The sequence below is a fragment of the Ochlerotatus camptorhynchus genome, unplaced genomic scaffold, assembly GCF_037179485.1.
Source record: "Ochlerotatus camptorhynchus isolate MF236.1 unplaced genomic scaffold, CSIRO-AGI_Acam_v1.1 ptg000079l, whole genome shotgun sequence".
Taxonomy (NCBI): Eukaryota; Metazoa; Arthropoda; class Insecta; order Diptera; family Culicidae; genus Ochlerotatus; species Ochlerotatus camptorhynchus.
In genome coordinates, this window is record NW_027040569.1 from 1274311 (window position 1) to 1418489 (window position 144179).

The following is a 144179-nucleotide window of genomic DNA, read 5'->3' on the forward strand; positions in this document are numbered from 1 at the left end:
TGAAAAGAAAACGGAAAAGTAATTTTTGTGGATTTTTCCCAAAAGAAAATTTGACAGCTATAGTCTGCTAAATTTTGAGATTATAGGGAGATGTGGTCAAATTGTAAAATCAACACTTATTAGTGTTTATGTTGTTTAAATGCATCCAAAACATCAGTTTTGCAATAAACGCCAACATTACCTAACGGAATAATTGATCAGACCATTATTCCGCAAGGAAAGTGAAATTGCATGCAGAATGCGCCACCTTCATGTCGATCACGATACTAATGTAATCGATCTTTCCTTTACCGATTTCTTTTGAACTGCGTACTGGGTCAAGAAATGCTAAGGAAAAGAAATTTCTTTAGCATTCCGTGTCCTATCCCGTAGCACGTAAAAACGTCATTACTTTTCAGCTGCGTACCAGGCTTAACTTGGCAATAGAGGACTTCTGCATCAACTTCAAATGACTTCTAGCGAGGAAAAAAATTAACGGCTGTAGTAAATCATTATATCAGTGATTTTGTCGAATTATCTTAAGGAAAAATCTAGATAGAGCTGGAATTAGGGCGTAACAGCCTTTGTAAACAATTACTTCTCTTGTTGATTTCTCGGAATTCAAGGCACGCCTACACAAACCATCATATCCATCGGTTGGAGAAGACTTCCTCTACTCGATGGTGACGTCGATTTGCCAGGGAGAGCCCGAGGGAGAGCCATGGCTTCCGAGAAATCATCAAGAGAAGTCACTGTTTACAAAAGCTGTTACGCCCTAATTCCAGCTCTTTCGAGAAATAGTAGAAATTGTCATTACTGATCATTACAAAACGTATCGCATGAAAAATGTAATGCTCACTGCGTGTATATGATCATTTCTTCGGTTTATTTAATATTTAATTGCAATACCTTTCGTGGACCTTTCATAGCATCGTAATGCTTGTTTACTTTGCACGATAGGTAGCCGGTTTGACAGTTCAATAGGTAGACTTGGCTTCACTCTTGGCGTGACTCATTATACACCGACTCTAGGAAAATCCAATAACCCTTCATTTTATCTGTCAAACTTTCATAGCGAATCAAAGTAAACATTGTGTAGTACTAGATGTTAACGGTATCGAGTGGACAGTAAATTTTGGGGGTTCGGTTTCTACGAACAATCAATAGTCAATCTAATAAAAAGTGTCTCGATTCTCATGACTATGGAGCACAACTAACTTTATTCGGTCAAACAAAAGAACAGAAAAGGACTGTGTGTTGTAATTGAATTGTTATCGCACAGGGTGTGCCAAAGTCTTGTGGTTGGGGAGCGCAGTAGGGATGCGCAAATCATCGAACATGCTCCCCGGCGTTGAAATGCCGATTTCAAGTCTCATGGACAAATGGCAGCAAACAGACCTCCGTCACAGCACGCTTGAACTCTCCTCCATTTGCTGTTTTCACCGTAACGACACGTGTCACGCTATCCTGTCCGGGGTGCACGGCTGAAATCCTTCCTAGTGGCCACTGCAGCGGCGGTGCGTTCTGGTCCACAAGCAATACTAGCGAACCCTCTTTGATTTCGTTCGTTTTCAGCCACTTGGATCGAGTCTGGAGTTCCGGCAGGTATTCCGCTGTCCATCGTTTCCAGAAGTGCTGCAGCATGGTCTGCACGAGCTGCCACCTTGATAAAGTGTTCTCCTTCAAATGCAAGTACGACGGTTCAGCAATGGCTTGCATCTCGCGGCCTACCAAGAAGTGAGCAGGTGTTATAGCTGTGTAGTCGTTTGGGTCATCCGAGCTAGGCGCCAGGGGTCGAGAGTTTAATACAGCTTCGATTTGAGTCAGCGTAGTATACAGCTCCTCGAAAGTCAATTTCCGGTCTCCGACAATACGCTTGAGATGATGTTTCACTTGTTTAACGCCAGCTTCCCAAATGCCACCGAAGTGTGGACTTCGCGGTGGGATAAAGGACCATTCGATTCCCTTGTTGGTACAGTACCTCACGATCTTTCCTGTAGAACATTGGTTCTGGAACAGTAGCCACAGCTCATGCAACTCGGTCTTGGCTCCGACAAAGTTTGTTGCATTGTCAGAGCGCATTGTTTTCGGATACCCACGTCGGCTGTGGAATCGTCTCAAAGCAGCAAGAAACGCGGCCGTCGTCAAGTCGGAGACTAATTCCAGATGTATGGCGCGGGTTTGCATACACACAAAGAGACTCACGTAGGCCTTGGTAATATAGGGCTTACGAGCAGTAGACGATGACTTAAGCCAAAAAGGCCCAGCGTAGTCCACACCAGTGTCCGAAAAGGCTGGAGCAGGTCGGATACGATATGATGGCAAGTCACCCATCATCTGAGTTGTCTTCAACGGATTTGCTCGAAAGCACACCATACAATTTCGAATCACCTTGCGAATTGTATTTTTCACGTTCAATGGCCAGAATCGTTGTCGTACGATGGCAAGTAGACCTTTCTGCCCGATGTGAAGGTTCTCTAGATGTAGGTGTCGGACGAGTGCTTCCGTGATCGGGTGCTTTGCTGGCAGCAACATCTGGTGTCGACTATCGTATGGTATGAACGCTCGCTTGATTCGACCTCCAACTCGTAACACGCCGTCTTCCGGGTCCAAAAACGCTTTCAATCCGTTGAGTCGATGCTTTGCGTCCGTGCCGCTCATCAGGGCGAGAATCTCTGGTTGAAACGTTTCGTGTTGAACCAACCGTACAATCACTATTGTTGCCCGCTTTATTTCTTCAGCAGTGAGCGGGCCCTTTAACAACTCCTTCTTCCTGGATATGATGAACATCGCAAAGCGTACCAGATAGGCTGTGCTACGCACAACCTTCGTGAAATCGCTAATCTTGTCAAACATTGGCATTCTTTTGGTGAGAGCAGTCACAGCCAGTACTACGCCAGCACGCATTTCCGGTAACTCTTCATCCGGAATAGCTACTACATCTGTCATCTCTACAACAGAACCGTTGAATGTGGGTGGGCCAGTCCACCACATCTTGGACCCGAGTAATTTTTTCGGCCGCTCTCCTCGGGATATAAGGTCGGCCGGATTCTCGTCCGTAGGAATATATTTCCAGCTGCAATTCGGGGTAAGTTTTTGTATTTCACTTACACGATTCGAAACGTAGGTATGTAAGACGTTCGGTGGTTTGCTGATCCACGCTAACACTATTTTTGAATCACTCCACAGATTCGTCGACGTGAAGTCTAATTCCGTAGCGTCCTGCAACTTCACAGTCAGCTTGGCGAGTAACAAGGCCGCCAACAGTTCAGCACGAGGAGTCGTGACAGCCTTAGTTTTCGCCCTCTTCATCGGTAGAATGCGGGATTTACTGCAAACCAGTTTCATCTGAGCGGGTCCGTCTGGAAAAACTGCTCGTGTATAGAGGCACGCTCCGTACGCCACGTCGGAGGCGTCCGCAAATCCATGCAGCTCAAGCTTGAACGCACCATTCCAGGAAATCCACCTTGGCATTCGCACCTTGTTAAGGACGGCTATTTCTGTGCGAAAATTTAGCCACTTGGATCTCACTTCAGAAGGGACTGGCTCGTCCCAATCAATCTGCATTTCGCCAACCTCTCGCAGAATCAGCTTTGCAGTTGTAATCACGGGGCCGAAGAAGCCCAGCGGATCGAAAATCTTGGCCAGCTGGCTTAGAAGCTTGCGACGAGTCACTTCAACCAAAACGTCGTATTCCGGAACCGATACAGAAAACCAATCGTCGACCGGATTCCAGGTCATGCCAAGAGTCTTCACGATCGACTTCGAATTTTCGTCAGATACTACGAACGAGTTTCCTCGTAGCTCTTCAGAAACACCTTTCACAATATCGGGGTGGTTGGCACACCACTTATGAGCGCCAAAGCATCCCTTCGCCAGCAGATCCGTCACTTCTCGTTGGAGCTTGCATGCTTCAGCTAGCGTATCGGCACCTGTTAGGATGTCGTCCATGTACGTCCCTTTTTCGACGATATTTGCGGCTTCCGGAAATTCCTCCTTGTGATCAACTGCAGTTTGCTTGAGCGCCATAGTTGCTTGGAACGGTGATGATGCCAGGCCATACGTAACCGTCTGCAGCTCTCGGACGGTCAGGATGTCATCTTTGTTGTACCTCCAAAAAATGCGTAGGTACCTTGTATCTAACCAATGTACGCCAACTTGACGAAACATTTTTGGAATGTCCAGCGTAAAGACGAACTGGAATCTTCGGAAACGAAGCAAAATCGCGATGAGATCACTCTGAACACTTGGTCCAGTCATCAGTATATCGTTGATCGATACACCCGAAGACGTTCTAGCCGACCCATCAAATACAACTCTTAATTTGGTCGTCGTACTGGTGGGTCTCAGCACACAGTGGTGTGGCAAATAGTACACCGATCCTGGTTCCTCCGTTGTCTCCTGAATCTCTCGCATGTGCCCGAGTTGTTCGTACTCTCGGATGAACAGCGAGTACTGCTCCTTTAATTCTGGTTGCTTGTCTAGCTTCCGCTCTAGGTGCAGAAAGCGTTTCAGCGCCATTTCACGTGAATCTCCTAGTTCGTGCTTGCGTTCGTTAAAGGGGTGACGCACAATGTACCGCCCTTCCTCATTTCGTAGGTGTGTGCGACGGAAATGTTCGACACACTTCTCTTCATCCGCTGTAGCGGATGGGCGAATTTCATCACAAGCCTCCACCCTGTAGAAGCTCTTCAGCAGATCGATGATCGGGTCGTCGTCAGTTGTTTGACAGAAAGTGCGCGCAACGACAGGTGCATCGCTCGCGATTATTCCTCCAGCAATCCATCCCAGCTTCGTGTTTCGTAGTATTGGAAGATTCGAACCAAGTTCGATTTGGCCATCCTCCATCAGGTTCCAGAAGTATTCAGCGCCGATTAACATATCGACACGTCCTCGATTGTTGAACGTCGGATCGGCCAGCACCTGCTCGCTCGAGATGGGCCACTCCGAAACATCGAATGATTTCACCGGCAGATCACCAGTGATTCGTGGGGTAACCAGTAGATCTAGGTCAGTAGCGAAGTCAGCGTGACAAGACCTAATCGTGGTGCGCAGCATACGGCAAATCCTAGTTTTCTTGCCGTTCAGACCGCTAACCGTGAAGTTAGCAGGTACCATTTTCAGTGAGAGTAGGTTTGCAAATCGTTCTGTCACAAAATTCATTTGCGAAGCGGAATCCAGAAGCACACGACATGGATATGGAGTGCTACACAAGCCGTTGACCAAAACAACGGCAGTAGAAAGCAGGGTCTGCTTCTCGGAATTCTCAGCACACAGGGTTGTTGACGTTCCTGCTGTAGTGCTGGTCATCAGGTTTCCAGCTGGTTTTACGACTGGCGTGGAAGAATCAGTCGTATTTGAGGAAGTGGAGCTGTTCACGTTTTTGCATGCGTCTTCAACGTGGAGCGTAGTGTGATGTTTCTTGCCACATTCCCGACAAGAACGTGACGATGCACATGCACTGGTTCGGTGGCCTCTCCCTAAGCAGTTGAAGCAGGCGCCGCACCTTTTTAGCACTTCGTATTTCTCACTGACACTTTTGTTTTTGTAGGCCTCGCACTTCCAAAGTTCATGGCTTGCCTTACACACTGGACATTTGTATTCAAACTTGTCATTCTTCATATCACTTGTCACTAGCGTATGGCTCCTAGCCATCGCTTTCGGTTTAGCACTCTCCGTCAACAGCTTCATACTCGCGTCGAGCTTTTCGTAAATTCGACACTGCTCTTGCAGAAAGTCTATCGTTGCAGCGTACGTCGATAGCACATTCTTCTTCTGACGGGCTTCCCAGGCCACCCGGAGCCTTTTATCCATCTTCGCTGCGATAAGATTCACCAGCATCTGTTCTCCGAGTCCATCCACCGGTAAGTTCTGATGCCGCAAGCCCTCCACGTTCTTGGTGCTGCTGTCGATCAATTTCCTCATGTTTGCTGCGTTCTCCTGGCTAACCTTCGGCAGGTTGAATAGATTTTCAACGTGTTTGTCAACAACGACACGTTTATCTTCGTACCGCTGTGTAAGCAACATCCATGCGGCATCATAATCATTATTATTTATCAAATCTTCGTCGATGATGCCAGCTGCTTGCCCGACAAGACTGTTTCGCAGATGGAACAGTTTCAATGCTGGTTCCTCCTGCTGGTAGCGGTTCATCACGGTGGTAAACAAAGACTTGAACGAATACCACTTTTCGTAAGAGCCGTCGAATGTCGGCAAGGGCACTTGTAGCGGTGGGAGATACGGATGGATTAGAAACGGTGGAACTGGATTCGGATGTCCGACCGGGAGAATCAGATCAGTTTCTGTTTTCGTCACCGCCTCGATCAACATACACAATTGAACGGAAACGTCGTTGTATAGCGACTCGAATTCGATGTAGCTCTCGGTTTCTTCTTATTGGCGGTCTTCAGAGAGTGGTAGTACATAAATCTGATTCTGAATACTATTGCACTCGTTATAACAGTTCTCTACAGCCTTTTTGTGGAACTGAAGAAAATGAATGTTTCTAATGTTCGGATTCGGTTCATCCGCACTGTACTGCAAAGCAGTGTTAAAGCCTGGTACGCAGCTGAAAAGAAAACGGAAAAGTAATTTTTGAGGATTTTTCCCAAAAGAAAATTTGACAGCTATAGGCTGCTAAATTTTGAGATTATAGGGAGATGTCGTCAAATTGTAAAATCAACACTTATTAGTGTTTATGTTGTTTAAATGCATCCAAAACATTATTTTTACAACAAACGTTAAAATTACCTAACGGAATAATTTGTCAGACCATTATTCCGCAAGGAAAGTGAAATTGCATTCAGAATGCGCCACCTTCATGTCGATCACGATACTAATGTAATCGATCTTTCCTTTACCGATTTCTTTTGAACTGCGTACTGGGTCAAGAAATGCTGAGGAAAAGTAATTTCTTTTGCATTCCGTGTCCTATCCCGTAGCACGTAAAAACGTCATTACTTTTCAGCTGCGTACCAGGCTTAACACGGGCCAGTTTGCCATGAACTGCCACTCTCTGATTGACTAGCCCCTTGAGCTGCTCTTCCATCCTTTTATTTTCTTCTTTCTTTTTCTTCTCCACTTTTTGTTCAGCAACAGGTGTAGCTGGCTGTACAGGCGTTCTCGGTGTCTTTGGTGGCATCTTCTTTTTCACTCGCGCACACAACTAAACCGCCATTTGCAAAAAAATCCCGCTTTAGCTGTACGAATTTTTAGAAAAGGGCACTAATGCACTTGAAAACGCCTTAGCGTCGGAAACGTTTCGGAACGGATCAGATAGGAATTCTTCTTTCACTTTTCACATGTAGCGACCGCTTTGAGCCAAGCTGCTAGCGCGTCACTAACACCGGTTCGACCGCAGTACAAAACCGATGCTCGGATCGAAATTCACGTACTTTATTCACGTAAACCGCGTCGAAATCCACCGGTTTCTGAGGATCCGGCTCGAAGGACCACTTTGTTAACGGTATCGAGTGGACTGTAAATTTTGGGGGTTCGGTTTCTACGAACAATCAATAGTCAATCTAATAAAAAGCGTCTCGATTCTCATGACTATGGAGCACAACTAACTTTATTCGGTCAAACAAAAGAACAGAAAAGGACTGTGTGTTGTAATTGAATTGTTATCGCACAGGGTGTGCCAAAGTCTTGCGGTTGGGGAGCGCAGTAGGGATGCGCAAATCATCGAACACTAGAATTTCGACTAGAATGGTTTACGTTAAACGATTTGCTTGGGACAAATAGGCTAGTCAAGTAGTGAGCCAATTTAAAATCGTTAGTTTCCACCGGTTGGTACTACCAACTATGATACTTTTAAATTGACCGTTAAATGCTTGTTCGATGAACATCTTGCGAGTGTTATGTTTGTTTGTCTGTGCTTATAGCATAAGCATTGTTGATTAAAGGCTTCTTAGCATTAACAATGCTGTCTATGAGGTAATAAGCACTATTAATGCTGAAGTAAAGCAGATTTAAGGCTTTGTACTAATGCTTAAGGTTATTGGGGTCGTCACCTTCACGCAGGCATACTCGATGTAGCTGTTGTAGTTTAGTCGGTCGTTGATCATCACTCCCAGGTATTTCAGTACACGTTTCGAGCCTATGGCATGCTCCCCGATAGTGATTTCTATCCACTAATCATCAGAATCGTCATCATTCTGCTTTTTGTCTACTCAGAGTGCGCGTAGCTAACACCAGCAAAATATATTTTTCCTGCATCGTAGATAGAGTCGTCCCTCGTAAATAACTACCAAGCCCGTTAATAGTCTGATAAGGGCAATTTTTACAATATAAGGCTGATATACGGCTGATATTTGCGTGATTGGGTACTCTAAATATATTTTTTTTAATATCATGATTATCAGAAATAATTTTCTCAAAAATACGCTAGTGATTGTAAAATCTTATCAGCTATTCAAAATGTGCATCCAATAGACAAAGTCAAATTAAAACAGAAAGCAGAGGAGATATATAAGCAGCATGAAAGCGAGATTTCAGATGGGGAAGAAGATGAATAAATAATTAGTTTGAGAATAAAATATGAAGATGTTACAGCATCAGTGTGTTAGGTGAACAACAGCGGAATAGGATAACAATAATAATTATAATAATGAACATTAACATTCAGTTATAAATAATTAAAAACAAATTATGGTAATAATAATATAAATTTGGTTAATAATGATAAAACTATGATAAAAAGTGCCTTGTTTAGAGAATTAATTAATAATAAGTATGAATTAAAACATATTTAATAACAACGATATCGATATTTTCGAGGGTATAGTTATCTTCTAACAGTCTACAGTGAGTCTGATGCACTCTATTTCGAACAAACTGCCAGACGGAAATCTTAATGTGTATTGCATTCTATGTATGTCCTGTAATTAGAGCGTTCCGTTGGAAGGAGATTCTCTATCCCTACAGTGGATATCGTGTAAGTGCATCAGCTTACAGGTCCACACCTCCGTTTTGGCCCTTCACACAACGGAACAGTAAAGATTGCAGGGTTGCATAGTCTGATCTTGCCATTAAAAGGAACCGTACGTTATGGCAAGTCCTGCACTGGTGGTGGCTTCTAATCACATCACATCACACCAAGCCCGTTAATAGTCTGATAAGGGCCATTTTTACAATATAAGGCTGATATGCGGCTTTACATTTTTATATTAGCCTTCAGCATTATATTCCACGTTTTGTATATGCGTGATTGGGTGCTATATATATATATATATTTTTTTTTAATATCATGATTATCAGAAATAATTTTCTCAAAATACGATAGTGATTGCAAAATCTTATCAGCTGTTCAAAATGTGCATCCAATAGATTACAATCCCTCAAAAACTCTCAGAGGTACATATATTGAGGTATATTTGAGATATTCGAATTTTAAACAATCGGTATAAATGTATAAATGGCAAAGTGGCCAGAATGCCCAGAATATGACGTAAACTAAAGACAAAATTCGCATTGGGATTATTAGCACCGATTATTTTGCCAAAATTTGCCATGGCCCATGAGTCGAAAAGTATCGCATAAAAAAATCAAACACAGATATTCAGAACTTTTCTTACAAAACTTCCCTAAAATAACATAGTTTTATCCTAATTCAAATAAGTATGAAGGGTCAAATCGCACATTAAGCGGATAAATTCAGGTTTTATTATGTGTTTTTCAATCCAGAGATGATAGGCCGTTTTAATATCAAAGCACGCAGCTTTTATTTCAATGAAAATGGACATGGAAATACACTTGGAGACTATTAAGGTGACAAGTCATACCGTAATGTATAGTAGGTAGTAGGTACTGACGAATCTTTACTCTTTGGGCTCGTCTTTAGGCGACGATTTTATTCGCTTCGGTTTTGTTGGAGCCGTAATATATTCTTCTTCCATGACATCTTCCTCATCTTCCTCTGTACCACCTTCTGCAGAATCCCTACTGCATTCGTTTGCCATTTCCGATTGATGTACAATCCTTTTATGCGCGGTAAGCTCCCAGTTTTGATAGAAACGCACATTTTCACACAAATCACACGCAAATGGACGTTCCCCGGTATGAATGCGACGAATGTGGACCTGCAGTTTGGTGTTGCGTTGATAAATCTTATCGCAGTAGTTACACTTGTACGGATGGATTCCTTCATGGGCTAATTGATGAAACTTTCTCGCAGAATACGTTCCGAAAGCTTTGTCGCATTGGTTGCATTTGTACGGTTTTTCCTTAGTATGGACCTTCCCATGGTGAACCAAATGTGCCTTCGACTTGAAGCGACTCGAACACAATTCGCACTCATATGGACGCTCATCAGAATGCGACACCAGATGAATGTGTAAATCGGACTTGCGGAGGAAGCTTTTCTCGCAGTTCGGTGCCGTGCATTTGAATTGTTTCGATTCCGTGTGCAAGAGACGATGAGACTTCAGAGTGCTGCTGGTATGAAATGATTTGTTGCAATCCTCACAAACGTACGTTCGATCGGCATGAGTTTTCAGATGGTTTAGTAAAGAACCTCTACAGGTGAATTTGGCGTTACATTTGTCGCATATATGATTTTTCTCGCGGTAAACATATGTCTGATGTAGAATTAATCGTGGTTCACTGAGAAAGCGCTTAAAACAAACGGTACATTCGAAGGGTTTGGCGCTATTCTTGAGTCTCATTTTCTCGTGTTCTTCTGCAGAATGCTGAATAAGTTCTTCATTTGTATTGAAATGCATTTCACAACCACAGCAAATAAATTTTCCACTATATTCATCTTGTGAATATTCTGAATCTGCCTTTTCTACTAGTAAAACTTCTTCTATATTACCAACTGCACTGATCGTGTATTGTACTTCCTCTGTGTCTCCGGCTACTTCCAGATATTCTTCTGTGTAGTCAAGTTCTTCTTCTGGAGCATTCTGAACAGAACTGCAACCTTCCTCCAGCGGTTTCGCTTGTTGAATAGTTGTTACGTTAGGAGATTCTTTCAAAAACAAATCTTCCTCCTTATCACTATCCTTCACATCAGTTGCCTTATCAGCAGTAGAATCGTTTCCACATTCTTGTTTGATGTAAGATTTGTCTGATGATTGTTGATTATTATCGATTGCGATTGAAACCGTAGCTATTGCTTCTTGAGTTTCTTGGACCTCTATCAATTGATTTCCGGATTGAAGCATTTCCATCAACTTTTCGTCGCATACAACATTTTTCAAATCTTCAGGAGAAATATCAGCAGAAGTCTTCTCTGCGGTTTGTTCAACTTTTTGAATTTCTTTCTGGAGGTAGAACTCCACCATTTTTATCCTGAAATATTAGGATATGTTAAGCAGGGCCTCATTTTCTCACGTTAAGTAACTTACCTTTGATAAGTCTTCTCTAAAGCGCAGCGAAGCTGTCGGTCAGATTCCAAACATTTCAATCTGATTTTGTAACTTCTCAGTATATCTTCGGAACATTCTTTACAGACGAATCTCGGCAGACCATCGCCCTTTGATATCTATAGAATGATGCAATATTTAGAAAACTGGATGCACGTTATTGAACGGGTCTCACCTTTAACCCGGTTAGATCATTTACCATCTCGGCAATCGGAATCTGTTCCGGTTTTGAAAATAACGATAGGAAAACATCAGCTTCCTCCGTCATACAAACCCGACAGCCATTCATCTTTGTTGAACTTTAGTCAATATATTGGATGCTTGGAGAATATTACGAACATTAACCACAGTCTAAATTAACACACAATTTGAGATATAATAAATATAAATGATAAAAAAAAATATTTTATTTATATCACGGAAGTTTGTAAACAAAATTCGAATAAAAACACCGAGAGTTGAGCCGAATGTATAATGTAAACTATAGTCGCTATATTCATAGTCTGGCGGATAGAATTTCGATCTATCATGAGCTCTTTTCTGTTGTTGGCTGGGGGGGACGTGCTGTCAAATCAGCCTACTGATCATTCTTGTATGAAACTGGCTCCAAACGTAAACAATCGCTGTAGGTTTCTTATGGCTTGTTTACCTTTGGAACCAGTTATGCGAGGCATGCGAGGTAGGCGACGATTGTTCGTATTTGACAGCCACCTCCCCCCCTTGGTTGTTGGTCGTGATTTGCTCGATTGGTTCCGCTATTTGACAGCTCAATTGGTTCCCGAGATTCTATTCGCCAGACTATGAATATAGCGACTATAATGTAAACAGGTTAGGCGAAATTCATTATTGCTCCCGCTCGTTAAATTGGCGTTGACGGCACCGTCGAAAAATTTGCTCTTCCAGCAAATTTAGACAGTTTCTTATGGGAATTTTCGGTGGAGTGAAAGGATAGTACAAAGTCCGCCATGTTTCACGCACAGTCTGACGTTTGCTTATGGATTTTCTCATAGGAGTAAAGAGCTACAGAGTCGCCGTCAACGCCAATTGTAGCTCTTTACTCCTTAACCAAACACGCTAACCTTCAAGTACCCATTAATGAGTAAAAAAGTACCCATTTCGAAGAAAAGTGGCTTAACTCATGAAATGAGTAAAACGAACTTTACTCATTAATGCGAGTATTTGACGAGTACTTCATAAAATGGGTATTTTTTACTCGTCATGTTTTTCGGTAGTGGATAAAAAGTACCCATTTTTTGAGACAAAAATCTCTATCCAGCTTTCTATGCTCGGTAATGGCGGCCTGTTTGGATGAATAAATGTATCCTTCACTGTGCTTTTTGACACTAACTGGAGGGCGTATGTTGTTCCATTTTCTTCTGTTCCTGGAAGAGGGAAAGAGAAGGGTCAAAATCCGAACCTCCAGATAGCACAGTGAAGGATACATTTATTCATACAAACAGGCCGCCATTACCGAGCATAGAAAGCTGGATAGAGATTTTTGTCTCAAAAAATGGGTACTTTTTATCCACTACCGAAAAACATGACGAGTAAAAAATGCCAAAGTTCAACTTAAAATAATCAAACAAAGCTTATCTTAAAATCATCAAACAAATCAATTTATTTATTATAAATGAAAAGGCGGGGGAGGGGGGTTTATAGAGCGTTGCGTAATAAATAGAGGGGGGTCATTTTCAGTGTACCGTTTTGTTCCAAAGGGGGGGGGGGGGTCAAACATATTGATTTTTAGCGAAACGAAATTAATGGACACCGCTCGGGACACCGCTCACAGCTCAAGTGCAGAAAACGGTTCCGCACCGAAAAGGTCGAAACTGCACAGTAGGATGAACGGGTGATGGCGATGGATTACAAGGTTCCAGTTAATATTCCCAGCTGTATTTGGACGGGAATTTGATCCGCAATATTCTCGCACAGAAATACATCACCCGGTGGGTGTCTTACTTCACCATTAGCTCTTTCTTATCCGAACCCTTGACCAGCAGCAGAGACGAGTAAAACTTGGGCCGAGTGGAAAAAAAAACGACCTGAATTCCTTTTCCACCTACTTGTCGTACACAGAAAAAAAAGTTGTTGAATATTACATCCAAACTGCTGCAACCAGGTCAATCCATCGGTTGTGTAATATAACGTTGTACGATGTACATCGATTTTGCGAACAAAATTACATCCATTGATGTAATATTGTATCTGCTTTTTGCTATTACATCATTATTTCATACATCAGCTTGAATTACATTGATCGATATTACATTTTTTTTTTGCTGTGTAGGGGGTTTCATTGGTAAGGCTTTTCCCGGGGCTAGAATCAGCCGTTCGAACGAAATCAACAGTTGCTTCGCGCCTGTTCGGTAACTTCCATGCTACAACACACAGAGACCCGGGCTCTTATCCGTCGAATTCGATCGGTTTGAGTCCGGGAAATGGATGTGCGTTGCCTAGTGCGTTGCCGTCTCCTCCGTGATGCACTTGATGTTTTTTGCCCCCGAGACCGATTGGAGACGAATGGTCCGTCATCTTTTTTTAGTTTTCGCACCGATTTTTTACCGGCATGGTCAGCTGACATACGTGGTGTTTGTTGTGGAGAGTGTTGTTAACTGACAGTGAGTATGGCAGAGTGCTTCGCGGTCGACCTGAAAACTTCGAGAAACTGCACGGCTTGCTTGACAATTTGTGTGCATGCAGAAGGGATAAGTTGGGAATACACTCAAAAAATTCCACACGTTTGATCGAAGTGTTTAAACACTTGATTTTTTAAATGCGCAATCACATTTACTTTAAGTGTATTTCACCTTGGTTCAATGTGTTATACACGTTAATTTCTGGTGTTTCAAATTTTGAAATGTTGAAAATATTTCACTATCTTTTCAAGTGTATTGCACATTGAATCACACTACTGTTCAAAACAGATGGATTTAAAGTGTTTTGCATTTCAATACGATGTGAATTGCTTGCTCATAAAGGTAAACATCGAAAACAAGAGTTGTGACTTTATCCTATCAACCCGCCTCATAAATGAGAACAGCCATGGCACAGTGGGATCGAACGAAGAACCCGGCAGCAGCAAACCCCAACAGTCCATGATCGAATCCTAAATCAGATCCATTAAAAAGATATGTGAATGCTCTGGCCTCTGGAAGTTTTGTTTATATATTGGTCGATTAATTTTTAGAGTCGGTAAAGTAGATGTCGATAAAGTAGAATATTGAACTATGATGTGCAAAGCTATTGATATCACCATACGAGGCACATAGAATCCAAGTGTGTCATAATTCAAATCCATAGTGTTCAGACATGGTTCATAAAGGGTGTCCACGATGAAATTGCCACACTATGAAATTGCTCTAACTTTTTAACCGTTGGGTAGAATTTAATGAAAATTTGGGTGGATTTAGTTCATAGTGCATTATTTACATCCTGCAAGTTTTAAAGTCCTGTGATCAAACCTCGCGGAAATGGAGTCGAAAGAACAGCTCGTGCGTGATAAAATCTTGCGCATTCATCACGAGAACAAGGATCTCTCGCATCGTTCCATCGCTAAAACGTTGGGAATCGCGAATTCCACGGTGTCGCGAGTGATTAAGCGGTTCTAGGAACGGTTGACCACCGATCGGAAGCCCAGAAGTGAAGAAAAAAGTATTCCGTACAACACCAAAAATCACAACCGCGTAGTTGGGGCCTTCAACCGAAATCCGAACGCCTCCGTTAGGGATGTGGCTAAGAAGCTGCACCTAAGCCGAAGTTTTGTCCAGAAGGCCAAAACTAAGGCTGGGCTTCGAACGTTCAAGGTACAAAAGGCCCCTAATCGCGACGAGAAGCAGAACAAGTCCGCCAAAACCCGTGCCAGGAAGTTGTTCCTCAACATGCTGACGAAAGTTGAATGCTGCATCATGGACGACGAAACATATGTGAAGGCCGACTTCAAACAGATCCCCGGCAACCTGTTTTTCACGGCCAAGGATAAGTTGAGCGTTCCGGAGCATGTCCGCACTCAGAAGATGTCCAAATTTGCGAAGAAATTCTTGGTTTGGCAAGCCATCTGCACGTGCGGGAAGCGGACTGCACCTTTCGTGACCCAGGACACGATGAACGGACAGGTGTACATAAAAGAGTGCCTCCAGAAGCGGCTGCTTCCTCTCCTGAAGGCCCACAACGTCCCAACAATCTTCTGGCCGGATTTGGCCTCATGCCACTACTCCAAGGACGTGCTGAAGTGGTATGCGGACAATAAGGTCAATTTCGTGCCGAAAATGTTCAACCCTCCCAACACTCCGGAGCTCCGCCCCATCGAGAAGTACTGGGCGATTATGAAGCAGCACCTTCTTAAACGACCTAAGGTAGTGAAGACAGCCGAGGAACTGAAGAAAGCATGGGTTTACATGCAAAAAACGGTTGATTCACAGGTTGTGCAGTATCTTATGGCCGGGGTTAAGGCCAAGGTGCGGGCATTTGCGTATGGACTGTAAAAAAAATATGAGTAAAATGGTAAAATGAAGTTTAATAGTTATTTCTCAATCTCTGAAAATTTGATGGCAATCGGATGAAAACTCGAATTTTGCGAATCAATTTTGTGTGTGGCAATTTCATCGTGGACACCCTTTAGCATAAGATTCACACATGAAATGAATGTGTTTCACAATAAGCGCAAAATCAAATGTGAGACACATGATGATGACGTGTGGAATTTTTTGAGTGTAGAAAGAATAGATAGGATGGATTGAAATTTTGTGCACGTTGAAAATTATATGAGAGGTTTGGGTAAAAATGGGATAATCTTGAAGTGTCGTTCCCCCTGACGAAATCTTTAATTTTTTGTAGTTGTGGTGAAACTGACACATTGAATACTGAAAAGCATTTAAAAAAACGTCAAGCACTTGTGCTGAGCTGTCTCCGCACTGTATGAGTTCTCCCAGAATGTAAATGAAATACTCATCGCCTTGAGAGATGATGTGTGGTGCTACAGATGCACCTTGCTCAACATTACAAGCAACGTATCTTGCAAGTTGCTCTGCCAGGGAAGATTCTGTATCCTAGAAGTGCAAAAATAGTTTAAAAAATAGATTGATTTTTTTTTTAAAGAAATGCCTTGAAATTACCGGTACAAAACGGACCAAATCTGAAGCAATCTTGTGTTCGATCGTTAGATCCTTATCATGCTTTCTTTCTTGTTGTTTCAAACCTCGTCGGCTCAGAGCTTGCATAATCCGTAGGCATCCTCGAAGATTATCTAATGCGGAGGTGCAAATAAAAAGATATTTAAAACATTGCAATCATATTTTGCATGAGACCTACACTACCGATACTCGCATAATTGTCCCATCTTTGCTTGATTTCCTATTCATATGGGACAGTTATGCTTTTATGGGTAGTGTAGGTGAGACATCTACAAGGCATGTGTGCTAATTTCTGTAAAATTGTAGATTTTGTCAAGAACATCGTAGTCTGTCGGTGGATCCATAATTGTCAAAAAACAATATGTGCTTACCGTCCTGAATTCCTGAAAATATGCCTTGTTCAACCATTAACCCTGTCGAAAAAAATCTTAACCAGGATGCTGTTTTTGTCGTAGTTGGGTGTGATGCGCTCGTAAGTTTTTTGAATCTTGTAAATACTAAAATAGAATAAAATTGTCAAATAACAATCATAAAATAAAACTTGCCAATACTCCGTGAAATGACCTGAAGTGTGGAAATGTTTGTAGGATGCTTGAAAACGACCTTCTATTTTGCAACATCATAACGTATAGGGAGTGTGTTTCTTCCATGCCTCTCATGATAGCTTTAAAATTGGCGGATACCCCATCCTTGTTTGCGCATTCTTCAGCAAGCTCTATTATTCCGGTTGAAACGCATGGTCTTGCTTTGTAGCTGCGCCTTTACCGACTGAGCTAAGGGAGGCCCCAAATTTCCTGTCTGTCGATCTCAAATGTTTTGAAGCAGCATTGCGTAGATGTGAATGGATCAAACCTGAATGCTCGTGATTCGGTCCTTTGCCAGCATTCCTCCAGAAAAAGTACGACTGAAAGGTGAAAAGGATTCAAAAAATTTCAACAACCTATCCATACTTATTTTTTATGGAGTACCTATAAAGAGAGATACGACACACCAAATTTGGAGAATAGATTATCTGTCATTATAATAATAACATAATAATCGAGTACAAAACCTGGAATAGGTGAGGTGTCGTCACTTTCGTTACAGGCACTCATATATGTTTGAGGAAAACCTATCGGAAGTACTTACATATTCTGGTGAACTTTCTGTCAACTTCGTGGATGTCAGTATGGGAAACGTTTCAATAATTTTTTTGGCCAACGATTTTTTCTCTTTGATTGCTGGATAACTAAAATATGCAGGGTTCCGTGTGAGATTCCAGCAAAAAGTTTGTTACTCAACTTTGCTGTACATTCAGTAAAGATTCCTGATTTTTCAGTAATGTGTTGTCATTTTGACTTCAATCCATATTACTGGTCATCCAGCAAAAATATTTTGCTGTAAAGATTGCTGAACTTCCAGCTCGGCAAAATCCATGGAGCAAAATTTTGCTGGTTTCCAGCAGTAAAAAATGAGTGTGTAAGCTCCGTCAGCCAATGGTTAATTCATTACTCTAATTTGGGGTCTCATTCTAAACGTGAAGACAAAGCTGATCGAATCCTACCTATTGTTAGCACCTTGGTGATAGACACGTCTGACGGGAGCAGTGCTTCTCGCTTGCACCAGTTGAGATCAGTGCTACTACCCGACGGTGCCAGAACAGTTCGAAACGTATATAAGGAAAAGTGTCGTGTCGTAAAATTTTGGTTTCGCTTTTTCACTGCGCTCTGGCGAAACCTATTCCCCACCTGGGGTTGAATATCTTCCGAATCCTGCGTAGAAGTTCCGTCTTCTCGCGTCAAGAATCCGTGGGCAGTGTCGAAATAGTGTGGCACATTCCGCTGCCTTAAGTCGCTGGAAGCACCCGTTTAGAATCTTAACTATATCCCATCCGCTGACTCCGGAGAAGTTACGAAGTGAAAAATCTCTTGTGTGAATATTTTCCATCTTTCGTCTCGCTACGTTTCTTCCCACTGTATACCTCTGTTCATAGTTCCGTTCAGTTGGCAAGTCAAAAAACCATTCTATCAGTATTTCACGGAATCATCTTAAAATCGGGAAACGAACGGCCGTAAAACCATATTGACAGACGGTAGCATTTAGCCGTTCCCGAAAGTAGCAGGTCAACTTCCGTGAAGGCCACTAAAAGGAACAATCTAGTCGCCGCACTTCATTCTGCGGAACTTCTCTGCCGTTCTGGGCGGCAGACGACACTATTTGGAGCACCAGAAGTAAGCGTCTCTCCAAATAATGGCTCTCAGTCAGACGTCGGTGGTGAGTCACTATTTTTTGATACTTATATTACTGTTCTATCCGACTTCCGTAGAGTAATTCGTAAACTGCAACAAGGTCGAACAGTAGCATAGAATAGTTTAGCTGTTCGTCCATGCTTCTGAGTTGAAACATATGTTTCATACTTGAAAGATGGAAACCTATTCTGCCGATAATAGCATAGCTGTCCCATATGAATAGGAAATTAAGCAAAGATCGGACCTATATACGATTATGAGCAGAATTCTAAATCAGTAGGTAGATCATTTAGGTAATTCACTGGTCGCTTTGTGTCTTAAAATAAATCCGGGACGTCTCTCAGAGCTCAAAATTGTAGCATGTATTCGTTAGGCACTTATATGTACAGTATCTGCTAAGTGTTGTGCTAATCTCAGTATCACCTGAGTGTTAACGGGGAGTGCATTTTCTTCTAAGTTTTATCAAAACAGACGTTACCTGTTACCAGCGTAGAAAAAGTAACAGGCATGAAGAGAGAAAACCGCAGTCCTCACACATTATTTTTCTGTGACCGCAGTTATTCGATCTGCTGTTTGATTAGATTTTTTTCACATGGATTAGGAGAACCTATTAACATAGTACACTTAAATAGACTCTGGTAATGTTACGGTAGTGTAAATGTTTACGATGTGCTTTGTGAACACCCCTACTGCCCATAAAAGCATAACAGTCTCATATGGATATGGAAATAAGTTATCCATTAGAATCGATTGTAAACTACCTGCATTTTACACTGTGACGTTACATGTTTTGTTCAGAAAATTTCGCGGAAAACGCCAAAACTAGGTTGTCCCATCCATAAGAGCCTACGGAGAAATAAAATTTTCAATAGCGTTATTTCTGATAGGTATGCTTTTATGGACAGTCTAGTATTTATTCTATTTGATAGGGGTTATTCAACTTCGGAAGGGAAGTAAAGCCACAGACAAACAGACGTAACTCTTTGAAAAACTTGTTCTTGAAAACATAGTATCTCAAAACATATAACCTCAGTAACGACATCTATCTGGCTTCTCGCGGAAAACAAGCTTGCTCGCTAACTCGTAAACAATATTGCATAAAATTTCTATAGAATATATAGAAACGTCAAAGTGATCCGATGCCAGCGCTGCGGCGAGTAGTTCGCGGAACTGATAATATTCAAATCAACCGTTAAATGCATGAACGAAGATACACAATGAAGAGTTACGTCTGTTTGTCTGTGGTAAAGCCGTTGGTCCCCGGTTCATGAGTTGATGGGTCGATAGGTAGAGTCCAAGTGTGGGAGCTGCCTCTCTGGCTTCAGTAGCATTCGTACTCAGTACAGAAAACAAGATCGATGGAAAATCAATGAAGGTAACATAAAAAAGAGGGTTATTTCTACTGATTTTTCGTGAAGTTGAGTGGAAGTTTGTTTTTTTTTACATTTACGGCAAAAAACTTAACTGAAATATGAGCTGACATCTCCTAAAATAGTTTAAAAAGTTGATCTGTTTCTATGTTGAGTAGGGTGATTCAAGTTTATATGACGGATCACAACCCCCTGATCTTTCGATCTGTTTTAAGGTTATCAACAACTGAAAATGAGTAACACTATTCAGTTGCTTGTCAAAAAATCCAAAATTGCTCAATTTTTTCCAAACCTTAGATCGGAAAAACTATGCAGAAGAATAAAGTAATGAAATTGGGTTGTTAGCGGAATGCTTAAATAAAACAGCACACCTTTTTTTTGCTCTTTTATATGCAGAACAACCCTAATAGAATGTGCATGGTTCAGGGTGTCATCCGAACAATTTGTGGAATCATTCTATCATATGGGTTATCATTCGAGTATGGTATTTTTTTATTTTATGGAAGGTCGTAAATTGATTCGACTTCTATGCAAAAAGTTATTTTTATCTGGCAGAGACAATGATGGGAGCCAATTCAACTTGTCACTTGCGGGAGCCAATCGAGCATTACTGTTTCTTTTTAGATCGAATGTGGTTGAAATATTGTGCTCGTGACAAAGATTAAATCGAACAAAAATTAAATCAATTCAGGTGGTAATTATCAATGCGTTTCTGAACGCTTTTTTTTTACGTTTTTCATGGAGAACAATCAACTCATAATTGATCATTTTGTCAAGCTTCTGCATTCATGTTCCATCAGATGTCACAGCTGTTGTTTGCGGTGACATCTATCGGAAAGTAGACACAATCTGTTTTCCTATAATTGTTCACAGAGGACACTGCAGTGCAAAACATGTCTGGTACCTCTATATATGCATTTAGATTAATATTCGAAGTCCCTCCTTTTTATCACATTTATCACATTCTGCACACAAAATAGCTCACCCCTCACAGAATTTCCCGCCGATATTTATGTATGGGGCGGGGCATAAAGTATGTTTTGCGCAGCATATGTAAAAAAGGAGGGACTTAAATGTTAAAGCAAATGCATATATAGAGGCACCAGACATGTTTTGTAGTATCAGGTACTCTATTTTGTAATCTGTGAAAGGGAAATCACAAATCGAGTGTCAACAAAATACATGGCATGTTGAGAAATTTAGGTCGTGAGAGCAAATTTTCTCTCTTAAATTTGAATTTTTTGGCTCTCTGGGAACTGGTAGTAAAGCAGGTAAAACTGTATGGGGAAAAATCATTTTTAATTAATTGTAGCTTCCTGATGAATGTGGGCGTCTTAGTGGAATACCTGTATAATGAGAGAGAGAAGGATTAGTATTTTCCATTTAATTCCACTACTTTATTTGCTTATCCTTGACAGATACGCGTATTTCGTCTACAATGTGCAGACTTCTTCAGTACTAGTACAAGACACTGAAGAAGTCTGCACATTGTAGACGAAATACGCGTATCTGTCAAGGATAAGCAAATAAAGTAGTGGAATTAAATGGAAAATACTAATCCTTCTCTCTCTCATTATAATTGTAGCTTGTTTAACAATAATTTCCGGGAAAAAACTGACCGACAAAGTCCCTGATTAATTTCTTTAGGTTGTCGTTCACTTTTTTTGACCTGAATATGCACCGAAAGCGAATTATTCCCACTTATCTCAATTTTTATATGGGGATTTTTATCACTTCCTATCAGCGGAACAGCGCCATCTTTGTGGAAAATGGTCGAACAAAATGATTAATTGCATAAAGTGGAGTCACTCAGTTTGTGAGTAAACCAATTTTATTCATTTAACAGTAAGTAAAGAAAAATTGTGGGCGTGTAAGTTTTACTCACTGGTTCGAGCTATACAACGGGAAAAGAGCTTGAATCATGAGTTTGTTATACTCACATTTAATTTATTCACGCGGTGAGTCAGAGTTACTCATTGTCCAAATAACAAATTTCAGAATCAGAGCTAGTAAGAGTCTTGAAAATTTTCTAAATCGTAGTTTTAAAGATTTCTGTTCGTGCAGACTACACACTTAGATAATTTTACAGATTTTTTACTGGGTTTTTTAATTGCTGAAAAAGTAAAAATGCAAATGACCGTTATCCGTAAGGAATCAATTAAATCGACTTATTTTATTTTCTAACATTAAATGGGGTTAACAGAGCTAAGTCTGTACGGAATAAATTTCCTTATTTTTAAATTTTCCACAGAGTTTTAAAGTTTTTCTCTGTGGTTTTACCGAACAGTTCCGCAATAAAAAAAAACAAGTTAAACCTTTCTCGGAAATTAACCACAACATCGTTCACCTTCCTTACTGTGACAACAATCGACACAGAACTGTGAGATCCTTAAACTCTGTAACAAACACTATATAATTTATTTATTTTCTCTCCGGGACCCCCTCAGGAGCCCCTTCCCTACAAAGAGACGAACCAGCTAAAGGCTGAAAGTCGCAAGGTGGGCGCTATTTTTTTTTTTTAATAATTCGTTTATTTTTCCAGGCTCATTTGCTGTAGCTTTGCGGAGCCGATATTCATTGTTTAGATAACAAAATTACTTAAAACTAACGTTAGTAAAGCGGGGGCCGATTACTCGCGGCTATCTCGAGGTTAGGGGTAACAAATTGTAACATCATTCCTAGTTGAGCATTCAGTCGGTTAACAACGTCCCGGTTTCAGTTGCGCGGCATCTAGTTTTTTTCGGTGTTTTTTCCGCACGAGCGGTTTTTTTCACCCCCCATTGGGTGCCTCAAGTGACCAGTGTCCAACAGAGGAAGTGGAATTCCATCGGCCGAGCCCCTTGGAGTTACCATCCAGCTTTAATTCATCCCGGTAATCCATCACCGGAGTTAACGGCGTCGTCAAGTCCATCATTTTTTCACGCCGTCGCGAGGGTGTGCAAGTGATAGTGAAGCGTGTCGTATCACCTTATCAGCTTGCCGACCCACCAACACCAACCATCACCACCGGATAGCAGCGTGGACCAACACCAACGCACCACGTGATAACAGCGTTTCCACACACACGCTTTGTGCCGGTGTAGTTAAGTAGCGAATAAGTTTTATTTATTGCCCCTTTGTTTTAGTTTCCCCTTTCTCCCACCCCACGCAAATATTTTCTTCTTCTTCTTCTTCTTTTTCTCTTGTCCCTGTGTGTTCCCTGTGTGTAGTTGTTTTGTATCTATTGCGGTGGCAGTTGCCCCGCAATGGATGGTAATAGTGATGGCGGGGGGAATACCCTTCCTGCCCTTCCCACTGAAGACGAACTGTCCGACGTGGAAACGTCAGCCACGGTGAAGAAGTACACCGGAACCATCCCGAAGCGACCCAGGCGAAAACGAGCACCGGAGCCCGTACCGCCTACCCCATCTCCTCCTACCCCGCCTAATCCATCGCCACCAACACCACCAGCACCGTCACCCCCCGCACCACCAAACCCGTTTCCCCCTACCCCACCTAATCCCTCTCCCCCCACACCGCCAAAACCGTCTCCCCCTACTCCGCCTAACCCCGCCAAGAAAACAAAAACTGCCCCCCGCCATAAGTCATACCCAGACGCCTCGACAGGCCCATGGGTTGTTTTTTTCCGACCCAAACAAAAACCGCTTAACGTTAACCAGATCGAAAAAGATCTATTCAAACGTTTCTCGTCAGTGACCGACATTTTGAAGGTGAGGCCAGACAAACTGCGCGTCACTGTTGATAACCGCAAGCAGGCGAATGAGATTGTTGCCTGCGAGCTTTTTACGTTAGAGTACCGCGTTTACATTCCCAGTCGTGACGTGGAAATCGAAGGAGTGGTCACCGAAGCGAGTTTGACCTGCGATGACTTCTTGAAGAGGGGGGTTGGTGTCTTCAAGAACCCCGTTCTTCCAGAAGTCAAGATTCTTGACTGCACCCAAATGCAGTCAGCATCCCTCGACGGGACAAAAAAAATCTATTCGCTGACTGACTCGTTTCGAGTGACTTTCTCCGGATCGACTCTGCCAGATTACGTCCGAATTGGGAGGGTTCGACTTCCTGTGCGGTTGTTTATACCAAGGGTGATGAACTGCACCAAGTGCAAACAATTAGGCCACACCGCCGCCTTCTGCGGCAACAAGCCACGATGCGATCAGTGCGGCGAGAAGCATGCGGAGGGTGCTTGTGGTGCTCCTCCTAAATGTGTTTATTGTTTGGCACCTCCGCATCCTCTCGCAGATTGCCCGAAGTATAAACAGCAAGGAAAAAAACTTGAACGGTCTCTGAAGGCGCGCTCTCAGCGTTCCTTTGCGGAGATCTTGAAGACTTTCAATCCTCCTCCCAAAATCACTCCGGAAAAAGAAAACAATAATCCGTTCAATCTTCTCCCAGTTGACGAGGACGACACTGACTCAGAGGGCAATGACGGAAGTCTTTTTGTTTTCAAAGGTCCTTCAAGGAAGCGATCCAAGAATGACTCGCAGAAAACTAAAAAAACTGACTCTCAAGCCCACTTGGATAAATCAAGAGGTCACGGAAATAAACCGAAACCCAATCCACCGGGTTTTAAGCCTGTCGATTATGACAAAGAATTTCCGGGGCTTCCGGGAACATCTAAAACCCCAGATGTCCCAGTTTTGCAACCAGAACAGCACAACGCCATGTTCACGCTTTCTGGAATTGTGGACAGCATTCTCGATCTGTTCAACATCACTGACCCTCTTCGGAGCATCATTAACATGATGCTTCCAATCGTGAAACCTTTTCTGAAGCAATTTGCTTCCAAGTGGCCCCTCCTTGCTTCATTCGTATCCTTCGATGGATAATTTTCCAAAAAATGATACGGTATCTCTCCTTCAATGGAATTGTAGAAGCATTTTACCAAAACTAGACATATTCAAATTTTTACTGCATAACATACACTGTGATGCGTTTGCTCTCTGCGAAACATGGCTCTCTCCAGATGTTAACCTTTCTCTTCACGACTACAACATTATCCGTCTCGATCGTGCAGATTCGTACGGTGGGGTGCTCCTAGGGGTCAACAAACAACACTCATTCTACAGAATCGACCTTCCTCCAGTGTCAGGTATTGAAATTGTCGCATGTCAGGTGAATATTAGAGGTAAAACCTTCAGTATTACCTCGTTATACATCCCTCCGAGAACGGCTGTTTCTCGGCGAGCGCTATCTGACATCTGCTCAGTGCTACCTGAGCCGCGGTTGATCTTAGGGGATTTTAATTCCCACGGTACAGGCTGGGGAGAGCTGTACGATGACAACCGCTCAACCATCATCTATGACCTATGCGACGATTTCAATATGACCATTCTAAACACCGGTGAAGTAACTCGAATAGCCAAACCTCCAGCAAGAGAGAGCAGACTAGACTTGTCACTCTGTTCGAACTCACTATCATTGGATTGCATGTGGGAGGTAATCCAAGACCCCTATGGTAGTGATCATTTGCCCATCAAAATTTCGATTTCCAACGGTTCATCTTCACAGTGTCCAATCAACATCGCGTACGATCTCACGAGAAACATCAATTGGGAAGAATACGCGAACGCGGTCCGTGACGGTTCAGAATCGGTCGACGTGCTCTCTCCGTTGGATGAGTACTCCTTCCTATCGCGGCTCATAGTGGATTGCGCGCTTCAAGCACAAACGAAGCCTGTTCCTGGCACTACCATTCGCAAACGTCCTCCCACTGTGTGGTGGGACCAGGAATGCACCGACGTGAATAAAGAGAAGTCTACCGCCTTTAAACAGTTTCGTAAATACGGTTCCCGCGAATACTTTGAGCGGTATACGGAGCTAGAGGAAAAGTTTAAGAGCTTGGTCAGGGCCAAAAAACGCGGTTACTGGCGTCGGTTCGTCGAAGGGCTATCGCGAGAGATTTCCATGCAAACGCTCTGGAATGTCGGCAGGAGAATGCGTAACGCGGCATCGTCGGTCAACGAGGGCAAGGAGCCCGCATAAACGCGAACCATAAATTGACCTTACCTAAAATGGTTAAAAATTGTTTATAATCCCTGCTAAACTTTAACTGAAATGGTTATGGAACTTTACATGAACGTTTAATGATAAAGTTTCAACCTTATGTATTATGGTTTTTTGGAACTGGACCTTACAAATAATGGGTTGTTAAGAACCATTACCATTCCAAATTCTTGTTTTCTCCATACATTTTCAGAAAGAGAACTATATAAGAACGTTTTTACTTATGATTTGAGAACATTAATGGTAATGGTTATGGTAGTCAGTAAGGTCCATTAATGGTTTTGTATTATCGCTCAACTTTACGTGGAATATATCGTGAATTGGTAATCAGCAAATTACAGGCAACCAATTCGCGATATATTCCACATAAAGTTGATCGATGTTACAAAACCATTCGTGGACCTTACTGACTACCATAACCATTACCATTAAAGTTCTCAAACCATAAGTTAAAAGGTTCTAATATAGTTCTCTTTCCGAAAATGTATGGAGAAAACAAGAATTTGGAATGGTAATGGTTCTTAACAACCCATTATTTGTAAGGTCCAGTTCCAAAAAACCATAATACATAAGGTTGAAACTTTATCATTAAACGTTCATGTAAAGTTCCATAACCATTTCAGTTAAAGTTTAGCAGGGATTATAAACAATTTTTAACCATTTTAGGTAAGGTCAATTTATGGTTCGCGTTTATGCGGGAGTACTCTAACAAGTGGATTTTCGACTTCGCGCGTAAGGTTTGTCCCGATTCGGTTCCGGTCCGATGCAACACTCGCGATCCGCCGCTGGAAAACGATGACATGGACTCCCCGTTTTCGATGGTAGAATTCTCAATTGCTCTTCTTTCATGCAATAACTCAGCTCCGGGAATTGATCGAATCAAGTTCAACCTGCTCAAGAACCTCCCAGAAGTCACAAAGAGGCGATTGTTGAACTTGTTCAATCGATTCCTTGAGCTCAACGTTGTTCCGGATGATTGGAGACAAGTGAGAGTTATCGCCATCCAGAAGCCCGGTAAACCCGCTTCGGATCATAATTCGTACCGTCCCATCGCGATGCTGTCGTGTATTCGGAAGCTGTTAGAAAAAATGATTCTTCTTCGTCTGGACAAGTGGGTCGAGGTGAATGGCTTACTCTCAGATACGCAATTTGGATTCCGTAGGGGCAAAGGGACGAACGACTGCCTTGCGTTGCTTTCAACTGAAATCCAATTAGCCTATGCTGAAAAACAGCAGATGGGTTCAGTTTTCTTGGACATTAAAGGGGCGTTTGATTCTATTTGCATCGACATCCTTTCGGAAAAACTCCATGCGAGTGGGCTTTCTCCGATTATCAACAATTTCCTGTTTAATTTGTTGTCCGAGAAACGAATGAGCTTCTCTCATGGCAACACGGAAATTGCACGAATCAGCTACATGGGTCTTCCACAAGGCTCATGTTTAAGTCCCCTCCTGTACAACTTCTATGTCAAAGACATTGATGAATGTCTGGCCGAAAATTGCACGCTAAGGCAGCTTGCAGATGACGGCGTGGTTTCCATGGTTGGACCAACAGCACCGGACCTGCAAGGACCATTGCAAGATACCTTGGATAATTTGTCTACTTGGGCAATGAATCTGGGTATCGAATTCTCTCCGGAGAAAACAGAGATGGTTGTTTTTTCTAGGAAGCTTTATCCAGCACAGTTTCAGCTTCAACTTATGGGTAGAACAATCACTCACAGCATGTCGTTTAAGTATTTAGGTGTCTGGTTCGATTCCAAGTGCACTTGGGGAAAACACATAGCGTATCTGAGGCAGAGATGCCAACAGCGAATCAATTTCCTTCGTTCCATTACCGGCACTTCATGGGGAGCCCATCCGGAAGATCTGATAAGACTCTACAAGACCACCATTCTCTCGATTTTGGAGTACGGTAGCTTTTGCTTTCAATCGGCGGCGGGGACGCACATATTGAAGCTCCAAAGGATTCAATATCGTTGCATTCGAATCGCGCTAGGTTGTATGCAATCGACGCATACCATGAGTCTTGAAGTTCTTGCGGGCGTCCTCCCCTTAACAAATCGTTTTGCGGATTTATCGTTCCGGTTCCTCATCCGCTGTGAAGTCATGAACCCGCTGGTGATCGAAAACTTTGAGAAGCTGCTAGAGCGGAATCCTCAAACACGATTCATGAGCTTGTACTACGAGTACATGACTCTGGACATCGGCCCCTCCTCGTTCAACCCCAATCGCGCTGTCTCCCATCATTTCAGTGGTTCTTCCGTGAGATTCGATCTCACAATGAGGCAGGAGATTCAAGGAATTCCAGAGCCTCACCGTGCCCTGATTGTCCCAACTATTTTTGCGAACAAATACCGCCACGTCCCCACCGAGAAGAGATTTTTCACAGATGGGTCGGTGATAAATGCGTCCACTGGTTTTGGAGTATTCCACGATCTTCATAGCGCCTCATACAAGCTTCAAAAGCCGTGTTCGGTATACGTTGCTGAACTAGCAGCTATATCGTACACGTTAGAGCGTATTGCCTCACTTCCACCTGACCATTATTTCATTTTTACGGATAGCCTAAGCTCCCTGGAGGCTATGCGTTCAATGAGGCCGATGAAGCACTCGGCGTATTTCCTCCAGGAAATACGATCGTCATTGAGTGCTTTATCAAACAGCTCACATGTCATCACCTTGGTATGGGTCCCTTCTCATTGCTCTATCCCGGGCAATGAGAAAGCGGACTCGCTGGCCAAGGTGGGCGCTATGGAAGGCGATATTTACGAGCGACAAATCGCCTACCACGAATTTTTCACGATCTCTCGTCAGCAAGTCCTCGCCAACTGGCAACAAAAGTGGAATGATGGTGATCTGGGAAGATGGCTACATTCTATTGTCCCACAGGTGTCGATCAAACCCTGGTTCAAAGGGTTGGATATGAGTCGTGATTTTATTCGTGTAATGTCCAGGCTCATGTCCAATCACTGTTCGTTATACGCCCACCTCTTCCGTATTACGCTCGCCGACAGCAACTTATGTACCTGTGGAAACGGTTATCACGACATCGAGCATGTTGTTTGGTCCTGCTCCTTGCATTGTGAGGCGAGATCCGTTCTGTGTGATTCCCTTAGGGTCCGAGGAAAACAACCCTTTAAGCCAATTAGAGACGTCTTGGCTTGCCGTGATATCGACATTATGAAGCTTATTTACGACTTTCTTAAAGCTGTTGATGTATGTGTTTAGTGTTTTGTGTTTTAGTCATCCTTTACGTTTAAGTTTTAAATTAGTTCAAAATGCTTTCCCTTGTCCTCCCTCCAAATGATCAATAAATGTAATCCCTAATCTCGAGTAAACCGCGAGTAATCGGCCCCCGTTCTACTAACATTAGTTGTAAGAAAATTATATTCACACACAATAATGTAAAAAATATTCGGCTCCGCAAAGCTAACGCATTTGAGCCTTGACAAATAAATGGATTATTAAAAAAAAAAAAAATTGTAACAAATGGATGGCAGGGTAGGGATTGTGAACACAAGGTTTGGAGAGCAATGTGCTCTTGATCTCGAACTAGGCGACACTCTGATGAAAAAGACAAACATGGGGGTACACCGATGGGTAGCTAACAACTTGGGAGAACACAAGATGACACTAACTTCTAAATCCTCAAATCTATCCGTTTTAAAAACACATAAATTAAATTCAAATAGTCAAGGTCTCGGCTCGCCAAGACATCTCTAACGGGTATCGCGGGTTGTTTTCCTCGGGCCCTGAGGGATGTGGATAACTCAGATCTGGCAACACGGTGTAAGGTACACGACCAAACAACATGCTCGATATCGTGATAACCACTGCCACACGCACATAAATTGCTGCCTGAGAGCCCAATTCGATAGAAGTGCGAGTCTAACGAGCAGTGATTGGACATAAGCCTTGAAATAACGCGTATAAAGTCGCGGCTCATGTCCAACCCTTTGAACCATGGTTTGTTCGACACCTGTGGGAGAATAGAATGTAACCATCTTCCCAATTCACCATCATTCCATTTTTGTTGCCAACTGATGAGGACTTGCTGGCGAGCAATTGAGAAAAATTCGTTGAAGGCGATTTGTCGCTCAAAAATATCGCCTTCCATAGCGCCCACCTTAGCCAATGAGTCCGCTTTCTCATTACCCGGAATTGAGCAATGAGATGGGACCCAAGCTAAGGTGATAGTATAGGAGCAGTTAGATAAAGCACTCAGTTTAGATCGTATTTCAGGCAGGAAATACGAGGAGTGCTTCATCGGCCTCATTGAACGAATAGCCTCCAATGAGCTAAGACTATCCGTAAAAATGAAATAATGGTCAGAAGGTAGTGAGGCAATTCGCTCTACTGCGTAAAATATAGCTGCGAGTTCCGCAACGTATACGGAGCATGGTTTCTGCAGTTTATAGGAGGCGCTATGAAATTGATTAAATACACCAAATCCAGTGGAAGCATTTATGGTTGACCCATCTGTGAAAAATCTTTTATCGTTACTTACATGGTGGTACTTGATTGCAAAAATTGAGGGAACAACCATCGACCGATGGTGATCTGGTATTCCATGGATTTCTTGCATCATGGTCAGATCAAAATTTACAGAGGAACTATAGAAGGCTTGGAAGCAATCACGATTGGAGATTAATGAAGAAGGACCAACCTCCAGCGTCATGTACTCATAGTACAAACTCATGAATCTTGTTTGAGGATTTTGGTCGAGCAGCTTCTCAAAGTGTTCTATTACCAAAGGATTCAATACTTCACAACGGATGAGGAACCGGAAAGACAGCTCAGCGAAACGATCTGTCAGTGGGAGAACACCCGCGAGTACTTCGAGGCTCATCGTATGGGTGGGCGCTATGAAAGGCAATATTTTTGAGCGAAAAATTGGCTTCAACGAATTTTTCTCCATTGCTCGTCAGCAAGTCCTCATCAGTTGGCAAAAAAAATAGAATGATGGTGATTTGGGAAGATGGTTACATTCTATTCTCCCACATGTATCGAACAAACCATGGTTCAAAGGGTTGGACATGAGCCGCGACATTATACGCGTTATGTCAAGGCTAATGTCCAATCACTGTTCGTTAGACTCGCACTTTTATTGAATTGGGCTATCAGGCAGCAATTTATGTGCGTGTGGCAGTGGTTATCACGATATCGAGCATGTTGTTTGGTCATGTACCCTACACCGTGTTGCCAGATCTGAGTTATCCACATCCCTCAGGGCCCGAGTAAAACAACCCGCGATACCCGTTAGAGATGCCTTGACTAGCCGAGATCCCGACTATTTGAATTTAATTTACGTGTTTTTAAAACGGATAGATCTGATGATTCAGTAGTTAGTGTCATCTTGTGTTCTCCCAAGTTGTTAGCTGCCCATCGGTGTACCCCCATGTTTGACTTTTTCATCAGTATGTCGCTTAGTTCGAGATCAAGAGCACATGCTCTCCAAACCTTGTGTTCTCAATTCCTATTCTGCCATCCATTTGTTACAATTTGTTACCCCTAACCTCGGACAGCCGCGAGTAATCGGCCCCCGCTTTACTAACGTTAGTTTTAAGTAATATTGTGATCTAAACAATGAATATCGGCTCCGCAAAGCTACAGCAAATGAGCCTGGAAAAATAAACGCATTATAAAAAAAATAATCTCCAACAATGTTCCCAACAATATCTCTTCATTCAATATCTAGTTATTTACAATTTGTTCATATGACCCATTTTGCTCAATAGCGTTCGATCTAGTGACCATAAAAATATTGGTCAACCAAAAGTTAACTTGATACTTCAAGCTGCACATTGTATTAGGTCCTAAGTAACATTGACAGATTCTCTTCGTAGACTTTCTCTTTGTATCCCCACGGCCAAGTTAAGACATTCCCTGGAATTTTCAGCACACAGAACGATAAAATAGCATCTTATACAACACAACAAGAAACGATGTGGTGCTCAAGTTATTAACGAAAGATAAAGTCGACGAAGAGAATCGATCAATGTTACTTAGGACCTAATGCAATGTTCAGCTTGACTTTATTCCATACAATCATTCCACATTTGACGGTCACTTCCAGTTGACTTACACGCTGGACTGGCAAATTCCTATTATTATTATTAGCTGACCCATAATTGTGGGAAATCTGTTTTTAAAACATACATAAAGGATCCAAACATCGTAAAGAAGAATGGATTATTTTTTAATATATCAAGCGAGCCATTTCGTTGAATTATACTTTCAACCTTGAAATATGATTCCTGTAGTTTTTCCGGTGAATATAATTTGCACTTGGACACGTTTAAAAAAACATTTCGTTTTTTTTTTAATATTATAAACCGAGATATTTTAAGATTTAAACCGGGAAAAAATGAATGGCTGTCATAAATAAAAGTAACTCAGTTGTGCCATGTTTCTCCATAATTGACAAGTAAGTAGAATGACTCACACACTGAGTTAAGCTGGCTGGCCGTGTACCAGCTGGTAGAGAAACATCGCGAGAAATCGAGAAGCCCTTCTTTACAAAAGCAGTTTCGCCCTTTTAAAATGTTGGTGAAGATTGGTCTATTTTTGATAAATTGGAACCTATTCTAAATCAGGACTGAAGGACGCGAGCTTAGATTGTGATCAATAAACAAATTAACTCAGATTTATTGAGTAACGATTTCGTTCAGACTAGAGAGGTTCTAGCATAACACGCTAACTTGAAAGTACCCATTAATGGTTGAAAAAGACCCATTTTGAAGAAAAGTGGCTTAACTCATTAAATGGGTAAATTTTTTACCCATTAATGAGTATCTGTTACCCATTAATGAGTAATTGTTAATCATTAATGGGTAACAGATACTCATTAATGGGTAAAATTGTTTAATCATTAATGAGTTAAGCCACTTTTCTTCAAAATGGGTCTTTTTTTACTCATTAATGAGTACTTTCAAGTTAGCGTGAAGAGAGGAGCAGATTCAAAACAAACTGCGATGACAACCTATGCCTAGGAGATTTCTAGCAACACTGCCAATGCAATCAAGATAGGTCCTGCTCGATTGGCTTTGACAGTTCGTTTGGCTCATACCAGCCAGTCCGCTCCTCTCTTAAGCTGGGTTTAGACAGGGCAAGTCAGTTGAAATCAACTGACTTGAACGCGAATTGAACGTGTAAACCATGCCATTCAACTGACTTGATCAACTCACTTGAATTGAAAAAAGTTGAACCAGGCTCAACTTTTCAAGCCAATTGAATTCAACTGAGTTGATCATTTGACTTGCCTAATCTAAACCCAGCTTTATACTAGACCCTCTCTAGCTCAGACCATAAATTTCAAATTGTCTTGCAGGCTTGATGGTTATTTAGGATACTACAGTAGATCAAGTTAATGGTCGTAGGAGATTTATGTCCCGAACATAGGAATGAATGAATATGCATGGGATTGAGAGGGAACATGGGTGCCCTCAATTAATTATATGATTTGAGTAGTAACTACACTGAAGATCCGAGAGATGTCGCCCCTTCAGTGGTAGGAAAATCATTTTTGCTGTATGGAGAATATTAGAAAATCCACGATTTGTGACGAAACATGCTTTCACAGAAGGAAACAAATAAACGAGTGTTTACCTTATCACCATAGTAATGTACTCGTGCAATTTTTGTGCATCTAAAACTGCCCATAAAGACGATAATGAATAAAAACTGAAAATTTTCATGCATTTTCAAATGGTTTCCTACCATTCCCATACATTCGAAAATGACTGGCCCTCTGCATGTGGATGATGTCAAAAACAACATCACATGATTAAATTAATCAATTAAATTAATGATTAAATTAATCATGTGATGTTGTTTTTGACATCATCCACATGCAGAGGGCCAGTCATTTTCGAATGTATGGGAATGGTAGGAAACCATTTGAAAATGCATGAAAATTTTCAGTTTTTATTCATTATCGTCTTTATGGGCAGTTTTAGATGCACAAAAATTACACGAGTACATTACTATGGTGATAAGGTAAACACTCGTTTATTTGTTTCCTTCTGTGAAAGCATGTTTCGTCACAAATCGTGGATTTTCTAATATTCTCCATACAGCAAAAATGATTTTCCTACCACTGAAGGGGCGACATCTCTCGGATCTTCAGTATAACTACTACTCAAATCATATAATTAATTGAAGTGATTTGGATGGGGTGAGTGAAATTTTCACTTCCCTGTTATTAACATTTCGTCGATAAAGGACGGGCTCTTCTAAACACTCATTGGGGCTTCCTTCTGTTGGAGGGCTTGTATTTTTTACAATTGTTTGATCATGTTGCTTGAAGGAGATTCTTTACTGTCCCGTGAATGCGTATAGGTAATTTTGCCTATCGTCCACCCAATCCATTTTTGGCACAGGACAATCAGAGGTTATTAAGCATGATCAAGTCGAACACCGAGAAGGGCCCACTGCTAACAGCTTTAGTTTTTGTGCTATAATGGGTGGTAGATCACTATCAGCATTTGTCAATGTGTGCGTCATCGAACAGAAAATTAATAAATTAGGAGATACATCCGGAAAGTCAGAAGAAACTTCGCTATTTTCATTATTTTTGTAGTAAACGTTAAAGTTTGTAAGAAATTTAAAACTCAACTACGACTCCCGGGTGGACCGCCCGCCTTTACCAGGCAAGGCCACTGTATGTTTGCATTACGAAATGATTTTTTTCAAACGGGTTTTGAAATGCACGTGGTTACTTTTTCTAATTATTTCTTTTAAGTTAGAGGTTCCTGGGGTAAAATGCACCAGTTAAAGAAATCCAGGTGTTTCTCGTTAAAATTAAAAGCAACAGTGAATATCATGTTTTGCTTAAATTCTCTAAAGCATTATTTAGCTGTGTATATTGATTTCGCACCATGCATGAAAACATTGAATTAGTACCTTAAAACATATTTTAGAATTTGATAACATAATCTTGAAATGCCACTAAGGGGGGGGGGGGGGGGGGGGAGGTTGTTCATTGAAACTTCCGGTCCGCTTCGTAGCATAGTGCTTGCGGCCAAATTTGGAAGACGTCTGCATTGAATTGTCTCACATTGTAATATTCCGCCCACTATATCACAATCAATTGCGAGTAGCTGAGCGGAATGGAGACAAGGAAAGCATTTGGTACAGGACCAAGTCTCTCCCGGCTGGCGCCAAAACAATGAACATGGAAGCAACTGGATCAAGTTGTCGTGGGGCACGAAATGATCCTGTTACATGGCTTGGAGCTGTTGCAATCGAGGAAGGGGGGAGGGGGGGGGGGGGGGTTGGTGCTAATGTTTGATTTGTTTTTGTATAATTTCAGGTGTTAAGGTGGCTTGCTGCCTCTGGATAGTGGGTTTGACGACAGTGGTTCAGCAAGAATAATATTGAGAGACATACGGGAATGCAACAAACGTGTCAAATTAACTGCATTGGTAACGAAAACACAGAGGAGCGTACACCTGATGTCACACACTAATACCCCGTTCATATTACAGCCTATATCACGTAATATAGGCTGTCTTGCAATGAGCACTTATACATAGGATTTCCAGTGAAAACTAGATGTGTGAGTGCTCATTGCAAGACAGCCTATATTACGGGATATAGGCTGTAATATGAACGGGGTATAAGGTGATGGTAATAAGGTCGGTGATAATATGACATTTACACAAAAGCGGAGATCAAATCAGGTTGGTCAACGTACCAAAATTCGAAACTTCGATTAAAACGTGGAATCTGTGCAGCACCAGTGGAGAACACTCAAAAGCTGCAGGTCTCATCAACCGCTGCCTGCGGTATATAACTTGTGGCTGGTGGCCTCACAAATGTATCTCAGATGTAAATGTCATTAGAAGCCGATAGCAATAGAAACGAAGTCTGCAGGCAAGCGTTTGATTATGAATTAAATCCGCCGGAACATCGCAGCAAAGGCAAATACTAAGGCGACGGAGCGTCAACAAGTAAATTAAGCAAGCCGATAGGAATTTGACTTGGGCCCAGATCAAGCAGCTGCCCAGAATGGAAGTCTTTCACGTTGGCCCTGTGCACCTCTGGATGTTCCCAGGTATTTGAGTACGACGACGATGGACGTTGCCCCTTGGAACGGAATGAAAGCGAACAAACTTGATGTTGCACAACAAGCCAACGTGTTTTTTTTTTCAGCAAAACAACAACATCCTCTATCTCTCTTCTTTATTCTTTTAATCTCTTACTACCCCCTAATCGGACGCTAGTGGGACCAAAAAGCCTGCTAGTGAAAGGAAAGTCGTTATGCTATACGGTCTAGCATAGGCCACGACTAAATTTCCGTAGGTTCATGCCTGGCTTAAGTGCAGATCGGTAGGCAGTAGCCTGCCAGGGTGTGAACTGAGCAATAACAATAACAATAATCTGGAAATGCCACTAAAGGGAGCAAAATGCACCCATGCAGGGGTGAAATGCACAACAACAAAGGGGCAAGACGTATGATGAGGCAAAATTAACTACTACAACGGGGCAATATGACTCTCCTTGCCGTCTTATAAATGATGATGACCAATTATGGTAGAAGAACGTCTCCGATCGTAGTTGTTCAAAGGTGCATGATCGCTTAATAGACTTCGGAACGTTGCGGACCATTTCTGAAGAAAGAATAGAACTTAAACAAAGCTTGTTTACTAATGGATCATTCTGCCCCGAATATAAAAAAAAGTTTTTGATTATAAAAAATAAATAAATACCAAACTACCAATAAAAATACTTACCAAACATGTTATCATAAAGATGTAGCTCTAATCTCAATCTCAGTGGGTAATATCTTTCTCCGACGCTTAATAATGTTTGAATCGCTAAAAAAAATCTTAAAAAAGCGGAGGACAAAATTACGCTATATCCAAGGAAAACTGATTTTTGCTTTTATTTACATTATCTGATAACATAGGGTTGCCAAATTGATACGGTTTCCAAAGCAAACATAGATTTAGCTTGTAGGGTAACTATTTTGTTGTAAAAATATATATTAGGCTAAAAACGAAGGAAGTGCATCTTGTCACAACGGTGCATATTACCCAGATACCCCTACGTGGTTTTATGTTCTTCTCAGTTTAATAACAATCCTCGATTCTCGAATTTAAGTTAAAGTTTTGACGTAGGACTACGTCTTTCGGGAAGATGGGGGTACACTTTATGAAAACCGAAAAATGAAATTATGAAAGATTTTGAACGTTAATAACTTAGCTGCCCCTGGACCAATTTCAATAATTTTATCACCAATCGATCAGAAACTTAAAGTAATCAGATAATGGTTCCTAGATGAAACAATTTGAAGTGACATTCGCTTCCGATCGTCGGGCGTGTACGAATAGGGAGGATGCAATTGCGGAACATTTTGTTGCAAATTCAGAACCACACGCCCACAACGACCACACAAAATGCTCTCCGTTTTTTTTCCTTAGATTTGTTTTCCGTGCTGTGCACCAATGCTACCCACACCTGGACCCTACCTATCGACCCATCAACTCATGAACCAGGAACCAACGGCTTTACTTCCCTTCCAAAGGAAGGCGTGATCAGAGATGTTATGCTTCAGAACTTCCTCTTTTCTAAAATTAAGTTAGTGCCGTTTTGTTACGTTGGTGATAAGTTTTAACCTCCGAATCCGTACAGAATGCGTCCCTGTCACTTCAGAGCGTAGACGACATCCATGGCCGTGACGGTTTTGCGCTTGGTGTGTTCAGTGTAGGTGACGGTATCACCGATCATATTTTCTAGGAACACCTTCAGCACGCCTTCCAGCAAGCTTTGTCGATATTGAGAAATTGCCGTAAAAGCTCTACGCAGATGTTGCCACTGCATGATAATGATAATGTTGACAGGCTACATAGCAAATTCATGAAAATGAGCATTAATTCATAATTTTCATCAGACCTACAAAACATCCTTTCAATACATCTTTCGAATGGTGTTAGGAAAACTTAATTCCAATCAGACTTCTTTGCATCTTTGAGTATTCCAGTTGGATTTTAATAATGAATGCTCATTTTCATGAATTTGCTATGTAGCCTGTCAACATTTTCATCATCATGCAGTGGCGACAAGCTTGTTTCCGGTCTGATCTACGAGGAAACCCGAGGTGTGCTGAAGGTGTTCCTAGAAAATATGATCCGTGATGCCGTCACCTACACTGAACACGCCTAGCGCAAAACCGTCACGGCCATGGATGTCGTCTACGCTCTGAAGTGACAGGGACGCACGCATTCTTTACTGTTTCGGAGGTTAAAACTTATTACCAACGTATCAAAACGGCCCTTTTCAGGGCCACGAAGTTCAATTCAGAAAAGAGTTAGAATAGAATTTATATAGAATAACTCATGATTCACCCATTCAATTTGTCACTAAATTGATGTATATTGCTGATACAAAAATCAAATAATTTGTTAGGGAAATAAATTATGTTCTATTTGTAGTCTTATCGGTGGGTTAAATTTATTCCGTTTAACTTTCATAAACTGAGAAACCCTCATCGTATGCATTCTCCTGCTGCGCGACATCTTCGAAAACGTCCGAACCGTTAAATAATACAGAGTACAGAGAGTACAGACTAGAAAATCGAACAAAAATTTCGTAGTCCTACGTCAACAATGCGGTCGTGTCTTGTACACCACCCTCCAACTTTTTTTCTTATGTGGTTTAGAATTTATGGTTTCTCCTAGGGTTTCAAATTTCCGTTTCTTTTACGTGATTTTTGGAGTTTAAGTGTTTTTATTGTATTTGTTTTTATTTAGTTTAATTAAATTAAATTTAATTATTTAAATTGGTGCGTATCAACCATGTAAGAAGCGACTACAAAATCAAGTTATGTCTGCCTTGGAATTATGAAGTCCGTGAAATTTTAGTGTCACTTAGCATCTTTACCTATCCTTACTCCTTCTTTATTGTAGGTCTTATATTGTCTTGTATTGAGGCATGACATCTCTGATCACGCCTTCCTTCGGAAGGGTAGTAAAGCCGTTGGTCCCCGGTTCATGAGTTGATGGGTCGATAGGTAGGGTCCAGGTGTGAGAGCTGCCTTCCTGGCGTCGGTAGCATTGGTGCTCAGCACGGAAAACAAGATCGACGGAAAACAAACCAAGGAAAAAAGGTCCAGAATCTTGTCGGCAATCTTAAATTTCTTAACACTATGTTGCGGATCCTATTCTTTTTTTTTAAATGAGATCTTCAAAATGTTTTAAAGACACAGAATGATGATTTTTTGTTCAAGACCCAAAAAAAAAAATTGTTTTTTTGTATGCGATTTATTTATTTTTTTTTTAAGATTCGAAATCATAAAAAAATATAAAGTCCAAAATATTTCATTCCGCCTTATACAAGATGATTTAGGCGGTCTAGGGTTGCGCCACTCCCCCTACATAGTTAATTTAATAACTTTTATTTCAATAAAAGTCTATATTGCGTGTAAGAAATGCACATTGTTTTTTGCTTGATCTAATGCCTGTGAAATAATGTTACAAACTTGTATGTTTTTTTTTTGCTGTATAGCTACAACGGTGCTACACCACACGCTAACTTGAAAGTACCCATTAATGAGTATTTTTTTCCATTTTGAAGAAAAATGGCTCAACTGATTAATAGGTTTAATGAGTAACTGTTACCCATTACAGTAATGAGCCGATTTTGTCAGGCCCTTTTTAAATTTTTTTGTTCCCGTGTTCTACGAAACCCATGTGCTTTTTCAGTAGTCTTATTGCACCAATGTATACCTTAAATATATATTTGTATTATTTTTATGTAGCATTGAAACAAAGATAATAAACGGAACTCTAGATTTAATACCGTAATTCGGGGACAAATTGATCACATAAAACGTAAATGTGGAAATTAATTCTTACATTAAAGAAAAAGCGCTCAGACCGAATCAATTTTTATCTTCATCCGATAGGCCGAAGTGATTTCATTGGCGTTTCAATGCGTTAGGCCGAGTTTAGAATTCATAGGCCGAGTTTGGCGTCAAGAAGCAGTGTTAGACTTTGACAATATCTCAACGATTGGTTTCTTTTTATCAAATATTACGGTACATACGGAGAGGTAAATAATTTTAAAAGCCATCAGTAATAATAACATTCCGTTTGGTGCTAAACTGCGCTAGATTAAGAAAGACCAAGTGCGGGTTGTGCTCAATAGGCCGGAAATGGGGTAGTTAACCCTATTTGCATTTTAATACGTGTTTTAACGATTTTTTCCCAATTTCAGCAAATCAATACACCGTGGAAACGTTGCCCGTTTCGAAACGCAAACTATTAATTTACATACCGGTTATGAAAGGTCATACCAACAATCAATATGAAACTAACGATTTTAAATTGGCTCACTACTTGACTAGCCTATTGGTCCCAAGCAAACGATTAACGTACCTTATTCTAGTCGAAATTCTAGTACTACGCAATGCTTGTTTTGATTCGCTATGAAAGTTTGACAGATAAAATGAGGGGTTATTGGTTTTTCTTATGTTTCGGTGAATCGATTAGCTTGGGACCGAAGAGAGTACCAGAGCTGAGCCAAAAAGTTGAGCACGTTATTTCGGGACCTTCGAGTCTTAGAGTTACCTCTATGGTCATACTTCCGGTTTTGTATGTTTTGTATAATTAATAAAATTATTGAATCACTATTTGTACCGTTTGTTAATAAATAAAAAATGAAACCAAAAACAATTTTTAAATTTATTTAAAAATATTTCTTGAATAGAAAATCTGCTAAAATTAAAAATTAAAATATTTAAGCCAAACCAATTTTTTTAAATTATAAAAAAATAAATTGTTATTCGCAGCAATTTTATTAAATCAAAGAAAGTTATTGTTGGTAGCAACTTAAGATTTTTTCTATTTGAAAATAATTATTGTAAATTCAACAAAATATATATTTATATAGGCGTTTTTGACAGATTTTGAAAACAACAATATTTTATGTCCGAACAATAAATATTTATTGTTGAATTAAAAAAAAAGTTAGTAGCCGGGGAATGATAATTTTTGTTGTTTTTTTTTAATACATAATATCATTGAAATTAAAAAAAAAAAACATTTCTGCGTGAACTTATGGGATTAACATCAATACACTCAAACAAAGACCATAGTTAGGAATACTATTTTGCAGAAAACACTTATTTTCAGTATAACTACGCTTAATACCGTTAAATCTTCCATGATAGCGGCGCCGGTGGTGTAGTGGTAAGCGTGATTACCTCTCACCCCAGCAGGCCTTTGTTCAATCCCAGTCGGCGCCGCCGGGATGTTCTGAGGCATAAAATCTCTGATCACGCCTTCCTTCGGAAGGGAAGTAAAGCCGTTGGACCCCGGTTCATGAGTTGATGGGTCGATAGGTAGGGTCCAGGTGAGGGAGCTGCCTTCCTGGCGTCGGTAGCATTGGTGCTCAGCACGGAAAACAAAATCGACGGAAAACAAATCAACTAAAAAAAATCTACCATGATTTGAGTATAGTTGACTAAAAATATAATCAAATTTACTACCATTCTGTCAAAACTACTGTGATTACTCAAACGCAACAGTAGTTTTGATAGAAAAAAATAGTAAAATTAAATGAATTTCGTTTTTGCAAAAATCTATTGGTGGGAGTATTTCATTTAAACCATCAATATAGTATTTTTGCCAATGCTTTTTGTTCCTGTGTAGGCTATGATAACTGTATCGTTCCGCATGACTACTTATTACATTGAGTGTTTTGTTTAGTTTTTGGACATTTTTAACTTTCTATGAGATATTCTTATTAATTTTGGGTTCCCTAAATCATTTTACGAAATGTATTTTCAACTGATATGATGGAACATATTTATTTTAAATGCAGTTACGCCTAAATGTAGGCATTTTTTATATCACTTGCAATTTCACAGAAAATCATTAATTTCTAACATTGGAAACATTTAAGCGTTTTATTTAAAATAATAGATTGATTTACACTTAGTTCAATGAAAAATGTTACTTTCAAGATAAGGACAACATCCGTTCCAACCCTATGATTCGTATGTTTGAAACTGATATTGAACGCTATTGAACGTCAAATAAATAAAATTGAAAATTATGCTGAAAAATCTACTTTTTTGTAAAGAGAAAGACGTCAAAGGTACCATTGGTGTCTCATAATGAAATGCTATCATGGTTTCTCTTGATATCTATTACCAACCAACCAATTTTATCCCGGGGGTAAGTTTGCCCCCGGATCACTGTAGCTACATTTTTTTATACATTTTTTTTTGTGTTGAACTGTAGATTTCATATCTAGGTATTTAATTATTTTCTGATTTTTTTTTAGAACAAATTTCATTTTTTCATATTAAATGGTAGATAAAAAATACAATGGCGTATTTGAAATTCTAACTTCGAAAGCAGATAGTATGAGGCCCCCTTACGGATAGTAGCCGCGGCCTCCCCGTATCCTAAATACGGCACTCGTAACAGATACTCATTAAAATGGTAAATCTTTTCATCTTTAATGAGTTATCCAATTTCTGCAAAATGGATGAAATTTCACTCATTAATGGATTCTTTCAAGTTAGCGTGCACTGTATACTAAAATATTTCAGAGTATAGATATCCTTTATTTTTTTTAACGTCGGTCTCTGTTCCGCAATCTAGTGCCAATCACCGACGGACATCGATTGCCATCCATTGACGGCAATCGAATGTGCAGGAAGGCAGCTTCCACACCTGCGTAGGATATCGCACCCATTCAAACACACATGGGCCGGGACCAACGGCTTTACTTCCCTTCCGAAGGAAGACGTGACCAGAGATTTTTATGCCTCAGAAAAATCCCACCGACCTCGGCTGGGATTGAACGCAGACCCATCGGGGTGTTAGAAAGCAGTCACGCTTACCACTACACCACCGGCGCCGGCAGAGTATAGATATAAAAGGCACCTTTTTACAAACATATGAGCTGTCAATAAGCAGGGCTGTTACGACTACGCGGATTTCGCGATTTTCGCGGATTTGCTTATCACTCGATATCTTTACTCTGAATCATTATGGTGTACAGTGCACGCTAACTTGAAAGTACTCTTTAATGAGTAACATTTCAACGCAACTACATTTTTGATACACTCCGTAAAATCTAAAACGAATACATTTTATTTTTAACTAAACTACGCAAACAAAGCAGCGCACTCCATTTACCCCGGATTCTCCTGTAAATGTCTTATCGTGTGTCTGATTGTCGCTTGCCAAACAAATTAATGTAGGTACCAGCAGCAGCAGGAGAGAACAACAATGTCGAATACACAAAAGGAAACACTCATATAGCTTTATCGTTGTCAACGGTAATGGGCTATGCCGCGCAAAAAAAAAACCTTACACCAAATCCACCGCTGCTGATAAGAGAAAGCATGGCATCGAATGTTTGCCTAGGTGGACTTGGCTGATTGCCAAATGAATTCCACCTGTTTGCGGTCTGTCCTTTGTGTCATTTTTACCTTCATTGTCATTAATTCCATGTATCAAAATGAAAGAATCTTTCAAGTTCAGAAAATTTAACCATTGTAAACAAAAACATATTTTGGTCGATCTTCCAACAACAGCTGACAGTTTTCCATATTGTTTTCCAACGGCAAGTTACTTACAATCTAAGTACCGTAATCCGGGGTGAAATTGATCATTATGGGTTGCGTTTTTAGTTTATATAGATACCAAGAGAAATATTCATAGTATTTCCTCATGATACTCTAATGATTGCTTCGACATTACAAAACAAATAGATTATTGCATAAATTGTAATATAGAATTGCAAAAATTGCAATTTTTGTTTAACTAACGTTTCAATATCAGCATGAAAGCAAACAGTTATGGGGTTGCAACGATTGTTTTCATTAACTTGAAATCGGTATATTCCATTAAACTAAATGTTAGTTAAAAATTAATGACATTCTGTGAAATTTACGCAATGCATTTTAAGACAGATTTTTTGTAAGTTCTGCTGTAAATACATTTCGCAGGAGAATTTTAGCATCTGATTCATATTCAAGGAACCCATATATAATAAGAACATTTTCTAGAAATTTACTAGAAAGTCATGTGACAGGTTGATCAATTTCACCCCATATCGATATTTTAAAATTTGAGATTTCAACAATGTCCATAAAATCTACAACCCCTCAATATGATAAGTAATCATGCAAAACGATGAAGACCTCGTCTACTGATTTTAATACCATTAGTTTGTCAATTTCATTTAATGTAGAAATTTATTTCTATATGTACATTATTTTTTTTTATTTTTTTTTATTGGTTATCAAGCTGGAGCTGCGTGACAGCTTAGTTTTCAAGACTTGACCCATTTGAATAAATTTTGCTTCTATCTTTAACAATACAGCAGAAGGACTAGCCTATGTTGGCCGCTTGAACACTGGATTCCGTATGTATTGTTTCAAGATAGTTATAGAAAAAATGCTGTGACGTGTGCGCGTAGATACATCCGCGTAGTAAACCGATTGAATAAGTAAATCCGTTTCGAACGAAATATCTATATTATGTAAGTTACGAAAACCGCGCGAATTCCAAAAGCCGTGCGAGACAACCGAAGCGAGAAAAAAGGCTTATTATCATTTAAAGAGTACCACCAAAATAAATGTGATAGCCTATGTTGGCAAGTTGATTAATTTTGGTTTCCTCCCTAGATATTCTACTTATTTACTACTGAGCTTTGTATCAAATTAGTTAATTTAAAGAACGTATCAATCATTTCAAGATTTCGCGACCGCACCGAACAAATTCTATACTTAATAAGCTCAAAAGCGTTTGACAAGCTCTACCGAATTGCGTATCACTTCTGCGTAAGCTCCGTAGACGTAGACGCGTTGAATCCGACAGTCGGCAAAGGTTTAACCTGTACCAACACCGCTTAAGGAACGACCTCGAGTCAGTAAAACCGTTTAGAGCTAAACATCTAAATTACGTAAGATACGAAAATCGCGCAAATTGTGAACGCCACGCGAGACAACCGTAGAGAAAAAACAGCTTATTATCATTTAAAGAGTACCACCAAAATAAATGTGATAGCCTATGTTGGCAAGTTGATTAATTTTGGTTCCTCCCTAAATATTCTACTTATTTTACTGTTGAGCTTTGTTTTAATTTAGTTATTTTAAGATTTCGCGACCGTACCGAACAAATTCTATACTACAGAAGGTCAAAAAAACTTTTGGTGAGCTCTACCGCATTGCGGATAGGCGCGTTGATTCCGACAGCCGTGAAAAGTTAAACATGCATCAATACCACATAAGGAAAGATCGATTTTACGTATGATTTAGTTCATAGATTAACATTGACTGCTGTTTAAAAATGTAAGTACTTGAACACTAAGAAATAAGTTAACTCAAATGCTTTAACCGCATATATAAGAGATTTCACGTATTGAGAGAATAATATAGTAATCGAGTACAACAAACTCAAGGGAATACAATACCTCCAAAAGTTTAAAAGCTATTAATTGTCACATACCTCTACTTTTACTTATTTCCTAAACTATTCCTCTCCTTGTTAATCTGCTTAATACTATTGGTCTGCCTGCGTATTCTTTTTAAAGTTCAAGACTAAATAAGAAGATTTATTCTACAACTTTAAAGGTTAGTTGCCTCCCTAAGCGGACCCCCCGCATCCTAATTCTTTTGTTAATCTACTTAATGTCATTAGACTTTCTGAAGTTTCTTATTTAAGTTCATTTGATGATTATGATATCTCAGTACCTGCACTTGTGCTTGTAATCTAAAATTAAACGTGTTTCAAGTACTTTTGATTTAAGCCTATACCTATTTATTATATCTTAGTTCGACCCAGGTAACACCTTCATGTGACTAAAATGCTTCATTTTGCAGTTAGTTTCCTAGCTGATTTTTAAATTATATAGGGTATGTGCTCCAACTATGTTCACACGCTTCCACTATGTCGCACCACAAAAATACGTATGGGTATGTCACAATAGAAGCACGCCACAGTGGAAATCCCGAGCCATAGTTCAAACACTTACCCCAAATCAAAATGAAGCACATATAAGATTAGTTACAATACCATGTACAACAATGATGTTTAACATTGTTTCCTGAGTAATATTTCAATGAAAACAACAATGAAAGCTTGTCACGCAAATAGAAGGAGCACCGTTGGGCACTTTCTGAAATATTTCAATAGTATAATTCCCTTGCAAACCCAAATAAATCTATCTGCGTAAAAATAAATAAAATAAGAGAGAGTAGCAATTTCAAATTTGTATTTAGAGTGATAAATTTGCTCCCGGATTACGTTACCTACCAATACTGTTACTAAAAGTTGATGTTCTTATATTTCAAATGTCCATTTTGTCCAATATCTCAGAAAAGATAGCGTTTTTGATAATTTTTCAAATAAACATTAGTTTATAAATCGTATTGTTATTGAAGTTTTTAAGAGCTTTTTATTCATTTTATCAGGCGTAACATTTGATAACGACACAAAAGCTTTTGTAAACAAACGTCGACCCTTTACACGCGAATTAAAGTACGCTCACGCAAACCAACAACATCATCGGGTAGGGGCAACTCCCATCTTTCCGAAAGCGGTATTGGTTTGCGTGGGCATACTTTGGTTCGCGTGTAAAGGGCCTTAAAAGGTTTGTTTGCCAATTCTTTTGTGCCGTTATCAAATGTTACGCCTGTTATGACCAAAATTTGTCATTATTTTTTACAGTGCGTATTTTTTTCTGAAAAGTTTCCTATAATTTTGTCTCAGACGTCATTTCGATAAGAAGAGTCGTTTGGAAAAACATCGAATGCTTCATATTTAAAAATAGGCGTAAGTAAAAATGACCGAATTCAATTGGTATGTTTAATGTAGTTCTGAGTGGTAAAATCTGTTTTTTTGCGTGGATTTGCTCATTAACTGTCTTTCCCGCGTGGACAGCAGATGATCCAATTCCAAATATGAATCTTCAACCAAGAAGATTTTTTGGGTCGGGCTGGGAATCGATCCCGCCGCCGCACAGTGGAACAGACTTATAACAATCAAGCGTCTTTTTAATTGCGAGGAAATGTGAGATTTTACAAGTGCAGTATAGGAGAAGTTTATTGACATAAAATAGTCTATCTTTTCATGCCATTAGGGTGATGATGTATTGACGTATTAGGGTGATACAAAATTTACTTTTTTATAAATGTGAATAAAACAAAGTTATTGTCCTCGCGAGTTCGTGTGATGTCGTTGCGGTGCGGCCGTGCCTTTAAGCGCAATTTACGTTACACCGTGCGGGGTCCGAGGCGCGCGGAGTTTGCGATGATATGAAAGAGTCAGTCACAGTAGTTGACAAAATTTTGCAAAAAATAAAGCGAAGGCGGCGTTTCGATTTCCAGGAGAAAAATTATTGAGCGTTTCGTTACCTTTAGGCTGAGAATCCATGTACCGTACAAAGTTCGATCAAATAAGTGTGACAGTCGCTCCATAACTTTTTTTTATATTTTACTGTTTTGTTTTAAGCGCAATAATTTTTATACATATAAAACGTTCCGATTCGAACTTGCTTTTTTCACTAAAAAATGTTGTATTTAATTAAATCAACAATGAATAAATAAATAACATATGACATATTTCATAAAAATAATTTAACACTTTTTTCTTTTTTTTTTTATTAATTTAATTTATTTGATAAGGCTCAAACGAATTAACTTTACAGGGCCGAGGATTCTTGGTCACTATACAATACATCTTAAAAATATAGTCAAAAGGTACAACACAATAAACACTTTATCTTCCGCTATCCAAAAAGCCTCGTCCATCAGAACTGAAGTCGCTTCCAGTGGTTTCATTGTATGGCAGCTACGCCATCGAGAGGCAGAGCGCTTCCATTGCAGCAATGGACGTGGTCAGCACTCACACACTCATCACGAAACGGTTGCTTTCCAAAGTCGACGACGCATCGTCAGAAAGAACTGCTGATGAAGAACAATGAGGAGGACCACGCAATGGTTGCTGCCGAGAAAACAGACGATCGCGTGGCACACATCGAGAGTGGCCTGCTTTTGTCGACAGTCGAGTGAACATTGAAAAACACTTTTTCATCATTGAGAACAATACTCCTTTCTGGTGAATTGAGCAAACAGTAATTTTTATTTACTTTGCTCGTTTGGTTCAACGTTTGAGGGTTCGTTTGGTTATTATTGCTTCAGTCTATGCGTGTCTCTATTCAAAGTCTCTGGGAAAGACTAGTCAGTAGATGATCGATGTGCAAATGCAAAATACCCCGCGACAAGCAGTGAGTGGTGAGATGTTGGTAGGTTATATGACTAGTTTTTTTTTCAATGTTGAGTTTATCATTGATTATTATTAAAAAATGAATCTTTCGTTGCATCCTGAACGAGTTAAACTCCCGGCCAAATTTTGATTTTTCTGTACGTGGTGCCGAGGCTCTGAGAGGGTCGCGTTGGTCCTCTTTATGCCAGGGCCGTCTATTCATCGTGTCGATCAAGGGTTGAACAGATCATTCGGATGAGGTCCTTTCCATTTATTTGTTTATATTTTATTCAATCTTTAACAAATAACGGCTCAGAAAAAAAAATTAGAAGCTCGGCTTGATGGCTTTCGCTTTTGATTACTGAATAGAAGATCGTCGATTTAAGACGTGTTGATCGGAAATCTATAACAAATCATTTTGAAGAGTAGCTTTTATCGTCATCGGTGAGGTCGCCCCTGGAACCGAAATTTAGCGTTAGCGTTAGCGTTAGCGTTAGCGTTAGCGTTAGCGAAATTTAGTAACAGTAAGTTGAACGGGAACTTTATCGTAATTGTTTTGTGATATAAGGTGCTCGGTGGCTAGATTTTGCTTACTGAGCAATAAATCATGGGTTCAACCCCAAGCTTCTCATATTATAGGATTATACTTTAAATTGGCTTTCTTTCATAATATGATAAGCCGATGTAATTAATCCGTTGGAGGGACAGGTACGTAAAAGAAGCAATATTTAAGTTTTGAGAATGACGTGTTACCGCCGGGATAGAAACATAGTAACAATAAGTTGAACGGAAACATGATCGTAATTGATTGCAATTTTGCTTACTGAGCAGAAGACTGTGGTTTCAAACTCAAGCTCATGCATGATCCACATAGACACTTTGAATCTGATTGGACATATTTCGATACTACAGACATTATTGCAGTCCTGGTTGATCTAGTACAACAAATCAACTGATATCCTGGACGATTTGGAAAACCTATAATTTCCGGTATACACAGTAATGAGTCGTGCATGATCCACAAAGTCACATTTATACGATTCGGTTATAATTTGACAACGAAAAAAGCTAGGTTCATATTAGAAATAAAAAAAATATCATGAAAGTGTCTCACCATTGGGCAAAACCCAAGGAATATCCGTGTAAATACACAACCGCGACGTGAACAACAAGCGTGACTTATGAAACTTTGGTAATTTCTCGATTATGTGCAGGGTGTTTGGTTTGAATCGGTAAAAAATTGAGAAAACCAGAGCCAAATTAACTACAACATTTAGAACAGCAAAATTCGTCTCTGGTTAATTTTCAAGAAAATTTGCATTTCAAATATAATTAAATGCATTAGGGTAGGTGTACCAGTTATGGCCATACGTTCCTATTATGGTGTGTTCCAGTTATGGCCTATGGAATTCCCATAGGCCATAATTGGAACACATCATAATAGGACCGTATAGCCATAACTGGTACATCTACCCTAATTTTTTTAATAATGTTTCATCCAATCTAGGCCGGTATTATTCAATAGAATCTCATAATGTAAGGGTGTTTTATTATGTTCACTAATTACTCAGAATTTATACTATACATAAATAACTAAAGATAATACAATGTTATTCTTTTTTTTTATTCAAAAGTTACAAACTACACACTTAATTCAGATCACCGAAGTCGGTAGGAATTTACCGGGTTTTTGAACAGCAGAACAACTCGGTTAAATTTTCAAATGACCGTTACACGTGAGAAATCAAGAAATTTTATAAATTTTATTTTTCTTCAATAAATGGGGTAAACTGAACAACTTCTGTACAAGTTCGGGATTAATTTTTTAATAGTTGGATTTTTCACTGATTTTTAAACATTTACCGAACAGTTCTGTAGTTCAAAATTTACCGAACGACGGAGGCCTGGATTAGTGTGTATACTACTTTAGCTCAGTCGGTAAAGGCGCAGCTACAAAGCAAGTCCATGCTGGAGGCGACTGAGTTCTATTCCCGTCCGGTCTATTAATTTTTCGGGTTGAAAAATTTCTCGCGGATTTCGCGGATCAAATTTAGAAAATCGTGTAACAGCCCTGATTAATCATTGACGTAATACAACATATTTCAGTTTTTACACATTGAGGATGATAGCTAGTCCCATGCAACCTCTATTGGTTCTCTGTGTAATTACATTCGATCTGGCAATAACGGAGTATTTGCATATATTCTAATAAAAAAAGTTAGTGTCTACATAAAAGTTGTACAGCACACTAAAACAAGCAACTTTGTCGAAAACAGAAACTTTGACGAGATATGATGCATTGTTTTTGGAAAGCTCTTCAAAATCAGTTTTTCGCCAATAATTTTGCACATAATTATTTTATTTCTTTCAAATGTTCTACAAAGTTACTCATTATATCAAAATACTTATTTTTGCTGAAGCCTGTGTATCGCTATGACGCATATTTGAAAAGGCAATTTGTGACAGATCAAAAAACTTTCAGGGGAAAATGCTAGCTTTTGGCTAAAAAATGCAAAACGTTTTATTAGGAGATCTTCGGAGGAACTTCGGAATAGGAGTTATAACCAGTGCTGTAAATTCTCAAAATCAATTGAATATATTTGATGAAAATGAGAAAAGCAGTTATCCGCTATCAAAGAGACCTTATTCGAATGGATGATATCAGTTAGCTTAGTCATTTGTCGAAAACATGACTCATTCTCATTTGAGAAACGCTTGATATCATTCAATCGAGTGTAACCTAACATATACGGAGCACTGATCGACATTCCGGCGAAAAAGCAAAGTCAACCCGACACCAACCTGACTACTATCAGACCAAAAGCCGACAATTACACGACTTTGGGTTGATATCGACCTTAAATCGGCCAGACTTTTATCCGACATCAGGACGTCATGTCTGTTTGGGTCGATAGTTCAGAGATTTTTAAATTCTCCACTGCCGTATATTAATTAATAGTGAGTGACGACGACGAGAAAACACGTTGCGCAGAATTGATTGAATGATTGTATTGGTTCATCTTCAATCGTATGGTATGAAAATAACCAGCATATGTTATAACAAATGTCCCCGGGAACATGACCATGAGCATGATTTACCGCCCACGGCTGCAAAGCTGTTATTGCCATATCAGCTGTAATTATACAGAGAACCAATATACGATGCCTGGGACTAGCAATCATCCTTAATGTGTAAAAACTGGTGATCAAACTAGGAAATACCAGCGTCGGCCGTGTCCGAACGGTAGGAATGTGTTGACGTGACACTCGCTTTGATGGAAGCCGAGAACACCTCTGCACTTCCACGAGAAATCACTGGGATATCAATATGAAAAGACCTGGGACCGAGTTTTTCTGCTCAGTAAGCAAGCCACTGCAACAGACGATCTATTAAATCCGAAAACTAAAAGCTACTTAATATAATTTGATAAGTTCTTTAGTAGGAATGACACTGATGAAGACTACACATTGTAGTCGAAATACGTATCTGTCATGGATACCAAATTTAATTAAGATAACCCTTTTTTGCTGTTTTATTCAAAAGTATATTAAAATTTTTCTCGTGATGCATCTGGAATTATTCTCGGAAATCACATAAAACTCTACTCAAAACTCCTTTGGAATTGTTCCCTCAAAATACGGTCTCGCTGGTATTTAAGGAATTCTCATGTGACACTTTTTAGAATTCACTTGACTCTATCTTTCGAATTTTCTAAGAATGCAATAGGCCTCGGATTCTCCTTTGAATTCTCATTACAAATCTTTTAAAATTCTTCTCAGAACATTCGTTAGAAATAAACCTGGAATCCCTTTCACAACCGTCATGCAATTTCACATAGAACTACCTAAAGGTTCTACTCAGAAGAACGCACACAATTGACTTGGAATTCTAAGCAATAAGCAATAATCCCTTATCTAAACTGCGCTTCAGTCTTAAACCAGGTTTACCTGGGGCCTCATTGGGGCGTAAACGGAGAAACCTCTTAGTCTACTAAAGTCCCTTTAAAAATTCCTTCCCTAAAATTTTCTCTTGTGCTCTCACGTGCTGTTATTTCCACATGTTTTTAGTTCGGAATAATGGCGATCGGATTAGGGACATGCAGGGTAATGTCATAGAGCTTAAAATAATTATCATATAAAAGAAAACCTTAAACTTTTATGTTGCTCCATATCTATTATGGTTGTTTCAGTCGTGCAACTATTGAAACGATTAAAATACAATTGACCCAAATTAAAAGGGTAAAGTGGGGCAAGATGGGTCAGCTAGTGAATTTATTAATTTGTTTACTTTTTAAAACCGCATTGGGGCTACATTGAGTCTGTTGATGTTGACAATAAAAAATCAGGTAGATGACCCATCATGCTCCAACTTACCATATTCGATAATTTTCGGCTGTGAGGAACATCTGTTGTCCTGGCTTCTTTTTCAAAAAATAATTGTTTTATATTTTAAAATATTTTCATAATGCATTAAAGAACAAATAATTCTTTTCAATAATATTTTTTCAATGTTTGAGTTGACGCCAAACGCCAATCAAAATTAATAAAATGAGCCTTTATCTTTAAACACATTTCTGCTGGCACAATTTCCCATGTGTATATGAAACTCCATAGAACATTGGACAATTATGTGATTGATATACACAAGAGACTCGAAGACATAAATGCCAGCCAAGGAAACGACTCGGTGGTAATCAATAAGCGTTCTAAAATTTATAATCTAAATTGCAGTTTGCGATGGTGAAGGGTAGGCTAAATAATTTACATCGCTATTGAATATGCAGTGAGCAAGCTGGTTGTTACAGGTTATTGCTAATTTGAATTGCATTTTTTTTTATTCAGCTAAAACTTTACAACACCGTTATCGACGATGTTATCGCTGGCGTACGAGATGCATTCCTGGACGAGGGAGTCGACGAGCAGGTGTTGCAGGAGATGAAGCAAGTGTGGACAGCAAAACTGATGGCCAGCAAAGCAGTCGAAACGACACCGGAACCTTCAGAACAGCACCCACCGTCTATTCTGGCCAACAGTACTAAGGTAAGACAGATCGGTTCTTTTGCGATATTTTGATTGTAATTGTTTTGTGCCTAATTTCTTAGTCGAATTCTTAAATGGGAAACAAGTGACTGTTATGCTAGGCAAATTTATAGATTGTTTTTAAATGCTGGGATTAAATCACGACGATGACCATGCTATTTCATGCAAAATGCCGAAGTAAATTTTATTTCAATTCACCCTTGCTACTAGCATAGCTGGATATTTATTTAGGTGACAAACTATAATTTTTGCGCCCCCTCCCTCTGCTCTTTAATTTTACGATGCTCTCATCACATTCCATAGGGGTAGCGTAAAAGAAAAAGAGATATCGCAACGTATTCTCTCTATCATACCTGTTTTCTCTTAAATGGAGTGGGAGTTGTTCCACCGACGATCTGACAAGACAGTTCATAGAAACCACATTCAAATTCAAATCTCTGTTCATATATTTTTCCTGGATTTCGTAAAACTTTGATAAAGTTCTTCAAACTTTCCTGGTGTTCTTAGAATTTCTTTCATGTTCGCAGAACGTCTCTGATTTGGGCATTTTTTCTCTGAAATTTCCACAATACTTTCCTAATGTTAAAGTTTGTCGAACTTTCCTCCCGTTTGAAGAACTTTTCTGATTTTAGAAGAACTTTCCTGGATTTTTTTTTTATTGTTATTATAGTCACTTTAACACTCTTGGGTCATTCGCGACTTGTCCGGGGGTGAGATTTGAACTCGTGACTTTGGCGTGAGAGGTATGGATGTTAACCACTACGCCGGGGTCGCCCCTTCCTTTCCTGGAGTTTGTAGATCTACATTTAAGTGCATATAATTTTGCTAGAATTCGCAAAACTATCTTGAAGTTCGTAGAATTTACCAGGAGGCCATTGAACTTCCCTGTAGCTCACAAAACGTCCCATCACAGAATTTCCTGACGTTTGTAGTACTTTTTCTTAAGTTTGTAGAACGTGGATAAAAGTTTGCATAATTTTCCTGTCACTGAAGTTCAATGAAGGTTGTTAAACTTCTCTGTTTTTCTGGAGTCTGCAAGAATTTCCTAGGGTTCACAGAACTGTATTGAAGTTCATTAAATTTCCCTTGACTTCGGAGATCTTTATCAACATCATCAAAGAAATGTCATGAAGTTCGTAGAACTTACATGTGTTCGTAGAAATGCTCTTAAGTTTGCAGAATGTCCTTGAAGTTTACAAAAATATTGAAGTTCGCAGAACGCCCCTCAGGTTTGCAGAACTTTACTGAAGTTCAGAACAACTTTTGCGCCCCTTAGAATTGTTTTGATGGCAAATACCACCTTCGCCACCAGTTGAGTACGGTGATGTCATCCATTGACGGCAATCGAATGTGCAGGAGGGCAGCTTCCACACCTGCATAGGATATCGCACCCATTCAACACACATGGGCCGGGACCAACGACTTTACTTCCCTTTCAAAGGAAGACGTGACCAGAGATTTGTATACCTCAGAAAAATCCCACCGTCCTCGGCTGGGAATCAACCCAGACCCATTACGGTGATAAAGGAGTTACGCTTACCACTACACCACCGGCGCCGGCCTCTGAATATTTGTAGTTCGTTTGAACCAGATTTTGACAGCTCATTTGGTTCAAAAAATTCTATCCGCTCATCTCTTCCTCTGAGTATTTATAGCCTTTAGAAACGTTTTATATGTTAAAATATTTTCAAAAACTACAATATGTATTTAGAATTATGTAATTATTGGATGGTATAAAGATTTTTTGTAAATTACAAGAAAAGGTTGAAAAGTATATGTTTGACACATACAACCTGTCAATTTCGCTTGCGCTGCTTGTATGTGTCAAAATCAGCAATTTTATGATTCTTGAGCGCGAAGGCAGTTGAAGCAACCCTGGGTGCAAATAAGAAATTTTTTATCAAAAATTGATGTTCTACGAGTTTGAAAATTTCAGAAAAAATAACCGTTTTAAATAAGCTTTAAAACTATTGAAAAATAACTCTTTTTTTATTCTACAATATTTTTTGTTAATTTTTTTTAATCAATGATAAAATCTAGTAGGCCCTGAATCAAATCAGGCATAACATTTGATAACGGCACAAAAGCATTTGTAAACAAACTTTCTAAGGCCCTTTACACGCGAACCAAAGTACGCCCACGCAAACCAATACCACTTTCGGAAAGGTGAACGTTGCCCCTATCCGATGATATTGTTGATTTGCGTGGGTGTACTTTGGATCGCGTGTAAAGCGCATTAGAAAGTTTGTTCACAGATGCTTTTGTGCCGTTATCAAATGTTATGCCTGAAATATATATTTTTCTGCGAACATGCTTATACCGGTGAAGGCAAAATTGTCCCATGTGTTTTTTGAGGTTTTAATGCTTAAAACGCCATAGTTTGACATGTACTTTTGGAATATTACATAAAAACACATGCTATTTATTGTAGAAAAAATCGAAAAAAAAATCGTAGTTCATCACAGCAAAAAAATAATTTTGATATCACATCAAAGTGGATGCACTACAATCATGTCGAAAATTTCATGTAATTTTTATGACCACATAAATAAACAAATGCAGTAAAAACAGCGTAATGTCAGTTCATGCATTGTATTAATGATAATTTTATCCTTTTTAGCAAGTAATATTACACCATTTTTTCGACATGATTGTAGTGCATCCACTTTGACGTGATATCAAAATTATGTTTTTGCTGTGATTTGTCCCACTGGAACAATTCAAAACATAGAATCGGTTAAGAGAATCGATCATCGTAGATATGATTCTGAAAGTCCATTGTTTAAATTGTTCCAGTCGGACAAATCGACCCACTTTTTTTCCCTTTTGTTATGTAACATGGGGCAGAAATCCAATTACCTACTAAAAATTTGCAGTAGAAATAATGCGTTTGATTTTTCTTGTTTCATGAAATGGTACTGCTGATGCTGTGTGAACATCATCGATCAACAACCTACAGTCGATGTCGAATTCAAAGGTAAATACAATATTGTGTATGATTGTTTGCATGATTTCCTATCTACCTGTATGCTGCCGTGAGATTACAAAGTGATGTAAACTAAAGCCCTGTAAACATTAGATCCGGGTCTGACGCGTTGCGGCAAAATGACAGCTAATTTTACTGTCTAACTGTCAAATTTACGTCAATACAACGCAACCGGATCTCTAATATGGATGGCCCTTAAGAGAGAGAAGCGAGAAGTCGTGTCTGCAGCCAATTGAACTGTCACATAAGTGCAGCCATTCTAGCAGAAGACCTGTCAGTGGGTAGAAAATAATTCTGATTAATGAAGTAATTAAACTGGGTTGTTAGCGGAATGCTTAAATAAAACAGTAGAAAAAGGTTATCTTTCATTTAATTCCAACTAGTTAATTTTGGTATCCATGTCATGGATACCAAAATTAATTAAGGGGAATTAAATGGAAGATAACCTTTTTTCTGTTTTATAAATTCTGATTAGATTGTAGTATTGCTATCACCCGAAAAATAAAAAAAATGGATATGATTAGCACTATGGATTGGTATGTTGTAAGGATATGAATAAAAACATATGAAAATAAATTAAGAATCATCGTTAACATATCTTCAGTAACGTTTGACCCCAAACTTCAATTCTTACCAATAACAACAATACACAACGAAAGCGGTAGATCATGCAAGGTGTGAACAACTTTTAGGGTTGCTAGTTCGTGTGAAAAAATATATTATACTAAGCTGAGTGCCCGGCCTTGCTCGGGATTCAATATAAGCTTGAGTGTATGCGCCAAATAAAAAAAAAGCATGCTATTTTGTACGTAGCCCCTCCCCCTTATCTAAGGGGCTACCCCCTATGAACATCTCCACATCTCCACAGGCCAAATTTGGTTCTATTGGGTTGATTAGTTCTCGAGTTTTGCAGAAATTTATTTTTCATTTGTATGGGACCCCCCCCCCCCCCTTACAGAGAGGGGGTATCGAACCACCATAAGAACCTTTCCCGGCCCCAAAAACCCCTGCATACCAATTTTCATGCCGATCGAATCAGTAGTTTCCGAGTCTATAAGGTTCAGACAGACAAACAGACAGAAATTCATTTTTATGTATATATCCTAGATAGATAATAGGGGAATTTACGTATTCTCGTCAATCTAAGCAGCGTCCGCACTGCTATTAGCATTTTCACAGCGTCACGTACATATATGACGTGTCTGTTTGTTTCAATTCATCTGCTGCTTGCTTCTCTATCCATTCCTATCGACAGAATTCTTTAAAACTGTTTGAAAGCGTTTTTACAACGCTCTAAACTTCTCAGGTGAGTGTGACTATTGTCGGCAGCCTCTTTTTCTTCGGCAACCTTCCCATTAGAACTGCGTGTTAACCAGCTGTTCTATTATCGGCAACTCGAAATCAGCCCCATTTTGTAGTACGTATTCTTCATTTGAAGAAAAATCTGGCATAACAGGATTGCTCGGTCCTACAAATATAATCAGATTGAAGCTGAAAGACTAAAGAATCGTTTGGATACATTCAGGGAAGTGTGTTGATCGTAAAACATAGTGAAATTAACGTTTAAATTTTGGTTGCCGAAAACAGTCAATGGGTGCCGAAGCCGACATTTACCCTATATAATATGTTTGTCTTCGCATTTCTCTCTCTGGTCAATTTACTCCAAATTCAAGGCCTTCGAGTACCATTTAAAGGAACGTATCTGCTTTTGTAAACAAAGATTCGAACGTCAATTTGTCGAAACTTTTAGCACTTCAACGTAAACTAACCACCATCAGACAGGGTAATATTTCCCCAACAAGATGGTGTTGCTAGTTTGCTGGAGAGTGCTAAGAGTTTCGACACATTAACGTTTGAATCTTTGTTTTACTAACACAAATGTTCCCTCCCGTGGCATCTATGAATGAAGGTAGTATGGGTTCCCTGCACCTTCTTAAGTAGCTGTTGGACTAATTTTCCTTCCTATCCCCTGCGATTGTAAGGATGTGACCAGGTGTTTAATGCGATGCGTGATTTGCAGATTTTGATGTGTGGGAAAAACCACTAGCCCCAAGTGATTTTTCACGGAAAAAACATGATATTTTCTGCAAAAAGTATTGGTTGACCATTACATAGACCCCACGATTTGTGCAATCGTTTATGCTATGCTATGCTATTGACGGTTGAATCTTTGTTTACAAGAGCAGATTCGTCCCTTTGAAAAAAGTAATCGAGATATGAGGAAAATATGTTTTGGAAAAATGTAGACAAATTGACGCAAGCCATACATTTTTGGATAAACAGTGTCCACAATATAAAAATGCCGGAAAATTAAATATTGTTTTAAACATGAAGGATCACATTTTTCCCTCCCCATGGACATGGAGGTTGACGGTTCTGAAGCAAAGGGTTATGTTTAATTTCTTTATATTTGAAACGATGATGTGTCACTATAGGAAATTAGTGACACATATCACCTTCTTAATGCTTTGGTATGCCTCAAACGATTAATTCTTGGTTGTTAATAGAACTTCCTTGATGAAATCGGCTGCTTCATGCAGACTGAGCAATTCTGATTATAGTATCAGATTTGTACTGTATACAGAGAAACTGGGAGGGCTCTTCTTGTGTCTAGCATGTGCAGAGTATCATTATAGCGTCTAATGGTTTTCAGATTCCTGGTTGCGTGAAATACATTTGTGAGAATACCTTTTTGAGATTTTAGTTGTCACGTTTTGTTTGTAGTTTATATTTTATTTATTTCATGCAATTATCGTAAATAATAGTCATTCAATAATAGATAATTCGTCCATATATTCAATAATAAATTTACGAATGACTATAATTTGGATACCATACAATTGGACAGACTCACTAGCAAGAATAGGTTGCGGAGTGTTCGCCTTCGAAAATATCGAAAGACATTAAATTGGAGGCGGATTCTGGTACGGAATTACAGGCTGCTATTTTGAGCAACTTATCGTCTTATAATTAAAAAAATACATTTAGGTATTAGTCAATAAATGTGGATAGTAAGTTAGATATGGTATGGTATGAACTTTTGCAACGTTTTTTTGTTTGGTTTTTTTTTTATTTTTTTTTTAGTTAATTATTCTTGAACGCAGTTAAAACTAGGAGATGAGGAAGAAATATAATCATTTTGTGCAAACACACACACACATATACACATAATGACATTAGACAAGAAAACATCCAGACATTAAAACTGACGTACGAATGAGAAGAAGACATAGACAAAGACTGACCAGCGATTATGATTAATCAAGATCGTGAATCTGGTGTTTAATTGGTCACCATAGACTAATCCGTCAGGCATCGTAATCACTTGAAACTTTTTCTCATCAGCCCCGATCATTTTATCCTATGGGGATAAAAAAGAAAGGATCACATTTTTAGCTTTGTTTTGATTATATTGAACAGATCACAGATCTAGCAATATTTTTACAAATTTTGATTGTAATTGCCAGGTTGGAAAAAAATATGTTTTTTGAGCAATTCACTAAATGAATTTATGTCACTTTATCATATCTTTATTTATCATACGTCACTCGTCTCACGGCACGGCAGTTTAGTACAGTTACGTATGGTATGAATTGTGATGGAACATTTTGTGATTGAATCTATGTTGTATGCAAGATTATTCACATTAAAGGGTGTAGTATATGATTTAATGGATTTAACCATGTTAACGTATTTGCCATCTTTTAGGCCAATGGTACCAAGAAAGCAAAGGCAGCGGCTGCTGCAGCTGCCGCAGCAGCTAACCAGGAAAATCAGAACGGAATTGCAAAGGCAAACGCAAACAGCTCTGCGGCCACTGCTGCATCTGCCCAGGTCAAACCAGAACCAGCAGCTGAAAGTCAGCCCAACCAACAAATGCAGCAACATCACCAGCAACAATTACAACCACCGCCTCTAGCTCAGACACAGCCTGTAGTTCCACAACCTGCTGCAGTGCAGCAACCAGCACCTCAGCCAGCACCCCCGGCGGCCGTTGTGGCAGCACTCGATCCCAACAAAATGGTAGCGATTCAAATCACTCTACCAGCACAACCAAATGTACCAAATTCGCAACCGAGAGTACTAACAATCCAAGTACCAGCATCTGCCCTGCAAGAGAATCAACTACAGCAAGTGCTCACTGGACCTATCATCACCTCAATCATGCCGCTACCGCCACAAATTGCCTCATCAGTACTCCAGCAGCATGTCAATTCATATCTGCAAAATAACACCATGAGTAAGTTTTACTACATTAGCCTGAAAAATTACTATTCTACAGCAGGTATTTCCCTCTTTACAGATACTATTCAAATTCACAAACAGATGGACGGTGCCTACGACATGTCGATGGATACGGATGCTGAAGAAAATGACCAAGTTCCCATCTTGGCTCTTTCCGAAGTGTTAGATCAACATTTGTTAAACAAAATGGCGCACAATGGGGCTGTCTCAGCATCGTCATCATTGTCATCCGTTGCAGCAGCAACAAGTTGTACAAAGAAGATGAAAAATCGTAGGAGAGGTGAGATTTAATTTTATAGAAAGAAATCTCGCGTAACATTTGAAAAGAACCTATGATCAATTTTTTTTTTTTTTTTTTTTTTTTTTTAATTATAGTCACTTTAACGCTCTTGGGTCATTCGTGACTTGTCCGGGGGTGAGATTTGAACTCGTGACTTTGGCGTGAGAGGTATGAATGCTAACCACTACGCCGGGGTCGCCCCCAAATGATCAAAATGTAAACAAAACAGAAAATTAATTCTAAATTGTTTCGCCAGTATTTTAATTCATATATAAGGAAATTGAATTTATTTTAGGAACGACAATAGTAACTGTATCTTAGTACACAACATCCAAATTATGCGAAAAAATTTAAATTTAATTTCAAAAACTAATAAGCCTTTTTGTGAATCTTTCAATGGTTAGGCCCTTTTTGTTAAGCCATTGTGCTTGTCATCAAGGCCCTTTGCTTAGCTTTTTCATAACTTCAAATAAATGCAAAACTAATCATCGGCCCAGCCTCAGCCGAGATGCAGCAGTAGGACCTAGCTTTGTTTATAAAAAATTCAACTTTCGGCCCTTCTACGTCACAAAACTTATTAATGGAACCTAATAGAACGAAAAAATATATGTTAGATCGTTTAAGCGTGTGTACCTATGAATGATACGAAAAAATTCGTTGATTGGCCGTTTTGAAAAGCAAGTTGATTTTTATCGATAATGTATACGATTGGTAGTTATTTACCGGTGCTATTAAAAAAAACTTACATTTTGGATACAGGTAATTTTCAAATGTTACACGATAAATGCCTTAACTCAAGAGAATGGGGGTGTGGGCCTCTAGTGATTTTGGTACGATTTTGGCAGATGGTATTAATTCGTCGGTGGTATTAATCTCAATGCAAGTCTGTATTTGTACGAATCTACCTACCCCGTTTCATTACATTAGGCAAACCATCCCCCTATTCTGCGAGTAACGTGACCGGTGAGGTGACAATTGTCACCTCGTGTGAGATGTGACTCTCCATTTGATTTGCACGGAGAGTTACCTCACACGAGGTGACAATTGTCAGTTCACCGGTAACAGAGAGTCACGTGACTCGCAGAATAAGGCGGCATCATTTGGGGTTGCATTGAACCTATTGATTTTGACAAACAGATAAATTAATAAATGTACTAGGTAGTTGATCCATATTGCCCCATCTTTCCCTATGTCTATTACCCTACACTCAAAATAATCGACACGTTATTGCTACGTGAAAAATCACGCGGAGTCTCTCTTTTCACTTTTATGTTAAATTTACGTGACACAAGTAGAGTCTAGGTGATACCCCATATGTATCAACGGGAAATCCCTTTATCAGGCCTATTCTGCGCGGCGTGTGAGGTGAGGTGACACGCTCTCACTTGTGAAGTGACAATTGTCACCTCGGGTGAGGTGACTCTCCGTGCAAATCAAATGGAGAGTCACCTCACCCGAGGTGACAATTGTCACTTCACCATCACTTCACTGTCACTTCACCTCACACGCCGCGCAGAATAGCCCTGTATATTCACTAGGTTTTTTAATCGAACGCACGTGATTTGAATATATACAAATTCTATGTGCATTTCACGTAAACCCTAAATGATTTTCACATATGAAAAAAAATGCCTCACTCATAATGGTACACGATGGAATTGCAAGTTGCATGTTTACATGCCAGTTAAAATCTTGGGGCTTATTTTCGTGAGACAATTTCGTGTTGTATAATGGCTGAATATTTTATCACAGACAAATTGTATGGTGAGAATAATTTGTAACATATTTCTTTGTTTTAGTCTGATGACTAGATTGAAATGCGAATTAAATGCCCTTGTATCATATGTGTCCCATTCCCGAGTCCAGTTTCGCTCGAATACATTTCTTCTTCTGTGTGTTATATCTGCCACAATAAAAATACAATGGTCAAGAAAAATACTGTAGGATCTTTTTTCATTTCAAATAAATAAAAAAAATAATTTAAACCGGAATAAAAATCATTGAAACCCACTATGAATTCCATCGAAAGAATCACACAGCTTCAACGTGATAATCCCGTGACCATCTCACTCACTGAAATGAGTGCTTTCATATGAGAATCAAGTAACACTTACGTGAAACGTTCGATGGAAAAAATCACTCTACCATAACATTCCATACCGCGAACAGTGAGATTTACGTCACTGCTAATAGCTGTTTCGTGTAAAAATATAAACCACTAAACATTTGCACATTTCACTAACATAAGCCAGTTGGCCCGGACCTTATATAGATCTGATGCACTACACCGAAAATAGTTTTCATGTAGTGATTTTCATCCTTAATCAAAATTAATAGAATTCATCAGAAATTCACAAAACATTTATGCGATCACATGATTTTTTCAAATGAATTCCATCGGCCTCATAATATTCATGTGATTTTGTGGTGGGATTTACAGCTATGTGATCACAGAAAAGCTATGTGAAATTTCATCCATTAGATATGTGATAACTGTTTTGAGTGTACCACACTCAAAGAATAAAGCACATATCCAATGGAAAATATTCATTAGAATTTCACATAACTTTCATGTGATATCATAATTGGGAATTGCACCACAAAATCACATGAACCTCAAATGAAATTTATGTGATTTATCATATAGAACTCATGTGATCACATGAACGTTATGTGAAATTCAGATAGATATAATTGGCAGGGCTATCTTGCATCAACGTAGAGAGAGCAATGTCACTGATGAAAAATATTGTATTACTATCTTCGTCGCACTCCAAGCAGCGCATGACAAATTCCGTATGAAGACAGTCCTCTTTCATTTACGTCGTGAAAAAAAACTAGCTCAGTACGTTCTCTCTCTCTTAGATCGGTCGGTTACTCGGAGAGGATTAAAAACTGCACGTTTTAGTCAGCCTTTCCGTATTGTTTGACAAAAAATGATGATCGTTGGAAGCAACACAAAAAAGTTAAAATGGGTACACAACGGATCCGAACCACCAACGTTGAGATTAACAGGCTTGTATCTTCACCACTGGTCTATCAGCGCTTAGGAGAATAGAAAGGCTAAAGGAAAACAAGAAGCGCTTATAGTGTGGTTACTAGTCTGCTCACATGCACGTTCGACGGTATTTGTATTTTTTTTTGTCCATGCATGATACAAAAAAGAGAAGTGAGGGTAAAAGATGCGATAGGATTTGTTCACAGGGATTACTGTCGGCTTCTCTTCGTCAATGACAAAGGATGTATGGAAATGATGGTTTTTGTACCGCGACAATCTATTTTTGGTTTTCGTCAAACGTCACTGACCAAACTGACCGTTACCAACTCTGATCATTGGTTTTGTTAATGGAGAAATATTATGTACATTCCCAATGGAAACTACATGAAAACTTTTTTCCGTGCACAGTTATTGGACCGAGGGGTGCTTCAATCGGCACAATAAATTTAATTCATAAAATTAGACCAAAATATACTCGAAAATATACATCTCCTCCAAATTTGGTACAAATCGAAAAAGGTCGGGTTGTATTTTTTCTCGCTCACTTGGCGCGGAATGACCCATAGTTAACTCTTTGCTTTTTCCTACATCTCGCAAGGGACAGAAACTTCCTGTTCCAGGGCTGTTACAACAGGCGCGGATTTCGCGAATTTCGCGGACTTTCAGTCGCGAAAATCGCGGAAACATTAAATGATGTCGCGAAAATCGCGAAGGGACTAATGTGCTGTCACAAAAATTGTGGAATTCATTGTAACCTTTCCGTCCCGGATTATTTTCCTCGCATCAATTTTGTTGTTCATTTGGCTCTCAATTTTTTACTGGTTCAAACCAAACACCCTGCAAATAATCGAGAAATGATCTCATACCGGATTTACACGGAAATTCTCTGGGGTCTGTCCAATATGAACATAGCATTTTTCGTTGCCAAATCATAAACGAATCGTATATATGCGAGTAATTGCCATGTAAAGGGTGATACGGTCAAAATTTGGTCAATATCAACTTGACGTATTTCTTTCAATTTTGCATTTAAAAAACCTGAACACCCCTCATTTTGAAGGTGTGTGTGTGTGTAGAATGTTGCTCCTATTTTGATTTTGGAATTCACTTTTCAGTTGTCAAAATGCCGTCCAAGCAAGAAGAGCAGCGTATCAAAATTTTGCTCGCGCATCGCGAAAATCCGAGCTACTCGCACGCAAAGTTGGCAAAATCGCTAAAAGCTGCCAAATCAACCGTTACAAATGTAATTAAAGTGTTTGGGGAACGTTTGTCGACAGCCAGGAAGTCTGGATCGGGGGGAAATCGAAAACCGGAAGCCGCTGAGGCGACAAAGAGAGTTGCCGGTAGTTTCAAGCGAAACCCTAACCTCTCTCCGAGATGCCGCAAATAAGCTGGGTGTATCGTCTACAACCGTGCATCGAGCCAAAAAACGAGCCGGACTATCGACTTACAAGAAGGTAGTGACTCCAAATCGCGATGATAAACAAAATACGACGGCCAAAGCGCTATCCCGGAGGCTGTACACGACGATGCTGACGAAGTTTGACTGCGTGGTAATGGACGACGAAACCTACGTCAAAGCCGACTACAAGCAGCTTCCGGGACAGGAGTTTTATACGGCAAAAGGAAGGGGAAAGGTAGCAGATGTTTTCAAGCACATGAAACTGTCAAAGTTCGCAAAGAAATATCTGGTTTGGCTAGCCATCTGTACCTGTGGCTTGAAAAGCAGCATTTTCATAGCTTCCGGGACTGTCAACCAAGAAATTTACGTGAAAGAGTGTTTGAATAAACGTCTGCTGCCTTTCCTGAAGAAACACGGTTGTTCCGTACTGTTTTGGCCGGATTTGGCATCTTGCCATTACGGTAAAAAGGCCATGGAGTGGTACGCCGCCAACAACGTGCAGGTGGTTCCCAAGGACAAGAACCCTCCCAACACGCCAGAGCTCCGCCCAATTGAGAAATACTGGGCTATTGTCAAGCGGAACCTAAAGAAGACCAAAAAAACTGCTAAGGGCGAGCAGCAGTTCAAGGCAAACTGGCTTTCTGCGGCGAAGAAGGTGGACAAGGTGGCTGTACAAAATCTGATGGCAGGGGTCAAGCGTAAGGCCCGGCAATTCGGATTTGGAAAAGCGGAAGCCTAACTGAATGTTTTTCCTGAATTTTATACTAATTGAACTTGAAAAAGAAATTTAATTTGATTTTTTAAATAAACGATTTCACCGATTTACACGCGTTTTCCCTTGACCAAATTTTGACCGTATCACCCTTTATACCGGATATTCTAGGTTCTCCAAATCGTCCTGGAGTTCAGTTGGCTTGTTCTACTATATCAACCAAGATTGCAGTCTGTAATGTCTGTAGTATCGAAATATGTCCAAACAGATTTAAAATGTCATTGTGAATGGTTCCCGACCTATTGCTACGTATACAAGATGTTATAGGTTTTGAAATCATTATGGAGATCAGATTTTTTTCTACTAGATCACCCAAGACTAATGCAATATCTGTAATATCGAAATATGTCCAAACAAATTTGCAGTGTCTATGTGGATCATGCCAACCTATTTCCCTGTATGTCAAATGTTCTAGGATTTCCAAATCGATATTTCGATACTACATATATTATCCCAGTCTTTGTTGATATAGTAAAACAAATCATCTGAACTGCAGAAAGATGTGGAGAACCTAGATCATCTGGTATACGTGGAAACAAATCATACATTATCCATATAGACACTGTGCATCTGTCTGGAAATACTTCGATAGTCTTTAGTGTCCCAATCTCGGTTGATCTAGTAGATCAAATTATCTGAACTCCAGGACGATTTGAAGAACCTTGAACATCTGGATTAGTCGGACATAGATCATGCATGATCCATATAGACACTTTAAATCTGATTGGACATTTTTCGATACTACAGACATTATTGCAGTCTTGGTTGATCTAGTAGAACAAATCAACTGATATACATAGTAATAAGTCGTGCATGATCCACAGAGTCACATATATACGATTCGGTTATGATTTGACAACAAAAAGTGCTAGGTTCGTATTAGAAAAAAAAAAAATCATGAAAATGTCTCCCCATTCGACAGAACCCAAGAAATATCCGTGTAAGTACACAACCGCGACGTGATCAACAAGTGTGAGTTATGAAACTCTGGTAATTTCTCGATTATGTGCAGGGTGTTTGGTTTGAATCGGTAAAACATTGAGAAAATTAGAGCCAAATTAACTTCAACATTTAGGACAGCAAAATACGTCAGGAACGCAAAGGTGAATTTTCAAGAAAATTGGCATTTCAAATTAAAATGCATTTTTTTTTAAATAATGTTTCATCAAATCTAGCCCGGAATTATTCAATAGAATCTCATAATGTAAGGGTGTTTTTTATTATGTTCACTAATTACTCAGAATTTATATATACATAAATAACTGAAGATGATACATTGTTATTTTTAGCTTTCTTTAGCTCAGTCGGTAAAGGGGCAGCTACAAAGCAAGTCCATGCTGGAGGCGACTGGGTTCGATTCCCGTCTGGTCTATTGATTTTTCGGGTTGGAAAATTTCTCTACTTCCTTGGGCATAGGATGGTACAGGCATAGAAAGCTCTCAATTAAAATGTGAAAGTACTTCAAAGAACACTAAGTTGGGAGCAGGCAAACATCAATAAGCTTGAAATGCCATGTAGTAGTATACACATGGTATTTTTAGGCAATGAAAACATTTTTTTTGTCGCGGATTTCTTTTGAGAAATCGCGGATTTCGCGGATCAAATTTAGAAAATCTTGTAACAGCCCTGCAGTGTTCGACACACCACCTGAAAAAGTAACCAATATGCATTTGATTACAGTCGAGGTGTAATTATTACACATGGAAAATAAAATTTTATTACACTAATTATAATCAGTTACAAAAACTTGTGCATATTGCTCAACTGTTTAAAAACATATCAGTCCCATCTGGAAAAACAGCAAGCCGCGAAAAACACTGTTGAACATTTATTACTCCACATGCTCTTGTCGCTGGGACACGCTAGTTTTGATATTATTTCAGTCCGCATCGTGCTCTCTTGCCGTGCGGATCTATTTGCTTTTTGCTTAAGGAAGTGTTACTACTACCTAAAGCTACAACAAATTTAAACAGCACTTTTCAGTGCTCAACCTGTAAAAATTTTCTACCTTGTTCAACTCCTCTTATTCCTCTTCGATCCTTGTTTGGACCCTACCCGAGGTAATCCTTCTTGGATATCGATTTGGAAAATTCCTCTTCGATCCTTCAGATTCTTATAGTAATCTGCTTGGAAGTCGATTTGGATAATGGCATAATCACACTTTTCAGTGCTCAACCTGTAAAAATTTTCTACCTTGTTCAACTCCTCTTATTCCTCTTCGATCCTTGTTTGGACCCTACCCGAGGTAATCCTTCTTGGATATCGATTTGGAAAATTCCTCTTCGATCCTTCAGATTCTTATAGTAATCTGCTTGGAAGTCGATTTGGATAAAAAATTTACTGCCGTTATGGCGCCTAAACGCAAAAGAAAGGGGCAAACTCTTGACCCCCCTTCTGAAGAAATTAATTTGAGTAATCAATTTGATTTGCTCACGGATGATGAGAATGATCCATCATCCAAGAAAAATTCTAGTAAACTTTCCCGGCTTAATGCCAAGAAGGAAAAGATTCCCCCTATTGTGATAACCACTACCGATTTCCATGCTCTTCGCATGGAACTTTTGAATTTCGTGAAAGTTAAGTTTTCACTACAAATTGGACGTCGGGGTGAATGCCGTGTATTGGCTGAAACCTTGGACGGATTTAAATGTCCTCTCAAGTATCTTACTGAGAAGAAGCACAAATTTTTTACTTACGACACCAAAACTGAACGTGTGTTCAAGGTTGTCATGAAAGGACTGCCCAGTGGTGAATCCCTGGATCAGATCAAAGATGAACTGGCAAAATTACTTGGAGTTGTGCCACTCCAAGTAATCAAAATGAAAATGAAATCCCGTCCTGGCGATTCGCGCAACGGGATTTCTAATGATTTTTATTTAGTTCACTTCAAGTCTAGTGAACTAAACAACCTTAAGGCCTTAGAAAAAGCTAGCCTTATGCTCCATGTCCGAGTGAAGTGGGAACACTTCAGGAAGACTGGAGGAAATTTTCAAAACCTCACTCAGTGCCGTAAGTGCCAGGGATGGGGTCACGGAACTAAAAATTGCTACATGCCAGCTAAATGCATGAATTGTGGTGATTCCTCTCACGCAAAGGACGACTGTCCTGTGAAGGAAGATCCTAAGAAATTTAAATGTTCAAATTGTGGTGAAAACCACAAATCCAATTTTTGGGAATGTAAGACTCGCAAAGCGATCCTACAATCTCGTTCTAACCGACAGGTAGGAAACGCTCCACGTATCCGACCAGGTATAAATTCCTCTGCTGTTAACAACGGTCAGCGAAGAACAAATTCTACATTCGTACCCGTAGGTACAAATATCACCCCTGCTTCAAATGTTTCATCTGTACCTACTCCCCTCGCTGCTAACAATGTTCAGCGAGTTAATGGAGCTACCTATGCTGCTATTGCAGCGGGTAGAAATCAAAATACTAACCAACGTTCTAACGGAAATTTTGACAATTTTGACTTAGGAAGCATTACTGCTCCTAAAATGGAATTTTTACAGAATTCATTAATTGACATGATTTCTGATATGCTTAAATCTAACTCCATGTTTGATGCTATTCAAACTGGAGTAAAATTTGCTAATAATATTGTCATGACTTTAAAATTCAGTAATGGATTTTAAAGCATTAAACATTTTAAATTGGAATGCTCGATCTCTTAAAGATAATGAAGACGAGCTATTTAATTTTTTGAGAGTTCATAACGTGCATATTGCCGTTATAACTGAAACTTTCCTTAAACCTGACCATAAGGTTAAGAAGGACGCAAATTACTTGATTTATAGAAATGATCGTCTTGATGGACCCTGTGGTGGCGTTGCCATCATTATTCATAGACGAATCAAGCATAAAATTCTTTCTTCATTTGAAACCAAAGTTTTTGAAACTTTGGGAGTTTCTGTTGAAACAAAATTTGGACAACTTACGTTTATAGCTGCCTATTTGCCATTCCAATGCGTAGGCCAGCAAAAGAATTTTCTCAAGGGTGACCTCCAGAAACTTACCCGTCATAGGTCTAAATTCTTCATTATTGGTGATTTTAATGCAAAACACCGCTCATGGAATAATGCTCAAAGCAATTCCAATGGTAATATTCTGTTTGATGATTGTTCTGCAGGTTATTACACTATTCAATATCCAAACAGCCCAACATGCTTTTCTTCTGCAAGAAATCCCTCAACTATTGATTTGGTCTTAACTGATTCATGTCATCTTTGTAGCCAATTGGTTACCCATGCTGACTTCGGTTCTGATCACCTTCCAGTAACTTTGAAATATCCCATGAAATAATTTCTAATCCCAACAGCTTTACTTTCAATTACCATAGGGCTGATTGGGAGCAATATCGAACATTTATGGAATATAACTTCGATCCAAACATTCCTTTGCAAACCAAAGATGAAATTAATTATGCTCTTGAATCTCTGACTACTTCTATAGTTGAAGCAAGAGCTGCCTCAGTACCAAAATGCGAGGTTAAATTCGATTCAATTATAATAGACGATGATCTTCAGCTCTTGATCCGTCTTAAAAATGTCCGTAGGAGACAATTTCAAAGAACACGCGATCCTGCCATGAAAGTTATCTGGCGGGATTTGCAAAAACAAATTAAAAAGCGATTCTCTGCCCTGAGGAACAAAACTTTTGAAAATAATGTTTCTAAATTAGACCCGAGTTCCAAACCCTTTTGGAAACTCACAAAAATTTTGAAAAAACCTCAAAAGCCTATTCCAGCGCTTAAACAAGGTGGTAAAATTTTGATCACAAATTTGGAAAAAGCTCAGAAACTTGCTAAGCAATTCGAGAGTTCCCATAATTTCAGTTTGGGTCTTACTAGTCCTATTGAGAATTAGGTTGCTCGGGATTTTCTGAATATTTTCTCTCGCGAAAACATTTTTGATGATTCCTGGGGGACTGATTTGGACGAAGTAAGGTCTATAACTAAAAAGTTTCAAAATATGAAAGCTCCAGGTGATGATGGAATTTTCTATATCCTCATCAAAAAACTCCCAGAGAGTACCTTGTCTTTCCTGGTAAAATTATTTAACAGATGTTTCCATTTGGCATACTTTCCTGATAAATGGAAAAATGCAAAAGTTGTTCCAATTTTGAAGCCGGATAAAAATCCAGCTGAAGCTTCTAGCTACCGTCCAATAAGTTTGCTTTCTTCAATAAGTAAACTTTTTGAAAAAATAATTTTGAATAGAATGATGCTTCACATCAATACGAACTCAATTTTTGCAGATGAGCAGTTTGGATTTCGCCATGGGCATTCAACTACTCATCAACTCTTAAGAGTTAACAATTTAATTCGTTCAAACAAATCTGAAGGCCACTCAACTGGAGTTGCTCTTCTAGACATAGAAAAAGCATTCGACAGTGTTTGGCATGAAGGTTTGATTGCTAAATTGAAAAAGTTTAATTTTCCACTTTACATTATGAAATTAGTTCAAAATTATTTAACTGACAGAACTCTGCAGGTAAATTATCAAAATTCCAAATCTAATCGACTACCTGTTAGAGCAGGAGTTCCTCAGGGTAGCATTCTTGGGCCTATATTGTATAACATTTTCACTTCGGACCTCCCTGATTTGCCTCAGGGTTGCCACAAATCTTTGTTCGCTGATGACACAGGCATTTCCGCTAAAGGAAGAAGTCTTCGTGTTATTTGCAGCAGACTTCAGAAAAGTTTAGATATTTTCTCTTCTTATTTACAAAAATGGAAGATTTCTCCCAACGCTTCCAAAACTCAACTTATAATATTTCCACATAAGCCCAGGGCTTCCTTTTTGAAACCTAGTAGTAGTCACATAGTCACTATGAACGGAGTTCCAATTTCCTGGTCAAACCAAGTGAAATATCTTGGATTAATACTTGACCAAAAATTAACTTTTAAAGATCACATTGAGGGCATTCAAGCTAAATGTAACAAATATATTAAATGTTTGTATCCTCTTATAAACAGGAAATCCAAACTTTGCCTGACGAATAAACTTCTAATATTTAAACAAGTTTTTAGACCGGCCATGCTTTACGCTGTGCCAATATGGTCTAGTTGTTGCACTACCAGGAAAAAAGCACTTCAAAGGATTCAGAACAAAATTCTGAAGATGATTTTGAAGTTGCCTCCCTGGTACAGTACTACCGAAGTACATAGAATTTCGAATGTTGAGACTTTAGCACAAATGTCCAACAAAATAATTAATAATTTCCGGCAAAAATCGTTACAATCCTCAATTGCAACGATTAATTCCCTTTATACTTAGATAAGATTTAGTTTTAGTTATTTAGTTTTAAGCTATCAATTGTTATACTGACATGCAGGTTTAAAAAACCTGTATAAAATACTGAATTGCCAAGACAGGAACAATGTAATAACACTTAGATATATATCATAACAATTAAGGCTGGTAAGTTACTGTAGTAACTGGAGCACCTAGGTTAAAAATGAAATGTAATTTATTTTGAATTTGGAACAAATAAAGAGTTAAAAAAAAAAAAAAAAAAAAAAAAAAAAAAAAAAATAGTTTTGATATTTTTCACGATATTTTCTGAACAAATTATGTAACTTTTAATGCACAATGTAAAATGCCGGTAGTTTACAATCGATTCTAATGTATAACTCATTTCTGACCAAAATCTATATGGTACAGTACTGTCTGTTATGCTTTTACGGGCAGTTAAGGTGAATCGCTGTGGAAACCTTGAACCACATTATATACTACATATTATAGGTGTTCTAATGTGTCAAATTCATGATTCAGCAATTTTTGTATGGGACAGCTGCTCAAAACCGCACATAACCCCCCCCCCCCCCCCTTCCCCCTCAGCGCGATATCCTCGCCCATATAGTGACAAAGCTGTATTCAATCACCGTTATTCTTTTTTTTTGTTCGAACCGTATAACGGTACCTATACGGTTCGAACGAAAACGAGGGTCTGGGTGAATATTAGACTGATGCAAAGTTTGACTTTTTCGCTCCACAGTGCTTAAATTGTTTCAAATCGGGTCCTGATTAGCCTCCCAAAGTTACAACTCATTTGGTTAGAAACAGACTTCGCACAAGCCATTTGAAGTTTGCATGTAAATTACTATGGGAAATCTCAACTTTTTGTTCATTTACTTCCAGTCTTTTTCCATATTGAGCTGCGAAACAGTTGGATAACTATTCTTATAGAAAATTTTCTCAGCTACAACTTTGCTCAAGATCGTTTTTATGTAAAACAAGACAGGAAAAAGTTATTTATTATTTAAGAGATTGGTAAACTTATGACATGATCAAGCAGCTGGCTCTGTAGGCAACATTGTATTTTGCAGTGTGACATAGTAGCCATGATTTTTGTGTCCTATTCAACGCCCCAGAAACACCAATGTTGCCTGCTGAGCAGTTGATTGAGCATCATCATAAGACATCAGCGCATTGAACCATTGATAACTTTCGATCCTTGCATTTAATCAAAAAGTGATCTTCAGCAAAGTTGTAGCTGGGAAAATTTCCTACAAATACAGTTGAAAGCTTTTGAAGCAGACCAATATGGTGAATTATTAGATAGACATGAACAAAAATCTTGGTTTTCCCATAGTAATTCCCATACAAACTTCAAATGGTTTGTGCCATCTCAGTTTCTCACCAAATGGGTTCAAATTTTGAGAGGTTAGTCAGGATCCGATTTGGAATCGTTTAAGTATTGTGGAGCGAAAATTTCAAAATTTGCATCACTCTAGTGAATATGTATATACCCACCATGAGCTGTATCACCATGTATTTACCCAAATACCCACAATGAGTTCTACTAGCGAGAATGTCAAAAAAAAATTGTCGCTCGCCTTGCTTGTACCATCAATATGCAGAAACAGTTCTGTAGCGATGTTTCGCTCCTCAAAGTTATATTCAGGCATGACCGTGCATAAGTGGAGCGGAGCGGGATCGGCAATTGTTTTACTACTTTACAAAATAAATTGCAGAACTACTCGGCTGTTGGAATCTCGGCAAAAGTAAAAAGTGTGTACCATCGTAAATCCCGCTCTCTCTCGTACCAACGCAAATCCCGCTCATTTCTGAAGACAGCTTATGTCTTTCCATTGAAAGGGTATCTTCAGTCGATGGTTTTTGAATTGCAACTCTGTTTTACCCTGGGGGGGGGGGGGGGACGTGCTGTCAAATCAGCCTACTGATCATCTTGTATGAAACTGGTTCCAAACGTAAACAAACACTGTAGGTTTCTCCCTTTTTATGGCACAGACCTGTTGGTCCATATTAGGCTGTAGGTTTCTTATGGCTTGTTTAGGTTTGGAACCAGTTATGCGAGGTAGGCGACGATTGTTCGTATTTGACAGCCACCTCCCCCCCCCCTTGGTTTTACCATCTATTTTCACTCTCACGTCATAGCCTAACGTAAGCTATCTTCCATTTTAGTAATGATCGAAATTATACACCAGTTGGACGGAGCTGTCGATACCTCGGACGAGGAAGCGAGTGATATAAGTGACGACAATATTGGAGACGACGATGACGACGACTTGGATAAGGAGGACGATGAAGATTTGGACGGAGAAGGCGGCGCAGAGGAAGAACCCCTGAATAGCGAAGATGATGTGACCGATGAGGATGCGTCTGATTTGTTCGATACGGATAATGTGGTCGTTTGCCAGTATGATAAGGTAAAGCGAGACAAATGCGACACCAATGTTGATTTACTAACTGCCGTTTTAATTGACAGATTACAAGATCGAGGAATAAGTGGAAATTCTACTTGAAAGATGGTATTATGAATATTACCGGTAAAGATTACGTTTTCCAAAAATCCAATGGTGATGCTGAATGGTAATGCAGTGTTTTGAAAGACAAAGGTGTTTGGAAGCGTACTAGCATTGTTTCAGTTTAAGATGCGTGAAACTTGCAGGTATTCAAATGTATCTGCTTGAATGATTGCTGAATGCGATGTGGATATATTGGCGAATGTTTTGACTGGTCTGTGTTCTGATTCACCGACGAAATATCTTCTTTCTAAACTGTGGTATCTCATGCATACATATTTGATTACAATTATTGTTTTTAGCCCAGTATCACCCGAAATCGTAAATTATTTTCCACGACCAAACAACAATGGTGTCGAATGAAATAATGAAGCCTTACAAAAATGCCTGAAGATTTCTCTATTTCACAGCAAACTACACAACTTAGCTCCTAAGTTTCATTGCCTAGTAAATCTATACGAAGCATTCTACATTCAATACCGTGTATAAATATTGAAAAAATGTGCATATTTTTTAGTTGAATTTCACACCGACAGCTCTTAGGTTACCTGTACCCTCTTTCACTAGTTATGAGTTGGATGCCCCACGACTGTTTGAACAGTATAGGATAGGAATAAAAATATTGCGAGTCAACAACAAAAACACACAAAACAGACCGAATAAATGGTCTTACTACTACTATTACCAACATACCAAGTTGTGTATCTCAATAAGGTCGATTGTCTATATTTTCCAAGTGGCTATGGGTGATAAGAAAGTACATTGCTCATGCGATTTGTACTCCAAATATCAACATTGTTATACTTGAGAAGGTAATAAAAAATAGTAGAAATATAAGCAATTTCAAGCAGTAGCATGTTGCTTCTATAGTGGTCCGAAATCCCAACGCTTTCGTCTTGAATATCCTCAGAAGAAATTGCTGGGGGTAGCTTTACCAAACCCACAAGCCACGGAATCCTGTTTGCTGCCACCAGAGAGTAGTGCCGATGCCGATCTTATGCATTATTCTATTCAGGATTAGCTTGCGAACAATACACATTACAATGCAGCCGACTAATTCTGCCCATTTTATCCTTATACGTACTTGCTTATTAAAATTTTGCATTCAATCACCACGATATTATTTTTTCTTCAAAGTGTTATTGAATACCTTGTCTGTGCTGCTCCTTGTACATAATGTGGAAATCAATTGAGTTTAATATACAAAAACCAAATTAAAAACATTGAAACCGTAAAAAAATCTGTTTCGTTAGCTCCTACGCGTAGACCTTCAATCGAGGCATTCAACAATTTTTAATGTGAAACCCAGTGGAACAATCGGAATAGTTGCCTGGTAAGATAAATTAGTTTTAGTCTTATTCTAGCCAAATAGTATTGGTGGGCGTTGGCCAAATTTGGATTTTTCAGATATAATCCTAAATAGGACCTAGATTATTTAATACTCTAGTAACCTCAAGTCCGTGCTCTGTCACAATGTTTCATTGTGATTAATCAACACTCAAAGGGGTAAAATATCAAATTTGGGGTGAATTTGAAAGAAAGGGAACTTGGAGTGTAGAGCGTACTGCCCACTGGACGATTCTGAAGCCTGGCCAAGTGAGTGGGGTATGGGTTTATTTGATTGAACGTCATTTCCAATGTATATATTGATACATTCAAACCATTGGCATTTGAGATAAGACAGAGATAGGATGCGGAGGGCCCGCTTAGGGGAAACGTAACCCATGTTATGGTTTCCATTTATTAAATAGTTCAGATAGGCTGGAAATTACATGTTCATAGTGAGAAAATGTACCATATGGGGCCCGTTCACTGACCCTGCCCAAGAATAAGGGGATTGACGATGACTTGTCAAGTTTTATTTTGAATTTGCGTTTTGCATTTAATACTCTAGTAAATCTCGCGTCCGTGCTCATTCACAACAGTGTGAGGTGTCAATACTCACTGGGTCATATGTCTTAGACCAGTTCCAGATTAGTTTGCTATTATTATCTTCTGCATCGCAGTTCGCGATAGATTACTGAATATGGGTTCTCTTTGCCGACAATAATAGTGTAAGGGAAGGGGGTGAGTTCTGGATCAACAATGGAGGGGGCCCATCGGCATTTGTGGGCAGACCGTCCAAAGCCCATTCCTCACAGATCGGAGGCTGCTCACGCAGGCCAACACCATCTTCGTGTAGGTGGAAGTTTCCCCTATCCGATGATGGTGTTGGTTTGCGTGGGTGGCCTTCGCTTTGTGAGTGGGGGGCTTTGGAGCGGTTTGTTTACGAGTGCTGATGGGCCCTTTTCTATTGTTGATCCAGAGTTAAACGTTGCTATATGAGAGCGAATAGAGGCAAATAAATAGGGAAGACAACACCATGACCCAAATAAGTAACCAATGCATGCGGCTCACACTTAACTTGTTCTATTTCTTTCTTTCTTCCTATCATGTACTAATATTAACTGCCTGAGGACAAATGGGAACACGACCAGAAGATCAATAGGAGAAAAAGAAAATTCGAACAAGAAAAGAAGAATTAAACTTGCACCGGCAAGAGGAAGCAGACAGAAAGGATCATGCCGGTTGGAGACAGCCAATGTATACTGGACGAAGCTTGTATCTAGGAAAAGTCGTATGTGCAGGAAACCGTAAGTAGGATAAGAATCGTAAAAGGTGTGTGCTTGCTTGATAAGATCATAACTTTACTTTAAATACACTGTAGGAATCGAATATCCATTTATGATTAAGGTTTTGCCCATTTTTCAGTGGGAGTGGCAATACTCATTGATGAGTGATTTATCGTACCCATTTATTAGTAACTGTTAGCAGCTAATGATTAATTGATTTACCTATTTTAGAATTACCTATACTTCACATCAGAACCTCATTTCCTTCAATTACTACTCCGTCGCAGCACACACCTTATATGGATCGCTAACCTTTATTTAGTTTCAGCATTTTCGACATTATAATCAAAAGGTGAGTTTTAAAAGTATAATTACCATGCATATAGATAAGTTAATGTACCAGAACCTGGACGGACACGAGCCTACCCAGGGGAGGACCCGGATACGACCACCCATGTGTGTCTAGAGTATCGCACGAGAAGGACAGTAGGTGTATAGACTAGGGGGTTGGTCCCTAGATAAGCCTTCTTAGCGGAAGGCACAGCCTATGCACTGAACAATTACAATTATTCTAGCCAAATAGTATTGAAATGCCCTTTTTTAAAAAACCTTTTTACTATTGCGCAGAATTAAGCACCATTATGTTCCCAATTGTGCGCGTGTACAGAAATGAGTCCTTACAAGAAACACCGGAAAAAAAATGCATTCAGGGTTGGTTCTGGTCATAGCAATTGGGGGGGGGGGGAGGGGGGTGGGGGTCTACCCCGTTTGGCATAATAGTCGTTTGCAGTGTTGGCAAAATCATCAATCAAATTATATTTTTCCACTCTCATACGCTTTCAATATCACGCTTGATATTGGAACAAAATATCATGCTTGATATTGATTTTACAAGCTCCTTTGATATTAGGAGACTATTCACAACGTGCAAAAATTCTTGCAAAAATCAAGCTGAGAGTTGACGCGACACAAATATGATTCCGTTGCACATCGTTTTCTTCGAAAGAGAAAGTATAGTTTGCTATCTCTTTTTACTCTTCACCGATGGCAGACACGAAATGACTACACTGAAGTCTTTTTTTATACGGTTTTTTTTTACACGGTTTTTCGCGATTTACACGGTACGTTTTTAACGATTTCTCGACAACGATACAACCTATCGACTTGATTTCAATCACATTATCCGTTTCAAGCTATAGGTAATCGAATGGCATACTTAGAAAAAAATCACAATTTTTGGTGTGCATACAGAAATTTTTAAAATATGTCTATATGGACCATAGCATGCTATAATTACAAATGGCATCAAAATCCGATTTTTTAAAAACATTTAAGCATGTGAAAAATCAAAATCTCCTAAGTTTTTTTTTACGCGGTTTTTTTTTACACGGTACGTATCCCCCGTGTAAAAAAGACCTGAGTGTACTGCATTGGCGACATTTGATTTTTTTTTATATTTTTCCAATCCGTAACTTTACGACTTTTCAAATATATGCTGCGTGACATTTGGGATTGATTCGATTATATTAATAAACTGATTTGTAATCAGAATATTGCCCAGAATGGTGAAATATTTTGATAAACACTGAAATTAAGTAGTTTACCTAATAACGAAGAGAACATTTTCAATTTCACTACAGAATGAAATATTTCGTTCTTTGAATATTTTAAAAAAGAAAAGAATGTTTTCATCTTTGAATATTGACGGAAAATGACTTGATGGGAAGCATCACATTCCGGGAAATGTCATTCCAGAAAATGACATTTTATTCATATTTTTGACACAGACAACACATTGCAGATTCTATAACATTCCCCAGAAAACCATTCCCCAGAATGCACCATTCCCCAGAAAAGCATTTCCCAAAATGTACCATTCCCCAGAAAAGATGATGAAATTAGTAATTTATCACTTTTTTTTGTGTTTTTTTTTCCTTTGGTTTGTTTTCCGTCGATCTTGTTTTCCGTGCTGAACACCAATGCTATCGACGCGCCAGGAAGGCAGCTCCCACACCTGGACCCTACCTATCGACCCATCAACTCATGAACCGGGGACCAACGGCTTTACTTCCCTTCCGAAGGAAGGCGTGATCAGAGATGTTATGCCTCAGAACATCCTGGCGGCGCCGACTGGGATTGAACCCAGGCCTGCTGGGGTGAAAGGTAATCACGCTTACCACTACACCACCGCCGCCGTTAACTTTTTTTTTGTTATTTGATATTATATTTCAGTTATTTATGTATTTATCAATTAATCATGTTTTGTTGTTTTTGACATCATCCATATCCAGAGGGCCAGTCACTTCGAATGTATGGGAATGGTAGGAAACCATTTGGAAATGCATGAAAATTTTCAGTTTTTATTCATTATTGTCTTTATGGGCAGTTTAAGGTGCACAAAAGTTGCACGAATACATTACAATGGTGATAAGGAAAACACTCGTTTATTTGTTTCCTTCTGTGAAAGCATGTTTAGTCACAAATCGTGGATTTTCTGATATTCTCCATACTGCAAAAATCATTTTCCTACCACTGAAGGGGCGACATCTCTCGGATCTTCAGTACAGCTACTACTCAAATCATATAATTAATTCCAAACCATTTTATAGGGAAACTGTATGTAATGGATTCTATAACATTCCCCAGAAAACCATTCCCCCGAATTCCATTTCCCAGAATGCACCATTCCCCAGAAAAGCATTCCGCAGAAAAGATGATGAAATTAGTAATTTATCACTTTTTTTTTGGTTATTTGATATTATATTACGTTTTATATTACGCTGTTCTGTGTAATATACATATTTTATTTATATTTATATTATATATTTTTGGGGCCTCCCTTAGCTCAGTCGGTAAAGGCGCAGCTACAAAGCAAGACCATGCTGGAGGTGGCTGGGTTCAATTCCCGGTCCGGTCTAGGAATTTTTCGGGTTGGAAAATTTCTCGACTTCCCTGGGCATAGAAGTAAGATTGGACTTGCCACACAATTATACCAATGCAAAAATGGTACAGGCATCGAAAGATCTCAATTAATAACTGTGGAAGTGCATCTAGAACACTAAGTTGAGAGCACGCAATAAACTAATATGCGATATGCAAAAAGCTTGAAATGCGAAGAAGAAGACATATTTTATTTATTACTTTTATGGAACTATGTATTTATCAATTCCAAACCATTTTATAACTCTTTAGAAAATGACAACCTTCAAGTTTTCGAGCACTTCGTTCATCATTTAAAAAGTCAAAGGGTCTATTATGCAATCCAATTCAACCAGTCGGAAACTGTTAAACCTTATCGAAGAATTGTTCGACCTGAGTTAAAGAATTTCTCGTGATGGATTAAAAATCGGTGCATGGAACGTTGAACTACCGATTACAAATTTATAACATTATTCCACACGTTATTATCCCGAATGGGCATTACCCCGTATCCCTTGCGAAAAACTATTGATTATATATTTTCCTTATATATTACAAGAAGGAATATTCCCTTCTTTATCGTTTATCCTAAGAATTAATTATTTCCTTTGACTATATGTTTTTAGTATTACTTCTACGTGAAGTCAACGATTTACATAGTTGAAGATGCTAATTTCAAATAACATACTGTAGTGGTAATTTTTATACGATAGATGGAGTAGATGAAACGATAGAGTTGATAGTTCCGTGAAATTAGCATCTTCAACCATGTAAATTATTTCCTTTTATTATATTTTCAAAGAAGGGAATATTCCCTTCTTTATCATATATTTAACGTATTAATTATGTTCTCTTTCATATATTAAAAAAGAGCATATTCCCTTCTTTATCGTATATTCAAAGAATTAATTATTTCCTTTTGTCATATTTTCAAAGAAAGGAAAACCCCTTGATCCATTAAGAAGTTTTTCTATTATTTTTATATACGCGAAAGAAGATTCCAGGAGTGACTATAATAAACAAAAAAAGTCAATCTAATACATGGCATTCTTTTCTGGGGAATGGTACATTCTGGAGAATGCTTTTCTGGGGAATGGTGCATTCTGGGGAATGAGATTCTGGGGAATGGTTTTCTAGGGAATGTTATAGAACCTATGTAATGTCGGTCTAAATGTCCCTAATTTGGGCCCATACATAAATTCAGCAATCGACTAAATTTTCAATAGTGAATAAAAATATCCGTTGGTACCGTCCCAATGACGCGTTCATCTAAATAAATTTGATGAATAGCAGATTTTTAGCGATGGGCCCAATCTTAGATCCATAGGCCAACATTAGAGCCATTTCCCCTAGCTCTTTAGAAAATGACAACCTTCAAGTTTTCGAGCACTTCGTTCATCATTTAAAAAGTCAAAGGGTCTATTATGCAATCCAATTCAATCAGTCGAAAACTGTTAAACCTTATCGAAGAATTGTTCGACCTGAGTTGAAGAATTTCTCGTGATGGATTAAAAAATCGGTGCATGGAACGTTGAACTACCGATTACAAATTTATAACAATATTCCTCACGTTATTATCCCGAATGGGCATAACCCCGTATCCCTTGCGAAAAACTATTGATTATGTATTTTCCTTATATATTAAAAGAAGGGAATATTCCCTTCTTTATCGTATATCCAAAGAATTAATTATTTCCTTTTCTTATATTTTCAAAGAAAGGAAAACCCCTTGATCCATTAAGAAGTTTTTCTATTATTTTTATATACGCGAAAGAAGATTCTAGGAGTGACTATAATAAACAAAAATAGTCAATCTAATACATGGCATACTTTTCTGGGGAATGGTTTTCTTAGGAATGGTTCATTCTGGGGAATGGTGCATTCTGGGGAATGTTATAGAATCCACATTGCATATTATCTGTTTCTTGCTTGCTTGAGCTTGAGCTTGATTGACCGTCCACGGTTGCTACTCTGTTATTGCCAGATCAGCTGTAATTACACAGAGAACCAATAGACGATGCTTGGGACTAGCAATCATCCTCAATGTGTAAAAACTGGTGATCTTAAATTAGGCAATACCAGCGCCAGCCGCGCCCGAACACAGGTCAAGAAAGGAATGGGAAGGATTGTGTTGACATAACACTCGCTTTGATAAGAGCCGAGAACACCTCTGCACTTCCACGAGGAATCACTGGGATGTTGGATAAGAGGGTTGGGTTTGCAGCAGGGTTCGTTTTGGTAAACGATAAGCTGAATTGATGTCCTAACGATCATATAACGCGAAGGAGCTTGGGACTAAACCCACGGTCTTTTGCTCAGTAAGCAAAAACGTTTGCCACTAGGCAGACGAGCACCTTTTTGATCACCGAGTTGCTGTTAATACCATGTAGTCATATTAACAAATAAAACGATTGACGACCCAGACAACCAGAAGTCGTATAACAATGTACAGACAGTATCGTAAATTGCTACAGTTTAAGTCAAAATCGCATATAAGAATGGCATACCTCGGATTATGTTTAAGTTAAATCGTATAGAATGCAAATGTCCGACTTATATGCGATGACTTATTTTTCCGTCGTACTGTATCACAAATTAAATCGGATTACATCGTAAGACTTTTCAAAATGAATTTGTTATTACAGATTAAATCGCATATGATGTTAAATCAACTCATTTAAAATTAAATTAAAATATGCACGTATATGGCCTCCACTTTTGTACGTATAAGCCATTTCTTTGCATTCTATACGAATTGTTTGTTTGTATACATGTTTGTATATCACGAAAACAACTTTGAATACACGTGCATTCTGGTTGTCTGGGGAATCTTGAATGTGGATAGGCCTGAGATTAGACTCATGATGTTCTGCTCAGTAAACAAAAACGGTTGCTCTAAGGCCACCGAGCCCCCCATATCACATAATACCGTTGCTCAAATTTTTGTATCCATTCAAACCCGGAACCAACGACAACAACGAGTTTCGTAAAATACGCGATACATACCATAAATCTCTTTGATATGTAAGGACCTGGGACCGCGTTTTTCTGCTCAGTAAGCAGGCCACTGTAACCGACGATCTTTCAAATCCGAAAACTAAAAACTACGAAAAAGTATTTATGCCTTCATTAAGTTCCACTTTCACGCGACGTTCAATGTTTCCATTTGCTCTTTACGTATTGTTCAGGCTATAAATAGGCCCTTTTCAAAAGTTACGCGAGAAATACGCACAATCGTCGCCTACCTCGCAAAACTGGTTCCAAACGACAACAAAGGCATAAGCAACAATGGATTGTTGAACTTTGCTGGCTCCGGTGGTGTAGTGCACAGCAAAAAAATTGTAATTTATCAGCACACACCCTGGTCGACCACTGTAAACCAATCTGCCATTAAGCGAGTGTGTACCTACTGAAACCTGGCCGTAGGCCTATGCTAGACCGTATAGCATAACGACCTTCTTCCACTAGCAGGCCTGTTTCTGTTTGCACAGGTAGTCCCACTAGTTTCCGATACATTTATAGGGGATAGTAGTAGATTAAAAGAATGGAGAAGAGTTATAAAGGTTTTTTTTGTTGTTGTTTTGCTGAAAAGAAGGAAACAGAACTATACGAAATTACACCTGCTGAAAAAAAGATAAGTCTATTATTTTGGTTAGTGATCGTTTGGATTTGGGTCACCCCACGTTGTGTTTAGGTTAGTATAAATAAATAATACTATATAGTCATATAAATCATCACAGCTCATTATCTTCAGCGTTATCGGTTTTTGTTTCTGGATCTTTAGTTGCCTCTGTGATATACTTACTTGCGGCATACTATTTTGGGAGTGTATATGAGCGTGTACCATGTACGGTAGCTCATCTCTCATCGTGATGGTGGGACATAGTAGACAAATTAGAGAGAAAATAAGGAGGTATTAGTATTAGTTATATGTAAACAAATAAAACAAAAGAAGAGAAGAGGAAAGAAGAGCGGAAAATAAAAAGGGGATAAAGTAGATAACAAAGAAAAGAAACGTAGGCAGATTATTAGAAAAGGCATTATCCGAGACCTCAATCAAATGTCACTCCCGCCGAGACCCGCACAGTCGAGCTCGGTAGAAAAAATTAAAGGGTTGTGTCCTAGACACGACCGAAGTATGACGTAGAACCAATCTATCTATCTTGAATGGAGTGAGTCCATTCTGGAAGCAATCAGCCTGTTCAGATCGGCCACTTCACGTTTTTTTGCCCAGATCTCCAGTCCTCTGAAACTGGCGTCTACGAACATTTCTCAACCGAATAAGTAATTGGGTGTGGGAATCAATAGCAACAAACTTACCCCTCACAGGAACTTGTCGAACACACGCCTCGTCAGCCACGGATATGGCCTGTTGGAGTCCTTCCAACGCCCGGTCGATGTCATCTACAGTGTCGAGCAGTGGATTTTCATCGATGTTGCTGTCCACCATTCGTCCCTACTGCACCCAGTTGACATGGTAGTAGTCTTTACGCAGGCAGCTTCTAGCAGGAACCACGTTGACACCGACTTCAGTCACCACCGGTTGGTGGTCGGAGCTGAGATCGTTGTGCGCCTCCGGCTTGGATAGTACGATGTTTGACAGGAAAAAGTCCAGGGTGGACGGATTTCCCGCCGGAGAGATAAAAGTTGGTTCGTCCGGAAACTGCACAGTGTACAGTCCATGTTGTGCGTGGTCGAACAATAGACATCCATTCCGGTTCCGCCAAGCTTCATGGCGGGCATTCAGGTCGCCCCCAACGATGAATCGGGAGCTAGTACGGGTGATGGCGGTCAGGTCGTTCTTGAATTGAGTTCCTAATCCGTTGTTGGCGGTGCACTGGCGTGGGCAGTAAACAGCGATAAACCGGACGTTTCCAGTTGGTGATTCCACCTCCACACTAACGGCCTCGATGATAGAAGTCCGGACGTGGGGCAGAGTGCAGAACTTGATTCCCTTTCTGGCGATGACCGCCACACCACCCCCCCCCCCCCCCCCTGGAGCTGGTGCGATCAAGCCGGATAATGTTGTGATCAGGCAACCAGAAGCTGTCGCCGGACTTTAGATGGGTCTCGGTTAGAAGGCCCACGTCGATGCTGTGCTTGCGGAGGAAGTCGGTAAGCTCAATCTGTTTTGCTTTTACAGAGCAAGCTTTCCAGGTAGCGATGGTTAGCGGTTTAGACACCATACTGGATGATGAACTTACCGAGCACTTGGATCTGTTCGGGTTTATTGCGGCACTTACGAAGAGCACCGGACATGTTGACGAAAATTTCCATGAGTTCATCCGCTGAGAACAGATCCGGGTTGTTGTTTTGCGCTGGTGGTTGTCTCCAGAATCCAGGGGGGATGGAGACCTTTGGCCAGCAGAATCACCTGAAGTTGCTTGAGCGGAATGCACCCGCGAATTCTCTTGCCTTTGCTGAGGAGCACGAAGAGGCGGGAAATCCTCCGTCCGAAATGCCGGGACTTTGTCCTTCTTGCGTCCTGGTTGGTTGACATTCTCCGTCATTCTCCGTTGACATTCAACCGTCCTGGTTGCGCCCATACTCCGTTGCGCATCCATGTTTCACTCCCGTGTTGAAGTGCCCAACGTAGAGCAACAACTCGCGTGGTCTTTCTTTCTCCGTAAAACGAAAGACAGTGTAATTCCATTTCTACTGTATGGAAAAAGCTCTTTGATGAATCAGTTATCCTGAGGTTGGAACTGTGCTCGTCCGCACCTAGCAAACCTCGGATAATAAACTCATCAGAACAACTGCCCCGATTCTTTATTATTCGAAACCTTTTATACATGAATTTGTTACTTAAACTCTACACAATAGTTTTTCTCCAGTATGTACATATAAAGCGAGACAGATAGCTTTTCTCTTGGAAAGTCGGTGTCTGTTTTTTTAACAAGAATTAATGCTCCTCGCTGTAGGAACGGCTATGTAGGATGCTTACTCATCAATGTTTACTTTGACCTTTCGCGAAGCACCTAGTTAAGCCAGCGCGCATCGCTGACGACGCGGTAGCAACTGTTTATAAACAACTGACCTTGGAAATGTGTGACATTGTCACTGCTGCTGTTAAGTTGTGTATTTTCTCGTACCGTATGGGGGTCTATTACTGGTTAATTTCTTACTCAGATTGATATTGGATTTTGAGGCCTTTGCATCCCCTCTTACTTAACCAGCTTGAGAATAATATCGAAGAGATTCTTCTCAAGGATATGCGCTGGTAACTATTCTATATTTGCTAAATTTTGTACTGGATCTTCTTATTATGGTTCTTACTCCTACTGTGCCTTTCTTAAGACCCTACTTTGTACTATTGATAAACATATTCAGTCGTTCATACTTTTACTAAATTTTGTCATTTGGCTAAATCATCTGTGTTAACAAGTTTTATCACGCGTTTTGCTGATATGAAAATTTGCCTAACTGACTTACGTTAATTATGCGTTTAGTTGAGTTATACCATTCTTGTTGCAATTGATATTTAATGTTAACATTCTATAGAACCATTACGAATAATTCACTATAAGGAGTGATATTAGAATTTGGGGTTGTTGCATCCCCCCTTACTTACTGAGGTTGAGAATCATTTTGCAAAAAATATTATCAATAAGCTTGAGTTGGTAATCTTCGATTTTAAAAATTTCGTGCTTTCTTGTTGCCATTTTTCTCCTAACCTTAGGGTGATCCTAAATTGTACCTTTCGTTAAAGCTCCTTCGTTTCTGCTCGTTCATCCGTGCGATTGAAAACTGTTCCTGACTCGTAATTTGGTTGATATCAAATATCAGGTGTGGGTGTATCTGCCATTCCCCGCCATCTATGATTCGTTGTTTGCCGCATTCAGGTTACTCTTCATCGTCTTTCATATCTATGTCTTGTACTGATCGCATCTCGTCATTATGTATGTTTCTGTTGGAAACTTTTTTAGTGCTTATTAGAACTTCAACTTTCTCTATGGTGTAGTATGATTCCACATCTTCGATGATTTTCGTTATAAGATGTAAACTTGTTTTGGATTTTATCCATGACTGTTTTCTATCTGTGTTTATATATGCAGCTAGTCAATTTATTGTTTGTGCCATACCAGGCGTTAGTTTTGTACTTGATTGTGCTTCATTGCCATTTTTGAGTTTGATGTGTAATGATGTCATATCAAACGTTACGTTGTATGTTCTGTAGTTTTATGATGATGTTTGCGAAACCGTTGCTGAAGTAGTTTGTCTTTTTAGATGCTGTGTGATGAGCTCATGCCAAAGATTGCTCATCTATACAGTATAATGTGTTGATCAATTCTGTTATCCTCGATAAACCACTCGATTCCATCCTCCTGTTCCTTATACTTTTCCGATGATCCTACCCAACACCGTCAATCTTCAATCTTCCGCATGATTTGTCTTTCGATTGTCATCTAGCCATTGTGATTGTGACTCTTCCTTCGCTGTTGACCGTCTCTGAGATTCGCCACCTGGTACATCCAAGGATATCCAAAATCGATTTTCCCTTTCTCACTGTATCACCAATAATTGTCTTTTGGATATTTTTTTTTTTTTTTTTATCAATTTCACTCTAAAACATTCATTAAACTATACCTTTGGTATATTCAAATTATTTTCTACTCATCTTTTGAATCAACTATAATTATTATTTTTTTACTTGGTTTACATACTTTGATATCATTGACATGATATGATTAATAATATTCTTCATTAGTTGCTTGCTGCTCTTATTTTTTTCAATTTCATATTTTCATCTACACAATAAATAATCAGTATGCTATCTATTTTCTGCAAACAAATTCAGAATTAATTACTTTAACTGAACATTTTTATCTTATTGTCGATATTACACTTCTTGTTTTACTCTTAACTTTGTTTCTTTGTGGCATACTTCTTATTCTGATATCTTTCATCATGTTTTGCTAGTATTTTTATTTTAAGTAGGGTATTTTTCTGTTACTTCGTTTAACCCTTTTTGTCTGTAGTTGTAACTCACCAATTAATCAAAGCATCTGAATGGCTACGTCATGAAATTGCAGCAAGTACTCTCTTTCTCCTAATGAGGTTTTAAACGGCACGTATTAATTCGATTCATCTATGCTCGGTTGCAGATTCCTCTGGCAATACGTTTAACTTTTTATTTAGTCAGTTTTGAAAGTGGCCAAATTGCTGCAAGTGCTCGTCTTCGCTAATTGAGTGGAAACGGTCGGTATCTGTAAGTAAACTTAAATTTCAGTTACACAGCAAAAAAAATAATTTTGATATCACGTCAAAGTGGATGCACTACAATCATGTCGAAAATATGGTGTAATATTACTTGCTAAAAAGGACAAAATTATCATTAATACAATGCATGAACTGACATTACGCTGCTTTTACTGCATTTGTTTATTTATGTGGCCATAAAAATTAAATGTAATTTTCGACATGATTGTAGTGCATCCACTTTGATGTGATATCAAAATAATTTTTTTTGCTGTGTAGACTCATTCATAAATTCTCGTGCATTCTGGATTCCGAATGCCATTGTCCAATTGTTTATCTCCACATCTGTAACGGTCTGTAAAAAATAAAACGGCCTTTAATAAATTGTCAACCATAACATCATTTACGACTCTGGGATCATTTACAGTATATTAATGCTGTGTTTTGACGGTATTTTCCGTTCAAAATTGTTTTGTATTCAATCTCGCTGTGAGATTCTAGTACACAGTTAGTCCAAAGCGCTTTGTAGGTACAATCTTCTTGTCTACTTTGATCTTGTTTGTCACCGTTTTTTTTTTTTTTTTTTTATCATTGTCATAAGTATTATTTTTACACTGCGTCCTAGCAAGAAGTACGGTCGACTTGTTTCGCGCTCCGTTAATTTGGAAGTTTTCTCGCTATTATCTGACGTAAATAATCAGTTTTTTCTCGCTTAGTGATTCCTGGCATAATTCCCGATAAATTTATCAAAAAGTGAGTTTTTTCTGAGAAGAAAGTGTGTTTTCGGCATCATCGGAAGGAAAATTGTTTTTGCGATTGCCAATTCGCCAACCATTTTGCGCACCATCGGTGCGTGGTCACGCATACCTGTGCACACGGATTATCGTCATCGAGTGTCAGCATCTGCCTCCACATTCAAACCACTCATCCATCTCGTGTGTTCAGCTGAGTGCCGAGCTTCATACAAGCACACACCAACGAAGACCGCCCGCACACGCGGATCGAAGATCATCAAAGCTGCGCGTCGCTCCGCTGCTGCTGTGTAAACGCTCGGTGATAGTAGTATAGGATTATCAGATAAGTTTTTGTTTCTTGTTTCTTTCTTTCTCCCATCAGTTAAATTTTAAGTTTGTGTTTCTGTGTTTGTATTTTTTTTTTCTCGTGTATTGTGTCCGAGTAATTTTGATTATCGTTGCAGTGGTAGAGCGTTTTTCGCTCCCACTAGTACGGCAAAATGGACATTTTGTCGGAAGACGAAATGGACGTTTTGTCGGTAGATGACACTTCTTTGCCACGCGATAGCAAGAAGGGTCGAAAACGTCTGTCATCCCAGAAATCAGATGATGCCATCCCTGGTTCGTCATCTCAGTCTGGTAATGGACAGGGACAGATAAGCCCCCGATCGCGAGCCTACCCAGAAGACTCGACTGGCCCATGGGTTGTTTACTTTCAGCCCAAAAAGAAACCTTTGAATGTAATGCAAATTACTAATGATCTGACGAAGCGGTTCTCGGCCGTGACCGAAATCTCGAAGGTGAGGTACAATAAACTTCGCGTTGTCGTCTCTAACCTGAAGCAAGCTAACGAGATTGCTGCCTCCCAGCTCTTTACACTCGAGTATAGAGTGTACATCCCAGCTCGTAATGTGGAGATCGAAGGTGTGGTCACCGAAGCGAGTCTGACCCCCGAGATCTTGGCGAAGCAAGCGGTTGGCCGTTTCAAGAACCCCTTGCTTCCCACGGTTGAGATACTGGAAGTCCAGAAGCTGAACTCAGTATCTTTCAGCGAGGGTAAAAAGAGCTTTACCCCCACAGACTCGTTTCGGGTGACCTTTTCTGGTTCAGCCCTTCCTCACTACATCGAGTTGGGAAAACTTCGGCTACCTGTGCGTTTGTTTGTTCCTCGGGTCATGAACTGCCAAAATTGCAAACAGTTGGGACATACGGCCTCTCACTGTGGCAGCAAGGCACGCTGTTCCAAATGCGGGGAGAAGCACGAGGATGGTGCCTGCACAGTCACTGCACCAAAATGCGTGTACTGTAAGGGAACTCCTCATGGTCTCTCATCGTGCCCGGCGTACAAACAACGCGGGGAGAAACTAGAACGCTCTCTTAAGGAGCGTTCCAGGCAGTCTTTTGCAGCAATGCTAAAAACAGCCACACCATCGACCAACGACAAAAATCCCTTTGCTGTTTTGTCTGATGACGAGTCTGACTCTGACTTGGCTGAGGAGGGAGTTTCTTTCAGTTTTCCGGAAGGTTCTGCACGGAAACGAAAACGCATCCGTTCGCGGAAAGTTGCAGATAAGGAACCCCAAATCAGCTTGCCCAAATCAAGGAGTGATGGAAAAAAGGAAGTTTCAACTCCTCCTGGTTTCCGCCGAACTGACTATAACCAGAACTTTCCATCTCTCCCGGGGACATCAAAAACCCCTGATGGCCCATTTTTAAGAACAGAAGCCCCTTCTTCATCCGGGTTGTTCTCATTTGATAAAATTGTGGACGATATTCTCAAGTACCTCAATATTTCTGATCCTCTCAAAAGCATTGTTCTGGCAATGCTTCCTTCTGTGAAGACCCTCTTGAAGCAATTGACATTGAAGTGGCCCCTCATTGCAGCAATCATTTCCTTCGATGGATAATTTTCCAAACGAGGTCGGGGATTTGATCACTGTTCTACAGTGGAATTGTCGAAGTCTCATTCCTAAATTAGATTCTTTTAAGTTTTTAATTCACAATAATGATTGTGATGCATTTGCTGTTTGTGAAACTTGGCTCTCTTCAGATATCGATCTTCCTTTTTATGATTTTAACATTATTCGACTGGATCGTGAGGATTCGCGTGGAGGAGGGGTACTTTTGGGGATCAAAAAGTGCCATTCCTTCTATAGAGTGAATCTTCCACAATTTCCAGGTATTGAAGTTGTTGCATGTCAGGCTATTATTAAAGGTAAGAGCCTTTGTATTGCTTCTGTTTATATTCCTCCTAGAGCCGTTGTTAATCGCAAACAACTTTCAGATATCTGTTCGGTACTTCCTGCTCCACGGTTGATTATGGGAGATTTGAATTCCCACGGTACAGGCTGGGGGGAACTGTATGATGACAACCGTTCTACTTTGATATATGACCTCTGCGACAGCTTTAATATGACAATTCTTAACAATGGAGAAGTAACACGTTTGGCTGGCCCATCCTCGAATGGAAGTAGATTAGACCTCACACTTTGCTCTAACTCATTATCGTTGGATTGCACGTGGAATGTGATCCAAGATCCCCACGGTAGTGATCACTTGCCGATCAAAGTTTCAGTTGCCAGTGGGTTCAATCCGTCGGAACCCGTTAACGTCGCGTACGATCTTACCCGTAATATCGATTGGACAAAGTTCAAGAATGTGATAGAAGATGCCCTAACGTCGGTAGAAGGGCTTCCACCTGTAGAGAATAAAAGTGAAAGAGACAAATAAATAAATATCTCCTGAAATAAAAATTGTTTTGAGACTTGAAAGATTTCGTATCCCTTGAATTCCACCTCGCTGAAAAAAAAGGGGATTTTAGCTCCATTTGGACGTTTAAAATCTCGATGTAGTAAAAATTATCTAAACTGGTGAATGGCAAAACAAAACAGCAGCAGCGAGTATGGTATAAAAGTAACTGTGCCATATTCCGTTGCTCATTCGATTGACTGACGACAAAGCGGACGGACGCAAGCAGCAGCAAGCATCGCAGCAGCAAGCACAGCAGCAGCCACCTACATAAGGTGCAGTGCCACATTCCGTGGCTCACTCAGCAGTCGGACGACAAAGCGGACGGACGCAAACAGCAGCAAGCATCGCAGCAGCAAGCACAGCAGCAGCCACCTACATAAGGTGCAGTGCCACATTCCGTGGCTCACTCAGCAGTCGGACGACAAAGCGGACGGACGCAAACAGCAGCAAGCATCGCAGCAGCAAGCACAGCAGCAGCCACCTACATAAGGTGCAGTGCCACATTCCGTGGCTGACTCAGCAGTCGGACGACAAAGCGGACGGACTCAAACAGCAGCAAGCACCGCAGCAAGCACCTACATAAGGTACAGTGCCACATTACGTGGCTCACTCAGCAGTCGGACGACAAAGCGGACGGACGCAAACAGCAGCAGGCACCGCAGCAGCGAGCGAGACCTGATCATGGATCATCATATGTTCGTTAGGGCACCTGGCGAACAGACCACCGGAAATCACGACAATGGCGCAGCTGGTACTGGAACCGCTTCATCTCCCAATCTGTAAGTATAATTATAATCTCATAAGAGAAGTACAAACGGAACTGTAGTCGAGGCAGTATCCTGAAAACGCAATTGGCCTCTGATTGGCGAAGCAGAGTGTCCAAAGCAAAAAAAAAAAAAACAAAAAAAAATAAGTAAACGGAACTGTAGTCGAGGCAGTATCCTGAAAACACAATTGGCCTCTGATTGGTGAAGCAGAGTGCCCAAAGCAAAAAAAAAATAAATAAACGGAACTGTAGTCGAGGCAGTATCCTAAAATGCAATTGACCTTAATTGCCGAAACATAATAAGTGAGATTGTGTCTTTCTTGTTACAGAGCGAAACCGAAATCAAAAAGCAAAATCTCAAAGAAGAGGCTATTGGAGGAACTGTTAGCAGTCAAAAATGAATTGGCTACTATACGGTCCGAAAAAGACCAGTTACTTCACGCTATGGAAGTCAACAGTACGGAAAACGATCAAGCCAGATGCAATGCTATTTCTGACGATCATCAAGCACCAGGAAACGAGTCTCTAATTGCTACAATGAACCATATGTCCCTCGGTTCTTTTAATATTCCGGAATGCAAGCCATCAGAGGGTGAGACTGATATCGATAAGAAGGCCTACGAGCACTGGAAGGAAATGATTACAGCCTCGTTCAATCTAGTTCATGCCACCGATGAACATGCTAAGATGGACATCTTCAAAATTAAAGCTGGATCGAAACTAATGGAGGTGATGCAGGGAACATCGTCCACTACAGACATGCCGGATGAACGGAATCATCCATTCTCCAACACGATTGCACGATTGGATCGATATTTCGGGTCGAGGACTTATATCATCGGCCAACGAGGAAAGTTGATGAACACTGTGCAATTAAAAGGGGAGTCTAACATATGTTTCGTACGACGAGTGGCAGCCGCTGCTAAGTTATGCGACTACAAGAGCGAAGAAGAGATGGAGGCTGTAGTGCGTACCATTGTAAAGGGAACAACCGATAGTCGTGTGCGCATTCTAGCCCACCGCAACTGGGTCAACCAAGGTGATATGAATAGCTTGATCGCGATGGTCCGGGACCGAGAGATGGAGATTTTTAACGAGGAAGAGTATCAAAAACTAAACCGTCAAAACAGCGCAACAATAGCGGCATTATCACCAGCTACAGACCTCCAAGCTCAGTTTCGCCGTGGAATAGGACCAAGATTCCGGGGAACTCGACGAGGCAGAGGAGCGTATCATCGTGGACAATCAAATTTTCAAGGGTCATCTAGAAGCACTTGCTGGCGATGTGCCAGCATGTATCATGGACCTGGACCTATGATTGCCCAAATCTGGAAAAGGTGTGCCACAATTGTAACCGCCGAGGCCATCTAGCTCGTACATGTTCAGCCCTGTCTCGTCAAGGAATGAGCCAGAAGCGAGCGCACGATGAACCGGGAGAGGAAGAGCCAAGGCCGAAGCTTGCAGCGATTATGCAAAACAGTGAAGACAACGAGAGCAAGGTACAAGACAATGTTAAACAAGAATAATTTGAAATATCTTCGAGGCTTTCTTATCTCACATTGAAATTGAATTTGAAATAAAGTTTGTTACTTATAATTTGACAAGGCGAATAAAATATTTGAAAGATGAAAATTTTGAGTAAAGCAATTTTTAAATTCTCTTTAAGAAGGTTTCCATATTTGGGGTCGCAGACGGCTTAATAAATGAGTTCGAATGGTTGTTAGGGTCGAGTGTCTTCTGAAAGAAGCGATTTTGGTTCGATGTCGCATCCTGCTGCAATCATACAAAAAAAAAAAAAAATTGACCCTTCATACGATGCTAACGAATGTGAGATAAGGGAGCTTTTAAGGAAGACTTTCAATGACCCAATTATAATTATCCTTACGTTTACAGGATCTAGCAGAAGATTATTTTGAAACTTCTTCAACTACCAATTGTACTGACGAGCTACAATGCGCTGTACCTGCTTTCGATCCACCGACAGAAGAAGATGCTTATGTTGTTGGCCGAGTAGCCGGGAAATGTGTAATTTTTTTCATTGATTCCGGGGCTCAAGTGAATACTATTGAAAAGAGAATATGGGACAAGATTGCTCAGAATAAGTCCACCGTGTCTAAGCTGCATGACGTATGTTACTCATCGGATAAAACATTGCGTGCGTATGCTTCACCGGGAGAAATCAAAGTGACAGCAACCTTTTCGGCAAAACTGTATGTTTCTAAAGAGAGACCGGTCTATTTAGAAAAGTTTTACGTTGTTGAGGAGGCGCGATCGTTATTGAGCTTTAACACAGCAGCCCGATACAGCCTATTAGACTTGGGGCTAAGAGTTCCGATTGGTGGATACGGCAGCATATGGAAATGCGAGCTCGCTATGATGAACACAGTATCAGCTTCAGTCTCAGAGGAATTTCCGAAATTCAACGTTCCACCAGTACTACTGCGCTACAATATGGATTTGCCCCCAGCTAGAAATGTGTATACGCATATCCCGGCCGGTTTCAAAAGATTGACCCAGCAGAAACTCAGTGAGCTCTTGTCATCTGGAATCATTGAACCGGTTACGGAAGATATGGATAGATCTTTTTGTTCCTCTCTGCTAGTAGTACCGAAGGGAAAGAACGACATTCGCCTGGTCATCGATTTAAGAGGCCCGAACAAATGCATTTATAGGACGCCGTTTAAAATGCCGACTTTTGAATCCATACTAATGGAACTGCATGGGGCAAAATGGTTTTCAACCATAGATCTTAAAAGTGCATTCTTCCATGTCGTCCTAGACGAGCGCTGTAGGCATTTGACAAACTTCTTCTCAGGCGATGCATTATACAGATGTCGTCGGCTACCTTTTGGCTTATGCAATGCTCCTGACATTTTTCAAGAGATTATGCAGTCCGTTGTACTGTCGGGATGCAAGGGCACAGTCAACTACTTGGATGATGTCCTAGTGGTCGGCCAAACAAAGGAGGAGCATGATAGAAACCTAGCAGAAGTTTTAAAACATCTGGAAAATCACAACGTCAAACTAAATCAAAGTAAATGTGTATTTCACAAACAAGAAGTGACGTTTTTGGGCTTCAATTTGTCAGCTAACGGTTGGAGTATAGAGGACGAGAAAATTAAGGCTATCCAACATTTCCGTAGACCTGAAAATCAAGATGAAGTCAGGAGCTTCTTGGGTTTGATAAACTACATTGACAGATTCATTCATAACCGGGCAGACAAGACTTGGAGGTTAAGGGAGCTTGCGAGAGCGGAACGGTTCTACTGGTCTGAAGAGTTGGACCAGGAATTCGATTACTTAAGATGGGAAGCCTGGACGAAGGTCAAAACCTTGGGCTATTACTGTCAGACTGATGAAACCGAACTCTACGTGGATGCTTCACCACATGGTTTAGGTGCTGTTTTGGTCCAATTTAATAGCGATTCTAAGCCAAGAGTCATTGCGTGTGCTTCAAAAGCATTATCTTCGGCCGAACAGAAATACCCACATACTCAAAAAGAGGCTTTGGCCATGGTTTGGGGTGTAGAAAGGTTCTCCAATTATCTAATGAGTACAACCTTTAAGATTAGATCAGATGCTAAATCCAACGAATTTATTTTTGGAGGCATGCATCGAATTGGAAAGAGGGCTGTTTCGCGGGCTGAGGCCTGGGCACTAAGATTGCAGACATATGATTTTTCGGTCGAGAGTGTTCCAGGTGACATGAATATTGCAGACACTCTCTCAAGATTAGTGATCGATAGCACACCAGCCGAATCATTCGACGACTCTTGCGAAGGACATTTATTATTCGTCTTTGACATGGGAAATATGAAGATGAATTGGAACGAAATCGAATTAGAAGCTGAGAACGACAAAGAACAGGCGGACATCAGAGAATCCCTTAAATCTGGTACATGGAATACAGAGTTGCGAGCCTACGAATGCCAAGCCAAGTATTTACGAGTACTGGGTGCCCTGATTTTCAAGGAGGATCGCGTAATATTGCCTATTAACTTGCGGACAAAAGCAATGGAACTAGCACATCAGGGTCATATGGGGACATCATCAATGAAACGAATCTTGCGTAACCACTTCTGGTGGCCTGGAATGAGCAAAGAGGTACAGAAGCATATAGAAAAATGCGAAACATGCCTTAGATTATCGAAGAAAAACGCACCACTTCCTCTTACAAATAGAGAACTTCCACAAGGACCATGGGAAATCTTACAAATCGATTTTTTTACCGATAAAGATTTCGGCCATGGAGAGTTTTTGGTGGTTGTTGACACCTACTCCAGGTACATCCATGTCATTGAAGTAAAGAACATCGATGCCGAAACAACAAACTCCGCACTAGCAAAAATTTTTGAAGTGTGGGGTTATCCTATGGCAATACAGAGCGATAACGGACCACCTTTCCAGAGTGATAAGTTCGTTAAGATATGGGAAGACAGAGGCATCAAAATACGAAAGTCTATCCCGTTGAGTGCTCAATCGAACGGCGCGGTAGAAAGACAAAATATCGGAATCAAGCATGCTTTGGCAGCCGCCAAATTGGACAATATCAACTGGAGAACAGCTTTGGAGAGGTATGTCCATGCGCATAACAAAGTTCGGCCACTATCACGCTTTGGAGTTACACCCTTTGAGTTATTGGTGGGATGGAAGTTCCGTGGGACATTCCCCAGCCTTTGGGAATCAAATTGTACTGAAATATTAGATCGCACTGATATTAAGGAGAAGGATGCAATTTCTAAACTTGAGAGTAAAAAATACGCAGACAGCCAAAGAAGAGCTAAAGATTCGAATATTCAAGTAGGGGATACAGTTTTAGTCGCAATTCCGAAGAAGCGTAAGTCGGACCCGGAATTTTCTGCTGAAAGATTCTCGATAATTGCAAGAGATGGAGCAAAAGTGATAATTCGGAGTAAAAGCGGGATTCAATACTCTCGTAACGTTCAGGAGGTTAAGAAGGTTCCAGAAGATCTACAAGAGCTTGCTGATAAAACGGTCAACAATGACACTGAATTGGGAATCACAAACACAGAAACAGAAAACCATGAAAGTGAAACTGGAATTGAACTTGAGGACACGTTAGATGAAAATATACAAGTGATGCAGCGTCCATCGCGAGCGACAAGAAAACCGAACAGATTCAAAGACATGATACTGTACAGCATTTTTGAATAACAAAAGATAATCAAACCACAGAAGAACACTCCAAAACGGATCTACATAGAAGAGAGCAACTGCAGAAGTCACACAGGAATCGAGCTTGACGGCATAATTTAACGAAACTAATGAATATTGTTACTACTACAAAGAAACTAAATAAAACAAAAACAAAAACAAACGATTATATTAAGACATTTTTTTTTTAATTCTTAATAAAAATAACAGAGTAGAGGACCGAGGTATTGTAGAGAATAAAAGTGAAAGAGACAAATAAATAAATATCTCCTGAAATAAAATTTAATTGTTTTCAGACTTGAAAGCTACAAAAAAAAAAAAAAAAAAGAAAAAAAAAACGATTATATTAAGACATTTTTTTTAAATAACAGAGTAGAGGACAGAGGTATTGTAGAGAATAAAAGTGAAAGAGACAAATAAATAAATATCTCCTGAAATAAAAATTGTTTTGAGACTTGAAAGATTTCGTATCCCTTGAATTCCACCTCGCTGAAAAAAAAAGGGGATTTTAGCTTCATTTGGACGTTTAAAATCTCGATGTAGTAAAAATTATCTAAACTGGTGAATGGCAAAACAAAACAGCAGCAGCGAGTATGGTATAAAAGTAACTGTGCCATATTCCGTTGCTCATTCGATTGACTGACGACAAAGCGGACGGACGCAAACAGCAGCAAGCATCGCAGCAGCAAGCACAGCAGCAGCCACCTACATAAGGTGCAGTGCCACATTCCGTGGCTCACTCAGCAGTCGGACGACAAAGCGGACGGACGCAAACAGCAGCAAGCATCGCAGCAGCAAGCACAGCAGCAGCCACCTACATAAGGTGCAGTGCCACATTCCGTGGCTGACTCAGCAGTCGGACGACAAAGCGGACGGACTCAAACAGCAGCAAGCACCGCAGCAAGCACCTACATAAGGTACAGTGCCACATTACGTGGCTCACTCAGCAGTCGGACGACAAAGCGGACGGACGCAAACAGCAGCAGGCACCGCAGCAGCGAGCGAGACCTGATCATGGATCATCATATGTTCGTTAGGGCACCTGGCGAACAGACCACCGGAAATCACGACACCACCGTTGGAGGAATATAACTTCCTCTCCAATCTGATCTTAGACAGCGCGCTTCAAGCTCAAACTCGGCCGGTTCCAGGAACGTCTTTCCGTAGGAAACCTCCTTCCCCTTGGTGGGACCAGCAATGCACTGAGGTTTATCGTAAAAAGTCCGACGCGTTTAAGCTTTTCCGGAAACGTGGAACACCCGTACATTTCGAAGCGTACTCGGCTCTTGAACGCGAACTCAAGAGCCTCATCAAAGCCAAGAAACGCGGATACTGGCGGCAATTCGTGGACGGGTTATCGCGCGAAACGTCGATGAATACGCTTTGGAACGCGGCGCGAAGGATGCGTAACCGGTCTTCGAACAACGAGAGCGAGGAGTACTCAGATCGTTGGATTCTCAAGTTCGCGCGAAAAGTATGTCCTGATTCCGTGCCGGCACAGATGATTCCTCGCGAAACGACGAATTCGGTAGACGAGATCAGCCAGCCTTTTTCAATGCTGGAACTCTCACTCGCGCTCCTTTCGTGTGGCAATTCGGCTCCGGGGGCTGATAGAATCAAGTTCAACTTGTTGAAGAACCTCCCAGACGTCGCTAAGAGGCGCATGTTGAACTTGTTTGGTCAGTTCCTGGAGCTCAATATTGTTCCGGATGATTGGAGGCGGGTGAGAGTTATAGCCATTAAAAAGCCTGGAAAACCCGCGTCAGATCACAATTCGTATCGTCCCATTGCGATGTTATCGTGCATTCGAAAATTGATGGAGAAAATGATCCTTTTTCGTCTGGACAAATGGGTTGAGTTGAACCACCTACTCTCAGATACTCAATTTGGTTTCCGTAGGGGCAAGGGAACGAACGACTGTCTCGCGTTGCTTTCCACTGAAATTCAGTTGGCTTTTGCTAATAAAGAGCAAATGGCTTCTGTCTTCTTGGATATTAAGGGGGCTTTTGATTCAGTATCGGTTGAAGTCCTTTCAGACAAACTCCACGCTTGTGGCCTTTCTCCATTAATTAATAACTTTTTGTACAATTTGCTGTCAGAGAAACATATGAGCTTTTCTCATGGAAACTCTACAGCTTCACGATTTAGCTACATGGGTCTCCCCCAGGGCTCATGTTTAAGCCCCCTTCTGTATAATTTCTACGTCAGAGAAATTGACAATTGTCTAAGGGACAACTGCACGTTGAGACAACTTGCAGATGACGGAGTAGTGTCTATGACAGGACCCAGAGAGGCCGACCTGCAAGGACCCTTACAGGATACCTTAGACAATTTGTCTACTTGGGCTATCCAGCTAGGTATCGAATTCTCCACGGAGAAAACTGAGTTGGTCGTTTTTTCTAGGAAGCATAGCCCAGCACAACCAAAGCTTCAACTTTTGGGTAAACCGATCACTCATTCTATGTCCTTCAAATATCTTGGGGTCTGGTTCGATTCAAAATGCACCTGGAGATCCCACATTGAGTATCTGAAGCGGAAATGCCAACAAAGGATCAATTTTCTCCGAACAATTACCGGAACGTGGTGGGGAGCCCATCCGCAAGATCTTCTAACGTTGTACCGGACAACGATTTTATCGGTTTTAGAGTACGGTAGTTTTTGCTTCCAGTCGGCGGCTAAAACGCACATCATCAAACTGGAACGGATCCAGTATCGCTGTCTTCGTATCGCGTTAGGATGCATGCACTCGACTCATACGATGAGTCTCGAAGTGTTAGCGGGCATGTTGCCACTCTCTGATCGGTTTTCGGAATTATCCCTCAGGCTCCTCACCCGTTGTGAAATTATGAACCCACTGGTGATTGCAAACTTTGAGAAGCTTCTTGAGCTAAACCCTCAAACTCGTTTTATGTCATTGTACTACGTGTACATAACACAGGATGTCAGCCCTTCGCAGCATAATCCCTATCGTGTTTGCTTCTCCGACTTCGACAATTCTGTTCATTTTGATTTATCCATGACGCAAGAGATTCGCGGAATCCCAGAGCATCATCGTTCCATGATTGCTCCGTCAATTTTCGCTGCAAAGTTTGGCCAAGTTGATTCCGCAAGATCGTTCTTCACAGATGGATCACTAATAGAGGCGTCCGCTGGTTTTGGTATTTATAACGAATTTCATAGCGCCTCTCGAATGCTTCATGCTCCTTGTTCCGTATATGTTGCTGAACTGGCGGCAATACATTATACGCTAGAAACGATCGCCTCACTTGCACCAGATCATTATTTTATTTTTACGGATAGTCTCAGTTTTGTCGAGGCTATTCGCTCCATGAGGCCGGTAAAGCACTCCTCGTATTTTCTCATGAAAATACGAGAGCTTCTAAGTGCTTTATCTTTAAGATCTTTTGTCATCACCTTTGCATGGGTCCCATCTCATTGCTCGATTCCGGGCAATGAGAAGGCGGACTCGCTTGCAAAGGTGGGCGCTATGGAAGGCGATATTTACGATCGACAAATCGCCTACGACGAATTTTTCTTCATTTATCGTCAACAGTCCCTCGCCAGCTGGCAAAATAAATGGAGTGAAGGGAGTTTGGGACGATGGTTATATTCAATCATCCCTAAGGTGTCGAAGTGTCCTTGGTTCAAGGGGTTGGATGTGGGTCGAGACTTCATTCGTATGATGTCTCGCCTCATGTCCAATCACTACTCGTTAAACGCTCACTTGTTCCGTGTTGAGCTGGGCGACAGTAATCTCTGTGAATGTGGACAAGGTTACCAGGACGCAGATCACATTACTTGGTCATGTGCTGAGCACCGTGGAGTCAGATCCGAGTTGTATGATTCCCTTCGGGCTCGAGGTAGACAACCTAATGTTCCAGTTCGGGATATTTTGGCTAGACGCGATCTGGAGTTTATGCAACTCATATATGTTTTCTTGAAGAATATTAACCATAGATTGTAAATTTGATTAACCTTGTGTTTAGTTTGTGTTTTGTATGTGTGTGTGTATTTTTTTTTTTGTAGATTTGTTTCTGTAATAATTGCATAATTACAGAGTTGATATAACGTCGATAGGATTAAGTATTTGTTTTAGAAATAGTGAAATTTTTGAATCATAAATCATATTCCAAATCTCCTTTTCCCTCTCCCGATCCAAACAATTGTCATCCACTAACCTCGAGAAGACCGCGAGTAATCGGTTCCAATCCTTTAATTTTAGATTTAAGACATTTATAATGTATAAAGAAAATGATAACTTGGCTCTGTAAAGTTTATTCGAATGAGCCTGTACAAATAAAGTAATTAACAAAAAAAAAAAAAAAAATAAGTATTATTTTTCAACGTGAAATTTTTTTTTTTTTTAATGAAATTATTGTATAAATCTGTAATTGTTTTTCAGTAATTTAACCCATATTGTGTGCTGTAATGTCAATCCTTAGCTCTTCGATCCATTCAAAATCGTACTGCAAAATATTTTGCTCTTTTTTGATGAATACATTTGTTTTATTAGCTGAATCATTCAATTACTGCATGCATTACATATAGGTCGAATTTTTTTGTATCTCTTTGAAATGTTTTCATCACTAATTATATTAGAAAATACTGTTTACTATTATTAACTATATATGTTTTTACCTTTGTTTTCATTTTTTTTAAACTTTATCTGAAGCTTCGCTTTCATGTTTCCATCTCCATATATGCATGTTTTGAACATTTTGTTCAATTCCTTATTAATCCCAATTGAAATTTAATATATACTTTTTCTTTACAATTTTCAATTGTCTCTTATCATTCTGGTTATTCCATAAATTCATTTTCAAATAACAATACTTAATTTTATATCTACATACCCCGGGGTCATTATCATTTAGTCAATAATATCCATTCGATTTTTATTCTTATTATTTGTTTATATTACTATTCAATTTAATCATCACCATATACATCATTCGTTCCGGGAACGTTTTCCCTTGTCTAACGCACTCTCTCACAAACATTCCATGTATCCCTCTTATACATTAGCTACAGTTTATCACTTCTTTTTTTTTCAATAATATTTTTATTATTTGCTCGCAGTATTCTTTCCATTTTCATAGCCATCTCCTGGAGTAACATCCAAATTTTAATTGTTATTTTAATATGTGTGTCTCTCTGTTCTTAATTATAATATAAATATTATGTATATAATAATCGATAAATAAATAATTATTTGTCGGTACTGACGAATTTGTTCCGCGTACTTTTCATTGTTCATTGATTAATCATTGTATCGCTTTATACGATTGACGTGGATTTTTTCTAATTTCTTCCCATTCTGTATTACCACGGTTTGTTCACTAGGAATTTCCATTACTGTGTATGGGCCACGCCACATACTCTGTAGTTTTTGTCCTACCCCCATAGGGTTTGATTGCACTAAAACTAAATCACCCAGTTGACATGGTGGTAGTCTTTACGCAGGCAGCTTCTAGCAGGAACCACGTTGACACCGACTTCAGTCACCACCGGTTGGTGGTCGGAGCTGAGATCGTTGTGCGCCTCCGGCTTGGATAGTACGATGTTTGACAGGAAAAAGTCCAGGGTGGACGGATTTCCCGCCGGAGAGATAAAAGTTGGTTCGTCCGGAAACTGCACAGTGTACAGTCCATGTTGTGCGTGGTCGAACAATAGACATCCATTCCGGTTCCGCCAAGCTTCATGGCGGGCATTCAGGTCGCCCCCAACGATGAATCGGGAGCTAGTACGGGTGATGGCGGTCAGGTCGTTCTTGAATTGAGTTCCTAATCCGTTGTTGGCGGTGCACTGGCGTGGGCAGTAAACTGCGATAAACCGGACGTTTCCAGTTGGTGATTCCACCTCCACACTAACGGCCTCGATGATAGAAGTCCGGACGTGGGGCAGAGTGCAGAACTTGATTCCCTTTCTGGCGATGACCGCCACACCACCCCCCCCCCCCCCTGGAGCTGGTGCGATCAAGCCGGATAATGTTGTGATCAGGCAACCAGAAGCTGTCGCCGGACTTTAGATGGGTCTCGGTTAGAAGGCCCACGTCGATGCTGTGCTTGCGGAGGAAGTCGGTAAGCTCAATCTGTTTTGCTTTTACAGAGCAAGCTTTCCAGGTAGCGATCGTTAGCGGTTTAGACACCATACTGGATGATGAACTTACCGAGCACTTGGATCTGTTCGGGTTTATTGCGGCACTTACGAAGAGCACCGGACATGTTGACGAAAATTTCCATGAGTTCATCCGCTGAGAACAGATCCGGGTTGTTGTTTTGCGCTGGTGGTTGTCTCCAGAATCCAGGGGGGATGGAGACCTTTGGCCAGCAGAATCACCTGAAGTTGCTTGAGCGGAATGCACCCGCGAATTCTCTTGCCTTTGCTGAGGAGTACGAAGAGGCGGGAAATCCTCCGTCCGAAATGCCGGGACTTTGTCCTTCTTGCGTCCTGGTTGGTTGACATTCTCCGTCATTCTCCGTTGACATTCAACCGTCCTGGTTGCGCCCATACTCCGTTGCGCATCCATGTTTCACTCCCGTGTTGAAGTGCCCAACGTAGAGCAACAACTCGCGTGGTCTTTCTTTCTCCGTAAAACGAAAGACAGTGTAATTCCATTTCTACTGTATGGAAAAAGCTCTTTGATGAATCAGTTATCCTGAGGTTGGAACTGTGCTCGTCCGCACCTAGCAAACCTCGGATAATAAACTCATCAGAACAACTGCCCCGATTCTTTATTATTCGAAACCTTTTATACATGAATTTGTTACTTAAACTCTACACAATAGTTTTTCTCCAGTATGTACATATAAAGCGAGACAGATAGCTTTTCTCTTGGAAAGTCGGTGTCTGTTTTTTTTAACAAGAATTAATGCTCCTCGCTGTAGGAACGGCTATGTAGGATGCTTACTCATCAATGTTTACTTTGACCTTTCGCGAAGCACCTAGTTAAGCCAGCGCGCATCGCTGACGACGCGGTAGCAACTGTTTATAAACAACTGACCTTGGAAAGGCGTGGGCAGTAAACAGCGATAAACCGGACGTTTCCAGTTGGTGATTCCACCTCCACACTAACGGCCTCGATGATAGAAGTCCGGACGTGGGGCAGAGTGCAGAACTTGATTCCCTTTCTGGCGATGACCGCCACACCACCCCCCCCCCCCCCTGGAGCTGGTGCGATCAAGCCGGATAATGTTGTGATCAGGCAACCAGAAGCTGTCGCCGGACTTTAGATGGGTCTCGGTTAGAAGGCCCACGTCGATGCTGTGCTTGCGGAGGAAGTCGGTAAGCTCAATCTGTTTTGCTTTTACAGAGCAAGCTTTCCAGGTAGCGATGGTTAGCGGTTTAGACACCATACTGGATGATGAACTTACCGAGCACTTGGATCTGTTCGGGTTTATTGCGGCACTTACGAAGAGCACCGGACATGTTGACGAAAATTTCCATGAGTTCATCCGCTGAGAACAGATCCGGGTTGTTGTTTTGCGCTGGTGGTTGTCTCCAGAATCCAGGGGGGATGGAGACCTTTGACCAGCAGAATCACCTGAAGTTGCTTGAGCGGAATGCACCCGCGAATTCTCTTGCCTTTGCTGAGGAGCACGAAGAGGTGGGAAATCCTCCGTCCGAAATGCCGGGACTTTGTCCTTCTTGCGTCCTGGTTGGTTGACATTCTCCGTCATTCTCCGTTGACATTCAACCGTCCTGGTTGCGCCCATACTCCGTTGCGCATCCATGTTTCACTCCCGTGTTGAAGTGCCCAACGTAGAGCAACAACTCGCGTGGTCTTTCTTTCTCCGTAAAACGAAAGACAGTGTAATTCCATTTCTACTGTATGGAAAAAGCTCTTTGATGAATCAGTTATCCTGAGGTTGGAACTGTGCTCGTCCGCACCTAGCAAACCTCGGATAATAAACTCATCAGAACAACTGCCCCGATTCTTTATTATTCGAAACCTTTTATACATGAATTTGTTACTTAAACTCTACACAATAGTTTTTCTCCAGTATGTACATATAAAGCGAGACAGATAGCTTTTCTCTTGGAAAGTCGGTGTCTGTTTTTTTAACAAGAATTAATGCTCCTCGCTGTAGGAACGGCTATGTAGGATGCTTACTCATCAATGTTTACTTTGACCTTTCGCGAAGCACCTAGTTAAGCCAGCGCGCATCGCTGACGACGCGGTAGCAACTGTTTATAAACAACTGACCTTGGAAATGTGTGACATTGTCACTGCTGCTGTTAAGTTGTGTATTTTCTCGTACCGTATGGGGGTCTATTACTGGTTAATTTCTTACTCAGATTGATATTGGATTTTGAGGCCTTTGCATCCCCTCTTACTTAACCAGCTTGAGAATAATATCGAAGAGATTCTTCTCAAGGATATGCGCTGGTAACTATTCTATATTTGCTAAATTTTGTACTGGATCTTCTTATTATGGTTCTTACTCCTACTGTGCCTTTCTTAAGACCCTACTTTGTACTATTGATAAACATATTCAGTCGTTCATACTTTAACTAAATTTTGTCATTTGGCTAAATCATCTGTGTTAACAAGTTTTATCACGCGTTTTGCTGATATGAAAATTTGCCTAACTGACTTACGTTAATTATGCGTTTAGTTGAGTTATACCATTCTTGTTGCAATTGATATTTAATGTTAACATTCTATAGAACCATTACGAATAATTCACTATAAGGAGTGATATTAGAATTTGGGGTTGTTGCATCCCCCCTTACTTACTAAGGTTGAGAATCATTTTGCAAAAAATATTATCAATTAGCTTGAGTTGGTAATCTTCGATTTTAAAAATTTCGTGCTTTCTTGTTGCCATTTTTCTCCTAACCTTAGGGTGATCCTAAATTGTACCTTTCGTTAAAGCTCCTTCGTTTCTGCTCGTTCATCCGTGCGATTGAAAACTGTTCCTGACTCGTCATTTGGTTGATATCAAATATCAGGTGTGGGTGTATCTGCCATTCCCCGCCATCTATGATTCGTTGTTTGCCGCATTCAGGTTACTCTTCATCGTCTTTCATATCTATGTCTTGTACTGATCGCATCTCGTCATTATGTATGTTTCTGTTGGAAACTTTTTTAGTGCTTATTAGAACTTCAACTTTCTCTATGGTGTAGTATGATTCCACATCTTCGATGATTTTCGTTATAAGATGTAAACTTGTTTTGGATTTTATCCATGACTGTTTTCTATCTGTGTTTATATATGCAGCTAGTCAATTTATTGTTTGTGCCATACCAGGCGTTAGTTTTGTACTTGATTGTGCTTCATTGCCATTTTTGAGTTTGATGTGTAATGATGTCATATCAAACGTTACGTTGTATGTTCTGTAGTTTTATGATGATGTTTGCGAAACCGTTGCTGAAGTAGTTTGTCTTTTTAGATGCTGTGTGATGAGCTCATGCCAAAGATTGCTCATCTATACAGTATAATGTGTTGATCAATTCTGTTATCCTCGATAAACCACTCGATTCCATCCTCCTGTTCCTTATACTTTTCCGATGATCCTACCCAACACCGTCAATCTTCAATCTTCCGCATGATTTGTCTTTCGATTGTCATCTAGCCATTGTGATTGTGACTCTTCCTTCGCTGTTGACCGTCTCTGAGATTCGCCACCTGGTACATCCAAGGATATCCAAAATCGATTTTCCCTTTCTCACTGTATCACCAATAATTGTCTTTTGGATATTTTTTTTTTTTTTATCAATTTCACTCTAAAACATTCATTAAACTATACCTTTGGTATATTCAAATTATTTTCTACTCATCTTTTGAATCAACTATAATTATTATTTTTTTACTTGGTTTATATACTTTGATATCATTGACATGATATGATTAATAATATTCTTCATTAGTTGCTTGCTGCTCTTATTTTTTTCAATTTCATATTTTCATCTACACAATAAATAATCAGTATGCTATCTATTTTCTGCAAACAAATTCAGAATTAATTACTTTAACTGAACATTTTTATCTGATTGTCGATATTACACTTCTTGTTTTACTCTTAACTTTGTTTCTTTGTGGCATACTTCTTATTCTGATATCTTTCATCATGTTTTGCTAGTATTTTTATTTTAAGTAGGGTATTTTTCTGTTACTTCGTTTAACCCTTTTTGTCTGTAGTTGTAACTCACCAATTAATCAAAGCATCTGAATGGCTACGTCATGAAATTGCAGCAAGTACTCTCTTTCTCCTAATGAGGTTTTAAACGGCACGTATTAATTCGATTCATCTATGCTCGCTTGCAGATTCCTCTGGCAATACGTTTAACTTTTTATTTAGTCAGTTTTGAAAGTGGCCAAATTGCTGCAAGTGCTCGTCTTCGCTAATTGAGTGGAAACGGTCGGTATCTGTAAGTAAACTTAAATTTCAGTTAGACTCATTCATAAATTCTCGTGCATTCTGGATTCCGAATGCCATTGTCCAATTGTTTATCTCCACATCTGTAACGGTCTGTAAAAAATAAAACGGCCTTTAATAAATTGTCAGCCATAACATGATTTACGACTCTGGGATCATTTACAGTATATTAATGCTGTGTTTTGACGGTATTTTCCGTTCAAAATTGTTTTGTATTCAATCTCGCTGTGAGATTCTAGTACACAGTTAGTCCAAAGCGCTTTGTAGGTACAATCTTCTTGTCTACTTTGATCTTGTTTGTCACCGTTTTTTTTTTTTTATCATTGTCATAAGTATTATTTTTCAACGTGAAATTTTTTTTTTTTTTTAATGAAATTATTGTATAAATCTGTAACTGTTTTTCAGTAATTTAACCCATATTGTGTGCTGTAATGTCAATCCTTAGCTCTTCGATCCATTCAAAATCGTACTGCAAAATATTTTGCTCTTTTTTGATGAATACATTTGTTTTATTAGCTGAATCATTCAATTACTGCATGCATTACATATAGGTCGAATTTTTTTGTATTTCTTTGAAATGTTTTCATCACTAATTATATTAGAAAATACTGTTTACTATTATTAACTATATATGTTTTTACCTTTGTTTTCATTTTTTTTAAACTTTATCTGAAGCTTCGCTTTTATGTTTCCATCTCCATATATGCATGTTTTGAACATTTTGTTCAATTCCTTATTAATCCCAATTGAAATTTAATATATACTTTTTCTTTACAATTTTCAATTGTCTCTTATCATTCTGGTTATTCCATAAATTCATTTTCAAATAACAATACTTAATTTTATATCTACATACCCCGGGGTCATTATCATTTAGTCAATAATATCCATTCGATTTTTATTCTTATTATTTGTTTATATTACTATTCAATTTAATCATCACCATATACATCATTCGTTCCGGGAACGTTTTCCCTTGTCTAACGCACTCTCTCACAAACATTCCATGTATCCCCCTTATACATTAGCTACAGTTTATCACTTCTTTTTTTTTCAATAATATTTTTATTATTTGCTCGCAGTATTCTTTCCATTTTCATAGCCATCTCCTGGAGTAACATCCAAATTTTAATTGTTATTTTAATATGTGTGTCTCTCTGTTCTTAATTATAATATAAATATTATGTATATAATAATCGATAAATAAATAATTATTTGTCGGTACTGACGAATTTGTTCCGCGTACTTTTCATTGTTCATTGATTAATCATTGTATCGCTTTATACGATTGACGTGGATTTTTTCTAATTTCTTCCCATTCTGTATTACCACGGTTTGTTCACTAGGAATTTCCATTACTGTGTATGGGCCACGCCACATACTCTGTAGTTTTTGTCCTACCCCCATAGGGTTTGATTGCACTAAAACTAAATCTCCCCACATTGGTTGCCATTGATTTGAATTTTTGTCATATTGAACCTTCCGCTTTTCTTTTGATATTTTCAAGTTTTCTCTTGCGTTATAATGAATGTTGCTCAAAATGTTCTTCATTTCACCAACGTAATCATGATAGTCCATTGTGGAATTACCTTTTTTATAAATGGATGTGGGAATTTTTGCCTTTCGTCCATATAATAACTCAAATGGGGTGTAGTTTGTTTAAGAGTTAATTGTTGTATTGTATTCAAAGTTGAAGTATGGTATTAATTGGTCCCATGTTCTTTGATTCCCTCCAACAAATTGTCTTAAATAGGTTTTTAGCTCTCTGTTTGAACGTTCCACTAAATTAGCCTGTGGATGGTATGCACTTGTGTTGATTTTTTTAATTTTCAAGATTTTACATATGTTTTTCATGAGGTTACTCATGAAGTTCGCACCTTGATCGGTCACTATTTCTTTTGGACACCCGAATTTACAGATCACATTTTCGACAAAAGTTCTTGCTACTGTTTGTGCTTCCTGATTTTCCATACATGCGACCAGTCTTGTAAGCGGTCACGGTAGTCGACACATTTTCTGTGATAATCGACTGCTTTTGCCTCCGACATTTGCAAAACGAGCTATCATAGTACAGTACCATACTAAAATGTCATATGACATGCTTTGTCGTACGACACTGTCTTCGAAGATCGTCACGAATGTATGTATTTTAGTTTTTCTCATAATAAGAGCTGCTGATGTTGTGCTTGTGCGAATTTTGAAAAATAGCTAGTAATGATGTCCTAGTAATAACATTTCTGATCAGAAATGGTTTATTTTACATAAAATTTAGGAATTAGAACGAAATCACACATGTCGTATGATAGTTATTTGATAATTTTCTTTTTGCTCGAATGTTATTCTACCGTTTGTGTTGTGTGAGAGAAACGACAGTAGAGCATGAGTGTACGAATACAAACAGACTGTCGCGGACGATAACGAAGCGAGTGTAGTAAAAAACGTCGACTGTTTCAACCCCTGCATGCGACAATTAAATATCTGGTTAAGTCATCTTGAACGACTAATCCGTATTTATTACCCCATTCCGATTCGGGTAAAACAACGATATCCATAAATATTTTTTCAAATGGCTCTGTAGCTGTTGTAGTAATTTTCATTGGAATTTTGTTGGACTTGCAAATTTTGTTTTTCTGACACGAATCGCATTTTCTTACATAATCTTCAATGTCTCGTCTCATATTTTTCCATGTAAAAAGAGATCCAACTCTCTTTCGCATACGTTTTGCTCCTACATGTCCACCTAGGGGTGCGTCATGAAATTCTCGTAAAATTGTTTCAATTTCTTCACCCTCTATTTGAATACGTTCGGAGTCTGCATTGTACAAAGAAATTTTCTTATCAAATTTCAATGATATGAATTGTATCATTTGTAATACTTCAAACTGTTTTATTTTGCGAAATGATAATATATGGACATGTTTTGCTTGCTTTAGATAGTCAGGACCTTCCATAAAGCTCCTATTGAGTTTCTTTAGGAAACTTTTACCATTGAGCAAAGAGTTATTTTTCCCCTCGATAATCAATCCTCCAATCTTTTCGTTTGGTATATTTATAATTCCATTTTTATCATAATCCTTCAATCCATGTGGTAAATTACACAGAGTTGAAATCTCCTTGTAGGCTGATCTACTATTTAATATAACTAATGTAGCATCTGCTGAGTCATTAGTTAATTTCCCTGAAATCATAAGTTCATCTGTGTTTACTAATGATTGTTCTACGCTTGCTTTGAAATCATTGTATAAATTGTGGTTATCATCTTTCTTTGTGGTGTTTTCATTGTCACTTATATCCATGTTAACTAATTCATTAAAAACTGAGTCCCTTTGAGGTTGGTCAGTTCTCAAATATTGGTTAGTGGAATCGCTTGATCGCCTGTTGTTTATTTTTGTTTCGGTTGTCTGCCTCTGCATTCTTTGCTGCTGTCGCGTAACGACTGCAACTACCTGCTCTTGTTCTACCGACGTATGTTGTTGATTCTTAATGTCTACGCTACCTTTTTTAACCTTACAACGTTGTAACCTTGCTTGCCCCTGACAATAACTTGTTGGTTGAATCTGGTTGACGTTTTTGTTTTCCTTCGTGCATGGTAGCCTTGACAAAAAGTCTGCAACAATGTTCTCTTTCCCTTGTTTGTAGCGTATATCACATTTAAGACCTTGCAGCTTAAGTCGCAGTCTTGTTAATGTGGGTGACGTTTCCTTTAACCGCCAAATTGAAATTAGAGGCCTGTGATCTGTGTAAACAATGAATTTTTGATCAAATATAAAATGTCTAAAATAGTCAACCGCCCAAACGATCGCTAATAATTCTTTCTCGATTGTGTGGTATCTACTTTCTGCACCTATTAATGCCCTGCTCGCAAAGGCGATCGGTCTATCGACAGTTTTCTCATTAGATAACACCGCTCCTATCGCGTAATTGCTAGCATCTGTGGTGATGACAAAAGTATCCTCATAATTAGGCCTTACTAACAAAGGTTCAGATATGAGGCATGTTTTAAGCATTTCGAAAGCTTCCTCACATTCACGCGTCCATACAAATTTAACATTCTTCTTCAATAAATCGTTCAAAGGTTTCCTGTACTTTGCAATGTTTGGAATGAATTTTCCATAAAAATTAATTGTACCTAAAAATGACCGAACATCTTTCACTGTAGATGGACTTTTCATCAATTGTATACTTTCTACATTTTCTTTGGTTGGTTTTATACCATATTGATTTATTATATGACCAAGATATTTGATTTCTGTTTTCAAAATTTTGCATTTCACCGGTTCCAATTTTAAATTATGTTTGCGTAGTCCTTGCAACACTTTATATAAGTTTTCATTATGTTCTTCGATTGTTCTTCCTGAAATGATGACATCATCCAGATAAACAACGGCTCGAACATCTCCGATTTCGTATAATACCGTATTCATTAATTTTTGAAAAGTTGATGGGCTATTCCTTAATCCCATAGGCATTCTTGTAAATTCAAAGTGTGCTTTTGGGGTTGAGAAGGCTGTTTTAGCGGCATCTTTTGGATCGATTGGGATTTGATAAAATCCCGACTTTAAATCCAATGTTGAAAAATATACACTATCTCCAAGATTATCCATGATTTCATTGATGAGTGGAATTGGATATACAAAAGGCTTAGTTATCAAATTTAAAGCCCTAAAGTCCACTACAATTCGATATTTCTTATTTCCAGCTGCATCCAAGTCCCTTTTTGGTATACACAAGACTGGTGCATTCCATGGGCTTTTACTTGGTCTGATGATACCTTGCCTATACATTTCTTCGATTTCTTCATTAATTTGCTTTTTTGTTGCTTCTGGGAATCTGTATTGCCGTTTATTAATGGGTACGTTCGTTGAAGTTTCTATTTCGTGCACTGCCGCATCTGTGTGGGTCAGTTTATCACCCTCAAGAAAAAACACATCACTAAAATGGCTTAAAATTGATTCAATTGATTCTAAAGCGCTTCGTGATAAATGATCAAGTTCGATCTGTTCGAAGATTTTATTATATCGTTCGTGTCCTTGAAGCATTTTAATATTTTTGTATTTGACAATATCGTAGTCTATGTCAGCATTTAAGTCCAACATTTCTCTGTCGTCATATTCACTTCCTTCTTCATTATATTCTTCATGATAAAAATTATTTTCCGACGGGTCATCTATTTCCATTCCATTGAATGTATGGACTTGTGTAAAATCTTTACAGTCTTCTTCATTATAGTTTTTCTTGCAAGTGTCAAGCTCGAAAATAGCATATTCAAAATTTCTTCCAATTTGTGCTACATGTTTTTGAAGGAACTCTCCTCCGAGTATACATGGTACTAATAAATGTGTCATTAAATGAAATTTTGCTGGGAATACTATGTTTCCTATGATTAAACCTATATTAACTGATCCCATTGTTTTTGTATTTCCACCAATTCCCGCTATTGTTATAGTATCATTTGTATTTACTTGGTCTATTCTTAGCGATTTGACTGCTTCATATCTGAGCAGATTTACTGATGAACCTGTATCGAGTAAACATCTCAGCCTATATGCGGGGTTATTAGATGTAGGTATCTCGACAAAAAATAAGTTATCTCTAGAATAGATTTTTTTAAGTGCTATTTTATTTGATATTATATTATAAAGGGGTGATTCGCTGTTATTATATTGCTTATTTTTATTTTGTTTCCCCATTATTGCATGAAAATTAAATTCTATTTCATGACTATTTTTACTTGAGAGCTCCTTATTTCTCTCAATTATATTTTCATCCGCTGTGATTCCTACCATGTCCTTTTTAAAAACGTATGGTTCAATTTCCACATATCGTTTAATGTCTTTCACACTACTTTCTCTATGTATATAATCAATATATTTTTTATTTATAGGATGAGAGAAGCTTTTGAAGATTGCAAATCTGAAGCTCCCACCTATACTTTCGATATGATCTCTTGCGAATGCTGTGCCTATCGTGGCTGGTACAGCTAAATTATGAACTAAGTTAAATTTTATTGGTATGTTACTTCTGCCTATTTTTAAATTGACCCAAATGTCTCCAAATGATTCTTCTTCTTCTCCGTCTATCTCTGTATATGCCACACTAAGTGGGTTTATCAGTTTTGCTCCCACTTTCAATGCTATACTTTTGTGCATAAAATTTTCGGTTTTATTTGTGTTAAAATAGTATCTGCAAAAGAACTCCGGGTTTTCTGCTGTTGACATATACCAGTAGAAATCTCCGTTATTTCCACCGAACATTGGATATTTATGCTTTGTTGTAATGATTGGGTCAAATTTTATCCCAGCGTGAAAACATTGGGAATCTGTAACATGTGTCTTTCCATGATTCCGGAATTTTAGTTTTTTATGTCTTGTGTTGAAATTATCTCTGATACTGAAATTCTCTCTGCGGTTTTCGTCATTGTATCTATTGCTGTATTCACCTTGGTAATTTATGTTGTAGTTTCCGTTATCATTCCTGTTGTAATTGTCTGACCTATTCGGTGAATTATTGTTATTCATATTTCTGCTAAAATTATTATTTTCTTGGTATTCGTAACTCGTGCCCCTGTAACCATTTTTATTTCCATTGAACGGCCTTTGATTAGACCTAACGAAATTATTCGGAAAATCTCTATGAGGTCTGAATTTTCTATCAAACGAATTGTTTTGTTGATGTTTTCGTTGGTACCGGTTAAAATATTTGGGTTGATTAACATGATTATCCCAATTATTTCGGTTCCTTTGTGATTTTGATTTTTCAGCGATGTGAATACACTGAAGTCTTTTTTCGATATCCTCAATTTGTTTTTCATAGATACACTCTTCCTGTAAACATTTGACTAGTTCATTGAAGGTGTTATTTTTCTGTGATTTTGCCATATTTTTCAAGTTCCTATTTTTCAAACCTCCCAAAAAATGTATCCTCAAATTCCGTAGTGCATATGACTCTCTGCCTTTGGCATTATTTTCTTCATATTCATCCACGTGTTCTTTTAATGTTAATGCCCTATCTTTGTAATCTTGAAAGGATTCGTTTGGTCCTTGCTCCAAAGTTTCGATTTTCTGAAAAATTTCTTCCAGTTTAACATTTGTCCCAAATTCTCTTTCGAGATTAATTCTCACTTCGGGCCATGTTTCCGCATAAATGCGTTTGAAATACCCTGATGCCGGATCTTTCAATTTCATCAAAATTACCTGAATTAAAGGTTCATGCGATTCTTCTACTGGCAATTTCTTAGCGAAGAAATCGCACTGGTATAAAAACGATCGTAATTCTGAGGCCGCGCCTCTGAACTCTGGAATGCATTGAATAGCTCTTTCAGTTGGGAACTCTGCCATTTTTTTGTTTGTTTTTCGAAGCAAACGAGAAAAAATGCGACTGTTTCTCAGTCCCTTATTAAATTATGGATATTGCTATTATCTTGGCTCTTCGCGAATTTAAGTGGATCAAAAACGTTTTCAGCTAAATTCAAGAAATTTTTTTTTCATGTTTTGTGCTTTGTTAATCAAATTTGCCTGTTGGCCTTTTAAATTTGTTTAAATTAATTTAACGTTCCTTAAAGTGGTTGATTAAGCATTAAGCATCTTGCAAGAAATGTTGCTTACAAAGATGAAATGTATACTATTTATAATATTGTACGCGTAAAATATTTATAATACGGTAATGTATCAGAACTTTACACATTTTTTTTAACTGTGTACTCACACTATCAGGAGCAGGATCAGGGTTATTCCTTGTTGAGTCTGCGATGAAGTTCCCAGATGAAGTCCCCATATCTTTATAGTTGACCAGATGTGCACCAACGTGCTGTACTCTTTATTAATCACTAGTTCACTTTTTCCTTTTTTTGTAATTTAATCAAAGTCACTTTTTGGTTTTTTAACACTTACTGATTTTAGCCAGTCGAAATTTTGGCGTTCCAACACTTGAAAATAGCGGTTTAGTTTCCGCTGTCACCAGATGAAGCGCCCATACTCCGTTGCGCATCCATGTTTCACTCCCGTGTTGAAGTGCCCAACGTAGAGCAACAACTCGCGTGGTCTTTCTTTCTCCGTAAAACGAAAGACAGTGTAATTCCATTTCTACTGTATGGAAAAAGCTCTTTGATGAATCAGTTATCCTGAGGTTGGAACTGTGCTCGTCCGCACCTAGCAAACCTCGGATAATAAACTCATCAGAACAACTGCCCCGATTCTTTATTATTCGAAACCTTTTATACATGAATTTGTTACTTAAACTCTACACAATAGTTTTTCTCCAGTATGTACATATAAAGCGAGACAGATAGCTTTTCTCTTGGAAAGTCGGTGTCTGTTTTTTTAACAAGAATTAATGCTCCTCGCTGTAGGAACGGCTATGTAGGATGCTTACTCATCAATGTTTACTTTGACCTTTCGCGAAGCACCTATTTAAGCCAGCGCGCATCGCTGACGACGCGGTAGCAACTGTTTATAAACAACTGACCTTGGAAATGTGTGACATTGTCACTGCTGCTGTTAAGTTGTGTATTTTCTCGTACCGTATGGGGGTCTATTACTGGTTAATTTCTTACTCAGATTGATATTGGATTTTGAGGCCTGTGCAGTTAGTTGCCGCCTGTTTTCGGATGCGCTTGAAATCCTCGCGTTTAGGGCACTGTCTGTCGGAACCTTGGTGAGCACCACCACAGTTGGCGCATTTTAACGCCACGGCTCCATCCGCAGGGCAGTCGGAAGTGGCGTGGTCTTGAGCGCAATTGCCACAGCGTGGCTTAATGTTGCAGTTGCGGGTGCCGTGTCCAAAGTTCAGACACCGTTGGCACTGAGTCACATCACGATGGCCACCACGGTATGGCTCCCAGCGGACGTTGATGGAATTGATGGAGCGGATGGCCTTGAGCGCGTTGAGCGTCACCGTTCCCTTCTGGAAGTGTACCAGGAAAAGGCTATCCGGATACGCCTTCACATTTTCGTCCTTCCTTGTCATCCGATAGACGGCACTTGGGGCCAGCTTGTACCGGTCTCTGATTTCAGCTTCGATAAACTTCTGGTCGAAGTTTGGTAGGCCCCTAATGACGACCTTGAATGGCTTCTCACCGGGAATGTCGTGGGTGAAGAATTCCACCTTGGAAGTCCTCAGGTGGGCGACGACCAAGTCATACTCCGCTTTGGTACGGAGCACCACCTTGGTGCCGACTCTGCCCAACTTGTATTCGGCTTTAACGCCCAGCGTCGCTAGATCTGTGATGAGCTCATTAAGATGGGCATTTTTCACTACCAATGGAGGTAGCTTCACTTTTGCCGCACTCGGGCCGGCAGAATTTTCGTTGCCGATATTGTCGCCGAAATCACCGATGTCGCTGGCGTTCGTCGCAGTGACATCGGACTGGGCTCGATTCTTCTTTCTCTTCTTACTGCGTTTTTCCAACACAGCTTGCTGGATATTCCCATCCATGGGGAGAACAGCAAACCTGTTCGAGGTAGGCATACCGGAGCTTCCTTCACCGGGGTTCTGAACCTTCGCCGGGCTTCGCGACCGATGCTTTCCCATTTCGGGGCACACACACACGCACGACAAACCGCGAAAGAGAACACGCGAACACTATCGCCACGAACTTTTCAAACAACTTGAGAGAGCGAGCTTACACCGAACTGAACTGCTTGACGATCAAGATGAGAATGACCATGAGCAAAAGCACGACAGCAGCGCTCTTTTATATCTTTTCAGGTTCAAGCAGAACGATGTGCAACCGCACCTGACAGGATTTCCCGCAGTTTTTTTTTATGATTGGGGCGGAGCAGAAAGTTTCTTTTGTGCAGAATATGTAAAAAGGATGGACTTTGGATGTTAATATAATTGCATATATAGAGGTACCAGATATGTTTTACAGTCAGTTGTTGGTAATTCATCGAGTGTATGCCTCCTGTTAAGCCAATTTTATTGAAAATGTTGGCTCTGCATGTAAAAAATTAATTGTTTATACATCATTGGGGTTTGCTTAAAATATATTTCCCGGAAAAAAATGATCGTAAAGTCCATGTCATGTCCATGGTTGTTAAGGGTTTCACATGCACGTTTTTTCAAGTCTCATTCCTCATTGTGGTGGACACGCCGTGATCCACCTTTAGCAGCTTGCTGCAGGACCTAGTGCCACGCCGTCCGAAGCGGTAATGAGCAGAGGCTGGAGAACAGCGCTGATTTATATCTTTTCAGGTTCAAGCAGAATGATGTGCAACCAAGTGGTATTCGTTTATGATGACTGGGTTTGGGAAAAGGGCTTATATCATGAAAACAGTGATAAAATTATCATTTGTACATTTTCAAAAGTTTAATTACAGAAAAATTGGAAAAATATTTATTTCAGCAGATTGGTAATGAAATATCCTATCGATTGGTGTATTTGGATTTTAATTTCATCTATAAATGACAAAGTTACAAGCGTTCAAAACCTAACACTCCTTCACCACACATATTTTTTGATTTGCACCCCAGTATAGTCGACAAAGACGTAGTTCTACGTCAAAACTAAGTGTGTAGATAGATTAGTAGGAAAATAAATAAAACTACTTTATGACTCAAAGTGCAATGAATGAGCGTTAGTTTCGGGATCATCTCAGTGTTAGAGTTATGTTAGTTTTGATCCGTAATCAGCCCTGCGGACCCCTCCAACATTAGTTGCAGGCAGTGGTTGTTAGATAATGCGGCACTGTAACTACTACTATTTGAGAGGTATGATTCGTCAAGTTTATACAACTCAATGTTTCAATTGAGGCAAACTATCTATCTTACAATTACAAAAGCAAACCTAAACTTACAATTATATGCAAATGCAAAATGAAACTTGACAAATCATCGTCAATCCCCTTATTCCAGGGCAGGGCCTGACGATTTGAATCTAATTTTGATCAGTGAACGGGCACCATATGGTACATTTTCTCACGATGAACCTATCATTTCCAGCCTATCTGAACTATTTAATAAATGGAAGCCATAACATGGGTTACGCTCCCCCTAAGCGGGCCCTCCGCATCCTGTCTGTCTTATCTCAAATACAAAATGCCAATGGTATGAATGTATCTATAACTTGGAAATGACGTACAATCAAATAAACCCGTAACCCACTCACTTGGTCAGGCTTCAGAATCGTCCAGTGGGCAGTGCGCTCTACACTCCAAGTTCCCTTTTTTCAAATTTACCGCAAATTTGATATTTTACCCATTGAGTGTTGATTAGTCACAATGAAACATTGTGACAGAAGTTGAGGTTACTAGTGTATTAAATAATCTAGGGCCTATTTAGGATTATATCTGAAAAATCCAAATCTGGCCAACGCCCACCCTAAACCTAAACCTGTTCTAATCCACCTGAAATGACTAACGAATGGAAGACTTTGACTACCCAGCCATGCAATAGTCTCATTCCGTGCCTTATGGCAACTTCATGATTCTATTGCGCTCATCTTCTGGCACCACCCAGGGGAGACTTGGTCCTGTACCCAATGCTTAACTTATGTCCATTCCACTCAGCTACTCGCAATTTCTTGTGATATAGTGGGCGGAATATTATTATATGAGACAATTCAATGCAGACGTCTTTCCAAATTTAGCAGATCGACAGGTAATCGGTGAGTTACCACGATAGTTGCTATTCAACAACTCGACAACGTCCCATCATCAACGTCTGCTATGAGAATTTCCCATTGCAGACGCCAACGAAATGACGTCATCGAGCTATCGATCAACTACCCCGGTTATCGCCTGGTACCTTATAGCACGATGCTAGGAGGCGAACCGGAAGAATCGATGAGCTACCTCGCCCCATTGCATGTTATCTGTTTCTTTGGTAACAAAACACGCCGAAAACGACGCAGAAATTGTCGCCATAGGAATTTGTATGGCGATGATTTCTGCGTCGTTTTCGGCGTGTTTTGTTACCAAAGAAACAGATAATATTTCTCACTGTAAAACATCGTCGCTAAAACATTACCGTCATCTGTTAAGTACACTGTGGTAGATAGTACGCAGAACAGATGGCGGTAGTGTGTAAACGTCAAACGCAAGACTATGCGAGGCACAGATGGCGGTACTACGGTAGTACTACTACCAACTACGATACTTTGAAATTGACCGTTAAATGCCTGTTCGATGAATAACTTGTGATTGTTATGTCTGTTTGTCTGTGTTTTTGAGATATCAAATAGTTGTAGCACACTCAAAATAATCGACACGTTATAGTTACGTGAAAAATCACGTAGAATATCTATTTTTGCTTCGCCGTCAATTTTACATGATCCAAGTAGGATCACATACCAGGCAGCCTGAAAACAATGGGTTGGGAAATTTTATTTATTTAGGAAAAAAATTTGACGCTCAAAAACCTCCAAATCTCGATTAGAGCCGTATTAACGGAGATAAATCGATTTAAAGATTTTCATACCAGCCAGTCTCAAAATAATGGGTTGGGACATTTTTTTTTTTTTTGATACAAAGTCTGCCGCCCAAAAACCCTCCAAATCTCGATTAGAGCCGTATTAACGGAGATAAATCGATTTAAAGATTTTCATACCCCCAACCAGAAAATAATGGGTTGGGACATATTTTATAATTTGAAAAAATTCTGACGCTCATAACGGACATAAATCGATTGGGTTGGGAGTTTTTTTGTTTTTTTTTTTTTAGGAAAAACAAATTCTGACGCTCAAAAACCCTCCAAATCTCGATTAGAGCCGTATTAACGGAGATAAATCGATTTAAAGATTTCCATACCCGTCAGCCTGAAAATAATGGGCTGGGACATTTTTTTTTTTTTTTGGAAAAAAAATCTGACGCTCAAAAACCCTCCAAATCTCGATTAGAGCCGTATTTACGGAGATAAATCGATTTAAAGATTTTCATACCAGCCAGCCTAAAAATAATGGGTTGGGACATTTATGTTATTTTTTGGACAAAAAAATCTGACGCTCAAAAATCCTCCAAATCTCGATTAGAGCCGTATTAACGGAGATAAATCGATTTAAAGATTTTCATACCCGTCAGCCTGAAAATAATGGGTTGGGACATATTTTATAATGTGAAAAAAATCTGACGCTCAAAGCCCCTCCAAATCTCGATTAGAGCCGTATTAACGGACATAAATCGATTTAAAGATTTTCATACGAGGCAGCCTGAAAATAATGGGTTGGGACTTTTTTTGTTTTTTTTTAGGAAAAACAAATTCTGACGCTCAAAAACCCTCCAAATCTCGATTAGAGCCGTATTAACGGAGATAAATCGATTTAAAGATTTTCATACCCGTCAGCCTGAAAATAATGGGCTGGGACATTCTTTTCATTCTGACGCTCAAAAACCCTCCAAATCTTGATTAGAGCCGTATTTACGGAGATAAATCGATTTAAAGATTTTCATACCAGCCAGCCTGAAAATAATGGGTTGGGACATATTTTACAATGGGAAAAAATTCTGACGCTCAAAAACCCTCCAAATCTCGATTAGAGCCGTATTAACGGAGATAAATCGATTTAAAGATTTTCATACGAGGCAGCCTGAAAATAATGGGTTGGGACATATTTTATAATGTGAAAAAAATCTGACGCTCAAAGCCCCTCCAAATCTCGATTAGAGCCGTATTAACGGAGATAAATCGATTTAAAGATTTTCATACTAGCCAGCCTGAAAATAATGGGTTGGGACATTTATTGTTATTTTTTTGGAAAAAAATCTGACGCTCAAAAACCCTCCAAATCTCGATTAGAGCCGTAGTAAAGGAGATAAATCGATTTAAAGATTTTCATACCCGCCAGCCGGAATATAATGGGTGGGTGCAAATTTGTTTTTTTTTTTTTTGGGAAAAATGCTAACGCTCTAAACCCTTCAAATCTCGATTAGAGCCGTATTAACGGAGATAAATCGATTTAAAGATATTCATACCGGTCAGCCTGAAAATAATGGATTGGGACATATTTTTAATGGGAAAAATTCTGAAGCTCAAAAACCCTCCAAATCTCGATTTGAGCCGTATTAACGGAGATAAATCGATTTAAAGATTTTCATACCAGCCAGCCTGAAAATAATAAGTTGGTACATTTTTGTTTGAAAAAAATTCTGACGCTCAAAAACCCTCCAAATCTCGATTAGAGCCGTATTAACGGAGATAAATCGATTTATAGATTTTCATACCCGCCAGCCTGAATATAATGGGATGGGACATTCTTTGTTATTTTTATTTTATTGGGAAAACATTCTGACGCTCAAAACCCTCCAAATCTCAATTAGAGCCGTATTAACGGAGATAAATCGGTTTAAAGATTTTCATACAAGCCAGCCTGAAAATAATGGGTTGGGACATATTTTATAAAGGGAAAAAATTCTGACGCTCAAAAACCCTCCAAATCTCGATTAGAGCCGTATTAACGGAGATAAATCGATTTAAAGATTTTCATACCAGCCAGCCTGAAAATAATGGGTTAGGACATTTTATTTATTTGGGAAAAAATTCTGACGCTCAAAAACCCTCCAAATCTCGATTAGAGCATTACGAACGGAGATAAATCGATTTAAAGATTTTCATACCAGCCAGCCTGAAAATAATGGATTGGGACATTTTTTTTTTGGGGAAAAATTCTGACGCTCAAAAACCCTCCAAATCTCGATTAGAGCCGTATTACCTTTGTTACTAGCGTAACGTCTGCGCCCGATAGCCATCCACACAAGCTATCTCACCTGTATAAAACTTTCTCAATCGATAGAACTCAGCTCGATCTGGCTCGACAGTCTGATTACGACATCTTAGAATCAAATTAAACATCAAAAATCGACCCGGCAAGATGACATTTGCTGACACTTTATCAACATGATTTTTTAACAGTAGAAAGACCTCATCCATATCTACTTGGGAAAAAAATTACTGATCTGACTTCCGGTTCCGGAGATTTAATGTTTAATGAATTCAACATTTAAATAGAGAATAATTTAGTCTGTGTGAATACAGCAGCCTCATGGTGTAAGATCAAGTGCAGGATATGGGCATATGTATTACATGTATGTGATCTCGTCCCCGATCCTTGTCCCGCTCAACTTTATCTCAATCTGGTTTTTATGCCGCTGTATGTATTTTTAGACAAAATAAAAGCATATGCATAAAATAAGACTGGATTTTAGCCTTATGCTTAAATCGTACCAGAATTAACATCTTTATGAACCACCATGAGCTGTACTGAAGGAATCACGTAACTTCTACGTGCTAATCCAGTGACGTTGAAGCATCGACAAACCGACATGAATGATCATACAAAATATCATCAAATTTCTGACATCTGCCGTCGTGTTCGCGAAAAATGTGTATCCTAGCCACGAACACACATATATGTATATAGTATATAGTATACTAAATGTATGAGTTGGTTCGTGTCTAATCTATTCCGGGCAAATTATTTTTATCTAGATAACAAATTTCTATGGTTTTGACAGATGGGATCGCTGCACATTTGAATCCACCGTTATGGATTCTCGATCAAGAGTTAAGTTTTAGTTTCATGTCGGTTTGTCGGTGGTTGAAGCTCACTCAAATGAGTGCTTCCATATGAGAATCACGTAACGTTTACGTGAAAAGTGCGATGGAAAAAATCTATGGATGTCTTCACGTAGCATTAACGTGAAAATTATTTTGAGTGTAGTGGTTCAATACTAAAATAACACTTTTTTACGGCATTATGCCAAACGGTATTATACTAAAGCGGGTAGACAAGGATATTCGTAGCTGTATCGAGAAGCAATGAGGATGATACAATCCCCCCTATTCTGCGAGTCACGTGACTCTCTCTCACCGGTGAGGTGACTCTCCATTTGATTTACATGGAGAGTCACCTCACACGAGGTGACAATTGTCACCTCACCGGTGACAGAGAGTCACGTGACTCGAAGAATAAGGGGGAATAACAAGATCAATTGCTGAAGGACTTTTATTTATGTCCATCTGAAAATATGTTGGTTGACCATCATTCATAAGAACAAGATTTTCTTCATTTATCAAGTCGAATAGTATAACTCCTTTCCCAACCGAATGAAGATGATCCCAGGAGAAGTGGTGAGCATTGAAGTCACCTCCAATTATTACCTTTCTGAAATTGGCAATCTCCTTAACTGCCCATAATCGCAAGTCAATAATGGTTATACATGGAGCTACGTACAGATATACCACCAAAATATCGGCAGAAACAATGTGTCGTCCAACTGCCTGAATTTTTGGGAAATCAGAGAGCTGTACTACCCATAATCGCATATCAGTCCCATATTTGCTTGATTTCCTATCCATATGGGACTGATATGCGATTATGGGCAGTGTACTTCTCTATACTTTTTGTTAATCAGGACTCCTGCACCTCCATTACCATCGCTTCTTGATTTAAGGAAATCGAAATACCCTGGTATTTTATAGTTCGTTTGCTCAGATTCTAATTTGCTCCAACACTCAGAAATAAGGGCTATATTATAGCAAAGATGAATACTAAGATGAAACTGTCGGAAGAAAAACTTTCTCCCCCTTATTCTGCGAGTCACGTGACTCTCTGTCACCGGTGAGGTGACAATTGTCACCTCGTGTGAAGTGAGTCTCCATGTAAATCAAATGGAGAGTCACCTCACACGAGGTGACTATTGTCACCTCACACGAGGTGACTATTGTCACCTCACCGGTGAGAGATAGTCACGTGACTCGCAGAATAGGGGGGTCTATTTTAGTGTCCTCTTTCACGGTCCATTTTCATCCATACCCCTCGTATTCAAGGTAATTTTGTGGTTTTGCTGCCCCCTCGGTAGAGATGAAATTTTGCGCTCATTTTTTATCAAAACAATCACACCAAAATCAGAGATGTCATTTTTTAATTACTCGATTAACATCTAATCGATTATTATTTGTTCGCTGTGCTGCCATTTTTTCCACCAATGAGAGTGCAGCACATGTTTGAAACGATCGGTGATAATGAGAAGTTAATGCTCATATCGGCTATCGGCATGATGTAACCGATTAAAAAAAATTTTACTTTTCGGTTCGTTAATCGATTAATCGATTATTCATATGAAAATCGGCCATCACTAGATGAATGTGAAACGTCATTTCAAATATAAGGACCGTACATAAATAATGATACAATTTGAAAGGGACCGGGACTAATCACAAATTATGTCCCCACGGTAACTGAAATAAACGCGAGCGGTTGATTATAGTCCTCTTTCATCAACAAGCTCTTCCTTATATTTTTCTAGGCTTTGTATGTTTATTTGGAAAAAAAATAATTTTGTCATTATTACTTAATATAATTCAATTAATCATCTCTAAGTCTGCTTCTACTCCTTGATCTAATCGTGCTTGTTGCGTTTGTGCTGTGGTTTTGGACCATGGTAATCATGGGTTTGGCCGAGCCATCCACTCCATTTTTGCTCCTATTTGTTCCAGTACTCAGCTGCGTTAGAATTTCCGTTGATCTTGCTTCCTCAATTTTCTGTGCCCATCGCTTATAATCCATAACACGGAATTTGTTGAACAACGCAATTCCATTGTTGCTCGGCTTTCCAGGTGATTTCTTCTTCTTGTCCGCAAAAACTTGTACCTGGTCTGCAATGATCACATCCTCCTCTACTTGTCGCTTAGATCTTTGAGGTTTATACCTGTATCCAGGTTTCACCTTCTCCTGCAGCCATGTTCGAATATGTTTGGGGAAGAGATGGAAACTCCTCTTCATTCGCAAGAACGTCGTACCTGTTTTGGGTGAATATGGAATTTTGTTCCTTCGCTTGCATGTAGGTTAGGGTTGTCCTTGCCATGATGGTCTTGATATTTCGTTACCGGGTTCTTTCAGGACAGTACATATCCAAGATGCGGTGATCGATCTTACAGTAGAAACACTTTTTGGGACATTCTGACATTCTCCTGACTCCATTTCGTCATGCATAGCCGAACAATTGGAGCAACGTTTCTTCGATCTGCAATTCTCTGTAGCATAGTTGTATTCAAACATTTGAGGCATAGAACCCGGCGATTCACGAAAGGGCGAACTGAGTTGATGCAGCAGAAGAGACGAACTTCCTTCGGCAGCATAGTGGCGCGAAAAGTGATGCCAATCGGACTCGTTGGAATTTTGACACCTCCTTCAAAACGGTGAAGTCTGTTGATCTTGATGATCGGGTAGGCGCAAATAAATGATGTTTGCTTGGATTTCTTCGATCGTCATATAGGAACTCCAGCTACCACACCTGTAAAGTTCGGCCGTTCACTGAGGAATCCGGTTGCCGGTTTTGCCAGCCTTTTACCCAAGCGTCCACACGCGATGACGGTTCGATGAGGAAGAGGAAGAGAGACGATCGCTGCGTGCTCTCGTCGTCTCCCGTCACGTCTGCTGTGGTGTGCGCAGGGTTATGTTGGTAGAAGGTAGGGAGCGGCTAGCATCTCTATGCGGGGGGTACTCAATACCGCACATCCCCCTCCTCCATTAAAAAACATCACTACAGTCAAAGAAAACGTTAGTAGAATCTTGAAAAGAATGGCTTCTCGGGAAAACTAGGAAAGAAAAACGTTTTTTTTTCATTACCTTCACTCTTTCACTAGATCATAAGAATAGCACACATCGATCGCACACCCTTAGGGGATTAATGATCCATCTGATGTCTTGATCTGAACTGCGAAACGTCGTCTTCGCTTCTAAAAACGATCTTTATCGGTGGATCCAATCGTCAGTCCAGAACGCCATTTCAATTAATTATATGATTGGAGTAGTAGCTATACTGAAGATCCGAGAGATGTCGCCCCTTCAGTGGTAGGAAAATCATTTTTGCAGTATGGAGAATATCAGAAAATCCACGATTTGTGACCAAGGTTGCAAATACTCATTTCAGCTAAAACAATGTTTTTCTAAATTATGAAATAAATAGATGCCATGATCAAATTTTCTATTGGTAGAATACAAGAAGAGGTTGCAAAGAATGTGTTTGACATATTAAACCTGTTTATTTCACTTCATGAGAGTCACAATCAGCGATTTTTCACAAACTCACTCACTCACTCACTCACTCACTCAGCGATCAGCAAATCGCTGATTGTGACTCATAGAAAGCAAAATTTACAGGTTTTATGTTTCCAACGCATACTTTGTAACCTCTTCTTGTAAGTTACAAGTAAAACATGCCATCATACCATCTATTGGTTTTATTATTCCGAAAAACATTATTTTAGCTGAAATGAGTCTTTGCAACCTTGTTTGTGACTAAACATGCTTTCACAGAAGAGCTCCTTAAGCGGAAGATTCCACTTGAAGTTTTTGTTTTGTTAGACATATGGTCCATCCCGATGCTGCCCGGTTGGCCATTTAACCACGAGATAGAAATATATCGGAGTGACTGCTCAACATTATCGGGATAGAGACTGACCATCCCAAGCGTCCACACGCGATTTGTTTAACTACTTCGTATATTCTCATCCTTAAATCTCTAGATCTACGTAATGTATGCATTTGAAAATAAAACTCAGTGTTGCATCAGGAAAGTGTGCATAAAATTAAATTATGAGATCCTCACAGCTTCTTAATGATGAGATCCGAGACCATGAAAACTCAAAATGGATGACCTCTACCAATCGTGTGCTTAAATAAGCCAATTTAAAAAGCAATAACCATCATGATCTATAGCTAAGGGAGTACAGGCACATGATTGTTGTTCCAGAATGTCCAGGTTCGAGTCTCATTAGAGGTAAGTTTCATAGCATCTATATCCGTATCATAATCATAAATATGAAACACAAATGATGATACTTGATCCAAAAGGTATCGGAACATAAAGAAATCATTAGTTTTCATTTTTTTGTTCCGTTTACGAGTCTTCTTATTTTTGGCATCGGGGGCGGTGAGTGGTATTTGTTTACTCAAATTTTTGACGTTTCTCACATCTGCCCTAAGTAAGCATTAACAGTGCTAGTAACGGGCTACCATACTAGCATTATAAAGGCCCGCTATTTCGCCTTTTTAGCATTATATCAGTTCTATATTAGCATACAACACTTCATATGCATTAAATGGCTGCTTCATATTCGGATTTAAAGTAGAATTAGGGCTACGTTTTAATACTTATCGGTTACTTGGGATGATCGCCTTCCTTTTTGTTTTTCTTTGCTTTGTTTTACGTCGATCTTGTTTTCCGTACTGAGTACCAATGCTACCGACGCCAGAGAGGCAGCTCCTACATCCCACACCTGGCCCTACCTATCGACCCATCAACTCATGAACCGGGGACCAACCAATCACAGATGTTATGCCATCATCTTCCTTCACTGGTACGTTTTACAATTAGATTATTTACTTTGTTTGCGTCCAGCTTACGATACCTAAGCCTCCTTGTCCGCTCAACCCGTATTTTAAATTTGCTTCTGTACGGTTTTTTAAAGGGCTTAATTAATCACACTTTGTCCCTGTTTGGTTATTATATCGCCAATGAATTTGACTGAACTTTATGTAAATAAGTTTAATAAAATTATACGTCTTCTTGTTCAGCGATTCGTTGAGCTTCAAATACATACCGTTTACTCATATTCTGGATTTATTCGAAATTAAATCATTACTCATAGCTGGGTATACTATTTTAAGCGTGTACACAGAAAGCATCTGTCAAAAGTAATGATTTTTTTTGTGGTTTCGTGACCTTATTTGTTTACAAAGTAGTACTGCAATTCACAACTACATTGGAGTCTGGTCAAACAGTAACGTCAAGTGATGCCTGCAAGCCGCCCGAGGGGATTATTTAACCATGTTCGATCAATTTTCAGATGGCCTTTCCGACGCACCTGCATTTTGTTTTTGTTATGTCGATTACCGATGCTTTTCGAGACACATACATCAACAATAATACTGCACATGCTTCAGTGGTCTTCCAGATGCACAATGTGTCATGCCAGACTACAAAACGATTTCAATCAATGCTCCGGTGATCTTCCAGACGCACCTTGCTGCGTTCTCAATCACAAACCAGAAATTTGTACAATTAATACGAAATGCTTTCAACCAAAGCTCCGGTAGTCTTCCAGACACACCTTGTGGCGTTCCTAACCACAAACCAAAAAATCTGCACAATGCTTCATTCCAGAATTCTCAATTCTTTCAATCAAAGCTCCGGTGGTCTTCCAGACACACCTTGTGGCGTTCCTAACCACAACCAAAATTTCACTTGCTTTTTTTTTTTTTTGACGAACTGCATGAAAATGTGAAACCGTTAGTAATAGTCCAGGAATGACCTGGCAGGATCGCCAATGTAAAGTTCGGCCGTTCACTGAGGAATCCGGTTGCCGGTATTGCCAGCCACTTACCCAAGCGTCCACACGCGATGACGGTTCGATGAGGAAGAGGAAGAGAGACGATCGCTGCGTGCTCTCGCCGTCTCCCGTCACGTCTGCTGTGGTGTGCGCAGGGTTATGTTGGTAGTAGGTAGGGAGCGGCTAGCATCTCTATGCGGGGGGTACTCAATACCGCACAACACCAGACACGGAAACAAAGTTACGAGGAATGTAGGCTTTGTAGTTGTTCACCTTCAATTGAGTATTCTTCTGTAGTTGGTTTGCTACCTGTAGAATTCCCATGAACTTTCCGAGTGCACGGATGTTGGAGATATTCTTCTTATATAACTCCGACTTCGTCATCAGCTTGCCAAAAGTTAGTTTGTTTAACTGGATCGTTCCCTTCCTGTCGTCTATCAGCTGCACGATGACTCAGTATGGTGCAGGATCGGACTTGTCATACTCGTACACTTGGTACGGTCTTGCCGCATTGTCCAACGGATCAGCCATTTTATAGCCTGACAACCACTTCACTAATTTGATATTTTTGAAACTATTTACTTGATAAAATTTAAGGAATTTAATGCATTGTTTACAAAAGCTGATACGCCCCTTCGAAAAAGTAGTCGAGAATTAGTGGTTTATTGTTTAGGGGCTGTTCATTGACTACGTAGAAAGTTTTTTTTTTGGATTCTTGACCCACCAAAAAAATCACATTGTTTCTAATTTTCCAAAGAAAATTCAGGCAAAAAAATATTTTCTTAAGTCATCAAGGCATGAACATGAACAATGACTCAAAAAACCACAAAATATCGACTTTTCGGTTTGGCTGAGAATCCAATTTTTTTTTTCATGATGAGTAGAAACAATATGTTAACATGTAATTTTTGTCAAGAATCTAAGAAACTTTAACTACAATTTCACTAAATCAAACAAGTTTTAAAGAGTGCTTCCCTAATAAAAAATACCATAAACGAATGGTAACCCAAGTAGATGAAATGCTGTTTGTTAGGTAAATACCTAGTTAACATTTTCAGTTACCGAACGATAAGTATTCATGATTTTTCGGCTTTTTGTGGCAGGTCATACATTTTCGGCCTTTCGTAGTAGGTCCATACATATTCGGTCCTTTTTCCTTCAGCCTTCTGTCCCCTTCCACTCAATGTATTTAAACTATGAAATACTGTTTCTCGCAAGATTGTTGATCAGATGTTTCAAAAATTACTAAATATTGTTTGCAATCAATTAAATATCAAAAAATATAGACACAAATAGTAAAAGCTTATTTACTAGTGGTGAGATATTATAATATTTCGTAGTCAAACGAACAGCGGAAAACAATTGAAGTCCTATTTAGGTTGTTTTTTAAAGACGAAAGTTCTCATATTTTTAAAATTGCTTAGTTGGATCACACTGACGTACTATGTAGTAGTTTTTCTAATACAATGTTTAATATTGGAGAAAAAAGGGGATGCTCCCCTACTAGAGGAAAACGCCATTTAGAAAGGAATTTCGAAGAATTGATGTTAAAAGAAAACGTTAATATTAAAAAACGTATATAAAAAGAGTTGTACAATACGGTGTAGAAGTTCAAAGGGTTTAAAACAGAAACACTTGTTATTTAAGCTACAGCAGCTTCTGGTACAATCTGCAAGATGGTTTTCCGTTTTGCATCGTACAAGAATCCGTTCTTTTTGAATAGCTCACCGTCGTAGAATGGTTTTAGATTGTGTATATCGATCGCCTTGGCACGTTCGGCCAAATCCTTCTCCATAATTTCCACATGCGTCGCTCGTGGTCCTTCCTTGCAACGCACATACGCCAACTGATCTAGAGTCAGCTGGCGCAAAATAAAGAATAACAGCTCGGAGTGGTCCTTCTGGAACGATAGATACTTCTGGAAGGTAGAGCGCATCTTTTTCATGACGCTGAATTTTTGCGCTTCGATGAAACTTTCCAGCATCATGCGGATGGCCATGTTGACGTCGACGTCTTGTACAGTGTCACGCAGATGCATACGGGCGTGTGCTTCGGACATGCGGATAACACTTTCAATATGCCGAACCGTGATGGGTAACGACCCTGTGGAAAGGGATTCCTGTCGCAATTGCGAGTACATTTTGGCTATCTTATCCTGGTCCATATTCTGTGAAAAAAGGCATGGTTATTAGTTGAATAACTCATATAGACGTGATTTGAGCACAAACCGTCAGTTTAGGATGCACATTTTCCTTGGCGTAGACGATGAACTTCTTCAACAAATCCTGCGGTATCTGCATACTATCAGTGGGCTGTGATTCAGGTATGACTTCGTCCATTGTTGGGTGGTGTTTGATGTGAGAACCGACAACAAACCGAGCCAACTGCTGGTCCTGCATAGGATCGTACTCATCTTTCACCACGCAGAGGATATCAAAACGCGACAGAATCGGTTCCGAAAGATTGACGTTCTCAGAAAAGGTCATGCTAGGATCATAACGACCACCGATCGGATTGGCTGCGGCAATCACAGCACAACGTGCTTGCAGCGATGTTACGATGCCAGCTTTGGAGATTGAAATCGACTGTTGTTCCATAGCTTCATGGATTGAGGTTCGATCCTGATCGTTCATTTTATCGAACTCATCGATCAGACACACACCCTGATCGGCCAGCACAAGCGCTCCCGCTTCTAGTGTCCATTCACGTGTCGCTGGGTTTCTTCGTACATAGGCAGTCAAACCAACAGCCGAAGCACCTTGACCGGTTGTGAACACAGCACGTGGAGCAATCTTCTCCGAATACTTCAGAAATTGTGACTTAGCAGTTCCTGGATCACCGCAGATCAGAATGTTAATATCGCCTCGAAGTTTGTGTTTTTCACCGTGATTTTTTGCCTCTCCACCAAACAATGTAAGAGCCAAGCTACGCTTGATGTACTCATGGCCATAAATGGAAGGAGCCATGCTCTGTACAATGCGTTCAATAATGCGTGGATCTTTGCTCAACTTTTGAATTGTAGATATATCTTCGTCAGTGAGAGACGCAACAACCTGTTTACTATCCTTCACCACAAGGTGATTGGCAATCAGAACGGTCGCAAACACGGGGAAGCCTTGCTCGGTATTCAATGATCCGTCGTAGTTGTTGGTGTAAATTCCGGTCACTTCAATTTCATCTCCTGGCTTGCATTGATCACACAGATCCGACAGCAAGATGCAATCTTTGCTTCTTGGAATACGTCCGGCCGGAATACGGCCTGGCGACTCTTGCAGGGTAATTTTCTGATAGTTGCGATATAGGGTCTGTTCCATATTGATCGAAAATGGTCCACCGCTTTGACACTCTGGGCATGATCCAGGCTTCACTTCAGTATTCTGGCTTTGCACGAATGGTCCCAGAATGTAACCGCACTTGACACAGTCGTACTTGACAACTGACAACTGTGGGAGCACTCCAGTGGTTGCAGTTACTACTCCAAGGGTGCGAACCAATTGATTCAAGTGAAGTTTCCGGAAAGTGCGCAATTCCTCTACTAATGGCAAGTCGGAAATACGAACGTGAATCTCGTTTGTAACACGCTCATATGTTGGATAAATACTCAAAACCATTTCCTTTGCAACTTTATCCATAATTTCAAGCAGTTGAAATGGTGCTTCCGGCAGAAAATATGCCAATACATGCTGATTGTTGGCCAAATCCGTGTACGATACGACAAAACTAGACTTATTTTGTTCACACATTCTTCGAATGCGATCGCGATAAACGTACTGCCCCTTGGCATCAACAAACGTTCTCAAAAAGCTGTTGAATCTGTTAGCAATTTCAGTGCGCGGTCCCAACATTGAAACCCATTCCTTGATACTGTGCCCTTTGGTATCCTCCAAATTTTCGATCGACTCTATCATTTCGGTATCTTCCACTTCGCCATCGGCAGCTTTCTCTGCAGCACGCCGTTTGGCTCTGGGAATATCATCTTCGTCATCGCTTCTCTCGTAGAAAAGTTCCCGGTCATCACGATGAACACCTACAGCGCGATCACGACGACGCATTTCCCTTTCAGCAGCGGCGCGATCCCCCTGTGAGATGTCGCTGTACACTTCCTGGTCCAAATCTTCAATTTCATAACGATCCAGGTGAGGAACCGGACGATAATCGCTATTTAAATAACACAATGGATTAAGCATCGCACTTCAATTTACAATTTAACAATTTAGTCATCTATACTTTTCCATGTTATCTCCAAAGAGCTCTTCGCCGTCCTCATCCTCATCGTAATTATCCTCCCGAATGGTCATGTCACCCAGAATTTCTTCCTCGTTTTCGAACGGCTCGAATTCTCCGACCGGCGAGGTCATACCTGAACGAAAATTCCGGCGATCAATGTCGCTGGGAGTGTTCGGTGGTGGAGAGCTGGGATTGTCCTGTTAATAAAATAATCCACGTAGTAACTATTTCATTAACTTACAGTCGTATTTATACTTACAGACATCTTGTGAAGTGTTGGTCAAAACGAAAATACGTCAAACAATCAAAAGAATCACCGTATTTTTAACAATACAACACTGTAACTTGGAGTAATACGAAAACACGCTCTTTCACTAGAAAGCACAGCACAAACTCAATAATTTTAAGCGCGAAAATTTGACAGAGCTGCTAGAAACTGCAAGAAAAAAATCAGACTATGTCTACACACGCTATTTCCAAACAGCACTCAATTGGGTAGAATCCACTTGCATCAGTCAAAACTAATCTTACTCAGAGAGTGAGTTACGTTTACTTATTCACATGGAGAAATTTCTAAAAGCGTACACAGCATGAATGAAATAGCCATTTATGTGTCAAATTTGATGTCAAATAAGATGTGTGCACTTATTAGGTTTTGCACCGTCGGGGCTAACCTCAATCTGACGACAGTTTAGTGGTACTGTTTACGTGGACTTCCCGCATAAGCGCGAACCATAAATTGACCTTACCTAAAATAGTTATAAATTGTTTATAACCCCTGCTAAACTTTAACTGAAATGGTTATGGAACTTTACATGAACGTTTAATGATAAAGTTTCAACCTTATGTATTATGGTTTTTTGGAACTGGACCTTACAAATAATGGGTTGTTAAGAACCATTACCGTTCCAAATTCTTTTTTTCTCCATACATTTTCGGAAAGAGAACTATATTAGAACCTTTTAACTTATGGTTTGAGAACATTAATGGTAATGGTTATGGTAACCAGTAAGGTCCATGAATGGTTTTGTAACATCGATCAACTTTATGTGGAATATATCGCGAATTGGTTGCCTGTAAATTACTGATTACCAATTCACGATATATTTCACGTAAAGTTGAGCGATAATACAAAACCATTAATGGACCTTACTGACTACCATAACCATTACCATTAATGTTCTCAAATCATAAGTAAAAACGTTCTTATATAGTTCTCTTTCTGAAAATGTATGGAGAAAACAAGAATTTGGAATGGTAATGGTTCTTAACAACCCATTATTTGTAAGGTCCAGTTCCAAAAAACCATAATACATAAGGTTGAAACTTTATCATTAAAAGTTCATGTAAAGTTCCATAACCATTTCAGTTAAAGTTTAGCAGGGATTATAAACAATTTTCAACCATTTTAGGTAAGGTCAATTTATGGTTCGCGTTTATGCGGGTCTTTCTCTTTAGTTAACTCTTTTATCAGTCATTTGTGGTCCTGAAAAGTACCGATGGGTTGGAAGCTTGGAAGCCAGTTTAGAATAATGATGTGGAAATTTGTCCTCGATGTTCTTGGAGATGATAGCGGTGCAGAAATGAAATATGCATTAGGGAAAACACATACCTACGTTTATGCTTCTTGATGCAAATTTTAACCCTCTTCTATTAAGGGAATTCGGCAAGATTTTTTTTGCATAATTCTCTTAATAGGAGGGGCTTACAATTTGCAACAAAAGGCATAAAGATAGGTACGGTCTGGCATGCTCAGTGCTTGAAATCAATATTCGGCGACTATGTTAGGGAAACCACTTTTCCCATCACGGCAACACCTTGTTTTCTGAATGTCAAAATTACGTATTTTCGTGCACAAAATGCACAGAACTTTTGGTTTATTCAATAGATAATAAAAAATCCGAAATTGATTGGAGGAATTTCATGCTTATTTTTTTCCAATCGCTAGATATTCGCGATCAATCATATAAATTCGATTTTTTTTTGCTTTTTCTAGCGTCCTGGAGAAAAACCCCGAAAAAAAAAATTACAGTGAAATTTTCAGTGGAAACAATGCTCTAACATTAATATGTATTGTTGACAATAAAAATTATTGTTATTGGCGTCTTGCAGTGAAACTTTTCCAAGCTTTCGCCTCCTACATTTCGAAGTAAGAACTACTAGAAGGAGGATAGTTCCCAAATTCTCCAAGTAAAACAGACGATTTTTGGGGCAAATCGGTCCATAAAGAAAAATTAATAATTTCCCGTGGAAACTTTTGCTTGAATCGTGTAAGAAAACGTGTTTGAATACTAATTGTTATTATTTCGGTATGGATCGGAGAGGTTTTCATGGAAAATTATGCATAACAAGTTTGCACCCACAGCGAGAGGTTACCTCCTGCGCAGCTGCATTTTTCGGAAAATGGTGAATATGTGCGATTTCCTCTAAGATGAAAGTGGAAATAAAGTTAATTTACTTAGGAAAGGTTGTATCATGCTGGTGGTAATGGAGAATTGGTTGTATAGGACGCCAATATTCAATAAATGTTCATTTTGGCCTTTTCTAAGCAAACATATTGATACTCACAATTTTCGACGGAAAACGCAACGGAACTTGATTTACTCAACACGCACCATGCTATAAAATGGTGCTAGATGGTCTTCAAAGTGATAACAAGATGACAAATCATCTTTATTTTGAGTAATTGAGCAATTTACTTCTGTTTACCATCATATTTACGATGCAGCATTGATGGAGCCGTGAAATGAAATGAATATATCTTATGAAAGTTCAACTGGAAAAGTCAAAGATGCACATAAGTCTGATCGTAAAAACGTTTTCTTCTTCAATTCGAATGTTATATTGGAAGGATTTCACGTAGGCTTGATGAAAATTATGATTTAATGCTAATTTTCAGGAATTTTATATGCAGTCTGTCAACATTATCATCATCATGCAGTGGCGACATCTGCGTTGAGCTTTTGCGGCAATCTTCCAATAATGTTGTACCCTTCCGAAAACGGCAAAACTGCTACCTAGCTGTACAATGAATGTACACGGATAGAAATCTCCTTATACCTTTTGGCAAATTTCTATTGCTGATTATTCATAAAATGTATAAGTCAACTAATAAGCAGACGCCTTGCAAAAAGTTAATGAAGATCATGTGTTGAATAAAATGTATAAGCGGTCACACATACCTTTTCTGCATTCTTATAGGACCTATGTGGTTTGTCTTATGGAATGTATAAGGTTGATGTAATGGCAAAAATGTATAAGTGAAACACATGAATAAAATAATTGATTTTCGTTTCGTGTACATAATAAAATGTTGTTACAATGATTTTTATCGTATTTTCATTTATTTTATTGTTAACATGATTCGATCATGAACAATAATGAACAATTCTATTACAATAAAAAATGTTGTTACATTAAATATTGGTGTGTTTTCATTGTGGGTTACTTCACGAACAATAAAAATAAATCTGATTGAAGCATGCAGACTATGAGAGGGTCAGCAACACTGCCAATGTAATCAAGACAGGCGCTGCTCGTATGGCTCTCTCTTTGACAGTTCGTTTGACTCAAAACCAGCCAGTCCGCGTCCGCTCATGTCTTATCCTTTTCCGTGCAGTCAATAATAATAAAAAATTCCACCACTTGAAGATGTCAGGAAGGAACTCTCAGGTGGAAGCATATTTCATGGGCGATTCTCTCCAGTCGAATTCATTAACTTATCAACGACGCTCAACCACCAAGGAGACGTGACCTAGGGAGATCGAGTGCAGGGGAGTTGGCCTCCATTTCTCACAAGTTCCGGATCGAATCTCAATCCATAACCAGTAAAAAAAGGACTCACCCGTAACAGACATATACCCCCTTCCCTTCCCGGGGCGATGTTTTATTTTTTCGATTTACTTTTAAAGTCGATAAAGTAGATCTGTCAAGCCAACACATACACTCTAAAGTACACTGTTATTTTTTTAAATCAATAAATTCGTCAACCAACAGTAAAATAACAATAATATCAGTGCTAACATTTGAAAACGGCGCAAAAGCCATTTGTAAACAAATGGTTTGTGGGCCCTTTACTCGCTACCCGAAGAACGCCCACGCAAACCAACAGCATCGTCAGGAAGGGGAAAATTTCCCCTACCCGATGTTGCTGTTGTGTCGCGTGGGTGTACTTCAAGTAGTGAGTAAAGGGCCCACAAACCATTTGTTTACAAATGGCTTTTGTGCCGTTTTCAAATGTTAGCACTGATATATAATGTTATTGAAAAAAAATTATATGGGGAAATCACGAAAATTTCATTGTTAAGATACTTAACAACCCCCCTTTTTTATTGTAAATTTTCCATTTACCATGAAATTTGCTCTTTTGTACAACATAAATCAAGGTAAATTTATTGTAGACGTAACTATATAAATCATTGTTAAGACAATAATTTTCGTCTTATTGTTACATTGTTTTTTATTGCATTTTTGTTGTTATTTTTTTCGGGGCTTACTTTGGCATGGTCATGCTACAAGCGTGATTGAGCGATCGATAGTTACAAATCGTGCGCAGCGAAATGAAAGCCGAGTGAAAAACCAGGTTGCCTTTATGGGGCAAAAATGACATGCATCTAAAATGGAGTGTAAATTAAAGTGATTAGTACTTTAAAACAAAAAAAACTTACTATTCTTATAAGCTTGCAAGCATATCAACAGCAGTATTTATTGTTTACTCCATTAACTTATTGAACTTAAAGGTATTTTTTTCAATACAAACATATACCATGTGCGTCCAAAAATCAAATGTAAACTAATGTTGATACTATTTTATAAACTTGTTAATTTCACGAAAACAATGCATATCGAAACCATAAATGGACAATAATTGAGCTATTTTCTAAACATTTTTGTACAATTTTATACATCAATGTAAGGGTGGCACTTTGCCCCATATGAAGTTTAATTTTAGGATTTTTTTTTGATTATTTAATGAAAATATATACTAATTATTAGTAAATATTTTCTTTCTTTAATCAAAAATGAAATTCCAAAGATAAACCTACACTGCCCATAAATACATATCAGTCCCATATGGAAAAACAGCACGCCGAGATAAACGCTGTTGAAATTTTTTTCATCTATAGTGTAAAATACAAGGAGTTTACAATCGATTCTAATGGATAATTCATGTCTGATCAATATTCATATGGGACTATTATGGATTCATGGGCAGTACATTTATGTATAAAATTGTTCAATAATGTTTAGAAAATAGCATAAATATTGACCATTTATTTGAATTATTAATTGTTATTATTGTTTCTACCAACCATTATAAAAAAAAATTGGAAATACAGAAATCTTTTTTGTTATAAAAATTTGACTTTTAAAAACAACTAGGTACACAACATTATTTTCTGCTTTTTTTAAGACTTCGTTTCGGCCAGAACATTTCCCAATGCTTCATATGGGAGGTAGCATTAAAATTGTCTTCATTATCTGATCTCTATACCCTATTACCCATAAGACATTTATGTGTGGTGCAACCGGAGACGAACCAGCGTACGACTAAAAGTCTCCTTAATAAAGATAACAAACTAACTAACTATGTGGCGTTTTTATGTTCTTTATTTGCGCAAAATAATTAATAATTACGATGTAAAAGGTATTAAATGGACATGCATTGTTGGCCAGTTACAGCATGGTACAACGTTGATAGTAGTACTTACTATAAAAAATCACTTTTTTATACGTTTCTTCTGTTTTTCCTTAGCATCAGAATTCGAGGAACTCGATGAGTCTGATTCGCTATCACTGGAACTACTACTATCACCACTGCTACTGCTGCTGCTCGAACTACTCTCACTGTCACTTGTATCTGAATCCGAAGAAGATCCAGAGGTAGAACTGCTATCACTCGAACTGTCGGAGGATGACTTTATTGGTTTTTCATCTTTTTTAGCAGATTCTGGTTTACTGCTGGTGACGGTTCTGAAAGATTTCCCTCAAACGGTTAACAACTTTGAACTTTTAAGAAATCATATTTCCAAGTACATACCCTTTGTTCTCCATCTTGTTTAGGTTTTTCTTCAGCACTTGTGTCCGGGAGGACCGATGAACATACTTCCGCTTGCCTTTGCATTCGTAGCTCCAATGGCCAAACTCTAGGCATTTTTGACACTGGATGCCTTTTGGAAAAGCTGCTGCAAGCTTTGCTTCCCTGTTAATGAAACAGTAAACATTAATAAGAAATCAATGCTATCAGTCAACGATAACGATTTTTTTCCTGAGCTTAACAATATTAATTGTATACGCTAATAAAATTTCAAATATTGTTTTTTTTTGTGTGTCCCACACATGAAGTTTTGCAATGATTTAATATGCGGACACATACTTAATATGTGTACACATAAAAAAAGCCATGTGTAACCACACATACTATTCATTTGACTCATTAATTTCATGTGTGCTTCTGGGTGGATTCAGTTTATGTGTGGTCACATGAAAAGCATGTGGAATTTTACATGGAAATTCATCAATACAAATGTGTGGAATTTTATTAATGTAGGAAGGCATAATACTTACTTTTGCTTTTGAGCTAATTTTATTGCTCCAAGATGATGCATAGTTAAATAGATCCTTGATGAGGTATACTTTAAAAATGAATCGGCAATCCTTTATTATACCCCCTTTAATCAACGATCTCAATTAAAGTAACTGATATTCGTTTTATAAAACTAAAACCAAGCAATTATCCAAAAAACACAATTAAATTTAGAAAAACACGCTTCAACGCAAAACGTAGATTTTTGTTTACACCTCGAGTTCACTGATTTTGTTTTGTTTTCTGATCTGAGTCTGATTCTGATGGCCGTGTGAAATACTAAGAGGTGTGGCAAACAGGAAATACTCTTTCCGCGGTGAACCTCTTAGAGGTATAGACATTATGCAGATGTGACGTCACGTCTGCATGTGCACAAGAAAGCGTGAGAATGAAAATTCGGTTCCTTTCTGTTACACCTCTTAGTATCTGACATTGGCGTTGACGGCACCACCGAAAAATCGTCTCTTCTAGCAAATATTGACAGTGTCTTATGAGAATTTTCAGTGGAGTGAAAAGATAGTACGAAGTCCGCCATGTTTCACACACAGTGAATGACGTTTGCTTATAGATTTTACCATTGGAGTAAAGAGCTACAGAGTCGCCGTCAATGACAATGACTTGAGAACATTTTAAATTTAAAGGGCCTCAGCACCCTCTCGCCCACTGCTTCTGTGTTTTGGGTATTTTGCACAAAGCTAGACGAACTTTTCAAAAAGTCCTATCTGTATTGTAAGATTATCCACATCACCTTTCTCTTTCGCCAATAACAGTTACTCAGCTGTAACAGTATTCCCTGTTTTGTGTGATATTCTGGACGCTAGATGAGAACCTCCTTCATCAAACTATGTGTCAAAAATGTTGCAAAATCTTTTTGTATAACTGTATCAAAAGAGAATGGACTAAAACAGATTGGGCATTTTGAAGAATAATTCTAGAAAGGGGAATCTATAGAAACGTCACACGTCAGTTGGATGCAAGGAGAGTTTGTGTTATCATCGAGAAGGTTGTTTTCTTTACGAGTGCTAGAATACCAAGTTTTTCTGTGGTGAAAAATTTCTGCAAATTTGATCAATAATTAACAAAAAAGTTACTGGAAATACTTGCTTCGGGTTCATTGTTGTTGGTGCTGTGAAAAAATATCAAAAAGTATGTATTAGATTGGCTTGTCTGTTGATAAAAAAATACGCGAATGATCGCCAATAATATCGATTTTTCAAATGAATTTTCTCTTATTGTGTTGATTAGGGATACTGAATCAATTTCAATCTTGTAATTTGCACATTAAATTTCACAGTTATCTATCATTTCGTTTTTGGTAGAATCTATAAATTTTGTTGGGAAATCTATCGGTTTTCATTGGAAGCTATTTTAAAGGAACACCTATTCTTGTTTTTCTTGTTAAGGTAGTTCTTTGGTCAAGGGCGTAAAACATGTTCAAGATGAAACTATGAAAATTATGTTTTGTATAAAATAAGTACAACAAATAAATTATAACATCAAGGCAAAATTATCAAACATATGTTGTGTTCAAATAAACCGCAGTGATTTATTGCTCTTATAAAATAAGTGTATAGAGTGTATATAAGCTCTATAGCTTAGCTCGGTATGTTTTCTAATTTCGTACGATTTTAAAATCACTTCGAAAAGCATTGACTAGGGATCTAGTATTTATACTTTACTAAGCTAACTAATATTATTATAATTATTATCTAAAAGAAGGATTCTATTACACTACCCCGAATTTCACTACCCGAACGGTACACTACCCTGAATGCCGTTACCCCCACAAACGAGGTGACAGACGACTAACTGGCGAAGAAATCAATTAAAATAATGTGGTTCGCTGTAACAGAATTTTCTTAGAAGCTTGTGCCACCAGATGGGTTATATCATTTTGTCATTTTTTTTAATGCATTTCAGTTTTGAGTAGAATGAAAGAGATAGAACCAAAACATTCTAGTACATTTAGTGTTGTCATGTGGTACAATCCAGTAGTGGTTTTGCCGATTCTATAACATTCCCCAGAAAACCATTCCCCAGAATGCACCATTCCCCAGAAAAGCATTCCCCAGAATGTACAATTCCCCAGAAAAGATGATAAAATTAGTAATTTATCACTTTTTTTTTGTCATTTGATATTACATTTCAGTTTTATATTACCGAACAGGCGTCCATGAATAAACAGTTCCGCAATTATCTTGCACACTGAATAATGCATCTTCTGAATACCAATTTTTTCGATAAATTTTACACGTTTGATTTAATATATTTGTCATGGGGGCTTATTACGGTTGTCACTTCACGGTGAAAACTTGTCACTTGTCTTCACGGTGAAGTGATTCCCATTTGATTTGTACGGCAATCACGGCTCTTATTCTGAGTATCACTTCATGATCACCGTGTATAGGTTCACCCGTAATAAGGCCCATGATAAAACTCTCTGATTAGTTTCACTTTACTATTGATGATACACTACGTTTACTATTATGGAACTATTTATTTATCAATTCCAAACCATTTTATAGCTCTTTAGAAAATGACAACCTTCAAGTTTTCGAGCACTTCGTTCATCATTTAAAAAGTCAAAGAGTCTATTATGAAATCCAATTCAACCAGTCGGAAACTGCGTATCGAAGAATTGTTAACCTGAGTTGAAGAATTTCTCGAGATAGATTAAACAATCGGTGCATGGAACGTTGAACTACCGATTACAAGTTTATAACATTATTCCACACGTTATTATCCCGAATGGGCATTACCCCGTATCCCTTGCGAAAAACTATAGACTATATATTTTCCTTATATATTAAAAGAAGGGAATATTTCCTTCTAAATCGTATATCCAAAGAATTAACTATTTGCTTTTGTTATATTTTCAAAGAAGGGAATCTTCCCTTCTTTATTATATATGTAACGAATTAATTATGTTCTCTTTTATATATTCAAAGAAGGGAATATTCCCTTTTTTATCGTATATCCAAAGAATTAATTATTTCCTTTTCTTATATTTTCGGTATTACCAAGCCGGAGGCGGCGTGTTCGATTCCCGGTCCGGTCGAGGGAATCTTTCGGGTTGGAAATTTTCTCGACTTCCCTGGGCATAGAGTATCATTGTGCTTGCCATTCATGCATTGGTATTGGCACCGAAAGCTCTCAATTAATAACTGTGGAAGTGCATTTAGAACACTAGGTTGAGAGCACGCAATAAGCTAATATGCGCTAAGCAATAAGCTTGAAATGCGAATAAGAAGAAGAATATTTTCAAAGAAGGGAAAAGCCCTTGATCCGTTAAGAAGTTTTTCTCTTCTTATTATATACGCGAAAGAAGATTCCAGGAGTGACTATAATAAACAAAAATACATCTAATACATGGCATACTTTTCTGGGGAATGGTACGTTCTGGGGAATGGTTTTCTGGAAAATGGTTCATTCTGGGGAATGGTGCGTACTGGGGAATGAGATTCTGGGAAATGGTTTTCTGGGGAATGGTTTTCGGAGGAATGGTTTTCTGGGAAATGGATTGTATGGTTCTCTTTTTTTGCTGGATGGAATTTCTCTCCGCTAGACTATGAATATAGCGACTATATTGACTACTACCAGTTGTTGCTTGTAGAGATAGGGATGTCAGTCCCGCACAGATAAAAATTCTGAATTTTAATAGTGATGTAAACATTCATCCACGTAAACTTTCATTTCACGCAACCGAGCAACTTGTAAACAATGTTGTTTACAACAATGGGCTTTTGTATACAATATTTCATACA

The 144179-nt window shown here is 39.3% G+C and overlaps 7 protein-coding genes and 1 pseudogene across 8 annotated transcripts in view; 3 read left to right on the forward strand and 5 right to left on the reverse strand.

The window, feature by feature from the left end:
- Positions 1 to 1344: 1344 nt before the first annotated feature.
- LOC135697918 (uncharacterized) lies at positions 1345 to 6309 on the reverse strand. Its single transcript, XM_065217780.1, has one exon. The coding sequence runs from the start codon at positions 6307 to 6309 to the stop codon at positions 1345 to 1347; it is 4965 nt and encodes a 1654-aa protein (XP_065073852.1).
- A 3295-nt stretch (positions 6310 to 9604) lies between these two features.
- Positions 9605 to 11696, reverse strand: LOC135697892 (zinc finger protein 23-like). The gene is made up of 3 exons (XM_065217746.1): positions 11521 to 11696; positions 11328 to 11464; positions 9605 to 11271 (listed from the first exon to the last, which is right to left on the reverse strand). The coding sequence occupies exons 1-3, from the start codon at positions 11632 to 11634 to the stop codon at positions 9798 to 9800; spliced, it is 1725 nt and encodes a 574-aa protein (XP_065073818.1). The 5' UTR covers positions 11635 to 11696; the 3' UTR covers positions 9605 to 9797.
- A 992-nt stretch (positions 11697 to 12688) lies between these two features.
- On the reverse strand, positions 12689 to 17767 carry LOC135697919 (uncharacterized; annotated as a pseudogene).
- A 321-nt stretch (positions 17768 to 18088) lies between these two features.
- On the forward strand, positions 18089 to 75063 carry TfIIA-L (transcription factor IIA L). Its single transcript, XM_065217772.1, has 7 exons — positions 18089 to 18727; positions 53152 to 53349; positions 56309 to 56326; positions 60044 to 60575; positions 60639 to 60860; positions 74459 to 74703; positions 74763 to 75063. The coding sequence occupies exons 1-7, from the start codon at positions 18704 to 18706 to the stop codon at positions 74868 to 74870; spliced, it is 1347 nt and encodes a 448-aa protein (XP_065073844.1). The 5' UTR covers positions 18089 to 18703; the 3' UTR covers positions 74871 to 75063.
- A 19120-nt stretch (positions 75064 to 94183) lies between these two features.
- Positions 94184 to 98871, forward strand: LOC135697920 (uncharacterized protein K02A2.6-like). Its single transcript, XM_065217782.1, has 3 exons — positions 94184 to 94279; positions 94674 to 97936; positions 98607 to 98871. Exons 1-3 carry the CDS (start codon positions 94184 to 94186, stop codon positions 98869 to 98871), a joined length of 3624 nt encoding a protein of 1207 aa, XP_065073854.1.
- Positions 98872 to 130948: 32077 nt separating this feature from the next.
- Positions 130949 to 134213, reverse strand: Mcm2 (DNA replication licensing factor Mcm2). Its single transcript, XM_065217760.1, has 4 exons — positions 134089 to 134213; positions 133830 to 134026; positions 131831 to 133760; positions 130949 to 131769 (listed from the first exon to the last, which is right to left on the reverse strand). The coding sequence occupies exons 1-4, from the start codon at positions 134092 to 134094 to the stop codon at positions 131245 to 131247; spliced, it is 2658 nt and encodes an 885-aa protein (XP_065073832.1). The 5' UTR covers positions 134095 to 134213; the 3' UTR covers positions 130949 to 131244.
- Positions 134214 to 139411: 5198 nt separating this feature from the next.
- LOC135697893 (zinc finger CCHC domain-containing protein 10) lies at positions 139412 to 140646 on the reverse strand. Its single transcript, XM_065217747.1, has 3 exons — positions 140397 to 140646; positions 139870 to 140031; positions 139412 to 139802 (listed from the first exon to the last, which is right to left on the reverse strand). The coding sequence occupies exons 1-3, from the start codon at positions 140435 to 140437 to the stop codon at positions 139550 to 139552; spliced, it is 456 nt and encodes a 151-aa protein (XP_065073819.1). The 5' UTR covers positions 140438 to 140646; the 3' UTR covers positions 139412 to 139549.
- A 782-nt stretch (positions 140647 to 141428) lies between these two features.
- Sap47 (Synapse-associated protein 47kD) overlaps positions 141429 to 144179 on the forward strand; it is a 101240-nt gene continuing 98489 nt past the window's right edge. Inside the window, exon 1 of one of the 2 annotated variants that reach the window (XM_065217767.1) lies at positions 141429 to 141460. The gene's annotated coding sequence lies outside the window, so the exon portion shown is untranslated. The other variant, XM_065217768.1, reaches the window with a different exon arrangement.

Excerpts from the sequence above, each read along its gene's own strand:
- LOC135697893 (XM_065217747.1), bottom strand. The coding sequence starts at position 140,437 with ATGCATCATCTTGGAGCAATAAAATTAGCTCAAAAGCAAAA. Across the intron at positions 140,032-140,396 it reads AAATTAGCTCAAAAGCAAAA|GGAAGCAAAGCTTGCAGCAG; the intron begins GTAAGTATTATG and ends TTTCATTAACAG. Across the intron at positions 139,803-139,869 it reads AACAAGATGGAGAACAAAGG|AACCGTCACCAGCAGTAAAC; the intron begins GTATGTACTTGG and ends GAAATCTTTCAG.
- TfIIA-L (XM_065217772.1), top strand. The coding sequence starts at position 18,704 with ATGGCTCTCAGTCAGACGTCGGTG. Across the intron at positions 60,576-60,638 it reads TCTGCAAAATAACACCATGA|ATACTATTCAAATTCACAAA; the intron begins GTAAGTTTTACT and ends CCCTCTTTACAG. Across the intron at positions 74,704-74,762 it reads TCGTTTGCCAGTATGATAAG|ATTACAAGATCGAGGAATAA; the intron begins GTAAAGCGAGAC and ends TTTAATTGACAG.
- LOC135697918 (XM_065217780.1), bottom strand. The coding sequence starts at position 6,309 with ATGTTGATCGAGGCGGTGACGAAAACAGAAACTGATCTGATTCTCCCG.
- Mcm2 (XM_065217760.1), bottom strand. Across the intron at positions 133,761-133,829 it reads TTTGGAGATAACATGGAAAA|CGATTATCGTCCGGTTCCTC; the intron begins GTATAGATGACT and ends TTATTTAAATAG. Across the intron at positions 131,770-131,830 it reads ATGTGCATCCTAAACTGACG|AATATGGACCAGGATAAGAT; the intron begins GTTTGTGCTCAA and ends CTTTTTTCACAG.
- LOC135697892 (XM_065217746.1), bottom strand. The coding sequence starts at position 11,634 with ATGAATGGCTGTCGGGTTTGTATGACGGAGGAAGCTGATGTTTTCCTA. Across the intron at positions 11,465-11,520 it reads ATGATCTAACCGGGTTAAAG|ATATCAAAGGGCGATGGTCT; the intron begins GTGAGACCCGTT and ends ATCATTCTATAG. Across the intron at positions 11,272-11,327 it reads TTAGAGAAGACTTATCAAAG|GATAAAAATGGTGGAGTTCT; the intron begins GTAAGTTACTTA and ends CTAATATTTCAG.
- LOC135697920 (XM_065217782.1), top strand. The coding sequence starts at position 94,184 with ATGAGCCAGAAGCGAGCGCACGATGAACCGGGAGAGGAAGAGCCAAGG. Across the intron at positions 94,280-94,673 it reads GTGAAGACAACGAGAGCAAG|GATCTAGCAGAAGATTATTT; the intron begins GTACAAGACAAT and ends TTACGTTTACAG. Across the intron at positions 97,937-98,606 it reads AGATTCAAAGACATGATACT|CGGACGGACGCAAACAGCAG; the intron begins GTACAGCATTTT and ends CTGACGACAAAG.